This window comes from Heptranchias perlo, chromosome 20 (genome assembly GCF_035084215.1).
Source record: "Heptranchias perlo isolate sHepPer1 chromosome 20, sHepPer1.hap1, whole genome shotgun sequence".
Lineage (NCBI taxonomy): Eukaryota > Metazoa > Chordata > Chondrichthyes > Hexanchiformes > Hexanchidae > Heptranchias > Heptranchias perlo.
In genome coordinates this window covers 34613117-34757295 of record NC_090344.1, presented here as the reverse complement: position 1 = coordinate 34757295, position 144179 = coordinate 34613117, and the positions used below count along the sequence as shown (strand labels likewise).

Here is a 144179-nt window from a genome sequence, read left to right as displayed (position 1 = left end):
AGATCAGCCAGGTTAATGTCCATCTGTACTCCCCATGTAGATCAGCCAGGTTAATGTCTATCTGTACGCCCCATGTGGATGAGTCAGGTTAATATCTATCTGTACTCCCATTGCAGATCAGCCAGGTTAATGTCTATCTGTATTCCCCATGTAGATCAGCCAGGCTAATGTCTATCTGTACTCCCCATGCAGATGAGCCAGGTTTATGTCTATCTGTACTCCCCATGTAGATGAGCCAGGTTAATGTCTATCTGTACTCCTCCCATGTAGATGAGCCAGGTTAATATTTCTCTGTACACCTCCCATGTAGATGAGCCAGGTTTATGTCGATCTGTACTCCTCCCATGTAGAATGAGCCAGGTTAATGTCTATCTGCACTCCCATGTAGATGAGCCAGGTTAATGTCTATCTGCACTCCCATGTAGATGAGCCAGGTTAATGTCTATCTGTACTCCCCATGTAGATCAGCCAGGTTAATGTCTATCTGTACACCTCCCATGTAGATGAGACAGGTTTATGTCGATCTGTACTCCTCCCATGTCGATGAGCCAGGTTAATGTCTATCTGTACTCCCCATGTAGATCAGCCAGGTTAATGTCTATCTGTACACCTCCCATGTAGATGAGCCAGGTTAATGTCTATCTGTACTCCTCCCATGTAGATGAGCCAGGTTTATGTCGATCTGTACTCCTCCCATGTAGATCAGCCAGGTTAATGTCTATCTGTACTCCCCATGTGGATGAGCCAGGTTAATGTCGATCTGTACTCCTCCCATGTAGATGAGCCAGGTTAATGTCTATCTGTACTCCCCATGTAGATCAGCCAGGCTAATGTCTATCTGTACTCCCCATTTGGATGAGCCAGGTTAATGTCTATCTGTACTCCCCATGTAGATGAGCCAGGTTAATGTCTATCTGTACTCCCCATGTGGATGAGCCAGGTTAATGTCTATCTGTACTCCCCATGTGGATGAGTCAGGTTAATGTCTATCTGTACTCCCCATGTAGATGAGCCAGGTTAATGTCTATCTGTACTCCCCATGTGGATGAGTCAGGTTAATGTCTATCTGTACTCCCCATGTAGATGAGCCAGGTTAATGTCTATCTGTACTCCCCATGTGGATGAGTCAGGTTAATGTCTATCTGTACTCCCCATGTAGATGAGCCAGGTTTATGTCTATCTGTACTCCTCCCATGAAGTTGAGCCAGGTTAATGTCTATCTGTACTCCTCCCATGAAGATGAGCCAGGTTAATGTCTATCTGTACTCACCATGTTGATGAGCCAGGTTAATGTCTATCTTTACTTCCCATGTAGATGAGCCAGGTTAATGTCTATCTGTACCCTCCATGTAGATGAGCCAGGTTAATGTCTATCTGTACTCCCATGTCGATGAGCCAGGTTTATGTCGATCTGTACTCCTCCCATATAGATGAACCAGGTTAATGTCTATCTGTACTCCCCATGTAGATGAGCCAGGTTAATGTCTATCTGTACTGCTCCCATGTAGATGAGCCAGGTTAATATTTCTCTGTACACCTCCCATGTCGATGAGCCAGGTTTATATCGATCTGGACTCCTCCCATGTAGAAGAGCCAGGTTAATGTCTATCTGCACTCCCATGTAGATGAGCCAGGTTAATGTCTATCTGTACTCCCCATGTAGATCAACCAGGTTAACGTCTATCTGTACACCTCCCATGTAGATGAGCCAGGTTTATGTCGATCTGTACTCCTCCCATGTCGATGAGCCAGGTTTATGTCGATCTGTACTCCTCCCATGTAGATCAGCCAGGTTAATGTCCATCTGTACTCCCCATGTAGATCAGCCAGGTTAATGTCTATCTGTACGCCCCATGTGGATGAGTCAGGTTAATATCTATCTGTACTCCCATTGCAGATCAGCCAGGTTAATGTCTATCTGTACTCCCCATGTAGATCAGCCAGGCTAATGTCTATCTGTACTCCCCATGCAGATGAGCCAGGTTAATGTCTATCTGTACTCCCCATGTAGATGAGCCAGGTTAATGTCGATCTGTACTCCTCCCATGTAGATGAGCCAGGTTAATATTTCTCTGTACACCTCCCATGTAGATGAGCCAGGTTTATGTCGATCTGTACTCCTCCCATGTAGATGAGCCAGGTTAATGTCTATCTGCACTCCCATGTAGATGAGCCAGGTTAATGTCTATCTGCACTCCCATGTAGATGAGCCAGGTTAATGTCTATCTGTACTCCCCATGTAGATCAGCCAGGTTAATGTCTATCTGTACACCTCCCATGTAGATGAGACAGGTTTATGTCGATCTGTACTCCTCCCATGTCGATGAGCCAGGTTAATGTCTATCTGTACTCCCCATGTAGATCAGCCAGGTTAATGTCTATCTATACACCTCCCATGTAGATGAGCCAGGTTAATGTCTATCTGTACTCCTCCCATGTAGATGAGCCAGGTTTATGTCGATCTGTACTCCTCCCATGTAGATCAGCCAGGTTAATGTCCATCTGTACTCCCCATGTGGATGAGCCAGGTTAATGTCGATCTGTACTCCTCCCATGTAGATGAGCCAGGTTAATGTCTATCTGTACTCCCCATGTAGATCAGCCAGGCTAATGTCTATCTGTACTCCCCATTTGGATGAGCCAGGTTAATGTCTATCTGTACTCCCCATGTGGATGAGCCAGGTTAATGTCTATCTGTACTCCCCATGTGGATGAGTCAGGTTAATGTCTATCTGTACTCCCCATGTAGATGAGCCAGGTTAATGTCTATCTGTACTCCCCATGTGGATGAGTCAGGTTAATGTCTATCTGTACTCCCCATGTAGATGAGCCAGGTTAATGTCTATCTGTACTCCCCATGTGGATGAGTCAGGTTAATGTCTATCTGTACTCCCCATGTAGATGAGCCAGGTTAATGTCTATCTGTACTCCCCATGTGGATGAGTCAGGTTAATGTCTATCTGTACTCCCCATGTAGATGAGCCAGGTTAATGTCTATCTGTACTCCCCATGTGGATGAGTCAGGTTAATGTCTATCTGTACTCCCCATGTAGATGAGCCAGGTTTATGTCTATCTGTACTCCTCCCATGAAGTTGAGCCAGGTTAATGTCTATCTGTACTCCTCCCATGAAGATGAGCCAGGTTAATGTCTATCTGTACTCCCCATGTAGATGAGCCAGGTTAATGTCTATCTTTACTTCCCATGTAGATGAGCCAGGTTAATGTCTATCTGTACCCCCCATGTAGATGAGCCAGGTTAATGTCTATCTGTACACCTCCCATGTAGATCACCCAGGTAAATGTCCATCTGTGCTCCTCCCATGTCGATGAGCCAGCTTAATGTCTATCTGTACTCCACCGATGTGGATGAGCCAGGTCAATGTCTATCTGTGCGCCTCCCATGTAGATGAGCCAGGTAAATGTCTGTCTGTACTCCTCCCATGTAGATGAGCCAGGTTAATGTCTATCTGTACTCCACCCATGTAGATGAGCCAGGTTAATATTTCTCTGTACACCTCCCATGTAGATGAGCCAGGTTTATGTCGATCTGTACTCCTCCCATGTCGATGAGCCAGGTTAATATTTCTCTGTACACCTCCCATGTAGATGAGCCAGGTTTATGTCGATCTGTACTCCTCCCATGTAGATGAGCCAGGTTAATGTCTATCTGTACTCCTCCCATGTAAATGAGCCAGGTTAATGCCTATCTGTACTCCCCATGTAGATGAGCCAGGTTAATGTCTATCTGTACTCCCCATGTAGATCAGCCAGGTTAATGTCTATCTGTACTCCCCATGTCGATGAGTCAGGTTAATGTCTATCTGTACACGTCCCCTTTAGATGAGCCAGGTTAATATCTATCTGCACTCCCCATGTCGATGAGCCAGGTTTATGTTTTTTTTTATTCGTTCATGGGATGTGGGCGTCGCTGGCGAGGCCAGCATTTCTTGCCCATCCCTAATTGCCCTTGCGAAGGTGGTGGTGAGCCGCCTTCTTGAACCGCTGCAGTCCGTGTGGTGAAGGTTCTCCCACAGTGCTGTTAGGAAGGGAGTTCCAGGATTTTGGCCCAGCGACAATGAAGGAACGGCGATATATTTCCAAGTCGGGATGGTGTGTGACTTGGAGGGGAACGTGCAGGTGGTGTTGTTCCCATGTGCCTGCTGCTCTTGTCCTTCTAGGTGGTAGAGGTCGCAGGTTTGGGAGGTGCTGTCGAAGAAGCCTTGGCGAGTTGCTGCAGTGCATCATGTGGATGGTACACACTGCAGCCACGGTGCGCCGGTGGTGAAGGGAGTGAATGTTCAGGGTGGTGGATGGGGTGCCAATCAAGCGGGCTGCTTTATCTTGGATGGTGTCGAGCTTCTTGAGTGTTGTTGGAGCTGCACTCATTCAGGCAAGTGGAGAGTATTCCATCACACTCCTGACTTGTGCCTTGTAGATGGTGGAAAGGCTCTGGGGAGTCAGGAGGTGAGTCACTCGCCGCAGAATACCCAGCCTCTGACCTGCTCTAGTAGCCACAGTATTTATATGGCTGGTCCAGTTAAGTTTCTGGTCAATGGTGACCCCCAGGATGTTGATGGTGGGGGATTCGGCGATGGTAATGCCGTTGAATGTCAAGGGGAGGTGGTTAGACTCTCTCTTGTTGGAGATGGTCATTGCCTGGCATTTATCTGGCGCGAATGTTACTTGCCACTTATCAGCCCAAGCCTGGATGTTGTCCAGGTCTTGCTGCATGCGGGCTCGGACTGCTTCATTATCTGAGGGGTTGCGAATGGAACTGAACACTGTGCAGTCATCAGCGAACATCCCCATTTCTGACCTTATGATGGAGGGAAGGTCATTGATGAAGCAGCTGAAGATGGTTGGGCCTCAGACACTGCCCTGAGGAACTCCTGCAGCAATGCCCTGGGGCTGAGATGCTTGGCCTCCAACAACCACTACCATCTTCCTTTGTGCTAGGTATGACTCCAGCCACTGGAGAGTTTTCCCCCTGATTCCCATTGACTTCAATTTTACTCGGGCTCCTTGGTGCCACACTCGGTCAAATGCTGCCTTGATGTCAAGGGCAGTCACTCTCACCTCACCTCTGGAATTCAGCTCTTTTGTCCATGTTTGGACCAAGGCTGTAATGAGGTCTGGAGCCGAGTGGTCCTGGCGGAACCCAAACTGAGCATCGGTGAGCAGGTTATTGGTGAGTAAGTGCCGCTTGATAGCACTGTCGACGACACCTTCCATCACTTTGCTGATGATTGAGAGTAGACTGATGGGGCGGTCGTTGGCCAGATTGGATTTGTCCTGCTTTTTGTGGACAGGACATACCTGGGCAATTTTCCACATTGTCGGGTAGATGCCAGTGTTGTAGCTGTACTGGAACAGCTTGGCTAGAGGCGCAGCTAGTTCTGGAGCACAAGTCTTCAGCACAACAGCTGGGATGTTGTCGGGGCCCATAGCCTTTGCTGTATCCAGTGCACTCAGCCGTTTCTTGATATCACGTGGAGTGAATCGAATTGGCCGAAGACTGGCTTCCGTGATGGTGGGGATATCGGGAGGAGGCTGAGATGGATCATCCACTCGGCACTTCTGGCTGAAGATGGTTGCAAACGCTTCAGTCTTGTCTTTTGCACTCACGTGCTGGACTCCGCCATCATTGAGGATGGGGATGTTTGCTGAGCCTCCTCCTCCCGTTAGTTGTTTAATTGTCCACCACCATTCACGACTGGATGTGGCAGGACTGCAGAGCTTTGATCTGATCCGTTGGTTGTGGAATCGCTTAGCTCTGTCAATAGCATGTTGCTTCCGCTGTTTAGCATGCATGTAGTCCTGAGTTGCAGCTTCACCAGGTTGGCACCTCATTTTTAGGTACGCCTGGTGCTGCTCCTGGCATGCTCTTCCACACTCCTCATTGAACCAGGGTTGATCCCCTGGCTTGTTGGTAATGGTAGAGTGAGGAATATGCCGGGCCATGAGGTTACAGATTGTGCTGGAATACAATTCTGCTGCTGCTGATGGCCCACAGCGCCTCATGGATGCGCAGTTTTGAGCTGCTGGATCCATTCTGAATCTATCCCATTTAGCACGGTGGTAGTGCCACACAACACGTTGGATGGTGTCCTCAGTGCGAAGACGGGACTTCATCTCCACGAGGACTGTGCGGTGGTCACTCCTACCAATACTGTCATGGACAGATGCATTTGCGACAGGTAGATTGGTGAGGACGAGGTCACGTCAGTTTTTCCCTCGTGTTGGTTCGCTCACCACCTGCCGCAGGCCCAGTCTGGCAGTTATGTCCTTCAGGACTCGGCCAGCTCGGTCAGTAGTGGTGCTGCCGAGCCACTCTTGGTGATGGACATTGAAGTCCCCCACCCAGAGTACATTTTGTGCCCTTGCTACCCTCAGTGCTTCCTCCAAGTGGTGCTCAACATGGAGGAGGACTGATTCGTCAGCTGAGGGAGGACAGTAGGTGGTCATCAGCAGGAGGTTTCCTTGCCCATGTTTGACCTGATGCCATGAGATTTCATGGGGTCCAGAGTCAATGTTGAGGACTCCCAGGGCCACTCCCTCCTGACTGTATATCACTGTACCGCCACCTCTGGTGGGTCTGTCCTGCCGGTGGGACAGGACATACCCAGGGATGGTGATTGAAGAGTCTGGGACGTTGGCTGAAAGGTATGATTCTGTGAGTATGGCTATGTCAGGCTGTTGCTTGACTAGTCTGTGGGACAGCTCTCCCAATTTTGGCACAAGTCCCCAGATGTTAGTAAGGAGGACCTTGCAGGGTCGACTGGGCTTGGTGTTTTGCCGTTGTCGTGTCCAGTGGTCCGATGGTCCGTCCGGTTTTATTCTTATTGTGACTTTTCGTCGCGAGATTTTACAACTGAATGGCTTGCTAGGCCATTTCAGAGGGCAATTAAGAATCAACCACATTGCTGTGGGTCTGGAGTCACATGTCGGCCAGACCGGGTAAGGACGGCAGGTTTCCTTCCCTGAAGGACATTAGTGAACCAGATGGGTTTTTACGACAATCCGGTAGTTTTATGGCCATCATTACTGATACTAGTATTTTAATTCCAGATTTTCATTTAATTAATTGAATTTAATTAATTAATTGAATTTTTAATTCGCCAGCTGCCGTGGCGGGATTTGAACTCACAACTCTGGATTTTTAGTCCCGGCCTCTGGATTACTAGTCCAGTCACATAACCACTATGCTACCAGGTTAATGTCTATCTGTGCACCTCCCATGTTGATGAGCCAGGTTAATGTCTATCTGTACTCCCCATGTCGATGAGCCAGGTGAATATCTATCTGTACTCCCCATGTAGTTGAGCCAGGTTAATGTCTATCTGTACTCCTCCCATGTAGATGAGCCAGATTAATGTCTATCTGTACTCCTCCCATGTAGATGAGCCAGGTTAATGTCTATCTGTACTCCTCCCATGTAGATGAGCCAGGTTAATGTCTATCTGTACTCCTCCCATGTAGATGAGCCAGGTTAATGTCTATCTGTACTCCTCCCATGTAGATGAGCCAGGTTAATGTCTATCTGTACTCCTCCCATGTCGATGAGCCAGGTTAATGTCTATCTGTACGCCTTCCATGTAGATGAGCCAGGTTAATATCTATCTGTACTCTCCATGTAGATGAGCCAGGTTAATGTCTATCTGTACACCTCCCATGTAGATGAGCCAGGTTAATGTCTATCTGTACTCCTCCCATGTCGATGAGCCAGGTTAATGTCTATCTGTACGCCTTCCATGTAGATGAGCTAGTTTAATATCTATCTGTACTCTCCATGTAGATGAGCAAGGTTAATGTCTATCTGTACACCTCCCATATAGATGAGCCAGATTAATGTCTATCTGTACTCCTCCCATGTAGATGAGCCAGGTAAATGTCCATCTGTACTCCTCCCATGTAGATGAGCCAGGTTAATGTCTATCTGTACGCCTTCCATGTAGATGAGCCAGGTTAATGTCTATCTGTACTCCTCCCATGTAGATGAGCCAGGTTAATGTCTATCTGTACGCCTTCCATGTAGATGAGCCAGGTTAATGTCTATCTGTACTCCTCCCATGTAGATGAGCCAGGTTAATGTCTATCTGTACGCCTTCCATGTAGATGAGCCAGGTTAATGTCTATCTGTACTCCTCCCATGTAGATGAGCCAGGTTAATGTCTATCTGTACTCCTCCCATGTCGATGAGCCAGGTTAATGTCTATCTGTACGCCTTCCATGTAGATGAGCTAGGTTAATATCTATCTGTACTCTCCATGTAGATGAGCAAGGTTAATGTCTATCTGTACTCCTCCCATGTAGTTGAGCCAGTTTGATGCCTATCTGTACACCTTCCATGTCGATGAGCCAGGTTAATGTCTATCTGTACACCTTCCACGTAGATGAGCCAGGTTAATGTCTATCTGTACTCCTCCCATGTAGATGAGCCAGGTTAATGTCTATCTGTACGCCTTCCACGTAGATGAGCCAGGTTAATGTCTATCTGTACACCTCCCATGTAGATGAGCCAGGTTAATGTCTATCTGTACACCTCCCATGTAGATGAGCCAGGGTAATGTCCATCTGTACTCCTCCCATGGTCAATATTTATCCCTCAACCAACATCACTAAAAGACCGATGATCTTGTCATTATCACATTGCTGTTTGTGGGAACTTGCTGTGCCTAAATTGGTTGCTGCGTTTCCTACGTTAGAACAGTGACTACACTTCAAAAGTACTTCATTGACTGTAAAGCACTTTGAGATGTGCGGAGGCTGTGAAAAGCACTGAATAAATGCAAGTTCTTTCTTGGTATAATACACAGATACGACATGGCACTGAAATGGTTAAAAGGTGAATGCCCTCTCCTTTGCCCCTTCCCTTTTAATTGGTGTTAATCCACATTATCCTCAATTACTTCCACCTGACACGCAAGCAGCCTCATCTATAAAACCCTGAGAGACAGGCCTGTTTTTTTTTTCCTATCTCTGTTTGATCCTGAAATTAAACAAGGGTAAGTACATGTGATAGTGCAATATCTTCTACTTTTATCACTATGTCGACCTCTCTATGCTGAATGGTGAAGGTTTTTGTTACAACAGCCTTCAGTAATGTGTTAAAAGTAGAGACTGTTACAAGTGATTAGTGCAGTGGTTTCTAACATGTTTTCCCCCTCCTTTTCCCACCCCCCACCAAATATGTGGGGTGTGGAGTCTGGAGTGCTGTTTTCTGAAAGCTGATGTAAACTACCCAAAGGAAAGTGTTCCTTGCGGGTATTACACTGGGGGATGTAATGGATTAGATGCTGGCTTTAATCTTTGGGACCTGGGTATGACTGAAGTTGACTACATGGGTTCTGGATAGTTTGCCTCCTAATCTCACACTAACACTCTGTGCCCAAGTATGTGGGGAAAACCCCATTTTTTGCCTTCTAAATGTCTACATTTTCCTCATTATGCCTCCTATTGTTTTGTTAATATCATGTCAGCTGTTTAACTATCTCCTATTTTCCATTTAAACACTACACATGCACACAAAAGTAGAATGTTCTGTATTTTTCCTCCTTTTCTTCCACTTCTGATGAAGGGCCCACACCTAAGACATTAATCCATCAGTTCTCCCCACAGGTGCTGAGTGTCTCTGGGAAGTTCTGGTGTTGGGAGGGAGGTGGAATATTGGCCAGGATGCTGAGAGCAGTCCCCTGCTCTTTAAATAGTGCCAAGGGGACTTTTACACCCACCTCAACAGGCAGTGTTAGCTTCTCTCATTCAGAGGGTGGTGTTGTCCCAGGATGTGCTCCCCTCCTGGAGTGTCCTTTCATATCTTGTAAAAAACCTTTGCTACCCACCCCACTCCTCCTCTCCCTTTGACTCAGGATGAGCTCCCTCCCTGGGCCTGTTATGCTAATGTGCAGCTAGCCTTGCCCACTCCCAGTCTGTTGAAATCCTTTTGAGCAAATCTAAATTATCATTTTTTTTCCAGAACGCTGAAGAATGACTTCAAATCAAAGTAACACCAGTAACACCAGCAAAACAGAGAAGCCACTTGCTGTCCTATGGAGTAAGGAGCATGTGACCTTGATCTGATCATTAATCCTGTCACTTTAATGGGTTTATGGTTTGTCCTTTTAAGCACCAATAACAAGTGTTACCAGTTTGTGCGAATATTGATAGGTTTGAAACAGGAAACTAATACATAAAGCATCTTGATATTTTGCCATTCCATAAGTGTTCGTACATTAATGTCTTTTCTCATAAAGAAAGAACTTGTATTGCTACAGCGTCTTTCACAACCTCCGCACGTCCCGAAGCGCGTTAACAGCCAATGAAGTACTTTTGAAGTGTAGTTGCTGTTGTAATGTAGGAAATGCAGCAGCCAAATTGGGCACAGCAAGATCCCACAAATGGCAATGAGATCATGACCAGAACTTTTTTCAGTGATGTTGGTTGATGGACAAATATTGGCCAGGACATTGCCCACCCCACCCCCTTTTTTTTCCTTTTTCTATCTTACCCCACCCCCCAAAAAATAAAGTTTGCCCTTTAACTTCCTTGCTTTGTCCCTCTTCATGATGGTGATTCATGCTGAAGTTGGGTTGTCGTCCTCAATAGGTCACCCAAGTGCTTATTATTGCATGTGTCATCATTGACTGTCAACGGGCCCATTTGACCATGGCACCATTGTTACTGAGCTGAAACCCTCTTTAAGGAGCAGGGTAATTCTATATAACCTGCTAACTTGGCACATCCTGAATCATGTAGAAGTTTAGAGAATTGTAGAAACTGTGACACACGCTGGTCAGCCTAACCAGTCCGTGTTGGTGTTTACCTTCCAAATAAGCAGAGTTCCCATCCCTGTGCCTGCCCACTTCCTTCCCCCCACCCCCACCCTGCTCTGTCCTAAATTTCTTGCATTTAATCTTCTATCCATGTTGCTTTGTTCTAGACCCCTCAATCACTGGGGACAGTCTATTTCTATCAAATCATCCCTTAATCTCTTCTGTCCTAACACAAAATGTTCAAGTCTTTCTCTATTTTTATTTCCTCAGACCAGACAGCATCCTAGTGAATCTGTGCTGTCCTTTCTCTTGTACCTCAACATCCTCCTATAGAGTGGGGCCCAAAACTGCACCCAGGACTCCGACTCTGGTCTCACTGAGGTTTTATATAGATTCACCATCACATCAGGAGTTGGGATGTCTTGTTGAAGTTGTACAGGGCGTTGGTGAGGCCACACTTGGAGTACTGTGTACAGTTCTGGTCACCCTATTATAGAAAGGATATTATTAAACTAGAAAGAGTGCAGAAAAGATTTACTAGGATGCTACCGGGACTTGATGGTTTGACTTACAGGGAGAGGTTAGACAGACTGGGACTTTTTTCCCTGGAGAGTAGGAGGTTAAGGGGTGATCTTATAGAAGTCTATAAAATAATGAGGGGCATAGATAAGGTAGATAGTCAAAATCTTTTCCCAAAGGTAGGGGAGTCCATAACGAGGGGGCACAGATTTAAGGTGAGAGGGGAGAGATACAAAAGGGTCCAGAGGGGCAATTTTTTTTCACTCATAGGGTGGTGAGTGTCTGGAACGAGCTGCCAGAGGCAGTAGTAGAGGCGGGTACAATTTTGTCTTTTAAAAAGCATTTGGACAGTTACATGGGTAAGATGGGTATAGAGGGATATGGACCAAGTGCAGGCAATTGGGACTAGCTTAGTGGTATAAACTGGGTGACATGGACATGTTGGGCCGAAGGGCCTGTTTCCATGTTGTAACTTCTATGATTCTATGATCTCCACTTTCATATTCTATACCTCTTGCCATAAAGCCCAGTATTCCATTAGGTTTGCTAATGGTCTTATCCACTTGAACAGAGGAATGGGAGTAGGCTCTCGAGCCTGTTTCATCATTCAATTAGATTGACTGATCTGTACCTCCCCTCCCATTTACCTGCCTTTGCTCCATATCCTTGAAACCCTAACCTAACGAAAATCTATCTATCTCAGTCTTGAACGCTCCAACTGTCCCCCAGCATCCACAGCCTTTCTGGGAGAGAATTCCAGATATCCACTACCCTTTGTGTAAAAGGTACTTGCGCTGCTTTTAACGTCTTGTGAATTTGAAGCCCTAATGCCTCATCTCTTCCACACCACCTGGCACTTCCCATTTAACAAGTATAATTTTTTTTTTAAAAACCAAAATGTACGTACTACCCCTCAAAATTCCACCTGCCACTGTTGTGCCTGTCCCACCATTCTCGTGTTGACCAGTCATCCCTGGAGTGACTGGGCTAGCAGCAAGCCCCAGACCGAGTAGTTTGGATAAGTTGCCGCTGGACTGATGCTTACTCTGATCATATCGGAACAGAATGTCCAACTGAGCACGTTTCTGCTCCTGAGTTCTCGCAAATTCTCCGAATCCGTACGTGAATGTGGAGAATTCTCGATGACTAGAATCAGACGACCAGCAATGGATTGGTGTTTAGAAAGCTGTTGATTTTTGCTTTTTTTTTTTGGCTGAGCCCAGATTGTTTAATTCATCTGCAGGCTGTGAGTTGAACGCACAACAGACAACGCAGAAGTTTGAAATAACAGACGACGAGCTCTGTGAACACCAACTGGCTTTGAAGACGGTAATGGGGAGACTTTGCAAATGGCCGCGTTCCATTCGAAGGGCAGGGAGTGATCTGACTTCTCAGTGGCTTTAATGTAGCTCCACCCTTCATCGGGAGGCATCCATTGTCCCAGTGGGAAAACGAGGCAGTCTGCTCTCGAGGTACTTTCCACCCTGGAGGTAGGGTTGCCAACTCTGGTTGGATGTATTCCTGGAGATTTCATCACGTGATTTCTCACCTCCAACTGCCCTGCCCCAGTCAAACAGCCTTTATCCCCCATTGCCAGTATTTGTATAACTAATTACACACGTGTTCAAAGAAAATGAAATGTTTTTTTTTAATGCCACTATGATTTTTCTCCTGGGTTTCTTACAGCAGTGTCCAGGAGATTAATCTTTTAATTCCTGGAGAGTTGGCAACCCAACCTGGAGGTGGGATGTTCCTGTCGCACGGGGACTTCCCATAAGTGACCGGGTGCGAGCCAGAGTGTCTGAATGGAGGTCTCCCCGGTGACTTGTACAAACCAGGAAGATCCCGATTTGATCTGGTTTGTGCCGATCCCCTGTAACTGGGGAAGGAAAATAGGTCACGATACCACGATCACTCTCCTGGTAACTTGTTGAAAGTATGTGTAAGGGGAGGCTTGGCTGAGGTTTCCCACAGCCCGCAGTCAAATACCTCACCAGCACTGACTCTGCCTGCTCTGTGAATAATAACCATTTGGAAGAAGTATAGGAAGATTTGGTGTCTTTACTGACCGTCTTCGGGGACTGTGCCCCCCCCCCCCACCCACCCTGCTGACCGTCTTCGGGGACTGTGCCCCCCCCCCCCCCCCCTACTGACCGTCTTCGGGGACTGTGCCCCCCCCCCCCCCCTACTGACCGGCTTCGGGGACTGTGCCCCCCCCCCCCCCCCCCCCCCCCCCTACTGACCGGCTTTGGGGACTGTGCCCCCCCCCCCCCCCCCCCCCCTACTGACCGTCTTCGGGGACTGTGCCCCCCCCCCTACTGACCGTCTTCGGGGACTGTGCCCCCCCCCCCCCCCCCCCTACTGACCGTCTTCGGGGACCGTGCCCCCCCCCCACCCGACTGACCGTCTTCGGGGACCGTGCCCCCCCCCACCCGACTGACCGTCTTCGGGGACTGTGCCCCCCCCCCCCCCCCCACCCGACTGACCGTCTTCGGGGACTGTGCCCCCCCCCCCCCCCCCCCTTTTCTGACCGGCTTCGGGGACTGTGCCCCCCCCCCCCTTTTCTGACCGGCTTCGGGGACTGTGCCCCCCCCCCCCCCCTTTTCTGACCGGCTTCGGGGACTGTGCCCCCCCCCCCCCCTTTTCTGACCGGCTTCGGGGACTGTGCCCCCCCCCCCCCTTTTCTGACCGGCTTCGGGGACTGTGCCCCCCCCCCCTTTTCTGACCGGCTTCGGGGACTGTGCCCCCCCCCCCCTTTTCTGACCGGCTTCGGGGACTGTGCCCCCCCCCCCCCCTACTGACCGGCTTCGGGGACTGTGCCCCCCCCCCTTTTCTGACCGGCTTCGGGGACTGTGCCCCCCCCCCCTTTTCTGACCGGCTTCGGGGACTGTGCCCCCCCCCCCTTTTCTGACCGGCTTCGGGGACTGTGCCCCCCCCCCCCCCCTTTTCTGACCGGCTTCGGGGACTGTGCCCCCCCCCCCCCCTTTTCTGACCGGCTTCGGGGACTGTGCCCCCCCCCCCCCCCTTTTCTGACCGGCTTCGGGGACTGTGCCCCCCCCCCCTTTTCTGACCGGCTTCGGGGACTGTGCCCCCCCCCCCTTTTCTGACCGGCTTCGGGGACTGTGCCCCCCCCCCCTTTTCTGACCGGCTTCGGGGACTGTGCCCCCCCCCCTTTTCTGACCGGCTTCGGGGACTGTGCCCCCCCCCCCTTTTCTGACCGGCTTCCGGGACTGTGCCCCCCCCCCCCCCTTTTCTGACCGGCTTCCGGGACTTTGCCCCCCCCCCCCCCCCCTTTTCTGACCGGCTTCCGGGACTGTGCCCCCCCCCCCCCCCTTTTCTGACCGGCTTCCGGGACTGTGCCCCCCCCCCCCTTTTCTGACCGGCTTCCGGGACTGTGCCCCCCCCCCCCCCCTTTTCTGACCGGCTTCGGGGACTGTGCCCCCCCCCCCCCCTTTTCTGACCGGCTTCGGGGACTGTGCCCCCCCCCCCCCCTTTTCTGACCGGCTTCGGGGACTGTGCCCCCCCCCCCCCCCTTTTCTGACCGGCTTCCGGGACTGTGCCCCCCCCCCCCCCCTTTTCTGACCGGCTTCCGGGACTGTGCCCCCCCCCTTTTCTGACCGGCTTCCGGGACTGTGCCCCCCCCCCTTTTCTGACCGGCTTCCGGGACTGTGCCCCCCCCTTTTCTGACCGGCTTCGGGGACTGTGCCCCCCCCCCCTTTTCTGACCGGCTTCGGGATCTGTGCTTCTCCCTCCCCCCCCCCCCCCCCCCCCCCCCCACTTTTCTGACCGGCTTCGGGATCTGTGCTCTTCCCCCCCCCCCCCCACCCTTTTCTGACTGGTTTCGGGGACTGTGCTTCGCCATCACTTTTTAAAGAAGACTAAAATGTTGGTATTCAAAGGGATTTGGGAGTCCTTCTACATAACGCAAAGTTAACATGCAGGTGCAGCCTTTATTGCAAGGGGGGTTGGAATATAAGAGTAAGGAGGTCTTGCTGCAATTGTACAGGGCTTTGGTGAGACCACACCTGGAGTACTGTGTACAGGTTTGGTCTCCTTATCTAAGGAAGGATATACTTGCCTTAGAGGCAGTGCAACGAAGGTTCACCAGATTAATTTCTGGGATGAGAGGGTTGTCCTATGAGGAGAGATTGAGTAAAATGGGCCTATACTCTCTGGAGTTTAGAAGAATGAGATGATCTTTGAAACATAAGATTCTGAGGGGACTTGACAAGATAGATGCTGAGAGGCTTGTTTCCTCTGGCTGGAGCGTCTAGAACTGGGGGTCATAGTCTCAGGATAAGGGGGTCGACCATTTAGAACAGATGAGGAATTTCTTCACTGAGGGTTGTGAATCTTTGGAATTCTTTACCCCAGAGGGCTGTGGATGCTCAGTTGTTGAGTATATTTCAAGGCTGAGATCGATAGATTTTTGGACTCTAGGGGAATCAAGGGATACGGGGATCGGGTGGGAAAGTGGAGTTGAGGTCGAAGATCAGCCATGATCTGATTGAATGGCGGAGCAGGCTCGCGGGGCCGTATGGCCTGTTCCTATGTTCTTACCTAAAGCTAGTCAGTAAGGTAGGACTAAGAGGGGTGTATTTTCAGATGGAGAAATAGCCACATGTTGTAAATTAGGTTTTTTGTTTTCAAAAGTTAACCTTCTAGCCTGTGATCTTGTTCCTGTACTGCAGTTTAATGTCAAGGATGTCTCTTTAATCTCCAGATATGTTTGGGAGTTGGTGCTAAGGATGAACTGAACATTGTGGAAATTGTACCAGAAGACGAGAGTGCACCAGTTCCTATTGCTACACTGCAGCTTTCAATCATGCCGATGGTTAGTTACTGGGCTGCTTTCTGCTGATACCTGTGGCTCTGTGAAGGGTTTTTTAAACATGTGAATTCTGTTCCCATTCCCATCTTTTAATAGTGTTTCTGGCCACTTTTCTTGTGGGGGTGGGGGAGGGAGAAGGAAGGAGAGACAGTAAGTAACTCCATTCTCTATACTGCAATAATCTCTCTGTTCTGCCTCCTGTGCCTTGCTGCCTTTACCTTATAGTTTGTGTGTGTGTAACTTATCAAGAGTTACTAGGCTTGTATTTTGCACCAAGTGACTATTGTACTTTCTGGATAATCCTGATCTCTCCTTAGACCATAATCTGTGGCATTGAGCTGACTCCCCCAGTTACCTTCAGATTGAAGAGTGGATCTGGTCCTGTGTATGTAACTGGACAAAACATGATCTGTAAGTAAGAGTTAGATGCTTAACATTCACCCTATTTGCTTTGTTTAAAAAGATGTTGACTGGTTCCACACTTGGTGTTCACAGGTCCTAGTGTCCCTCATCCTCACCAAGAGGCCAGTCTTCATGTTGGCTTGGATAGTGGGTTATTCAACTGAGGGTATCCAGCCAAGGTGATCACACAACTTCTGATTGAACATCATTGATGGGGACAATGATACCAATGGCCAACTTCTGATTGGCAACATTGAACACCAATGATGGGAACAATGGCCTTTTTCAAGCCCTTGCCTGAAGGAGGGAAGGAGTGATCTGCTCCTAGTTCTTTCCTTTGCTTCTTCCCCCCTGATCTGTGTTTGGAAGTGTCTGATATCCAGGGTAGTGCTTGGCTTTCATTTCAACAACACATCAGGGCAGTGAGCCTGGACTAGTTGCTTGGGTCAAGTTCCTGTTCTGGGACTGGGACCCCCACAGTGCTTTCAAGTTCTGAGGCAAAAGAAATTAAATTATTGATTCCAAGTTTTTAAAATCCTGTGGTTTGAGGAAATAAATCAACTTCGTTGCTGATTTTTTTTCCTGCATTTTGAGTCCCTTGCATGAAGGTATCGGGAGGGAATGGGGGAGAAAGTTGGAGGGTGGGCAAAGTCCAACAGTCGGGGCTAGGTTCAATCTGTAGATCAGAGCACTAGCCATCTTCTGTTCTGATTGGTGTTCCGACAGCAGTAAGTTTACTAACTGCGGACAGCAATCCTGATGCGCCTGCTGTAGTCATTCCTATTGGTTGATCGAAGAGTTTGGCAGTTCCATGAAGTTCTTCTCAATTCTCCAGTAGAGGATTACTCATGGAATGAAGCTGATGATGAAGAGGAGGAAGAAGAGGAGGAGGAAGAGGAGGAAACTCCTCCCAAGCCTGCAAAAAGACCTGCATCCACCAAGAAAGCAGGGCTTTCAAAGGTAGCTGATTTCTCTGCTCTGTTTCACCAGTTGGGTGTTACAAACATTTTGCAATGATGCCTAGCTCATTCCCAAAGCTTTTTGATCAACTGGAAATGAGCTGGTTCTGCTATTAACAATTCATTTTCTTTCAGAAGAAGAGAGTAGAAGCTGAAAAGACCGAGTAAGTGATGTGTTTTCTTAACATTCCTGACTGATTTGACTTTTGAGGAAGTCAGTGCTGACTAGTGACTTTTTTTCTTTTTCAGAGAGGACTCTGAGGAGGAAATGCCAGTTAAAAAGGTAGGCTTGAATTTCAGTGTCTCTCCAAAACCCAAATTGGATCTGTTGCAGTAAATGGAAGCTTGCTTTGAGAAAATGCTGCTTGTAATCCCAAGTCCTGGTTTTTCCCACTCTGACTGCTTGAATGTTTTGATGTCTGACTCTCCTCACTTGATGGGTAGGTGATACTCAAGTCTATTCTGCTTTCAATGTGGTTGACCAGTTCTAAGTTGTTAGTGTCAGCTGTGGCTCAGTGGGCAGCATTCTTGCCTCAGGCAGAAGATTGTGGGCTCAAGTCCTACTCGAGAGACTTAAGCACGTAATCCAGGCTGACACACTAGTGCAGTACTGAGGGAGTGCTGCGCTGTCGGAGGTGCTGTCTTTCGGATGAGACACTGCACCGAGGCCCTGTCTGTTCTCAAAAGGGGAACCAAAAAGATCCCACAGCACTATTAGAAGAGCTGGGAGTTCTCCCCAGTGTCCTGGCCAATATTTATCCCTCAGCCAATGTCACAAAAAAAATGATCTGGACATTCTCATTGCTGTCTGTGGGATCTTGCTGTGTGCAAATTGGCTGCACATTTCCTACATTATAACAGTGACTACGCTTCAGAAGTACTGCATTGGCTGTAAAGCTCGTGGGGTACATCCTGAGGTTGTGAAAGACTATATATAAATCCAAGTCTTTCTTTCCATGTGCAAAGCTAATGGAACTTTCCCAACTCTTTGACTGATAGGCCAGTATCTGGAGTCTAATGGTTTCAACACCCCTAACCTGATGCAACTGCTACTCTTCCCTGCACCCTTCTCGAGGGCAATTAGGGATGGGCAATAAATGCCAGCCTCGCCAGCGACTCCCACATCCCATGAACGAATAAAAAAAATATATAAACGCTTGCAGTTAGGGAATCATATCATGACTTGTATTCCATATTTTGCATGGGTGATCTCTTCATGGCTACTTATGAACATGGGTTGCAACAATTCTCTACATTTTTATAAAGTGCTCCTCATTTACACTAATCTCTTGGAGCATCTGACCAGGGGGTTAGCTGGACAGAAGAAGAAAATGAAGGAATGAGAGATGCAGGCACTGGGTAAAGGCATGAGCAGAGCTTTTCAGAAGGCCTTTTGAGAATCATAAATTGCAGCCTGTGCCCTTGGACTACCTACTTTTAATCCCATTTCCCTCCCTTTCTCCACACTCTAATAAAATAATCAAGTTCATGTAGAAGGCAGCTGTTTTTAAGCCTATAGGTAGAAAAGGAAGGTGGTTTGAGGAGAATTCCAGGGGGGTGGATGTATATAGTGGCTGAAAGATTGTCCTTGAGGGAGCAAGCAGCAATCCAAAAGGAACAGTGGGTGGGTGTGGTTGGGTCATGGGAGGTGGGAGAAGACTCCCCAGATGAAGTGGAGGGTTTCAAAGGTGAAAATATTGCAACTTAACTTGCTGTACCAATGGAGCTTAGAGGGGACTAATGCACTGTATCTGGTAAGTGTTCCTGTTGTAGTTTTGTTACCTCCCAGCTGTATCATCCTTGGCTCAGTTGGAGAACTCTCCTGAGTCAGGACGTTGTGGGTTGAATTGCCTTGGGGCAATTGACATGCTATAAAAATCTTAATGGCAAGAAGCCCCCTAACCTTATTGCTGTAGAAGAAATCTGTCCAGAATGAGCTGAATGCTTTTCTTTTTTAAACCCTAGGGAAAAGATACCAGCAAAGTGAAAAAAGCAGCTGGGAAAAAGTAACTGATTGTTGGGAAGTACTGAAGAAATATTTGAAGGTGAGGGCCCAAGAATTAATCCTCTTCAAAGGGAAATTGGGTTAGGACAGAATAAATGAGACTCACTCACTGTTTTATAATGGATGGCAGTTCATGTAATCCCCCTTTTTTGGGGGGAAAAGTGTGAGGGGAAAGCTCACTGTTCAAAGTCTCGTGTGTTCTCTGGGGTGCGATCATTCTTGGTTAAATGTAAAGCTGGGTCAGGATGAAATTCCTACATTCAAGTAGTGCGCAATCACTTGCCGTTTGGAGCTGGCGCTACTTTCCATAACTAACAACTTGGCTGTAACGTGCAGCGAGAGGATACGCTCCAAAATGATGCATTTTTGGGCGCCTTGGGTGTGTTGCATTTTCTGTATTTGGACCTGGCCTTGTCCCTGGAGTCTGCCGGTCCTGTAATGTGGTCAAGTTCAGCTGTGTTCCTGTCTCTTGGAATTGATGGTCCTAGTTATTTCACTTCAGTGGGCAGTGACGTGATGGTGTATGCCTGGGTAGAGGGCTGAGATTGCTCAGAACAAATTGTGGATCCTTCAATTCCCCCAAAGTTCATTAATGGCTGTCATCATAATGTAACTGGTTTTGTCTTTAACTTCAACTGATGGGGGGGGGGGGAGAAAAAGAGGAGCAGTGGTTTTTGAAACTACAGGGGCTTATTTCTCCACAAATGTTGAAACTGGGGAAATGTCATGATTGACCATTCAACCCCAAGCAATGGAGTGTGAAGATTGCCCAACAATGTGTGGAATATTCAACTCCTCCCTCCCAATTTTCACCTTCAAAGGCCTGACTCCTACTGAGGTATAGTCCCACATGAACTAGCAATTCCTTAGTCTCTTCCTCAACTGCATTGTTCTTTTTTCTCCCCATGAGTCTCACTATAATTTACTTTTCAAATCTTTATTTCTCCCCCCTAGGTAATATGCACACAGTCCAGAGGAAGGACTTCAACTTGTTTTTGTAAAAACTTTGGAATAAAATGTATTGGAATAAAATTCACTCTGCTGTTTGTGTTCAATTGATGTTCGTTCAGTGCTGGTTGCTGTGTGGGAAGTGGAGGAGAAGCATCCAACTCAGTGTTATTGGGTGGCTCCATCTGCTGGTAACTGGGTTGAATGGAGGGAACCTGGAAGCGAGCAAGCAGTTCAGGCTTTCTACAATTGTTTTCTTCCTCTGTATTGCCTGGACGAGTTTTGCCTGTGGCAATTTCAAAGACGTGAGCCAACTTTCAATCTACTGAAGCCAGTCCTCTCCTCAGCCCCAACATGTCTAGTTTTGGATTTTTTTTATTTGTTTATGGGATGTGGGCATTGCTGGCAGAGCCAGCATTTATTGCCCATCCCTAATTGCCCCTTGAGAAGTTGGTGGTGAACCGCTGCAGTCCGTGTGGTGAAGGTTCTCCCACAGTGCTGTTAGGGAGTTCCAGGATTTTGACCCAGCGACTATGAAGGAACGGCCGATATATTTCCAAGTCAGAATTGTGTGTGACTTGGAGGGGAACGTGCAGGTGGTGTTGTTCCCATGCGCCTGCTGCCCTTGTCCTTCTAGGTGGTAGAGGTCGCGGGTTTGGGAGGTGCTGTCGAAGAAACCTTGGTGAGTTGCTGCAGTGCATCCTGTGGATGGTACACACTGCAGCCACTGTGCGCCGGTGGTGAAGGGAGTGAATGTTTAGGGTGGTGGATGGGGTGCCAATCAAGTGGGCTGCTTTGTCCTGGATGGTGTTGAGCTTGTGTTGTTGGCGCTGCACTCATCCAGGCAAGTGGAGAGTATTCCATCACACTCCTGACTTGTGCCTTGTAGATGGTGGAAAGGCTTTGGGGAGTCAGGAGGTGAGTCACTTGCAGCAGAATACACAGCCTCTGACCTGCTCTTGTAGCCACAGTATTTATGTGGCTGGTCCAGTTAAGTTTCTGGTCAATGGTGACCTCCCTCAGGATGTTGATGGTGGGGGATTTGGCAATGATAATATCGTTGAATGTCAGGAGAGGTGGTTAGATTCTCTTGTTGGAGATGGTTATTGTCTGGCGTGAATGTTACTTGCCACTTATGAGCCCAAGCCTGGATGTTGTCCAGGTCTTGCTGCATGTGGGCTCGGACTGCTTCATTACTTGAGGGGTGATTGGGCTGACTGGGATGTTTTGAGGGCAAGTGGAAGTTTTCAAACTGGTCAGTCTCATCCACTTATTTTGCTGGTGGGGAGACTGAGGTTTTTGACTGATTTTTAATCAGTAGCAAATCCCAGTTGATTGACTGCTGCTACACTCTCCCAGTGTGGTCCAATAGAAATTGCTACCTACTCATGGGTGTGGCTAAAGTGACACCATTTTAGCCACATGCACTAGCAGAGAATATTCTATGTACAGGTAGTTGTACGTCACCTATATTTACTTAAAAGCAGCTTGGGATGCTTTGCTACGTTAAAGGGGCTACATTGATGCAAGTTGTTGTATAACGTTCAGGAACTAAAGCACTTGTAATGATCAAGAAACACTGTCCATTTTACCAACAAATGCATAAAAAAGTGAAGTTATAAATGTATATGCCATGAATGAGTACTGAGCTCCAATGACAATGTCTATTACAGAACTATGCAATTATATAGCACCTTGTTTTAAGGTAGTAAAATATTGCAAGGCAGTTCCCAGGACCGTAAGCAGACAAATTGTCACTGTTCCACAAGATATTAGGGCCTAGGCAGCTGCAGTCACGGCCACCAACGACAGGGCAAAAGAAATCGGGGATGTGCAAGAGGCCAGAATTGGAGGGACATGAGGTTCTTGGTGGGTTGTAGGGCTGCTGGAGGTTAGAGAGATGGGGAGAGGAAAGGCCATGGAGGGATTTGAAAACCAAGATGAGGATTTTAAATTGTGAGGCATTGCCAGACTAGGAGCCGATGTAGGACAGCAAGCACAGGGGTGATGGGCGATCAGGACGTGGTGTGAGTTTGGATGAGCTGAAGTTTATGGAGGATGGGAGGCAGGCCAGGAGCGCATCGAAATAGTCGAATCTGGGGGAAATGAAAGCATATTACTGACTAGTAATGCAATTAACCACACATGGTGAGTGACTGACTAACATTTTAGACAACACTGTCTGCCAGCATATTCAGTTTTCATTGGTTCCTCCCCCACCCCACTTCCAAAAAAGATTAATGAGTAGAATTGGGGCTGGCTTTATAGTGGATTTTCAGCTTACTAATGTATTGTACCTCCCTTTTGAATAAAAAAAAATTGGCTATTGACTTCCTGTTGATGTGGGGGAAGGAGTAGAGATTGAATCTACAATACAGACTGGTCCCCTGCTTTGAACAGAACCTGAGTGACTTTGAATGTTACACTCCTGCTGGCCTTGAGGGGGCAGTGTTTCTACATCTTTTAGTCCCTAAAGTGTATTCGGTTAACTAGTTCAGAGATACAAGTGTTAACTTGCTTCTGGCATTGCTAATTAACTAGGTATGGATAGAAGCATAACTGCCTAACTAATGCTTTCAGCCTGATGTTTGTAATATTCAGAATGTGGTGCTCGTTCCCATATTGAATATTGAGCAATGACTAGCGGGGTGTTTTTTTTAAGCTAAGATCAAACTTAAGCCACTTTTGCAAAATTTTCTCCCCTTTCCTTTTTTTTTTCCCCCTCCCAACTCCCCCTGACATGTGCCAACACTTGCTGGAGTAAGATGATTGCAAGGGCACTGGCAGTCCTTGGCTACCTTGTCCAAGTAGCCCATGGCTCTTTGCCTGGGGAAGGGAAGGGGGTCCCCTCCCACCCAAGCCTGTCTTTACCTGTTCCCGTGCTTTCCAAGACATCAAACCCCCTCCAATCTTTGGATATATTTATCACTTACCTGGGCCGTTTCCCCCGAGGTAGACGAGGTGGGGCCATTTTTTCGAAAATCAGGAATGTTTTTCTTTCCGTCCTTGCTTTCCCCTACACCTTCCTCCCTCAAGATCCTGAGGCCAATTGTAGGGCAGGACTGGTTGAGGTGGAAAAAAAACACCCTTTGAAAACATTACCAGATGCCAAGGGATCTTAACCTTGAACACCTGATCTGGATGAGTACAGCCCTGCACACTATTCATAGTATCAGCCATGGCTCAGTGGGCAGTACTCTCTCCCTCTGAGTCAGAAGGTCATGGGTTCCAGCGATTTGAGCATATAATCTAGGCTGACACTCCTAGTGTTAATTCTGTGGGAGTGCTGCACTGTCAGAGGTGCCGTCTTTTGGATGAGACGTTAAACCGAGGACCTGTCTGCCCTCTCAAGTGGATGTAAAAGATCCCCTGGCACTATTTCGAAGAAACATAGAGAATAGGAGCCAGAGTAGGCCATTTGGCCCTTCTGGCCTGCTCCACCATTCAAAATGATCAGGGCTGATCGTCTAACTCAGTACCCTGTTCCTGCTTTTTCCCCATATCCCTTGATCCCTTTAGCATTAAGAAATATATCTATCTCCTTCTTGAATACATCTAATGACTTGGCCTCCACTGCCTTCTGTGGTGGAGAATTCCACAGGTTCACCACCCTCTGACTGAAGAAATTTCTCCTCATCTTTGTTCTAAATGGCATACCCCGTATCCTGAGACTGTGACCCCTGGTTCTGGACTCCCCAGCCATCGAGAACATCCTCCCTGCATCTAGTCTGTCTAGTCCTGTTTAGAATTTTATGTTTCGATGAGATCACCTCTCATTCTTCTAAACTCTAGTGAATACAGGCCGAGTCGACCCAATCTCTCCTCATACGTCAGACCTGCCATCCCAGGAATCAGTCTGGTAAACCTTCGTTGCACTCCCTCCGTGGCAAGGACATCCTTCCTCAGATAAGGAGACCAAAACTGCACACGATACTCCAGATGTGGTCTCACCAAGGCCCTCTATAATGGCAGTAAGACATCCCTGCTCCTGTACTCAAATCCTTTTGCAATGAAGGCCAACATACCATTCGCCTTCCTAACTGCTTGCAGGGGAGTTCTCGCCAGTGTCCTGGGCCAATGTTTATCCCTCAACCAACATCACTTTTAAAATAAAAAAACATTATCTGGTCATTATTCCATTGCTGTTTGTGGGATCTTGCTGTGCACAAATTAGCTGCCGTGTTTCCTACATTACAACAGTGACTACACTTCAAAGTTACTTAATTGGGATGTCCTGAGGTCATGAAAGGTGCTATATAAATGCAAGTCTTTATTTTCTTTGATATTGCTGCTTGGTGTACAGGACGTGGAGGAGGGAGATAAAGACCTACACAACCAGGAGGGGGAAACTCGCCCTGAGGCTCTTGTGTCTTAGTGCCTCAACACGCTGAGCTACGTAGACCGGGAAGTGGTCTGTGTCGAGTTAGCTGACCTCAGCCCGAATGGTGAACTACAGTGCCACAGGTTGGGGGAGGGTGAAAGTTCTGCTCCTGATCGCTGTCCAGTGCAGCCAATCCCCGTGTGTTGGGGGGAAAGCGATCGGGCTGTGATGCCCCCTACAATAAAATAGGATGCCGACACTCGTTGTCTGTGCTTCCGTGTAAAGAACGGGTGATGGGGGAGTAACATGCTTGTCGAGGCAGAAGCCTACAGCTTGAATCGATGCCCGAGAGTGGGGGAGACAAGATAAATTCTCTAAAGCTGTATTTGCTAATCTTCCAGAAGGGGGCAGCATCGTAGCAAAAACACCATCCCAGCAAAATCACCAAGTGTCCTCTCTCTGCCTGAGGTGCGGTGAATATGAGATAGTAATGTTGAGCTCATCCAAACCTCTGCTGCCCGTATCCTAACTCGCACCAAGTCCCGTTCACCCATCACCCTCTGTGCTCGCTGACCGATGTTGGCTCCCGGTCCAGCAACGCCTCAATTTTAAAATTCTCATCCTGGTTTTCAAATCCTTCCTTGGCCTGGCCCCCTCACTACCTCCGTAACCCCCTACAACCCTCCGAGATCTCTGCGCTCCTCCAATTCTGGCCTCTTGCGCATCCCCGATTTCCATCGCCCCACCATTGGCGGCCGTGCCTTCAGCCGCCTCGGCCCTAAGCTCTGGAATTCCCTCCCTAAACCTCCCTGCCTCTCTTCCCCTCCTTTAAGACGCTCTTAAAACCCACCTCCTTGACCAAGCTTTTGGTCACCTGTCCTAATATCTCCTTATGTGGCCTGGTGTCAAATTTTGTTTGATAATCGCTCCTGTGAAGCACCTTGGAATGTTAAAGGCACTATATAAATGCAAGTTGATCTGTTTTCCTTTGTGCTGCTCAAGCTCAGGAGTAGTAGAAATGTCCTTTTAAAATAAAAAAACCACTTGCACGAGCTCCAAACGTTGAAAAGCCTCCCCTCCCCCCAATAAATATTCCCTACAGGAATGAAGGCCATGCGAAGAAGCAATTGTGGGAAGTGGGTGTTGTTTGTCAATCCGTGTGTTCCATGGAAAAAAAAAACTTCCTCAGGGCCATCTTCTGTGAGCTGTTTGCGTCATCAAGAAGTTCAAATATCTTCCAAAATAAGGGGGCGGCGGAGGAGAAAGGGAGAGAATTAGATGTGTTGGTGCCACACTTTAGTACCGAAAGGGAGGAGGGAGTCCTGAATGACCTCCAATTAAATAATGTGCACTTGTAAAACATTTCCAACGAGAGAAAGACTTGCATTTATATAGCGCCTTTCACAACCTCAGGACGTTCCCAAAGCGCTTTTCAGCCAATGAAGTACTTTTGAAGTGTAGCCACCGTTGTAATGTAGGAAACGCGGCAGCCAATTTGCGCACAGCAAGATCCCACAAACAGCAATATGATAATGACCGTAATCGTCTGTTTTAGTGACGTGGGTGGAGGGATAAATATCGGCCAGGACACCGGGGAGAACGCCCCTGCTCTTCATCGAAATAGTGACCGTCGGATCTTTTACGTTCACCTGAGAGCCCCTGTTTAATATCTCATCGGAAAGACGGACACCTCCGACAGCAACCAGATAGAATGTGTCTCCGTTAGCAGCCAAGTCTCGGAGACGACGTGAATGTGGTGGGAGTTGGGGGGAGGGCCCTCGGGGTAAGTGGTCCCTTCTCCTGAATATCGAGTGGAGAAACCCCACCTGCTGGGAGACCAGAGGGGGACTGAACAGGGTTTATTTGGATGCTGCAGCCCTGATGACAGAGACCCTGGTGGGAGGCCAACAGGCCCTGTCCCAGCAGGGGATCGTGCTCTCAAACCACACTGCAGTTTGTCACGTCGGGAATGTTTAAGGCCTGCGGAACCAGCGGCGTTTAAGTTAAAATGTGCGAGGGGGTCGTTCTCTAATGAGATCCTAGCGGGAGGGGACTGGGTTATGAGGAAAATGGGGCTCTTCAGCTTGGTAAGGAGGTGTCTAAGAGGTGATGTTAGGGAGGGAGGCACGATAGTTTTCAAATCCCTCCGTGGCCTCGCCCCCTCCCTATCTCTGTAGCCTCCTCCAGCCCTACAACCCTCCGAGATCTCTGCGCTCCTCCAATTCTGGTCTCTTGCGCATCCCCGATTTTAATCGCTCCATCATCGGCGGCCGTGCCTTCAGCTCTGGAATTCCCTCCCTAAACCTCTCCGCCTCTCTCTCCTCCTTTAAGACGCCCCTTAAAACCTACCTCTTTGACCAAGCTTTTGGTCACCTGTCCTAATACCTCCTTATGTGGCTCGGTGTCAAATTTTGTCTGATAATCGCTCCTGTGAAGCGCCTCGGGACGTTTTACTACGTTAAAGGTGCTGTATAAATGCAAGTTGTTGTTGATAGTTGAAGGAATGGAGAAGGTGAAACTGGAACCTATGGAGACGGAGTTAACAGCGTGAACCCCGAGGACCAGCACATGGTTTCTCAACGCCTGGTATCTGACTGAAAAGACTAATGATAAAAGGCATTAACTCCACACAAATCAGATAGGAACGTAGGAACAGGAGTAGGCCATTCAGCCCCTCGTGCCTGCTCCGCCATTTGATAAGATCATGGCTGATCTGTGATCTAACTCCATATACCACAGGATGCACTGCAGCAACTCGCCAAGGCTTCTTCGACAGCACCTCCCAAACCCGCGACCTCTACCACCTAGAAGGACAAGAGCAGCAGGCACATGGGAACAACACCACCTGCACGTTCCCCTCCAAGTCACACACCATCCCGACTTGGAAATATATCGGCCGTTCCTTCATCGTCGCTGGGTCAAAATCCTGGAACTCCCTTCCTAACAGCACTGTGGGAGAACCGTCACCACACGGACTGCAGCGGTTCAAGAAGGCGGCTCACCACCACCTTCTCAAGGGGCAATTAGGGATGGGCAATAAATGCCGGCATTGCCAGCGACGCCCACATCCCGTGAACGAATAACAAAAATAAATAAATACCCGCCTTTGGCCCATATCCCTTAATACCTTTGGTTGCCAAAAAGCTATCCATCTCACATTTAAATTTAGCAATTGAGCTATCATTGATTGCCGTTTGCGGAAGAGATGTTGAACTTGGAAGCATCTCAATCAAAACCGACCCTGTGAAGAGGTATCGCTGCTACCTCCACCACTGCCTTAAGCCTTGACTGAGTTTTGTCCGTAAGCTGTTTAGCTGTGGGGTGAGATTGTTTCGGGAAACTTGCAGGAAAATACCCGGGGAATGTGATCGCCACCATACTGAGATGTTGGAACTGTTGTGTCCAGACCGTGGGTCTTCAGTGGCCCCAGTGAATTGCATTTATATACAGCACCTTTCACAACCTCAGGACATCCCAAAGCGCTTTACAGGCAATGAAGTGCTCGGGAAATGTATGTGGAGATGCCGGTGATGGACTGGGGTTGACAATTGTAAACAATTTTACAACACCAAGTTATAGTCCAGCAATTTTATTTTAAATTCACAAGCTTTCGGAGATTTTCTCCTTCCGAAACATTTGCCTGAGGAAGGAGAAAATCTCCGAAAGCTTGTGAATTTAAAATAAAATTGCTGGACTATAACTTGGTGTTGTAAAATTGTTTACAATCGGGAAATGTAGTCAGTGTTCAAATTTAGTGAACACGGCAACCAATTTTTGCACAGCAAGCTCCCACGAACAGTGAATGAAATAAATGAGCGGATAAAAATTTTTTTTGGTGACACAGTGCTTCTGACTATCCAGCTCAGGAACCATTTGTGTCATATATTTCTTATTCGCTAGTTTGTCCTGTTTGAACTTTCTGGGCCTGGAGGTTTGGAAAAGGGCTGTTGTCTCCTTGGTGCATCAATCCCATATCGGAACACGGAGCTCCGTTAGTCTGGGCAACTTCAGATCCATGGGAATTAACGGGAGCAGGGAATGGAATTTCTATGACCCCCCCCCCCCCCCTCCAATTCCCCGTGGTATGCACCATGAAAACCAGAGGCTTGGACATGCTGTTGGTAAGTAAGTTGGTGAGGCAATCGAGTGGCCAAAAGCAGGGCAAATACTTCTCTTAGTTGGAACTGTAAAATGGGTGCCGTGGATCAGAAGGAGAAAAGGAGAGAATGTGTTTGGAGGCACTGCCTGATTTGCATTTATTAATTAGCCCGCACGGACAGGGCCAACAACAACAACAACTTGCATTTATATAGCGCCTTTAACATAGTAAAACGTCCCAAGGTGCTTCACAGGAGCGTAAATCAGACATAAAATTGACACCGAGCCACATAAGGAGGTATTAGGACAGATGACCGAAGCCTTGGTCAAAGAGGTAGGTTTTAAGGGGCGTCTTAAAGGAGGAGAGAGAGGCGGAGAGGTTTAGAGAGGGAATTCCAGAGCTTAGGGCCGAGGCAGCTGAAGGCACGGCCGCCAATGGTGGAGCGAAGGAAATCGGGGGTGCGCAAGAGGCCAGAATTGGAGGAGCGCGGAGATCTCGGAGGGCTGTAGGGCTGGAGGAGGGTTACAGAGATAGGGAGGGGGGCGAGGCCACGGAGGGATGAGAATTTTAAAGTCAAGGCATTGCCGGAACAAACAATTCAAGGATCTAATGAGAACAATTAACTTGAAAGCTTTCTGTCGGTGCCACCGGTGACCGGGCGGGGGGGGGGTTGGGGTAGGGACGGTGAAACTGCCCAGCGTTGGCGCCTCGTGTAACCCGCGATCGCTTAAACTAGAGCGGGCGTTGTAGCGCTAGAGTGGAACGTTATTACCCGAACTCTCGAAGGGTTAACCGCTCATTTCTTAACTCCTCCCTCCCTCCCCCACACACCAACCCCACAAAACTCCTGAACCTTCCACCTCCCCTGCGCATTCCTGCAGATCGAACAAAAGGCTTCTTGCAGGCAGGTGTGAATGCCCTGGGTTTTTTTTGTGTTTTGTGTGTGTGTGTGTGTGTGTGTGTGTGTGTGACCGGTACATTTGGCTGGGATTAGTGTGTGAGATTTGAGCAACACCTCACATAATTACCACCATTTGGTCTCGCTCGCCTTTGATATTCTGGAGCTGCTCGGATTAGCGCTACTGGGTGATTGCAGGCATGTTGTCGTTCCTTTTTAATTCACCGTCTGTATGTTTCCACTATGTATCAGCTCCACTTTTCCAGAATTATCTTACCCCCAACCCCCCCCCCACACACCAACCCCGCGCAAGAATGTTCTTCCGTGGGAGCGTCGCACACTACAAAGCTCCAGCACTGCTTAAGCCTCTTTTATGTTGGGTTTACCTTCACGGCCACTGGTTTCCTTACACGAGGGGCTGGTGCAGCCCCAGGCAGTGCCAGAGGCAAACCGCCAGGGGCCATTCATCCCCAGATCCCACTTTATTTGTTCACGGTAAGGTGAGGCCGATCCCTCACCCCCCCCCACTTCTCAATCTGGGTCCGAGTTAATTAAACAATTTTATTGCAGCACTGGGAAAACAGAGAACACAACATCCAAACTATACGTGTCTGTGTCTGTGTGGAGGTGCATGAGTGCGCACATGTATGAGTGTGCGCGTGCATTTGTGTGCGTGTATGTGTATGCGTGTGTATGAGTACACTTGTGAATGAATGCGCATGTATGAGTTGGCGTGTGTATGTGTGCATGCGTATGTGTGTGCCTGTGTATGAGTTGGCGTGTGTATGTGTGCATGTGTATGAGTTTGCGTGTTTATGTGTGCGTGTGTATATGTGTGCATGTGTATGAGTTGGCGTGTGTATGTGTGCCTGTGTATGAGTTGGTGTGTGCATGTGTGTGCCTGTGTATGAGTTGGCGTGTGTATGAGTTGGCGTGTGTATAAGTGCGCCTGTGTATGTGTTAGCATGTGTATATGTGTGCATGTGTATGAGTTGGCATGTGTATGTGTGCATGTGTATGAGTTGGCATGTGTATGTGTGTGCCTGTGTATGAGTTGGTGTGTTTATGTGTGCATGTGTATGAGTTGGTGTGTGTATGAGTGTGCCTGTGTATGAGTTGGCGTGTGTATGAGTTGGCGTATGTGTGCATGTGTATGTGTGTGCCTGTGTATGAGTTGGCGTGTGTATGTGTGCATGTGTATGAGTTCGCGTATGTGTGCATGTGTATGTGTGTGCCTGCGTATGAGTTGGCGTGTGTATGTGTGCATGTGTATGAGTTCGCGTGTTTATGTGTGCGTGTGTATGTGTGTGCCTGTGTATGAGTTGGCGTGTGTATGTGTGTGCCTGTGTATGAGTTGGCGTGTGTATGTGTGTGCCTGTGTATGAGTTGGCGTGTGTATGTGTGCGTGTGTATGTGTGTGCCTGTGTATGAGTTGGCATGTGTATAAGTGTGCCTGTGTATGTGTTGGCATGTGTATGTGTGCCTGTGTATGAGTTGGCGTGTGTATGTGTGCCTGTGTATGAGTTGGCGTGTGTATGAGTTGGCATGTGTATAAGTGCGCCTGTGTACGTGTTGGCGTGTGTATGTGTGCCTGTGTATGAGTTGGCGTGTGTATGAGTTGGCATGTGTATGTGTGCATGTGTATGAGTTGGAATGTGTATGTGTGTGCCTCTGTATGAGTTGGCGTGTGTATGTGTGCATGTGTATGAGTTGGAATGTGTATGTGTGTGCCTGTGTATGAGTTGGTGTGTTTATGTGTGCATGTGTATGAGTTGGCGTGTGTATGTGTGTGCCTGTGTATGAGTTGGCGTGTGTATGAGTTGGCGTGTGTATGAGTTGGCGTGTGTATGAGTTGGCATGTGTATGAGTGCGCCTGTGTATGTGTTGGCATGTGTATATGTGTGCATGTGTATGAGTGTGCCTGTGTATGAGTTGGCGTGTGTATGTGTGCATGTGTATGAGTTGGCATGTGTATGTGTGTACCTGTGTATGAGTTGGTGTGTTTATGTGTACATGTGTATGTGTGTGCCTGTGTATGAGTTGGCATGTGTATGTGTGTGCCTGTGTATGAGTCAGCGTGTTTATGTGTGCGTGTGTATGTGTGTGCCTGTGTATGAGTTGGCGTGTTTATGTGTGCGTGTGTATGTGTGTGCCTGTGTATGAGTTGGCGTGTTTATGTGTGCGTGTGTATGTGTGTGCTTGTGTATGAGTTGGCGTGTTTATGTGTGCGTGTGTATGTGTGTGCCTGTGTATGAGTTGGCGTGTTTATGTGTGCATGTGTATGTGTGTGTCTGTGTATGAGTTGGCATGTTTATGTGTGCGTGTTTATGTGTGTGCCTGTGTATGAGTTGGCGTGTTTATGTGTGCATGTGTATGTGTGTGTCTGTGTATGAGTTGGCGTTTTTATGTGTGCGTGTGTATGTGTGCGCACCCATTAGTGTGTGTACGTCCCAACAATGTAAATGAATAAATGAATAGTCCCACTAAATTTCAGGGGAGGAAGGAAGAAAATTAGAAAACAAAATGTTTGATTTTTGTATTTGTATGCACTAGCGGAGCAGAGCTAAGCCAGGCTTTTCATTATAGCACCAAGTCTGATGAGAAAAGAGGCATTCTCGTTGTTCCCATCATGGATACAAGTTTGAGTCAGGGTCGGTGCTGAGGAAGAGCTACATTGTACAAGGCTCCGTCATCCAGGTGAGGCCTTGTCTACCTGCTCAGGTGATGTTAAAGATCCCACGGCGTGATTTGTCCTGGGACAACCTCAACCAAAATCAGATGAGCTGACCACTCATCTCCGTGCTGCTCGGGGGACAATCCTGGCTCATGGGTGTCGTCCGTGGCTCAGTGGGTAGCACTCTCGCCTTGGAGTCAGCAGGTCACGGGTTCCAGAGACTTGAGCACATTATCCAGGCTGACGCTCCCAGTGCATTACTGAGGAAGTGCTGCACTGTCGGAGGTGCCGTCTTTCTGCCCCCTCAGGTGGACGTAAAAGATCCCACGGCATGATTTGAAGAAGAGCAGGGGCGTTCTCTTCGATGTCCTGGCCAAAAGTTATTCCTCAACCGACACCTAAAAAACAGATGATGTTGTCATTATCTCGTTACTGTTTGTGGGATCTTGCTGTGCGTAAATTGGTTGCCGTGTTTCCTACATTACAACAGCGACCACACTTCAAAAGTCCTTCATTGCCAGTAAAGAGCTCTGGGACGTCCTGAGGTCCCAACGACGAGAGCCCAGATATATTCCCGGCCCTGCAACAAAGCTATCCCCGGACACACATAAATGCCTAGGTGTCAGGGAAAAAGTGCTGGGCACTTCAAAACAACATCTTGCATTTATATAGCGCCTTTAACGTAGTAAAATGTCCTGTGGCGCTTCACAGGAGTGATTGTCAAACAAAATTTGACACCGAATCACATAAGGAGTTATTAGGACAGGTGACCATAGGCTTGGTCAAAGAGGTAGTTTTTAAGGAGCGTCTTAAAGGAGGAGAGAGAGGTAGAGAGGTTTAGGGAGGGAATTCCAGAGCTTAGGGAATAAGGAGCTGAAGGCACGGCCGCCAATGGTGGAGCGATGAAAATCGGGGATGTGCAAGAGGCCAGAATTGGAGGAGCGCAGAGATCTCGGAGGGTTGCAGGGCTGGAGGAGGTTCACAGAGATAGGGAGGGGCGAGGCCACGGAGGGATTTGAACATAAGGATGGACCGGGAGCCAATGTAGGCCAGCGAGCACAGAGGCGATGGGTGAAAGGGACTTCACTGGCTCTCTTATCCCGCTAGCAGAACTGAGGAGAGCCACAGGCTGCGTGTTACTGCCTGTGGGAGAAGGGAGCTGGATTGAGCAGTGTTAAGATGGGAGCTGGCACAGGGATAGCCGCCTCCTGGAATCCAAGATAAACAAACGGCAGCGTACAATCAACCAGTGCCGTACAGCAGTCGTGTTGAGGTGTTTAATACGAGCACATTACAGTGGTGTATGACAGTGGATAATTTAGAATCCAAGAGACGGGTGACTCTGAACAGACTCTATCGCTAATTAATCAAAGGTTAAACAATATCCAAATAACACTGCTCAGTAATTGGGTTAGCAGATGTAACTGAAAGGAACTAAAACAGTCTGGGATCAGGGACACACCATTCCACAGAATGAGGACTTTACGGATTCAGGGCTTAACATTTGAGGAGCAAGGGGCCAAGAACAGGAAAAGATCAACAGGGTGCAAAAATGAAGCAAAATAAGATCTATATAGTGTGATCCAATATACTTACTGGTGAATCTCTCTTTCTCTGTTTCTCTCTCTCTATCTTTCTGTCTCTCGCACACTTTCTCTCTGCCTCTCAGACTCTGTCTCTCTTTCTCCATCTCTTGTTTGCAACCTGTCTCTCCCTTTCTCTCTCTCTCCCTTGTCTGTCACTCTCTCTTTCTTTCTCTCTTTTTCCCTCTGTCCCTCCCTCTTTCTCTGTCTCTGCCTCTCTTTCCCTTTGTCCATCCCTCTCTCTTTGCAACTAAGATGGAGAACAGCTGAAGAAGCAAACCCTATTTACTTTTAAACATAGGGACGTTGAACGCAAAAGCAAGGAAGTCATGTTGAATTTGTACCAGACTTTGGTTCGGCTACAGTCGGAGCATTGCATGCAATTCTGGGCCCGCCGTTATAAGAAGGAGATCAGAGTCATGGAAAGGGGACAGTGGAAGATTCACTAGACCGAGACCAGGAGTGAAAGTGTATAGTTATGGAGCTTACAAAACTGGGGCTTTTCTCACTGGGTCAGAGAAGTTTAAGGGTCGGGGGGTCTGATAAAAGCTTTCACAATTATGAAAGGTTTCGAGAGAACAATTAGTGGAAAGATGTTTTCATTGGCTGATACTGACAGATCTTGGAGTTCTGATTTAAGATTTATTCACCAATGAGGCAACAGTGCTAGGAACAGTCCTGTCCAAACTTCCAGACGCACAAAATTCAAACAAGGCAAACCAGAATGAGAAATATAAGCACAAACAGGACAATGTTGCCTGGGCTTCAACGGCTGGAAATCCGGGGATTGGGGGATGTAGCCTGGACGACTCTTGCCTAAGGAGGAATTTCACAGAATTTTCCTTGAAATGGAGAGGATGCAGAGGAGATTTACTAGAACGGTACCAGGGATGAGGGACTTCAGTTATGTGGAGAGACTGGAGAAGCTGGGATTGTTCTCCTTAGAGCAGAGAAGGTTGAGGGGGTATTTAATAGAGGTGTTCAAAATTATGAGGGATTTTGATAGAGGAGATAAGGAGAAACTGTTTCCACTGGCAGGAAGGTCAATAACCAGAGGACACAGATTTAAGATAATTAGTAAAAGAACCAGAAGAGAATTTTTTTCACACAGCGAGTTGTTATGACCTGGAACGCACTGCCTGAAAGGGTGGTGGAAGCAGATTCAATAGTAACTTTCAAATTGGACAAATACTTGAAAAGTTAAAATTTGCAGGGCTATGGAGAAAGAGCAGGGGTTGCGGGACTAACTTTCAAGGAGCCGGCACAGGCATGATGGGCTGAATGGCCTCCTTCTGTGCTGTATGATTCTATGAAATTGGCCATCGTTTTTTTCCCCCTCGCCCCCAGGAGTTAGCATTAGCAGGGGTTGGGGAGAGAGGTTGTTTAAGCTTGCAGTGTCTAATAGATATGGTCCGGTGGTCTTTTCCTGCCCTTTTCATGTGTTCCTTCATATGCACAACTGGATTCTAAGGCCCAAGATGTGCAGCAGTGTATTATTGTGCCAGTACCTGAGGGCAAGTAGTGTCCCATCCTATCTGGGCCCCAAGTCCAAACACAGCTACCGCTAATCAGGTGATAGACTGAGGAAACAGGCTCACCCAATTGTCCAACCAATAATGGCTACTAATGGGTTAAGGGTTGTTGTGTTAAGTTTGTTATCTGAATACAGAATAGAACAGCTTTGTGTTAGGTTTCCTTGCCTCAGGCAGGTCTCTCTTCTCCTCCCCCCCCCCACACACAACCAACCCCCCCGACCCTGCAACAGCCCAGCAGTCACACCGGTCCCAGCACCACACTGAACCTAAGTACCTGTTAACCATTGTTGCCTCCTCAATCACTCGCAATAGGGAGATAATTGTTTCCAATTGCCCTTTGTCACTCCCTTTCAGACACAAGCTTTTAGCCCCTCAAGGGCCAAAGGCTAGTGTTTTGTTTATTAGACATCTAATAGATCCAGACTACGAACACGGACTTAATTCCCGACCAGTTTCCCAGGAGAAGGTGTCTTTTCGGATTTTCACTTCACAAAGACCATTTATTCTGACAAATATTTGCACACTCGAGGTGTTGCAAAAAGGAGCTTATGTGAGTTAAACGATCAAATAAATGCTTAGTGCAGTGAGGAAATAATTATTTCATTTTATGGGCATTCCAAAATTAATGCTATTTATTAATGATAAATTAAATCCTCTATTTGTGTTTGAGTTGCATTTTGCAATGATTCCAGTCCTTCAACGGATGAAACAAAGGGAGTGACTGAGATTCTACAGATGAGGCATTAAACTGAACGTCTGTACGATCAGCTTTCAGACTCGACTATTCCGATGCTCTTCTGCCCGGCCTCCCACCTTTCACCCTTCGTAAACGTGAGTTCATCCAAATCTCTGCTGCCCCGTATCCTAACTCACACCAAGTCCCAATCGCCCATCACCCCCTGTGCTCGCTGACCTAGATTGGCTCCCGGTCCGGGAACGCCTTGATTTTAAAGTTCTCATCCATGTGTTCAAATCCCTCTGTGGCCTCGCCCCCCCTCCCTATCTCTCTAACCTGTTCCAGCCCTACAATCTTCCAAGATCTCCGCACTCCTCCAACTCTGGCCTCTTGTGAATCCCCGATTTCCTTCGCTGCACCATTGGCGGCCGTGCCTTCAGCTGCCTAGGGCCCTAAGCTCTGGAATTCCCTCCCTAAACCTCTCCGCCACTCTCTCCTCCTTTAAGACGCTCCTTAAAACCTACCTCTTTGACCAAGCTTTTGGTCACCTGTCCTAATATCTCGTTATGTGACTCAGTGTCAAATTTTGTTTGATAATCGCTCCTGCGAAAGGCCTTGGGACATTTTACCACGTTAAAGGCGCTGTATAAATGCAAGTTGTTGTTCGAATGGATAGTAAAAGCTGCTTCGTGCCAGCAAAACCGAGTCCCAACGCACGGGCACCGTGCTGGTGGCTGTCACCCAAAGATTAATCCAGCGGATTGACTGAGGGTGGGTGCTGGCTTCACCTGCCTTAGTGAATCCCAGTAACTGTACCTTCAGGTGCCTGCTGTCTAGTGCAGGTCCTCAAAGTATTAAAAACCGTCAAAGATCCTTTTGGCACGATTCAAAGAAGAGCAGGGTGTCCTGGCCAACATTCCTCAACCAACACTGCCAAAAAAAACAGTTTGTGGGACCTTGCTGTGCTCAAAATGGCCACCACATTCGCCCACATCACAACAATAACTGCACAATGTATTTCCTTGTACGTGAAGGGTTTTAGTATGTGTCTGAGAGACGTGATGAGGTGCTATATAAATGCAAGGGCCCTCTACTTCTATTGAAAGGAAAGCATATTGTAATATTGGTTAAGTTCCTTCCTCCTAAATACTCCTGTAGAGGCTGCTAAAGCCTCAATATCAAACTGGGTTACCAAGGAGTCAGGCGAGGCTCAGTGGGTGGGACTCTCACCTCTGAGTCAGAAGGTCGTGGGTACATATCCCACTCCAGAGACTTGAGCACGAAATCTAGGCTGACACTCCCAGTGCCAGTGCTGAGGGAGTGCTGCACAGTCGGAGGTGCCGTCTTTCAGATGACACGTTAAACTGAGACCCCCACCCCCCCCCCCCACATCTGCCCTCTCAGGGAGACGTAAAAGATCCCATGGCAGTACTTTGAAGAAGAGAAGGGGAGTTCTCCCCGGTGTCCTGGCCAATATTTATCCCTCAACCAACATCACGAAAACAGATTATCTGGTCATTAACTCATTGGTGTCTTTGGGATCTTGCTGTGCACAAATCGGATGCTGCATTTCCTTCATTACAACAGTGACTACACTTCAAAGCAGTAAAGTTTTTCGGGACGTCCTGAGGTCATAAAAGACGCCTTATCAATGCAAGTTCTTTCTTTCTAGGGAATGAGCCAGTGCCAAATGAAGGGAGGACTGGGCCCAGCGGCTGAGAGAGTTTCACAAGGTCCTTGTCACTTGAAGCCGCCAGGCACAATTAGTCTCATCACCTGTTGACTTGGACAAGATGAGGGAACAAGCTGTCACTGCCCATCACTTTGCACTTCATTCAAGCCTCCTGTCAGCCCAGTACGGACCTGTCACTTGTCACCGACTCCTAACGAGTCTCAATTGTCTCAAAGTACACATTGCCTGGCTGGCTCCTGCCTCCAGCAAGATATCAGAGGGGCAGAGCGCAGCTCGCGCTAGCCTTAGCGATACCACATCCCAAAGTAATGGAACCATAGCAACCTGCAACTGTTTCTAGGCAACCTTGCCAAACAGATCAGGGACCGACATCGTTCACTTCACAGCTCAATGTAAGGTAAGGTTGCCAACTCTGGTTGGAGGTTTCATCCCATCACATCCTGCCTCCAGCCGCCCAGCCCTGCTCCCATTGGTCGCTTGACACGTCCATCCTCGTGACAACACCACCCCACCCCCCCCCCCAACTTTTCCAACAACGTTCACCTGAGGAAGGAGGAAACCTCCGAAAGCTTGTGAATTTAAAATAAAATTGCTGGACTATAACTTGGTGTTGTAAAATTGTTTACAATTGTCAACCCCAGTCCATCACCGGCATCTCCACATCACAACTTTCCACAACAATTGGAAAGCAAACTCGTTATCCGATTGGGTAATTCTTGATTGTCAATCAAACAGCCTTTTGTTCCCCCCCATCTCCAATATTTTTATAACTAATGAACAGAAGTGTTCAAAGCAAATGAAGAAACACACACAATATTTTTTTATGACATTTTTCTTGGATTGCTCGCAGCAGTGTCGAGGAGATTAATCTTTAATTCCTGGAGACTCCAGGACAATCTCGGAGGGTTGAGGACCCTAATCCTGGGAGAGTGATGGTAAAGAGAGCTGCCTGCATCGCTCTCCCATTCTTCTATTCCGATCTGCCTCCGGTCTCCTGGAACACCTTTTGAAGCATTGGCGACATAGAGACTGGCTCATCTGCATATTTAAGAAAGAATGAACTTGCATTTATACAGCGGCCTTTCGTGACCTCAGGACATCCCAAAGTGCTTTACAGCCAATGAAGTACTTTTGAAGTGTAGTCACTGTTGTGATGTAGGAAACACGGCAACTAATTTGCGAACAGCAAGGTCCCACAAACAGCGATGAGATAATGACCAGATAATCTGTTTTCATGATGTTGGTTGAGGGATATATTGGCCAGGACACCAGGGAGAACTCCCCTGCTCTTCTTCAAGACAGTACCATTTACATCCACCAGACAGGGCCTCGGTTTAGCGTCTCATCCGAAAGACGGCACCTCCGACAGTGCAGCGCTCCCTCAGTACTGCACCTGGGAGTGTCGGCCGAGAACATGTGCTCAAGTCTCTGGAGCAGGGCTTGGAACCCACAACCTTCTGACTCAGAGGCAAGAGTTCTACCCACTGATCCACGGCTGAAAGTCAGCTGGGAAAGACCGCAGGTCTCCTTGTCACCCCAAGTCACAATGGCACTCTCTTCCTGTAACTTCCTACCCCTGTTCAAAGAGACACTCTTCTCCGTCCGACACACCCCTAGTTTATAGATGTACTGTACCCTCTTCCACTCAGTTCACAGTGGAACTTTCTCCCTCCCCAACCTGGATCACAGAGATTACTTAAAATTATGTAGAAAATACATGGAACTGGCCCTTCGGCCCAACCAGTCCGTGTTGGGGTTTATCCCCAACACAAGCAGTATCCTAATCCCATGTACCCGCCCTGTTCCCATATCCCATTATCCCCCCCCCCCCCCTTTCCCTTCAACCACCCATCTAACCTGTTCTTAAATGTTGACCTGGCCTCTGCTTCAATCACTAACTCTAGCAGTGAATTCCACAGCCTCTCAACTCTCTGTGTAAAAAAAAAAGGTTTCTCCTGCTCTCTGTCCTAAATCTCTGACATTTAATCTTCTATCCACGTCTCCCCCATTGTAGATCTGTTTTACTGACGGGCTCCTGGATTCTAAGTGTCGGAGGTGGTGAGTTACAACGACCCGTTCGGTGATAAGGGCAAGTTAGCAGGCAGCTGGCAGCACTCCGCTTATCAGGCAAGCAGAAAGCATAAAGGGAGCAACACGTTCCCTCCTTGCAGCCAAGATACAAATGTTTTTTCTCTTGGCAGCGTTTGACAACGGAGGCATTCTAGTAGAGCCTGGCTGCGGGCCAAGGGCACGGTTGGGGGATTGGGGGGGGGCTGCCATGCTGCGGGTCGTAAGACAATTCAAGCCACACTCTTCACCGGCAAACCTAAGCGCATTCCTCTCATCGAAGCTCACCGAAGTCAGTGCCGGGATTCTCCCAGTGTCCGATCTGACTGCGGGGGGTGGTGGGGGGGGTGGGAATGGGGCAGAGTTTCCCGCTCGTGCGCCTGGGTCTGGCACATAGAGGAAAGAAAGAAAGAAGGAACTTGCATTTCTGCAGGGCTTTTCATGTCCTCAGGACGTCCCAAAACGCTTCACAGCCAATGAAGCACTTTTTGAAGTGTAGTCACTGTTGTGATGCAGGAAACACGGCAGCCGATTTGCGCACAGCAAGATCCCACAAACAGCAACGTGATAACGACCAGATCATCTGTTTTAGTGATGTTGGTTGAGGAGTAAATGTTGGCCAGGACACCGGTAGGGGGGTGGGGAATTCCCTGCTCTTCTTCGAATAATGCCCCGGGATCTTTTACGTCTACCCGAGAGGGCAGACAGGGCCTCGGTTTAACGTGTCATCCAAAAGACGGCACCTCCGACAGTGCGGCACTCCCTCAGTACCGCACCGGGACGGTCAGCCTAGATTATGTGCTCAAGTCTCTGAGGTGGGGCTCGAACCCACAGCTTCCTAACCCAGGGGTGAAAGTGCTGCCCACTGAGCCATAGTGGGACACTGGAAGTCACGGCTGAAAGGCAGACGGGGAAGAACCCTGGGTCTGTAACAGAGCCTGATCCCATTTTTAATCCGTTTAAACGCACAGATAGAACAAGGGTTTCCTTTTTTTTTAATATTCATTCTCGGGATGTGGGCGTCACCGGCAAGGCCGCCATTTATTGCCCATCCCTGGTTGCCCTGAGAAGATGGTGGTGGGCCTTCTTCTTGAACCACTGTGATGCCGTTTGATACGGCTGAGTGACTTGCTAGGCCATTTCAGAGGGCAGTTAAGAGTCAACCACGTTGGTGTGGGACTGGAATCACATATAGGCCAGACCGGGTAAGGACAGCAGGTTTCCTTCCCCAAAGGGCATTAGTGAACTGGTTGGGTTTTTACGACAATCCGTACTAATACTTTCACTGTTTACCCAGCCTTTTTTTCAGGTTTTTTTTGCAAACTGAATTCTCAAACTGACATGGCGGGATTTGAACTCACGTTCCCTGGATTGCTAGACCTTTACCCAGAGAGTGGCTAGAATGCGGAACTCGCTACCACAAGGAATGGTTGAGGCAAATAGCATAGGTGCCTGTAAGGGGAAGCCAGATGAGCACATGCAGGAGAAAGGCATAGAAGGTTATGCAGGTAAGGTGAGACGAAGTAGGGGTGGGAGGAGGCTCGTGAGGAGCATAAACACCGGCATAATGGGCCGAATGGCCAGTTTCTGTGCTGTCAATTTTATGTAATTCTGTGGAGTCCAGTGACATAAACACTACACCACCGTACCCACTACAACACGATCCTTAAAAGGCTCTGAGTGAAACGGGCCTGGATTGTGCCAACCGAACACAGGACTTGTGAAGAAGCCTGCACCCTTAACGGCCACACTCTTTGGCTTCACAAAAAGAAACACACGTGCGTGAAGCAGCTTGAAGGATAACGGTTGATAACATTACGTTGTGTTGTGTGGGGGGTGTAGGAGGGTTCGAGGTCTGCAGGCTTGCTGTGTGCATCTATTTGTTTAGGGACAGCTGCATCTGTAGGGGGGAGGGAGGAAGGAGCGACACTCTCCTGGCAAATGGACATTGCTTGTACTGTACCCTTATCTGGGCAAGATAGGAGAGAGCAAGCATTCAACTCAGGAGCAGGGCATAGGGTATTCACCTCATTAAAAGACAGTTTGTTCAGCTCTTTGCACACAGTCATCGGACTCTTAAGGGTTCCAGAAAGTTTATGCAGGTTGGCTAATTTGTCATATCAGCCACAGTAAGGTAATCATGCATACTATAATGTCATGAAATGCCCCAAAGTATTTCAAAGATAAGAAGACTGGATAGAGGAGGGGAGCGAAGGTATAGTCAGAGAGGCAGGGGAAGAGAGGTATTGAGGAGGAGGTATCTAGGGAGAACATTCTAGAGCGTGAGGCCAATGCAGCTGAAGGCGGAGTGGAGAAAGGGAGGGCAGAAAATCAGGGCACTGTTCTAAACACTTTTCATAATCCTTCAGGGAAGGGAACCTGCCACCTCTCCCCGCCCTGACCTACATATGCTATACTCTTAATGCCCTCGAGACAAGTGGAGATGGGCAATAAATATGGCCATGGCCTGTCGCCCACGTTCCAAGAGCAACTCAAAAAAAAAGCGAAGCTTTTTGGGTACTGTAGGGTAGCGGTTAGCGGTTATGTGACTAGACTGGTAACCCAGAGATTACTGAGTTCAAATCCCATTAAAGCAAAATTATAAAACGGAATTCAAAATAATCCATTGTGTTCACTAATGTCCTTTAAGGAAGGAAACCTAGGCTGGGCTGACCAACAGTTAGATCACTATTGAGGACATTGGGAGTAAACCACATAGTGTGGGACTGGAGCCAAATTGTTGGTCAGCCCAGCCTAGGTTCCCTACCTTAACAGACATTAGTGAACCCAATGGGTCTACTACTGAGGACATTGGGAGTAAACCACATGGAGCCAACAAGCCACACAGTTATAATCGCCCAAGCTGGCCACTGTCTGAGGCTGAACCAGACTGTTCCCAACCTCGGCGCCCTATTTGACCCTGAGCTGAGCTTCTGAACCCATATCCTCCATCACCAAGACCGCCTACATCCACCTCCATAATATCACCCGTCTCCACCCCTCCCTCAGCTCATCTGCTGCTGAAACCCTCATCTGTGCTTTTATTACCTCCAGATTCAATTATTCCAATGCTCTCCTGGCCGGCCTCCCACCCTCAGTAAACTTGAGCTCATCCAAAACTCTGCTGCCCGTATCCTAACTCGCACCAAGTCCCGTTCACCCATCACCCCCTGTGCTCGCTGACCGACACTGGCTCCCGGTCCGGGAACGCCTCGATTTTAAAATTCTCATCCTTGTGTTCAAATCCCTACATGGCCTCGCCCCCTCCCTATCTCTGTAACCTCCTCCAGCACTATAACTTTCCGAGATCTCTGCGCTCCTCCAATTCTGGCCTCTTGCGCATCCCCCGATTTTCATCGCTCCATCCTGGGCGGCCGTGCCTTCAGCTGCCTAGGGCCCTAAGCTCTGGAATTCCCTCCCTAAACCTCTCCGCCTCCCTCTCCTCCTTTAAAACGGTCCTTAAAACCTCCCTCTTTGACCAAGCTTTTGGTCACTCGTCCTAATATCTCCTTATGTGGCTCGGTGTCAAATTTAGTCTGATAATCGCTCCTGTGAAGCGCCTTGGGATGTTTTACTACGTTAAAGGCGCTGTATAAATGCAAGTTGTTGTTAAAGGCCCACCACCAACCAGGGATGGACAGCATGCATAGTGTCTCCCACATCCTCAGGACAATGTTGTTTTAAAAGTGTGCCCTGATCACCTCTGTAGGCTTGTGGAGATGCACTGTGAGGTCCAATTGAAGAAAATATTCGAACAACCCAAATAAGCCATCAAAGAATGTGTCAATAATATTTGCATATATTGGCATCATCAGCATAGCAGAAGGCTGACTGGTTGAATGGCTGGTCACTAGTCGAGGACAGGCTTTAGCCTCGGCTGGAATGCCAACTTCTCCTGCAGAATGAGAAGTTATGTTGAGATTCTGAAGTTTGAAGAGCACGCAAGATTTGAAGTGACTCCCGAATTCCCTTCCTGCATTCCAGCATCTGTGTGAATAAACGAACGTGCTTGATGCACTCGGATTTGTCTGCTTTCTGGGCTGTCCTCTAGAGATTTAACTGTTGGGGACAGTAGTTCCACTTGTAAGTTGCGGCTGGTAATTGTGCCCTGCTGCAGTATGGGCCTGCAAGCGAAGCTCGGAAAGAGGGGTCAGCCGAGGTTCAGTGGGTCGCACCCTCGCCTCGGAGTCAGAAAGTTGTGGGTTGAAGTCCCGCTCCAGAGACTTGAGCACAAAATCTAGGCTGACACTCTGGACCAGCACTGAGGGAAGTGCTGTCTTTCGGACGAGACATTAAACCGAGGCCCCATTTGCCCTCTCAGGTGGATGTAATAGATCTGATTGCACTATTCGAAAAAGAGCAGGGGAGTTCTCCCCGGTGTCCGGGCCAATATTTAATCCCTCAACCAACATCATTATAAACAGATTATCTGGTCATTATCACATTGCTGTATGTGGGAGCTTCCTGTGCACAAATTGGCTGCCGCATTTCCTACATTACAAGTAATTACACTTCAAAAAGCACATCATTGGCTATAGAGCGCTTAGGGCCATTCTGAGGTTGTGAAAAGCACGACATAAATGCAAGTCTTTAATTCCTTACTTTGGAGGGTAAATGGCTTGCAGTCGTGAACAGCTTGTGATTGCTCGAGCGCGGTGTTTCCCACAATGCTCTGGCGCAGACGCACCAGGCCTCCACGAGGCCCACTGATGAGTCCAGCCCCTGGCCTGAAAAGTACAGCCTATTGAAGTATCCAGTTACGGCTGCTTCCCTTCTGACCCCAGAGTGACCTTTCACTACCATCAAAGCTAAGCAGCTTACCTGCACAGCTTCGCGTTTCTTTTGTGGCTGTAATTCTAAGGGTCCGACTTTTTCACCTGCGGACCAGTGCGCAGTGGGGAAGCTGGGAGATTTGCCTCGTTCTCCCCCAGTGAGATTCCGACCTGGAACACTTGGGCTTTTTTTGGAATGTGCTTGAGGCACAGTAGGTGAAATAATGACGTAAAATGCACCCTTCTTAAAATGCTAACCCTATAACATTCTCACGGGGTGGTGGGGGGGAGGGGGGAGGGGGGTGCGGGGAGAGAGAGAGAGAGAGAGAGAGATTCAAACCTTGTAGCAGCATGTTAAGAGCAGGACTCTAACCGCCTCATCAACATGGAAGGTAGCAATTGTCAGAAGGTCATGGGTTCGAGTCCCACTCCAGACTTGAGCACAAAATCTAGGAGACACTCCCAGTGCCAGTACTGAGGGAGTGCTGCACAGTCGGAGGTGCCGTCTTTTGGATGAGATGCTGAACCAAGGCCCCGTCTGCCCTCTCAGGTGGATGTGAAAGATCCCATGGGCACTATTTGAAGAAGAGCAGGGGGTGTTCTCCCCGGTGTCCTGGGCCAATATTTATTCCTCAACCAACATCACTAAAACAGATTATCCAGTCATTGCTGTTTGTGGGAGCTTGCTGTGCATGAATTGGCTGCCACATTTCCTACATGACAACAGTGACTACACTTCAAAAGTACTTCATTGTCTGTAAAGCGCATTGGGACGACCTGTGGTTGTGAAAGGCGTTGTAGAAATGCAAGCTCTTTATTTTATAGGACTGAAAGTCCATGCTGCCCCTGTTGTGATTAGAGGCAACACCCTCACTGAGCAGTGGGTCCCGGGTCCTCTACCCAATCTGCGCCAGGTTGGCCAATCTGGGCACGGAGAGGAGATGAAGTGCCCATCAGTCGGGATTGCTGCTCCTGAGTGAGCGGTGATGGAACGCGGGCCTGCATGGATGTTGGGTGAGAACAGGATCGGGCTCTCCCGTCCTCCTTGTTAGGTCAGCCTGCCGACACACTCACACGTGAAGAATGGCTACTTAGATCTCTTGTCCAGCCCCAATTTACATCGCCCTCCATAGCCGGCCGTCCCTTCAGCTGCTTAGACCCTAAGCTCTGGAATTCCCTCCCTAAAACTCTCCACTTTCTACCTCTCTCTCCTCCTTTAAGACGCTCCTTAAAACTTACCTCTTTGACCAAACTTTTGGTAACCTGTCCTAATATCTCCTTACGTGGCTCAGTGTCAAATTTTGTTTGATAATTGCTCCTGTGAAGCACGTTGGGATATTTTACTATGTTAAAGGTCCTGTACAAATGCAAGTTGTTGTTGTTGACCGTATTCTGTGGGAATTGTACTCTGTGGGAATTGTACTCTGTGGGAATTGTACTCTGTGGACAGTACCCTTTGGGAATTGTACGCTGTGGGACAGTACTCTGTGGGAATTGTACACTGTGGGACAGTACTCTGTGGGAATTGTACACTGTGGGACAGTACCCTGTGGGAATTGTACCCTGTGGGAATTGTACCCTGTGGGAGTTGTACTCTGTGGGAACTGTACGTTGTGGGAATTGTACTCTATGGGAATTGTAGTCTGTGGGAACTGTACCCTGTGGGAATTGTACCCAATTGTACGCTGTAGGAATTGTACGCTGTGGGAATTGTACTCTATGGGAATTGTAGTCTGTGGGAACTGTACCCTGTGGGAACTGTACCCAATTGTACGCTGTGGGAATTGTACGCTGTGGGAATTGTACTCTATGGGAATTTTACTTTGTGGAATAGTAGTCTGTGGGAATTGTACCGTGTGGGAATTGTACCTTGTGGGAATTGTACTCTGTGGGACAGTACTCTGTGGGAATTATACTCTGTAGGACAGAACTCTGTGGGAATTGTACTCTGTGGGAATTGTACCCTGTGGGAGTTGTACTCTGTGGGAATTGTACTCTCTGGGACAGTACCCTGTGGGAATTGTACTCTGTGGGAATTGTACTCTGTGGGAGAGTATTCTGTGGGAGTTGAATTCTGTGGGACAGTACTCTGTGGGAATTGTAGTCTGTGGGAATTGTACCCTGTGGGAATTGTAGTCTGTGGGAATTGTAGTCTGTGGGAATTGTACCCTGTGGGAATTGTACCGTATGGGAGTTGTACCGTATGGGAGTTGTACTCTGGGAATTGTAGTCTGTGGGAATTGTACCGTATGGGAGTTGTACCGTATGGGAGTTGTACTCTGTGGGAATTGTACCCTGTGGGAATTGTACCGTATGGGAGTTGTACTCTGTGGGAATTGTACCCTGTGGGAATTGTACCGTATGGGAGTTGTACCGTATGGGAGTTGTACTCTGGGAATTGTAGTCTGTGGGAATTGTACTGTATGGGAGTTGTACCGTATGGGAGTTGTACTCTGTGGGAATTGTACACTGTGAGAATTGTACCGTATGGGAGTTGTACTGTATGGGAATTGTAGTCTGTGGGAATTGTACACTGTGGGAGTTGTACTGTATGGGAGTTGTACCGTATGGGAGTTGTACCGTATGGGAGTTGTACTGTATGGGAGTTGTACTCTGTGGGAATTGTACCCTGTGGGAGTTGTACTGTGTGGGAGTTGTACTGTATGGGAGTTGTACTCTGTGGGAATTGTACCCTGTGGGAGTTGTACTGTATGGGAGTTAGAGTCATAGAGTCATAGAGTCATAGAGTTATACAGCACGGATAGAGGCCCTTCGGCCCATCGTGTCCACGCCGGCCATCAGCCCTGTCTACTCTAATCCCATATTCCAGCATTTGGTCCGTAGCCTTGTATGCTATGGCATTTCAAGTGCTCATCCAAATGCTTCTTGAATGTTGTGAGGGTTCCTGCCTCCACAACCCTTTCAGGCAGTGAGTTCCAGACTCCAACCACCCTCTGGGTGAAAAAGTTCTTTCTCAAATCCCCTCTAAACCTCCCGCCTTTTACCTTGAATCTATGTCCCCTTGTTATAGTACCCTCAACGAAGGGAAAAAGCTCCTCAGTATCCATCCTATCTGTGCCCCTCATAATTTTGTACACCTCAATCATGTCCCCCCTCAGCCTCCTCTGCTCCAAGAAAAACAAACCCAATCTTCCCAGTCTCTCTTCATAGCTGAAGCGCTCCAGCCCTGGTAACATCCTGGTGAATCTCCTCTGCACCCTCTCCAAAGCGATCACATCCTTCCTGTAGTGTGGCGACCAGAACTGCACACAGTACTCCAGCTGTGGCCTAACCAGTGTTTTATACAGCTCCATCATAACCTCCTTGCTCTTATATTCTATGCCTCGGCTAATAAAGGCAAGTATCCCATATGCCTTCTTTACCACCTTATCTACCTGTTCCGCCGCCTTCAGGGATCTGTGAACTTGCACACCAAGATCCCTCTGACCCTCTGTCTTGCCTAGGGTCCTCCCATTCATTGTGTATTCCCTTGCCTTGTTAGTCCCTCCAAAGTGCATCACCTCGCACTTTTCCGGGTTAAATTCCATTTGCCACTGTTCCGCCCATCTGACCAACCCATCTATATCGTCCTGCAGACTGAGGCTATCCTCCTCGCTATTTACCACCCTACCAATTTTTGTATCATCAGCGAACTTACTGATCATACCTTTTACATTCATATCCAAGTCATTAATGTAGACCACAAACAGCAAGGGACCCAGCACAGATCCCTGTGGTACCCCACTGGCCACAGGCTTCCAGTCACAAAAACAACCTTCGACCATCACCCTGTTGTACTGTATGGGAGTTGTACTCTGTGGGAATTGTACCCTGTGGGAATTGTACCCTGTGGGAGTTGTACCGTATGGGAGTTGTACCGTATGGGAGTTGTACTGTATGGGAGTTGTAGCCTGTGGGAATTGTACTGTATGGGAGTTGTAGCCTGTGGGAATTGTACCGTATGGGAGTTGTACCGTATGGGAGTTGTACCGTATGGGAGTTGTACTGTATGGAAGTTGTACTCTGTGGGACAGTACCCTGTGGGAATTGTACCCTGTGGGAACTGTACGCTGTGGGAATTGTACGCTGTGGGAATTGTACTCTATGGGAATTGTAGTCTGTGGGAATTGTAGTCTGTGGGAACTGTACCCTGTGGGAATTGTACCCAATTGTACGCTGTGGGAATTGTACGCTGTGGGAATTGTACTCTATGGGAATTTTACTTTGTGGGATAGTAGTCTGTGGGAACTGTACCCTGTGGGAATTGTACCGTGTGGGAATTGTACCTTGTGGGAATTGTACTCTGTGGGACAGTACTCTGTGGGAATTATACTCTGTAGGACAGAACTCTGTGGGAATTGTACTCTGTGGGAATTGTACCCTGTGGGAGTTGTACTCTGTGGGAATTGTACTCTCTGGGACAGTACCCTGTGGGAATTGTACTTTGTGGGAATTGTACTCTGTGGGAGAGTACTCTGTGGGAGTTGTATTCTGTGGGACAGTACTCTGTGGGAATTGTACCCTGTGGGAATTGTAGTCTGTGGGAATTGTACCCTGTGGGAATTGTAGTCTGTGGGAATTGTACCGTATGGGAGTTGTACCGTATGGGAGTTGTACTCTGGGAATTGTAGTCTGTGGGAATTGTACCGTATGGGAGTTGTACCGTATGGGAGTTGTACTCTGTGGGAATTGTACCCTGTGGGAATTGTAGTCTGTGGAAATTGTAGTCTGTGGGAATTGTACCGTATGGGAGTTGTACCGTATGGGAGTTGTACTCTGTGGGAATTGTACCCTGTGAGAATTGTACCGTATGGGAGTTGTACTGTATGGGAATTGTACACTGTGGGAATTGTACACTGTGGGAGTTGTACTGTATGGGAGTTGTACCGTATGGGAGTTGTACTGTATGGGAGTTGTACTCTGTGGGAATCGTACCCTGTGGGAGTTGTACTGTATGGGAGTTGTACCGTATGGGAGTTGTACTGTATGAGAGTTGTACTCTGTGGGAATTGTACCCTGTGGGAGTTGTACTGTGTGGGAGTTGTACTGTATGGGAGTTGTACTGTATGGGAGTTGTACTCTGTGGGAATTGTACCCTGTGGGAGTTGTACTGTATGGGAGTTAGAGTCATAGAGTCATAGAGTTATACAGCACGGATAGAGGCCCTTCGGCCCATCGTGTCCGCGCCGGCCATCAGCCCTGTCTACTCTAATCCCATATTCCAGCATTTGGTCCGTAGCCTTGTATGCTATGGCATTTCAAGTGCTCATCCAAATGCTTCTTGAATGTTGTGAGGGTTCCTGCCTCCACAACCCTTTCAGGCAGTGAGTTCCAGACTCCAACCACCCTCTGGGTGAAAAAGTTCTTTCTCAAATCCCCTCTAAACCTCCCGCCTTTTACCTTGAATCTATGTCCCCTTGTTATAGTACCCTCAACGAAGGGAAAAAGCTCCTCAGTATCCATCCTATCTGTGCCCCTCATAATTTTGTACACCTCAATCATGTCCCCCCTCAGCCTCCTCTGCTCCAAGAAAAACAAACCCAATCTTTCCAGTCTCTCTTCATAGCTGAAGCGCTCCAGCCCTGGTAACATCCTGGTGAATCTCCTCTGCACCCTCTCCAAAGCGATCACATCCTTCCTGTAGTGTGGCGACCAGAACTGCACACAGTACTCCAGCTGTGGCCTAACCAGTGTTTTATACAGCTCCATCATAACCTCCTTGCTCTTATATTCTATGCCTCGGCTAATAAAGGCAAGTATCCCATATGCCTTCTTTACCACCTTATCTACCTGTTCCGCCGCCTTCAGGGATCTGTGAACTTGCACACCAAGATCCCTCTGACCCTCTGTCTTGCCTAGGGTCCTCCCATTCATTGTGTATTCCCTTGCCTTGTTAGTCCCTCCAAAGTGCATCACCTCGCACTTTTCCGGGTTAAATTCCATTTGCCACTGTTCCGCCCATCTGACCAACCCATCTATATCGTCCTGCAGACTGAGGCTATCCTCCTCGCTATTTACCACCCTACCAATTTTTGTATCATCAGCGAACTTACTGATCATACCTTTTACATTCATATCCAAGTCATTAATGTAGACCACAAACAGCAAGGGACCCAGCACAGATCCCTGTGGTACCCCACTGGCCACAGGCTTCCAGTCACAAAAACAACCTTCGACCATCACCCTGTTGTACTGTATGGGAGTTGTACTCTGTGGGAATTGTACCCTGTGGGAGTTGTACCGTATGGGAGTTGTACCGTATGGGAGTTGTACCGTATGGGAGTTGTACTGTATGGGAGTTGTAGCCTGTGGGAATTGTACCGTATGGGAGTTGTACTGTATGAGAGTTGTACTCTGTGGGAATTGTACCGTATGGGAGTTGTACCGTATGGGAGTTGTACCGTATGGGAGTTGTACTGTATGGAAGTTGTACTCTGTGTGACAGTACCCTGTGGGAATTGTACCCTGTGGGAACTGTACGCTGTGGGAATTGTACGCTGTGGGAATTGTACTCTATGGGAATTGTAGTCTGTGGGAACTGTACCCTGTGGGAATTGTACCCAATTGTACGCTGTGGGAATTGTACGTTGTGGGAATTGTACTCTATGGGAATTGTAGTCTGTGGGAACTGTACCCTGTGGGAATTGTACCCAATTGTACGCTGTGGGAATTGTACGCTGTGGGAATTGTACTCTATGGGAATTTTACTTTGTGGGATAGTAGTCTGTGGGAACTGTACCCTGTGGGAATTGTACCGTGTGGGAATTGTACCTTGTGGGAATTGTACTCTGTGGGACAGTACTCTGTGGGAATTATACTCTGTAGGACAGAACTCTGTGGGAATTGTACTCTGTGGGAATTGTACTCTGTGGGAATTGTACCCTGTGGGAGTTGTACTCTGTGGGAATTGTACTCTCTGGGACAGTACCCTGTGGGAATTGTACTTTGTGGGAATTGTACTCTGTGGGAGAGTACTCTGTGCGAGTTGTATTCTGTGGGACAGTACTCTGTGGGAATTGTAGTCTGTGGGAATTGTAGTCTGTGGGAATTGTACCCTGTGGGAATTGTAGTCTGTGGGAATTGTACCGTATGGGAGTTGTACCGTATGGGAGTTGTACTCTGGGAATTGTAGTCTGTGGGAATTGTACCGTATGGGAGTTGTACCGTATGGGAGTTGTACTCTGGGAATTGTAGTCTGTGGGAATTGTACTGTATGGGAGTTGTACCGTATGGGAGTTGTACTGTATGGGAGTTGTAGCCTGTGGGAATTGTACCGTATGGGAGTTGTACTGTATGAGAGTTGTACTCTGTGGGAATTGTACCGTATGGGAGTTTTACCGTATGGGAGTTGTACCGTATGGGAGTTGTACCGTATGGAAGTTGTACTCTGTGGGACAGTACGCTGTGGAACGGTACCCTGTGTTTTTATTCATTCTGATGGTATGAGTGTCGCTGGCAAGGCCATCATTCATTGTCCATCCCTAGTTGCCCTTGAGAAGGTGTTGATGGGCCTTGGGTGAGATTGTAGGTTCAAGCCCCAGTCCAGGACTTGAGCACATAATCTAAGCTGACAATCCAGTGCAGTACTGAGGGAGTGCTGCACTGTCAGAGACGCCATCCTTTGAAAGAGAGTATAAATTGATGCCTGTTGAGGTGGATGCTAAAGATCCCGTAGCACTATTGGAAGAGGGGTAGGGAGTTCTCCCGGTGTTCTGGCCAATATTCCTCCCTCAAACACGACCGAAAAACAGATCAGGTCTTCCTTTTGTGGGACCTTGCTGTGCGCAAAAAAGGAGTGTGGTTTCCCTCGTAACAACAGTGACTGCACTTCAAAAATTATCCATTAGTTGCAGAACGCCTTGGGACATTATAAGACCCTGTGTAAAGGCGAACTCTTTCTTTCTTGAGGTTAAAAGTGGCATTGGCAGAAACCTGGGAGCAATTCAGCTGTCTGCCTGCTTACCTGGAGAGCGTAGCAGAATGAAGGGAAGTCTGGAGGCAGGCAGACAAAACTTAAAAAGAAAATACTTTGGCTTTCACACTGGATGAGGGCTCTACAGCTGTGTGGTATCGAATTCAGAAGTTCTAACATCGGCTCCTGGAGGTCAGAGGTCACACAGAAAGTGGACAATGGCGCCCTTTTCCTGCTGAAGGTTGACCAATTGTTGAAAGCGATGCCTTATCTTATTTACAATTGCCTAAATATCTCCACAGGTGAGAGACCATTAAAGGACCCAGCACAATCCAGGCCAACTCTTCAGGTAAAGTGGTCACCTGCAATCAAAACACTCTTGGAAATTAAAGCTCGGGTTTAGATAAAGAGCATTAGATTATGTCGAAAATTTGTTTTGAGAGCAGGGGATTAAGGCAACCGGCTGTAAAAGGAGGATGTGGAAGGAAGGCCAATACTCTTGTGGCCTTTAAGGAAAGGCTAGTTTGTCAACATCAATAGGGCAATAATTTTGTGCATGTATGTGTGTCTCTGTATCAACCTGCTTTGCTCTCTTTCAACCCTTTCTCTTTCTCTCTCTCAGTCCCCCTCTCTCTTTCCTCCCTTCTACGATCTACCGTCCTTTCCTATCCTTTTCTTCTTCAAAGGCTTTGTTTGCTTTCAAAATTCAACTTTTTGAAAAAAATAATGAAAGAGGAAAGATAGATTATAGATAGGGAGATAGATTGTAGATAGAGATAGATTGCAGATAGAGATAGATTGTAGATAGAGATAGATTATAGATAGGGAGATAGATTGTAGATAGAGATAGATTGTAGATAGAGATAGATTGTAGATAGAGATAGATTGTAGATAGAGATAGATTATAGATAGGGAGATAGATTATAGATAGGGAGATAGATTGTAGATAGAGATAGATTGTAGATAGAGATAGATTGTAGATAGAGATAGATTGTAGATAGAGATAGATTATAGATAGGGAGATAGATTGTAGATAGAGATAGATTGCAGATAGAGATAGATTATAAACAGAGAGATAGATTATAGACAGAGCGATAGATTATGGATAGAGATAGATTATAGATAGAGATAGAATATAGATAGAGATAGATTATAGATAGAGAGATAGAATATAGATAGAGAGAAATAGTTTATAGATAGAGATAGATTATAGATAGAGAGATTCTATAGAGATAGATTATAGATAGAGAGATATAGATTATAGATAGAGAACGATGGAGTATAGATAGCAAGAGATAGGTTATAGATAGAAAGATAGATTATAGAGAGAGGTATAGATTATAAAGATTTTAGACAGAGATAGATTGTAGATAGAGAGATATAGATTATAGACAGAGAGATAGATTATAGATAGAGATAGATTATAGATAGAGAGATAGTTTATAGAGATAGATTATAGATAGAGAGAGAGATTATAGATAGAGAAAGTAAGATTATAGATAGAGATAGATTATAGATAGAGATAGATTATAGATAGAGATAGATGGATTATAGAGAGAGATAGATTATAGATAGAGATAGATGGATTATAGAGAGAGATAGATTATAGATGGATAGAGATAGATTATAAACAGAGAGATAGATTATAGACAGAGAGAAATAGATTATAGATAGAGAGAAATAGATTATAGATAGAAATAGATTATATACAGAGAGATAGTTTTGGAGATAAATTATACATAGAGATAGATTATAGATAGAGAGAGAGAGATTATGGATGGATAGAGATAGATTATAAAGAGAGATAAATTATAGATAGAGATAGATTATAGATAGAGAGAGAGATTATGGATGGATAGAGATAGATTATAAAAAGAGATAAATTATAGATAGAGATAGATTATAGATAGAGAAATAGATTGTAGTTAGAGATAGATTATAGATACAGATAGATTATGGATAGAGAGAAATAGATTATAGATAGAGATAGATTATAGATAGAGATAGATTATAGATAGAGATAGATTATTGATAGAGATAGATTATAGATAGAGATAAATAGATTATACTTAGAGATAGATTATAGATAGAGAGAGGTAGATTAAGAGGGATTTGTTATAGATAGAGATAGATTATAGAGAAAGAGAGATTATTGATAGAGATAGATTATAGATAAAGATAGATTATAAATAGAGAGAGATAGATTATAGATAGAGAGAGGTAGATTAAAAGGGATTTGTTATTGATAGAGATAGATTATAGATAGAGAGAGATAGATTATTTATAGATAGAGATAGATTATAAATAGAGAGAGATAGATTAAGAGGGATTCATTATAGATAGAGATAGGTTATAGATAGAGAGAGATAGATTAAGAGGGATTCGTTATAGATAGAGAAAGATTATAGATAGAGGTATATTAAGAGGGATTTGTTATAGATAGAGATAGATTATATAGAGAGAGAGAGAGATTATTGATAGAGAGATAGATTATAGATAGAGAGAGGTATATTAAGAGGGATTTGTTATAGATAGAGATAGATTATATAGAGAGAGAGATTATTGATAGAGAGATAGATTATAGATAGAGATAGATTATAAATAGAGAGAGATAGATTAAGAGGGATTTGTTACAGATAGAGATAGATTATAGATAGAGAGAGATAGATTATTGATAGAGAGATAGATTATAGATCGAGGTAGATTATAAATAGAGATAGATTAAGAGGGATTCGTTATAGAGAGGGATAGATTATAGATGGAGAGAGATAGATTAAGAGGGATTCGTTATAGAGAGGGATAGATTATAGATGGAGAGAGATAGATTAAGAGGGATTCGTTATAGAGAGGGATAGATTATAGATGGAGAGAGATAGATTAAGAGGGATTCGTTATAGAGAGGAATAGATTATAGATAGATAGAGATAGATTAAGAGGGATTCGTTATAGAGAGGTATAGATTATAGATAGATAGAGATAGATTAAGAGGGATTCGTTATAGAGAGGGATAAATTATAAATAGAGAGAGATAGATTAAGAGGGATTCGTTATAGAGAGGGATAGATTATAGATAGATAGAGATAGATTAAGAGGGATTCGTTATAGAGAGGGATAGATTATAGATGGAGAGAGATAGATTAAGAGGGATTCATTATAGAGAGGGATAGATTATAGATGGAGAGAGATAGATTAAGAGGGATTTGTTATAGAGAGGGATAGATTATAGATAGATAGAGATAGATTAAGAGGGATTTGTTATAGAGAGGGATAGATTATAGATAGATAGAGATAGATTAGGAGGGATTCGTTATAGAGAGGGATAGATTATAGATAGATAGAGATAGATTAAGAGGGATTCATTATAGAGAGGGATAGATTATAGATGGAGAGAGATAGATTAAGAGGGATTCGTTATAGAGAGGGATAGATTATAGATAGATAGAGATAGATTAAGAGGGATTCATTATAGAGAGGGATAGATTTTCGATGGAGAGAGATAGATTAAGAGGGATTCGTTATAGAGAGGGATAGATTATAGATGGAGAGAGATAGATTAAGAGGGATTCGTTATAGAGAGGGATAGATTATAGATAGATAGAGATAGATTAAGAGGGATTCATTATAGAGAGGGATAGATTATAGATGGAGAGAGATAGATTAAGAGGGATTCGTTATAGAGAGGGATAGATTATAGATAGATAGAGATAGATTAAGAGGGATTCATTATAGAGAGGGATAGATTTTCGATGGAGAGAGATAGATTAAGAGGGATTCGTTATAGAGAGGGATAGATTATAGATGGAGAGAGATAGATTAAGAGGGATTCGTTATAGAGAGGGATAGATTATAGATGGAGAGAGATAGATTAAGAGGGATTCGTTATAGAGAGGGATAGATTTTCGATGGAGAGAGATAGATTAAGAGGGATTCATTATAGAGAGGGATAGATTATAGATGGAGAGAGATGGATGGTAGATAGAGAAGGATGATGACGGATTTCATGAAATACACAACGGGTCAGTCAACCACCAAAAAAACAGATGAACATTTTGGGTGTGGACCCTTCATCAGAATTGAAGACTTTTCATTTATAGAGCTTTGTATCACACGTCCCAGAAACATCAAAAAAACCCTCACATCCAATGAGTTACTTTGAGTGCAGTTAATCTGCATGTAAATGTAGCAAGTATTTTGTGCCAAGCAAGACCTACAAACAGCAATAGGATAGATGGCGAGTTTATCTGTTTCTTTTGGTGGTGTCGGTTGTGGGAGCAATAATGGTCGAGATATCTAGGTAACTCCCTACTCTTCCTCAAATAGAGTCACAGGATTCTTAATAACCACCTGAGGAAGCAGCCGGGAAAGAAGGAGCCACCAACAATGCAGCACTCCCTCGGTACTGCACTGGGAGTGTCAGCCTCGAGGGATGCACTGAGGATGGGTGCGGCCGCCGCAAAGGCCCTGTGGGGAAAGGCAACCGTTTAGAGCCTTCCCGACATTGTAAACCGAGGGGCTGCAATCAGGGAAAAACCCCCTCGGGCAGAATGTAAAATTCAAATTGCTGTAATGTACCTGTAATGAATCTGAAATGAATCTGGAAGCAATAATCTGTGTTGAGTATGATGCAATGAGACACCCTAGAGTGTCATGAACTGTAATTATGTCCAATGTGTTCATTGAACTGTACTTGACGTAACCTGCAAATTGTATAATCTGTATTGTGTACGTTTGGAAAGTGATATGACAACTGTATTGTATGTACTGCTGCAAATTTTATGAATAAAGTATATTTTTTGAAAAAAAAACTGGGAGTGTCAGCCTCGACTATGTGCTCAAGTCTCCGGAGTGGGGCTTGAACCCATGACTTTCTGACTCAGTGGTGAGAGTGCTACTCACTGAGACAAGGTCAAATATTTAATTTCCTTTGAGTAAAGAATTATTACCCGATATATCCTTTCTACATTCACTGCTTTCCAATTATGCCCTTTAGCTCTGCTTTGAAGGTTTCTTTTTAATTCATTCTCGGGATGTGGGCGTCGCTGGCAAGGCCGGCATTTATAGCCCATCCCTAGTTGCCCCTTGAGAAGGTGGTGGTGAGCCGTCTTCTTGAACCACTGCAGTCTGTGTGGTGAAGGTTCTCCCACAGTGCTGTTAGGTAGGGAGTTCCAGCGACGATGAAGGAACGGTCGATATATTTCCAAGTCGGGATGGTGTGTGTGACTTGGAGGGGAACGTGCAGGTGGTGTTGTTCCCATGTGCCTGCTGCCCTTGTCCTTCTAATTGTAAACAATTTTACAACACCAAGTTATAGTCCAACAAATTTATTTTAAATTCCACAAGCTTTCGGAGGTTTCCTCCTTCCTCAGGTGGTGTGGAAATGAAATTTTCGAATCCTTCGCATTTGAAAATCACAGAACAATGCCTGGTGATTACTGCCCGTTGCCAAGGCAATCACAGTGAGCAGACAGAGAGGTGTCACCTAAAAGGCCACCGAATATACAAACCCCCAACAAAAGAAAAGAGAGAGAGAAGGAAGATAGTCAATGACCCGTTATATTAAAAACAGATAACATTTGTTCGCTGGTGGGGTTACGTGTAGCGTGACATGAACCCATGATCCCGGTTGAGGCCGTCCTCATGGGTGCGGAACTTGGCTATCAATTTCTGCTCGATGATTTTGCGTTGTCGTGTGTCTCGAAGGCCGCCTTGGAGTATGCTTACCCGAAGGTCGGTGGCTGAATGTCCATGACTGCTGAAGTGTTCCCCGACAGGGAGAGAACCCTCCTGTTTGGCAATTGTTGCGCGGTGTCCGTTCATCCGTTGTCGCAGTGTCTGCATGGTCTCGCCAATGTACCATGCTCTGGGGCATCCTTTCCTGCAACGTATGAGGTAGACAACGTTGGCCGAGTCACAGGAGTATGAACCGTGCACCTGGTGGGTGGTGTCCTCTCGTGTGATGGTGGTATCTGTGTCGATGATCTGGCATGTCTTGCAGAGGTTACCGTGGCAGGGTTGTCCTTCTAGGTGGTGGAGGTCGCGGGTTTGGGAGGTGCTGTCGAAGAAGCCTTGGCGAGTTGCTGCAGTGCATCCTGTGGATGGTGCACACTGCAGCCGCGGTGGTGGAGGGAGCGGGTGTTTAAGTGGAGGATGGGCTGCCGATCAAGCAGCAAGCATTGAGTACTGCAAGGGTTAACGACTTATAAACGAGCCCTCTCGATTTCCCGTGGTGGGTTCTGCAAGATCCTTTTTTCTTTTTTAATTTTCTGCGGAAGTGGAAGTGGAGTGGTTCTTATAGTCACATAATATCACCACCTTGCAGTATTTTGCTAGGTTACAGGAAGGGCTCCTGACAATGAGTCAAGTTCTGACATATAAAAAGATCTCAATCGCCGCCTAGGGTTGCCAACTCTGGTTGGACGTATTCCTGGAGGTTTCATCACATGACCTCCCGCCTCCAACTGCCCCGCCCGGTCAAACAGGCTTTTTTTAATCCTTCTCCGATATTTTTATAACTAATAAACGGAAGTGAAGAATGCCCACATTTCTTTCTTTTTAAACGCTGCTATGATTTATCTCCCGGGTTTTTGCTCGCAGCAGCGTCCTGCAGATTAATCTTTAATTCCCGGGGACTCCGAGACGATCCTGGAGGATTGGCGACCCGATCGCTGCCGCGTGCCGCACTGACCGCCGGGCTCCTGCAGCCCTGCGGCGCTTAAAGAGTTAACGGAGTCAAAAGGAACAGGAGCTGAAACTCGACAGGTCATCCCAGCCACCTCCCCCCCCCCCCCCCCCCCAAATCCCCTACCCTCCCTCCCCCCCCCCCTCCCCCCGCCTCCCACGTGTCACTTCCAGAGACTGATCTCCGCTAATTTGTCCCAGGGTGCCCTTTGACCTCCCTTGGTGCAGACCCCCCATCATCCTCGCAAGTGGCAGCTCGCAAGGGTTTGAGTGACAACCGTGCGAATACCTGCAAGGAAATGTCGTTTATACAGCTAGAATATACAAACAGATTGGGCCAAGAGATTTCCTTTATCTAAATACATTCTTTCTGGCTGTCTGTCACCACACAGGCTGTTGATTTGCACTTTGAAGAGGGGCTCCCTTCCTGACTTGAGGGACAGGTGAGATGAAAAGGAATGGTGGGGGGGGGCGGGAGGTTGGGCGTAGCAGTGGGAATTTACAGCACTGCCTGCTGGGTCAAACGGCTGCCATACCTTCTGCAAAGGAGCTTCCATTGCTTCTTCCCATCTCCACCCTCCCCCTTGTCACCAGAACAACTGCCCATCCTCATTGAGCCTGTCAGTTTGGGATTGAAAGTGAATCGTCCGGCAACTGGAATTAAAGGAAGGGTCCCGGGAGCAGGATGATTTAAAGGGGTAGACGGTTTCACTGCAAGAGTGGTGGGTTCCAAATCGCCAAGGGAGGTGAGAGCAGCAGGTCCGGAGCGTGGGGGGTGGCAGAGAACAGGCAGGCTAATCCCTCCCCCCGCCCCCCCACCACTGCACCCCCGCCCCCCCCCACCGCCGCACACAACCATCTGTACCTTGGATTCTCTAACCTAATTTCCCTGACAGGAATCTGACACGCTCCAAATCCATTTTAAACACAACTTCAGACCTTGGTGGTCCGTGAAGCCTTCCCGAAAGAAGTGTGTATCACTCTCACACTCACACACAAACATACACACGCAAACACACACACACTCACACAATGACACATACACACTCAGACACTCACACACACACTGACATACAGACACTCACACTCATACACACTCAATCATATTCACACACGGATACACACAGACATACACTGACACACAGACACTCACTCATACAGACTCACTCATATTCACACACAGATACACACAGACATACACTGACACACAGACACTCACTCATACACACTCACTCATATTCACACACAGATACACAGACATACACTGACACACAGACACTCACACTCATACACACTCACTCATATTCACACACAGACATACACTGACACACAGACACACTCATACAGACTCACTCATATTCACACACAGACATACACTGACACACAGACACTCACACTCATACAGACTCACTCATATTCACACACGGATACACACAGACACTCACACTCATACACTCACACTCATACACACTCACTCATATTCACACACAGACATACACTGACACACAGACACTCACACTCATACAGACTCACTCATATTCACACACGGATACACACACACTGACACACAGACACTCACACTCATACACACTCACTTGTATTCAAACACAGGCACACACACACACTCATGCACACAGACACACACACTCACACACTCGTACAGACACACACACACAATGACACATACACACACTCATATTCACACACAGACACACACGCACACTCACTCTCATATACACACACACACACACAAACACACACACACTCACTCGTACACACACACAGACACACATAATGACATACACACACACTCATACACACTCATATTCACACACAGACACACACACGCACACTCACTCTCATATACACACACACACACACGCACACTCACTCTCATATACACACACACACACACACTCACTCGTACACACACACAGACACACATAATGACATACACACACACTGATACACACTCATATTCACACACAGACACACACATGCACACTCACTCTCATATACATACACACACACTCACACACACACACACACACATACACTCACACACACACACACACACATACACTCACACACACACACATACACTCACACACTCACACACACACACATACACTCACACACACACACACACACATGCACACTCCAAAAAACCTTGCGTTTAGCTTTTGATGAAACATGGTCAGCTGTCGCTCACTCGCTCCTCAGCAACAGCTTCTTGCAATTCGATAACACCCCTCACCACGAGACACCTAAAGCATTTGACGGGGAGGTGGGCAACAAATAGATACTGAGCGGGGGAGAAAAGAGAAACAGAGGGGTTTGGTCAAAGCGAACAGAACCCAGGGCATTTCTGAAGGGAAGGAGGGAGGTTGAAGTGATGGGGAGAGGGTTTGAGAGGACTGGATGTAGTTGCCTGAAGGAGCATCTGCTGACGGTGCAGTAGGGAACAAGGAGGAGTTACGAGTGGATGTAGAAATGTTGAGCTGGAGGAGATCACTGGAGGACAAAAGTCCTAAAGGCAATTGTCTGGGGCATGGGGCAGAAAGACCAGTGTGGCTTGAAGACAACAAGAGTAATGGGGATGTGGGTGAAGACAGTGGCTGTGGCACTTTTAGTGAGTTCTAGCTAGTGGAGGTTGGAAACCAGCAAGAAGAGTGTTGGAGGAATAATGACGGCGATAATTGATTTGGTAGCAGAAGGTGGGGAGATAGGGGTAGAAGTGGGGTCATTGTCTTCAGCCCCCATCATAAACCCCATTCCCTTGTTAGTGATTTCAACCTGTCCCTGGCCATTGTCTCAGGTTCAGCCAGACCCATCACAACTTTTGGGTCCTATTTGACCCCTGAGCTGAACTTCCAACCCCATACCCTCTCAATCCCCTCTGTAACGTCACCCATCTCCGCCCCTGCCTCAGAACATCTGCTGCTGAAACCCTCATCCATGCCTTTGTCAACTTCAGATTCAACTATTCCAATGCTGTCCTGGCTGGACTCCCATCTTCCACCCTCCATAAACCTCAGCTCATCCAAAACTCTGCTGCCTGTAACCTAGCCCGCCCACCCATCACCCCTGTGCTCGCTGACCTATATTGTCTCCTGTCGCTCCGAACTTTATCCTTGTATTTAAATCGCTTCATGGCCTCGCAACCCCCCCACCCCACCATATCTCTCTAACTGCCTCCAGCCTTACAACCCTTCCGAGAACTCTCTGTCCTCTGACTCAGTCCTCTCGTATATTCCCCCACTCCCTTCACCCGACCATTGGCGGGTGGTGCCTTCAACCACTTAGGCCCCACACTCTGGATTTCTCTCCCTTAACCCCTCTGCCTCTCCACCTCCTTCTCCTCCTTTAAGCCCCTTCGTAAAACCCACCATTTTCACCAAGGTTTTGGTCACCCTTCCTAATATCTCCTTCTTTGGCTGAGGGTCCATTGTTGTCTGATGCCGCCTTTGTGTAGCACTCTGGGGCATTTTTTATGTTATGGGTAAATGCAAGTTACTGTTGTATTTCTTCTCTCACCTGGTAGGGATTGATCCGCAATGAGAGATATTACCTTCCATTGAGCTTCACTTGCACAGGTGCGTGTACGCAGCAGGGCTGATTTTCCAAGTACATGCAGGAAAGTCACGGGCAATGGTCCCACGATATCCTGAGGTGTACAGTCAGCAGATGGTGTTCCTTCTGGCACTCGGTACTTGGAAAAGTACTTTCCAATGTGCACACATGCACGCATGTACACGCACACGCAGATACACACACATGAACATGGGAACAGGAATAGGCCATTCAGCCCTTCGAGCCTGCTCCGTCATTCAGTCAGATCATGGCTGATCCGTATCACATCTCCATTTACCCGCCTTTGGTCCATGATACCCTTGCCTAATAAAAATCTTTCCATCTCAGTCTGGGAAGTTTCAATTGTCGCCCCAGCATCCATAGCCTTTTGGGAGAGAAAATTCCCGATTTTGAAAAGTGCTTCCTGATTTCACTCCTAGCTCTAATTTAAAGATTATGTCCCCTTGTTCTGGATTCCCCCACCAGAGGAAAACACACACACACACACACACACACACCGGACAGGAACTTTGCGATACTAAATCCTCCTGGAAATAAGAAAGACAGACTTGCATTTCCACAGCACCTTTCACAACCTCAGGACGTCCCAAAGCGCTTTACAGCCAATGAAGTACTTTTTAAAGTGTAGTCACTGTTGTAATGTAGGAAACGCAGCAGCAAAATTTGCGCACAGCAAGATCCCACAAACAGCAATGAGATAATGACCAGATCATCTGTTTTAGTGATGTTGGTTGAGGAGTAAATATTGGTCAGGACACCGGGAAGAACTCACCTGCTCTTCTTCAGAATAGTGCCATGGGATCTTTTATGTCCACTCAAGAGGGCAGACAGGGCCTCGGTTTAAAATCTCATCCAAAAGATAGCACCTCCGGCAGTGCAGCACTCCCTCAGCGCCGCACTGGGAGCATTGGCCTAGATTTTGTGCACAAGTCTCTGGAGTGGGACTTGAACCCACGACCTTCTGACTCAGAGGTGAGAATGTTACCCACTGATACCAGGGCATCGCTCCTGCACCAGGATGCCCCCTGTCCTGTGTTAATGGCCTGGGACAGGAAATAGCTGCACTCCTGGGCCTGGAAAGTGCTGGGGGGGTGGGGGGCAGGAGTTGGGTCATTAAAATTGGCTCCAATATTTTTCAAAATGGTTCTAACTGGAGGATATATCGTCATCGGGTTTGATTTACGTGCGGGGAAAGCCGACCTGATAACTGATGTCGTCCTTCAGGGGCTCAGATAAACTTTGTGAGGGATAATAGTTCGAGACAGGTGTGTTGTAAGAATGAAGCCTATAAGATCAGGCGGTGGGAAGGGGGCTGAGGTTGGAGTATTTGGATCAAGCTGCCGCCTGCTAAGTAAGGATTATACTGCTGACGTCGTTCCGTCTTCGACTGACTGCCCCCAAGTTCGGGCAATGGATACGGCAGCCATGGCAACAGGAGCCGTTTCCAGCCTGCCCAGTTGAGTGGGCTTTGGGCCTGACACTGTTCCGATCGGGGACTGCAAATTCCTGAGGAGTGAGTACAATTTCCACAAACACACTCTCCACAGCTTCACCCTTCTTGACATGTGCATCACTGACGTCAAAGACCTATATTCGGTGGAAGGGTAGGGGTGAGTTCGAGCTGCAGTCACACAGGCGCCGTGTGCATCTCTCTCCCACCCTCTCTCTCTCTCTCTCGCTGACTCCCTTCTGGACATTCTAGCTGCCCCCCCACCCCCCCATCCCATGCTCCCGACTGTCCGAGCTCCCCCCTCCCTCCTCTCCCCCCTCCCCCCGCCCCCGCGCATGCATTGCTTTCATTTCGGTGTCGTCGTTTGGGGTCACACAGACGGGTGACCTCAAGACGTCAAGGAAGTTATTTGTGTGGCGGACGAAATGTTTTGAAGAGGCACCCCCACCCACCAACAGCCCCGACCCCCCACCCCCAGAGAAAGCCAGTCATTGTCGCTAGGCCTGTCAAGCTTTGTAGTGACCAGACGGTTGAACGAGAGATAGAGATAGAGACAGAGACAGAGAGAGAGAGAGACAGTGAGAGAGATAGAGACAGAGAGTGAGAGAGGGAAAGAGAGCGCGGTAAAGACTGAGAGAGCGAGAGAGAGAGGAGGAAAAGAGTGAGAGATAGATACAGGGAGACAGAGAAAGAGAGAGAGAGAGCAAGAAAGAGACAGAGAGAGAGAGAGAGAGAGACAGAGACAGAGAGAAAGAGCAAGAGAGAGAAAGACAGACAGAGACAAAGAGCAAGAGAGAGACAGAGAGAGAGAGAGCAAGAAAGACACAGAGAGAGAGAGACAGAGAGAAAGAGCAAGAGAGAGACAGAGAGAGAAAAAGAGAGCGCGATAAAGACTGAGAGAGCGAGAGAGAGGGAGACACATAGAGAGAGAGAGAGGAAAAGAGAGAGAGATAGATGCAGAGAGACAAAGAAAGAGAGAGAGACAGACAGACAGAGAGAGAAGGAGGCAGAGAGAAAGAGCAAGAGAGAGACAGAGAGAGAGAGAGAGAGAGAGACAGAGACAGAGAGTGACAGAGAGAGAGAGAGAGACAGAGACAGAGAGTGACAGAGCTTAGCCACAACTGTTTTAAGAGTCCAATGGAGATAATATAGTTGTCGTGGCCCCTGTTCCCTTTTTTGAGCCAATCCCTACTGGTGATCTGAGATTTTTTCCTTTGACTAGCGTTTCCATTTTGTGCGGCTCTCGCAACATATCTTCTATTTTAGACTGGCCCAGGTATTTGTCAGGAATCCCATCGAGGAAGCTCTTTGATCCCAGGGAATGAGCCGGAGTGACCGCATTCCCTGAAACAAAATAAAGCAATGTTCTCTTTTGAGACCTCCTCCCCCGCCCCCACTTTTTAAGGGGAGGGAGGGCCCACCTCCCATTCCTGGCCCCTTTGCCTCTCGGTCTCTCACGTCTAATCAGCAACCCCCCATCCCCCCCACCCCGTATAAAATATGGCGTTCCTACCTGCTCTGGGGGCGAAACGGTGGATAATTAGGAGACGGCGGCTGGGAGGTGGGGACTATTCCCCTTTTCTTTGGGGCTTTCAGACTGTCGCATCCCCTCCGATGATAAAAGGACCCATTCTGGAGCACCGGGGGACAGCTCCACCTCCCACTAACAATTTTGTGACTGTGCGAGCAAGAGTGAGCGGCCATATTTCATTCAGAGGGTGGCTGGGCAGAAGGGAAACATGGAGGCCCATTAGCAGCTGTGCATTCCTGTCAATAGTTCAAAGTCAGTTGGAGACGGCTTCAAATTATGTGGGATCCAATTGCTTTTTTTTTTCTGACTGCTTGTAGAGTCTTTGGAGTTACGTGAAATTTACAGAGCCCTTGATCTACGCTGACAATCCTGGTGCAGTACTGAGGGGATGCTGCACTGTCGGAAGTGCCGTTTTTCAGATGAGACCTCTGCCCTCTCAGGTGGACGTAAAAGATCCCAAGGAACTATTTCAAAGAAGAGCAGGGGACTTCTCCCCGGTGTCCTGGGCCAATATTTATCCCTCAACCAACGTCACTGAAGCAGATGATCTGGCCGTTATCACATTGCTGTTTGTGGGATCATGCTGTGCACAGATTGGCTGCCATGTTTCTTACATTACAACAGCGACTACACTACAATAGGCTTCAAAGCGCATTGGGGCATCCTGAGGTCATGAAAGGTGCTACATAAATGCAAGTTCTTTCTTCTTTCTTTTCCTGATTTATATAGCGCCTCTAACGTAGAAAACACCCCATGTGCTTCATAGAAGGGAGGAGAGAGTGTGTGGCAGGGTTGGGAGAGGTGACCCAAAAGCTTGGTCAAAAAAATAAGAAGATTTTTTAAAGGAGGAGGGAGAGGCGGAGGGGGCTGCATAAGATGCCAGAGGACTGGAGAGTGAAGGAGAGGATGGAAGGCTGGGATAGGGAGGGCTGAGGCCTTGGAGTCAGCAAATGTCAACTTATTCTGTTGACAGTGAAAAAAAGAGCAGGAATCAGATTGTGTAGATTTGGATTGATGTACTGGTATCTTGAATGCACCTGGTGCTATACCCCCATCCCAACCTTCACCCTCCACCCCTCCATCTCCACCCACAAATTAAAACAGGAAGAATTTAAGCATAATACTAGGCGTCAGGACTTAGCAGAAGGTGACTTAAGGTCGCTTGTTGTGGATCCTTAAGCTATACCTGTGGAATTTCTAGTAAATACCTGTGGCCTGACCCTGTGAGACAGTCATTACATGGTGACAAAAATCCACAGTCATTTCTCATCTTGGCCCCTGGCAAGACTGCAGATGGACTCAGGCCCTATCTCCATGACTGAACAGGTGAATGAGAATCTGCAAGTGCTAAAGAATGGATGATCCCAAGCAGGGCAGGTAGTGTAAAGTGATAGTGGATCAAAGGGAGGTTTGTGTGTGTCAGGTGCTTGTGGTATTTTTTGAAATAGATGAACTTCAAACCTACTGTTGGTGATAACAGTGGATGAACAGCAGCAATGACATCATCAACAGCAACATCAACATGAGCAGGCAACATCAACATCTGTAACAGCAGCATAGAAACATCAACATCGGCAATAGTACCAATAAGATGAGCAGCAGCATCAACATCTGTAACAGCAGCATAGAAACAACATCATCATCAATACCTGCAACATCAGCATAGAAACATCAACATCGGCAACAGCACCAATAAGATGAGCAGCAACATCAACATCTGTAACAGCAGCATAGAAACAACATCAACAGCAACATCAACATCTGTAACAGCAGCATAAAAACAACATCAACAGTAACATCAACAATAGCACCAATAACATGAGCAGCAAAAAGGGCATAAACAACAGTAGGAACATCAACTACAACAGCAACATCGATAGCAATAGCAACAATGGCATCAATGGAATCAACAGCTACAGCTACAGAAACAACAGCATCAGCAAAAGCAACAATAGCATCAACAGCAACAATAGCATCAACAGCAGCAACAATAGAGTCAACAGCAACAATAGAGTCAACAGCAAGAATAGCATCAGCAGCAACAATTGCATCAACAGCAACAATAGCGTCAACAGCAACAATAGCATCAACAGCAACAATAGCATCAACAGCAACAGTAGCATCAGCAGCAACAATAGATTCAGCAGCAACAATAGCATCAACAGCAACAATAGAGTCAACAGCAACAATAGAATCAACAGCAACAATAGCATCAACAGCAACAATAGCATCAACAGCAACAGTAGCATCAGCAGCAACAATAGATTCAGCAGCAACAATAGCATCAACAGCAACAATAGAGTCAACAGCAACAATAGAATCAACAGCAACAATAGCGTCAACAGCAACAATAGCATCAACAGCAACAATAGCATCAACAGCAACAGTAGCATCAGCAGCAACAATAGATTCAGCAGCAACAATAGCATCAACAGCAACAATAGAGTCAACAGCAACAATAGAATCAACAGCAACAATAGCATCAACAGCAACAATAGCATCAACAGCAACAATAGCATCAACAGCAACAATAGCAGCAGCAGCAGCAACAATAGAGTCAACAGCAACAATAGAGTCAACAGCAAGAATAGCATCAGCAGCAACAATTGCATCAACAGCAACAATAGCGTCAACAGCAACAATAGCATCAACAGCAACAATAGCATCAACAGCAACAGTAGCATCAGCAGCAACAATAGATTCAGCAGCAACAATAGCATCAACAGCAACAATAGAGTCAACAGCAACAATAGAATCAACAGCAACAATAGCATCAACAGCAACAATAGCATCAACAGCAACAGTAGCATCAGCAGCAACAATAGATTCAGCAGCAACAATAGCATCAACAGCAACAATAGAGTCAACAGCAACAATAGAATCAACAGCAACAATAGCGTCAACAGCAACAATAGCATCAACAGCAACAATAGCATCAACAGCAACAGTAGCATCAGCAGCAACAATAGATTCAGCAGCAACAATAGCATCAACAGCAACAATAGAGTCAACAGCAACAATAGAATCAACAGCAACAATAGCATCAACAGCAACAATAGAATCAACAGCAACAATAGCATCAACAGCAACAATAGCATCAACAGCAACAGTAGCATCAGCAGCAACAATAGATTCAGCAGCAACAATAGCATCAACAGCAACAATAGAATCAACAGCAACAATAGCATCAGCAGCAACAATCGCATCAACAGCAACAATAGCATCAACAGCAACAATAGAGTCAACAGCAACAATAGAATCATCAGCAGCAACAATAGCATCAGCAGCAACAATAGCATCAGCAGCAACAATAACATCAACAGCAACAATTGCATCAGCAGCAACAATAGAATCAGCAGCAACAATAGCATCAACAGCAACAATAGCATCAACAGCAACAATAGAATCAACAGCAACAATAGCATCAGCAGCAACAATAGAATCAGCAGCAACAATAGCATCAGCAGCAACAATAGCATCAACAGCAACAATAGAATCAACAGCAACAATAGCATCAACAGCAACAATAGAATCAACAGCAACAATAGCATCAGCAGCAACAATAGAATCAGCAGCAACAATAGCATCAGCAGCAACAATAGCAACAGCAGCAATAATAGAATCAACAGCAACAATAGCATCAGCAGCAATAATAGCATCAGCAGAGTTGGGCGGAGATGACTAAAGGTGAGTTAATGGCGCAGAGTCTGTACATTAGCATTAAGAAGAGGTGGCCAGTATATTTGATTCAGGTGATGGAACTGCTCCTAATCCTGGCTTCACCACGATGGATGGCTGATATCAGAGTTACAAAGTTTTGAGAAAAATCTGCAAATTCTGACAAAACAAATATGTGCAGGACTTAGGCCCCTCTGTGGCGCCATGTTGAATGCACTGGATGTTAAGATGCTCAGCTGTACCCAGGTTTCATCACTGGTCTGTGCCAATCTCAGGTGGTGTGGTGGTAGGCTGCTACACTTGACCACATATCACTAGAATGGGCAAACCAGGACCATTGGTCCTGATCGTAATCAGTAATCTCTGCTGAAAGTGTGTGGATACTAGGCTAGGGCAGGGTTGGGCCAGCTGTGATGGCTCCTGAGGTCAATCATAATACATTGTGCGTTACATGGTATAAGATGCCAGTCTTTGTAAAACTTATTGTCAGACTCACCATGAGCAATGCTATGGAAGACCCCGGACATGATACTTCAGCACAGACAGAAAACAATCTTTAAAAGAGAAAGAGAAAGAACGTCAGTCATTGACCTGTAGATTGAAATTTACCATTACAATTGCTCTCTCATCGAACCTAGCTGTTGATAAATAGCTCCAATTATTAGATTTGATCTATTTAGAGCACAGGAACATAGGAATAGGAGAAGGCCATTCAGTCCCTCAAGACTGTTCCGCCATACAATTAGATCAAGGCTGATCTGTCTCTTAACTCCCTCTACCCACCTTGGTTCCGTAACTCTTAATACCCTTGCCTAACAAAAATCTATCAATCTCAGTTTTGACATTTTCAATTGACCCCCAGTCTCAACAGCTTTTTGGGGGACAGAGTTCCAGATTTCCACTATCCTTTGTGTGAAGAAGTGCCTCCTGACATCACCCCTGAATGGCCTAGCTCTAATTTTAAGGTTAGACCCCCTTGATCTGGGACTCCCTCACCAGAGGAAATAGTTTCTCTCTATCTGCCCTGTCGAATCCTTTGATCATCATAAAAACCTCAATTAGATCACCCCTTAATCTCCTATACTCAAGGGTAATGGCCCTAAAGGGACAGGCCAGATTGGCAGATGACCATCACAACCATACTCCAGATCCAAGTCTACCAGGGAACAATGCCATGGGAGATCTACTAGCAAAAGTGGAGGCAAGTGTCAAATTGACGTAGAAAATTATCCACTTAACAAATTAGAAGATACTCATTTTGCAACGTTGAGTTGCCAGGGAAATGTAATTCTTAAACCAAGACAACATTTTGGCCGTTTGGTTGTTAATCTGATAGGCCAGATCTCTAGAACTTGCCTGATTTTCAATCCATTGATTTCAGCGGCATTGGACGCTGTACACCTCATTTCCTTTTGCGACTTTGAAAGCTAGAAACTATAGTTGATAATATTAGGCAGACTCTCAACGCAGTGATATGATGTTCCTCTGTTTGCTAATCTAATGGCGGCATCAACCCCTTTAAAATAATATGGGGAATGGTAGTCTAGTGGTTATGGTACTGGACCAGTAACACAGAGAGTTCAAATCCCACCGGGGCGAGCTGTGAAAATTAATTCAATGAATCTGGTAATCTGTGACCAGAAAAAAATGACCATGAAAGCAGCTGGATTGTTGTAAAAACCCAACTGGTTCATTAATATCCTTCAGGGAAGGGAACCTGCCACTTCGAATCATACAGCACAGAAGGAGGCCATTCGGCCCATAGTTCCTGTGCCAGCTCTTTGAAAGAATTATCCAATTAGTCCCACTCTCCTGTTTTTTCCCCGTAGTCCTGCAAATTTTTCCTTTTCAAGTATTTATCCAATTCCCTTTTGAAAGTTACTATTGAATCTGCTTCCACCGCCCTTTCAGGCAGTGCATTCCAGATCATAACAACTGGCTGCCTAAAACAATTACTCCTCATCTCCCCTCTGGTTCTTCTACCTGATCTGGGCTACATTCCTGAGTCAATGCTCTCTGAAGCGACTTAGCAAGACTCTCAATTTCTGGGAAACTAGGAAAACGGTTAATAAATGTGACCTTGCCAATGTCACCCACATCCTAAGAATAAATAATTAGGTTAGTGTCATACAAATGTGTTAAGTGTTTGCTCACTAATATCACCAACGGTAACTTGGATATTGGGAGGAGGCGCTGAGAGCAATGGGATAGATTTTGTGAAATTGTGCTCTTGGCATGGGGTCCCGTGGGCTCGGAATGCCAGTTGGAATATCGGGCACTGGGGTTAATGCACTCGTTTTGCTGCCCACCCTAGTTTTCAACCGTCAATTTTAATTTCAATGGGTTGAAAATCGGGAGGGGGGGGGCGGGGGGGCATGGAATGGACATGCTGGCCGCTGTACTCGATATTCCCATTAGCATTTCTTGGCGTGCGAATCTCTGTCGGGAGTGCTAATTTGGAAAGTCTACCCCATAGTCTATAAGAGCTGCATTGACAGGGATACTTGACATTCTTAATAGCTGACCCCTCTGCTCAAGCTAAGCACTGCACCTCCATCGATGTTAATGCAGCCCCCTTGTATTGAAGCTCAAAATTGTGTCTTGGAACATAGGAACACGAGTAGGCTGTTCAGCCCATCGAGCCTGTTCCGCCATTCAATTAGATCATGGCTGGTCTGTACCTCAACTCCATTTACCCGCCTTTGATCCATATTCCTTGATATCCTTACCTAATAAAAATCGATCAACAACTTGCATTTACGCAGCGCCTTTAACGTAGTAAAACGACCCAAGGCGCTTCACAGGAGCGTTATCAGACAAAATCTGACACCAAGCCACAAGGAGATATTAGGACAGGTGACCAAGAGCTTGATCAAAGAGGTAGGTTTTAAGGAACGTCTTAAAGGAGTTGAGAGAGTTGGGAGGGAATTCCAGAGCTCAGGGCCGAGACAGCTGAAGGCACGGCCGCCAATGGTGGGGCGAAGGAAGTGGGAGATGTGCAAGAAGCCAGAATTGGAGGAGCGCAGAGATCTCGGAAGGTTGTAGGGCTGGAGGAGGTTACAGAGATAGTGATCAATCTCAGTCTTGAAAATTTCAATTGACCCCCAGCATCCTACATGCTTTTGGGGGAGAACATCTGAACTGATTTCCTCCAATTTGGCACTGGCTTTCCACTAACTCCGACCAAACATTTGGTCACTCCTGTCAGTTGTCCCTTTACCGGCTCAGTGTCTGTTTTCCATACAGCCTCTTGGGATGTTTTTTTTAAGGGAAGAAAACCGAAGCAGGAGAGAGGGGAAAAAAAAGGCCTAAAGAAAAGTTTCATTCAGTCGGAATTCTTTGTGACAGTCTGATTTTTAAATTGTAAACAATTTTACAACACCAAGTTATAGTCCAGCAATTTTATTTTAAATTCACAAGCTTTCGGAGGCTTCCTCCTTCCTCAGGTAAATGTATTTTTAAAAGTATGATTTTTAAAAGTAGAGGAGAGCTGTCTTTGTATGAATGTGGATTGGGGCCCTATCTCTCCTGGATTGCCAATGCTGTATCCATCCTGTGCCAGCAGATCATCGCGCCCACTCCCCTTCCCTCCCCTCCACCTGTAATGTATAATTAAAAGGATTTTTTAATCAATCGGTTGGTCTCCTTTAAGTTAGGCTTGAAGGAAAAGTTCATCCAATTACTCTTGATTGTGTTATTGGCCAAGCAGCTGGGTTCTCAACACTGTCACCCCTTTTGATAAAAGTTTGATGTTAATTCCCATTACTTAAGCTGATAAGAAGAAATGAATGAGGCATGTTACAAATGTTTTGTGTGTCTGCACTTAGGAGCTGCTGCATAATAATGATGAGTAAACACACAGTCTACCGGTCATTAGTGGATGGGTATTGTTTCTGTGCGTTGAGATTTATTCATGTATTTACAGTGTAGCTGTGTATTGATAGTGTGACCTAGAGAGACTTCCCCTGGCTTTGAAAGCTCGTGTCTACGGTTGTGAACTGGCACCAGGGAAAAATCACCCGTGAAAGCTGCTTGCTGGATTGTCCTAAAAACCCAACCGGTTCACTGATGTCCTTCAGGGAAGGGAACCTGCCACCTCTACCTGGGCTTAGGCTACACGTAACTCCAGTCCCACAATTTGTGTAGTTGACTCTTAATGCCCTCTCTGACTTGGCCTAGCAAGCCAGTTCATAGAATCGTACAGCGCAGAAGGAGGCCAGTCAGCCCATCATGTCTGTGCTGGCTCTTTGAAAGAGCTATCCAATTTGTCCCACTTCTCCTGCTCTTTCCCCCGTAGCCCTGAAAATGTTTCCCTTTTCAAGTATTTATCCAATTCCCCTTTTGAAAGTTCCTATTGAGTCTGATTCCACCGCCCTTTCAGGCAGCGCATTCCAGGTCATAACAACTCGCTGCGTTTAAAAAAACGGGTCTTCGCCTCCCCTCTGATTCCTTTGCCAATTAACTTAAATCTGTCCTTTGGTTACTGACCCTCCTGCCAGTGGAAACGGTTTCTCCTTATTTACTCTATCAAAACCCCAAATAAGTTGTAATGCAATTCCTATCTAGTGGAAGAACAAGGCCTGCAACCACTTTCTCAGGGCAACTAGAGATGGGCAATGAATACCAGCCTTGCCAGCGATGCCCGCATCCCAAGAACAAATTTGAGAAATTAACCCCTTTCACACCGTACAGCTATCATAGGTCAGACAGCGATCTCAAGGCAACTTCACATGTCTTCCAACCTCAAACCAGTTAATAAATTAAACCTTCCAGAATACATAATAGGTAAACGATTTTTTGAAGCCCTTATGCCTCAAAGTCACCTGAAGCTCGATCTACCTGCAATGACTTGAATCACCTGTATTTCGGAGTTCAGGCTATTTAAATGGCCCAGATGCTCGCCCAGGACAGGCCAGCCCCCTAGTAGGGTCTAGCACGTGGAAGTGAGGCAGGAAAATCTGCCTGAGCAGGCCTGAGGCACAATCCCCTCCAAGGACAGCAGCCAGAAGGTCTCCAGCACCGATCACTGGCCCAATGACCCGGATCTACCTTTGGGTTTTGTTTGTTTGCTGCAGCTCCTTCCAATCCCCCAGTTGGGAAGGGGCTCAGCGCAGGGCCTGAGTCTACTCCTTTTGGGCGCCTTCGAAATGGACGCCCTTCAAAATGGACACCCTTCAAACTGGCAATCGAACAGGAAAATGAGATAGGAAGGCTGGGAGCGTTCCCCTCCCACTTCATTTACATAAGAACATAAGAACATAAGAAATTGGAGCAGGAGTAGGCCAATTGGCCCCTCGAGCCTGCTCCGCCATTCAATAAGATCATGGCTGATCTGATCCCAACCACAAATCTAAAGAACACAAGAAGTAGGAGCAGGACCCGGGCCCTCTCCGCCACCCACAGGGCATTGACCGATCCGAACTCAGCTTCATGTCCAATTTCCTGCCCGCTCCCCATAACCCCTAATTCCCTTTACTTCTAGAAAACTGTCTATTTCTGTTTTAAATTTATTTAATGATGTAGCTTCCACAGCTTCCTGGGGCAGCAAATTCCACAGACCTACCACCCTCTGAGTGAAGAAGTTTCTCCTCATCTCAGTTTTGAAAGAGCAGCCCCTTATTCTAAGATTATGCCCCCTCGTTCTAGTTTCACCCATCCTTGGGAACATCCTTACTGCATCCACCCGATCAAGCCCCTTCACAATCTTATATGTTTCAATAAGATCGCCTCTCATTCTTCTGAACTCCAATGAGTAGAGTCCCAATCTACTCAACCTCTCCTCATATGTCCGCCCCCTTAATTTAAATGACTGCCCTTAGCCTCTGCTCCCCACTCAAGAGAAGTCCTGGAAATCCCAGGACAACGGATGGGCTGCGGAGTCCTGATACCACGGGTCTCTGCCCCGTTTTTCACGTGCTTTGCGTGCAAGGAATGATGTCAAGTGGAAACTGGGACGAGGGAGAACCTGCAAGATTCTTGGGACTAGGCTACCGATACTTTGCAGAGATCAAGGTCGGCCACATTTTGAGGAGGAAATTGGCAGGACTGTACAAATCCTGTGGCCACTTTCTGCTGGGAGGATGGCAAGTGAACTTTAACCTCCTTGCATCAGAGGGGTGGAGAATGATCTACAGCCCATGTCCACCCTGGACAAAGCCCCACACTCCCTTCGCCCCATCCTCCCCTGCGCAAAGGCCCCCGATACTCCTTGCCCTCTCTGAGCTCCATTGGCTCCCCGAGCCCCAGTCAGTTCACTTCAAAATTCTTATCCTTGCTCTCAGATCCCTCCATAACCTCACCCTGCCCTACCATTGTGATCTCCTCTTGTGGAGATGTTAAGCCATTTAAAATGAAGGGGTTAAGGCATCCATTAAAATGGTGGACAGAGACCTAGCATACAAGTGAGTTCAGTGTTTGTCCTCTATTACCAAGAAAGACTTACATTTATATAGAGCCTTTCATGTCCTCAGGATGTCCCAAAGCACTTTACAGCCAATGAAGTACTTTTGAAGTGTAGTCCCTGTTGTAATGCAGGGAAACCCAGGAACTAATTTGCACACAGCAAGATCCCACAAACAGCAATGTGATAATGACCAGATCATCTGTTTTATTGATGTTGGTTGAGGGATAAATATTGTACAGAACACCGGGGGAGAACTCCCCTGCTCTTCCGTGGGATATTTTACGTCCACCCATGAGGGCAGACGGGGCCTCGGTTTAATGTCTCATCTGAAAGACGGCACGTCTGACAGTGCAGCACTCCCTCAGTACTACACTGGGAGTGTCAGCCTGGATTTTATGCTCAAGTCTCTGGAGTGGGACTTGAACCCACGAATGTCTGACTCAGAGGTGAGAGTGCTACCACTTAGCCAAGGCTGACACTTGAGTGATTTCCAGATTCATCATTTTGGATCAGGCTTACAAAAGGTTTTCACTCATGCATTTTACTTGATGTTAACCCAAAGACTGCAGGTACTCTTCCCTCTTAACAACAACAACTTGCGTTTATATAGCGCCTTTAACGTAGTAAAACGTTCACAGCAGCGTAATCAGACAAAAATTGACACCGAGCCACGTAAGGAGATATTAGGACAGGTGACCAAAAGCTTGGTCAAATAAATAGGTTTTAAGGAGTGTCTTAAAGGAGGAGGTGGAGAGACGGAGAGGTTCAGGGAGGGAATTCCAGAGTTTGGGGCCTAGGCAGCTGAAGGCACGGCCGCCAATGGTGGGGCGATGAAAATCGGGGATGCGCAAGAGGCCGGAATTGGATGAATTAAAGGCAAACTGTTGTCCCACCTCTTGCTGAAGAGGAACTGTGTAATAGTTGGAGCAGCTGACAGCTCAAGCTACATCCGGTGACTGAGTGACACCTGACAAAAAGGCGGGTGTGGCAGAACCCACAGTAACGGTAGCCGTGAGCAACTATCTCAGCTGAACTGGCTCAGAGGGTCATGGGTTCGATCCTTACCGCAGGACCTGAGCACGTAATCTAGGCTGACACTTCAGCATTGCGGTGCTGCTTGAGTTCCTAACTGGCCATTCATCTTGTTGCTGCTTATGGGATCTTGCTGTGGGCTAAATAGCTGCCATACTTGCCTGCATAACCGTCACTGCACTTCACAGTGCCCTACTGTGTGTGGAGTGTTTCAGAGAAGTGCGGAGATGCCTGATATCAATGCGAGCCTTTCTTTAACTTCTCCATCGATGCCATTTTTGGCTACCCTGGTTTTTTAAAATATTTTTTTTTTGAATTTACACTACGTCAATATCATGCACTTATGCAGCACCTTTAGAGAAGAAAGAAAGAATGAAAGAAATTAAGAAAGAAAGAATTGCTTTGATAGAGCGGCCTTGCACGTCTCAGGATGTCGCAAAGTGCTTTACAGCCAATGAAGTACTTTTGGAGTGTAGTCACTGTTGTAATGCAGGAAACGCAGCAGCCAATTTGCGCACAGCAAGCTCCCACAAATGTGATAATGACCAGATCATCTGTTTTTGTGGTATTAGTTGAGGGATAAATATTGGCCAGGACACCAGGGAGAACTCCCCTGCTCTTCTTCAAAATAGTGCCGTGGGATCTTTTACGTCCACCTCAGAGGGGTGGAGGGGCCTCGGTTTAACGTCTCATCCAAAAGGCGGCACCTCCAACAGTGCAGCACTCCCTCAGTACTGCACTGGGAAAGTCAGCCTGGATTTTGTGCCAAAGTTCTCTGGAGTGGGACTATGGACCCACGACCGTCTGACTCAGAGGGCAAGAGTGCTGCCCGCTGAGCCACGGCTGACAAAGCTGAGAAAGCTTCACAGAGGAGAAACTGGATGCCGGGGCAGCCATAGAAGAATGTGGGGAGGTGACTGAAAGCACAGGTGACGAGGTAGGGTTTGAGGAGTTGGGGGGGGGGGTGAGGGGGGGGGGGTGGGGGGAGAGGTAGGAAAGGGAAGGGAGTTGCAAGAGTGTAGGGCCGGGACAGCTGAAGGTGCTGCCGCCAACGGACACGAGGAAGGAGGAGGGCTTGATGAGCGGAGGCCAGCTTTGGACGACTAAAGAGCACTGTTGAGATGTAGCCATGATGTGGAGGTGCCGGTGATGGACTGGGGTGGACAAATGACAGGAGTTGCACAACACCAGGTTATAGTCCAACAGTTATATCCTGGACTATAACCTGGCGTTGTGCAACTCCTTACATTTGTTGAGATGTAGGGTTGGAGGAGGCTGCAGAGGCAAGGCAGGGCGAGGCCATGGAGGGATTTGTAAATGAGGACTTGGATTTTAACTTCAATGCCATTGGCGATCGGAGATGTCTGGGGTGGGGCGAGGGGGATGGGCAAGCAGCATGGAATAGGATGCAGGTGGCGGAGTCTTGGATGAGTGTGGGGTGTGTAGGGCAAAGTTCAGTGAGGAGGATGCTGGAGAGGTCGAGTCCGGAGGTAATGAAAGCCTTTTCGAGGGTTTCCCCACATTACAACAGTGACTGCACTTCGAAAAGTACTTCATTGGCTGCAAAGCGCTTTGGGGCATCCTGAGGCCGTGCAAGGCGCTATATAAATGCAAACCCTTCTTTTACTGCGGCAGTGGAGGTGAGGGGCGGAGGCAGGCGATACTGCGAAGGTGCGGGATCGGAGACCCAGCTCGGTTTCAGAAAGGGCAGAAAGGTATTCCAGCCTGAGCGAACAGACGGAGGGGGAGTGGATGGAGGATGAAATTAGGGGCAAACTAACATGGGGGGGCGGGGTTTAATCCATTAAGCCCTACAAATTGCTTCGACCTTTTTTAATTCACAATCTGCCACACCATTTAGTGATTAAAAACAAAATGCCTGTGCTGACATTTCAAGGTGAACTCTCCTTAACACCGTTAATGAGTTTCAACCTTGTGATAACTGACTGAAATGGAAAAAAGGGACATGACTGCTCGGGCACTTGGCAAGCACTTACTGAGGGCAGTTCTCAGTGAATTGGTATCAGGACAGTCATTAGCCCTCCACAGGAGCCAGTAGCCAAGAGGCTTTTAATTCAACAAGTGACAGAGACAGAGACTGTATCTCCCTAGTGTCCACCTCCCCCCACACACACACACACACACACACACCCACCACCACCCCCCTCCCTCCCTCCTCCTCCCTTGCACTCTATCTCTCCAGTTCCTCCTACTTCTCTTCAAACCATCCCCTGCCAGCCTAGGGGACAGATTCACCTCTCTCATCAATGGAGTAAATGCAAGAAGAGGCCAAATCTGGACAGCTTAAAAAAGAACTTTCTATTCAAGGACACGGGACTTCCTCTGCCATTTGTCACCGTGGGCAAGATGAGATTGCAGCTTCACTCAGCTCCGGATCCCACAAATAACGGCGAGACAGTGAGCAAAGCCAAGGCAAAATCCTAATAAAATGCACAGTTGATGCGTGAGGGATTCGATTTGAAGATTAGAACAAAGTGCAACGATTTGTTTTTACATATATATATATATATATACATTTGGAATTTGCACCCTTCCTCTTTGTTGCAAGGAAAAGCATTTAATTCCCAGGTTCCAGAACCATTGCTGGACGTTTCTGACTGGGTTGCAGTCAGTTGCAGGCTGCATTAAAGGCGCAGGGTTCCTTCACCACCACCTACTCGCCCCCCCCCCCCCCGCCCCCTCCTCCCTTCCCCGGGCCTCTGTCGAATTACTGTCGGCGTACAGGAAAAAAAAAAGGCAGTCTGCGAAACCCTCGGCTTAAGGAGTCACTGAGAACAGCAAATACACGATAGCATCAGCTATGCATCCGTTAGGGTCTCGGTATATTTATCTGTAAGAGCTTCTCTTTCATTTAAAGATGCATTTGCAATAAGCAGTTCTGCAGTAACTTAAATATAATTTATTATATATAGAGAGATATTTGAAAATGTGGTCAGATTTTTAATATTTATATATATTTTGCCATTATTTCTGTGACAGATGCCTCCAGTTCTTATTGCTGTGCTTCCAAGCCCAGGTAAGTGTATGATATACTTTATTATAATTTATAATTATCTGAGATATTGGTCATTTTTAAGGAAGTTAGAATTATTTAAAGTGACAGTGCCCTTTCTGATGTCGCATGTTGACTGCATTGCTTAAGAATGTGCTGTCTCTTTAAAGCCCTTGAACTTTTAAGCCATATTTAACTTTTACAAAGAAAGCTTAAAGTTCCTCCTTTTTTCCGTGCAATGTGAAAGTCGCTAGGAGGAGATTAACTCCCTGGATTTTTGCTGGAGAAAGTTTGAGCTTGCGTTTATACAGTGCCTAACCTCGAGATTGCCCCAAAGCGACTCGGTGGTGGGATTACCTCGGAGCGAGGTGACTGTCGTTACGTGGGCGGGCGCGGACGCCATTTTGGGCACGGCGAGGATCCTGCGAATAGCGAGTTCGCCCGCAGGCGGGAGAGAAAGAGAGAAAGAAAATGAATAAATGGGAAGAGTTGTGGGGTGGGGTGGGGGGAGAAAAGCAACTTTGCCGAAACGACGAGCTAAATCTTTTCAGCCTTCAGCGTTACCCGGCTAACGGGCAGAAAATCACGGGTGTGAGGCAAGGGTCTGAATTCCCCATACGTGCTTCCGGTGTGTAGAGATATGCACCAGGAGCACGGACGATTTACTTCAGGCTTTTTATTTGTGTGAAAACTGATGCATTTATGAATGGGGGTTGGTGGGGGGAGGGTTGGGGGAAAGCCTGCTGATCTATAAAGGGGTCGGATTAATATTAGCCAGAGTCTCCCAGTTAACCTCCTGTCTGCCGGCAGATTCGTAGGAACAGTGGCATCGATTCTATTTAAAGGGCATTGTTTTAAGAACGCATTTTCAAACGGGCAAGACAGGCATTGACCTAATGACTTAGCGGGGAATTCTCTACACATTACCCTCAGTTATAATTATGTTGGTCAAAGTTACTTGAACACATCGTGAATTAAGAATTAATCTTTTCTTTAAAAATTCATGTGTATCTGCACAAAGGGGAAAAATCGGTCAGTAGTTTAACAAAAAAGGTATTGGAAGTGTCTATCTTTAAACCGCTTTTTAACCAGATCTAATTAATCTAATCTAATCATGTTTAACACATGATCATAATATGGGCAATGGGAGAGTGTCTGGTGATTATATCCACAGTATTCGCGTTAGACAGGTACTACTTTATGCCTTACGCATTAAAGAATTTTTCTCAATGCTTTATGCCTCCGGAAGTGTTATATTAAACAAGTAATTTATTCTAATTGGACTTATTCAAAGAAAAAGTTGCATTTATACAACGCTTTTCATTGTCCTCAAGATGTCCCAAAGCGCTTTACAGCCAATGAAGTAATTTTGAAGTTGTAGTCACTGTTGTAATGTAGGAAACACAGCAGCCAATTTGGTGCACAGCAAGATCCCACAAACAGCAATGTGATAATGATCAGATAATCCGATTTAGTGATGTTGGTTGAGGGATAAATATTGGCCAGGACTACCAGGGAGAACTTCCCTATACTTCTTCAAACAGTGCTGTGGGATCTTTTGCATCCGCCTGAGAGGGCGGACAGGCCCTTGGTTTGACGTTTCATCAGAAAGATGTCTCCTCTGACAATGCAGCACTCCCTCAGCACTGCACTGGAATGTCAGCCTAGATTTTGTGCTCAAGTCTCTGGTGGGACTTGAACCCACAAACTGCTGCTATCAGAGGTGAGAGTGCTACCCACTGAGCCACAGCTGACACCTAATAGCTGCAGCATGCATTTGGGGTGGGTTTGCGAAGAAAATGTAGTTCTCAGCAATTCCCTTCCAATCATCTCCCCATATCATTGATGCTACCTCCATCCCTGGTGCCCATCGCATACCCTACCCCTTCACCCTCCCACTACCCATTCCCTTTCTTACCACTCCCATCACTCCCTACACTACCCTTACCTCCTCCCCTCTCCCTCCTAGCTTCCTTTTTGATCTGTTGTCCTCAGAGGCCTTGTTTGCTTTCAAAATTCAACTTAAAAAAAATATCAAATTAGAATGAGGTAAAAACAAACTTGCCTGTCTGCCTTTCTCTCCATTTATGACTGTTTGTCTCTCTCTCTCTGATACCAGTCTCTTTCTCCCTCTCTCTCACACCCCTCTCTATCTCTTTCTCCCCATGTGTAATAACAGACTGTCACTTTTTTCCCTCACACACACACCACCTCTCTTTTAAAAAGAAACACTCAAGATAAATTTGACCTCTGTAAAGTTTTTTGAAATTTTCCTCTTGTTTTTCAAAATTATTTGACTCACAGAAAAGAAAACCAGAGTATAAAAAGGAAGCGTCCGATTCGCTATCGCCTGTTTTGCGATGTTTTGGGGGATGAATTTCACTCCCCAAAGAATAATTCAATGGATAAATTTAATCATGTTGTTGTGAAATATGCAATTTTTAAAAAAAATGTTGTTTAAACCCTTATTTTAGACAATAGAAATTCCTGGTACTGAAGAAAAATTGGTGCATGAAAAAATATTCAGAAAGCATTATGAATGATAGAGAGCAGATATGAGTGTGTGCATATATTCTACATGAGGTATATCCTCCCACCTTTCACCCTCTGTAAACTTGAGCTCATCCAAAACTCTACTGACCATATCCTAACTCGCACCGAGTCCCGTTCACCCATCACCCCTGTGCTCGCTGACCTACATTGGCTCCCGGTCCAGCAACGCCTCGATTTTAAAATTCTCATCTTTGTGTTCAAATCCCTCCATGACCTCGCCTCCTCCCTATCTCTGTAACCTCCTCCAGCCCGACAACCCGCCGAGATCTCTGCGCTCCTCCAATTCTGGCCTCTTGCGCATCCCCAATTCCTTCGCTCCACCATTGGCGGCCGTGCCTTCAGCTGCCTAGGCCCTAAGCTCTGGAATTCCCTCCCTAAACCTCTCTACCTCACTCTCTCACTCCTTAAAACCTACCTCTTTGACCAAGGTTTTGGTTACCTGTCCTAATATCTCTTTATGTGGCTTGGTGTCAAATTTTGTCCTATAACGTCCCTGTGAATTGCCTTGGGATGTTTTTTTACTACGTTAAAGGCGCTGTATAAATGCAAGTTTTAGTTGTTGAGATAAAAAGGTAAAAGGGGAACAATGAACTCTTGAAGCGAGACTAGAAAATGCCGGAAATGCGAGGCGAGTCAGTCGACAACTGAAAGAAGAGACTAGTTAATGTTTTGGACGGGGCTCCTCCATCAGAACATGTACATTCTCCTTTTGTGGCTTGTGTGTGTGTAGCAGTTAGCTTTAGCTGCTTTTGAAGGTGGGGGTGAGGTTACGGGAAGATGCCACGTGATGAATGATTGTCCCTTGAGGACACCCATCAGAAAGCTGTTAGAGTACCTGGACTTAGCAGGAAACTGAATGCATGGGGGGGGGGAGATGTTTGTCCTGGCCACCGTGTGTGCATTGTAAATGCATTCAGACGGAACGTATTTACGATTTCACAACCCACAGCAACCAAGGCAATTACGACCCTCTATTGTTTGGAAACTGTGGGGAGGATTCTGTGCTCAGGATGTTTGAACATAAGTCTCATCATCAGGATCCTGTCAGATGTAGGCTCAGACCAGGTAGGGATGGCAAGTTCCCTTCTCTGAAGGGCATTACATAGAATTAACAGCACAGAAACAGGCCATTCGGCCCAACAGGTCCTTGACGGTGTTTATACTCCACACGAGCCTCCTCCCACCCCTCTTCATCTAACCCTATCAGCATATCCTTCTATTCCTTTCTCCCTCATGTGTTTATCGAGCTTCCCCTTAAATGCATCTATTCTATTCGCCTCAACTACTCCTTCTGGTAGTGAGTTCCACATTTTCACCACTCTCTGGGTAAAGAGGTTTCTCTTGAATTCCCTATTGTATTTATCGGTGACTATCTTATATTTATGGCCCCTAGTTTTGGTCTCCCCCACAAGTGGAAACATTAGTGAACCAGTTGGGTTTTTATGATAATCTGACAGCTTTCATGGTCAATTTATTCTGGTGCCAGATTTATTGAATTTAATTTCACAATTTGCCATTGTGGGATTTGAACTCATGACCTTCGGGTTGCTAATCTAAAACCATAACCACTAAACTCCTGAAGGCACTGACTCTTACTAGCCCTGGGCTAACTTGACCCCAGTGGGCATTCTCCATATGTGAGTGAGCTAGATAGTGAATTTTTTGGTGGACTAGTTGGCTATGGAAGGCATCACAGCCAGTGCAACTCTACCAACAGCCGAAATCTACACAGGCACTTTTCAGCAGGGCTCACATAGTAATGATTAGGAGCAGGAACCCCGACCAGTGTTGTCTCCCTAGCCCATGGGCTCCAAGGCTGAGCAGACAGCTGCTGCATTGGCTAAGATCAGTTAACTTATGACTGAGCGGGAATCGAACCTGGGATCTTCTGGTACTGCACTAGGTGTACCTTTATCAACCGGGAGTGCTTTATACCTAGTGTTATTGCTGTTTGTGGGACCTTGCTGTGCGTAAATTGACTGTTGCGTTTCCTATATTACGACAGTGACTATACTTCAAAACAAAAGTACTTCATTGACTGTAAAGCGCTTTGGGACATCGTGAGGTCGTGAAAGGCGCTATAGAAATGCAAGGCATTCTTTCTTTCCTAGTGCTGTTGATTTAAGAATATAATGTGTATTCGTTTAGATGGTGAGTGCTGATGCATCATTAGGCTTTGGGATCCTGGGCTTTATTAATAGAGGCACACATTATAAAAGCAAGGAAGTTATGCTAAGCCTTTATAAAACACTGGAGTATTGTGTTCAATTCTGGGCACCACACTTTAGGAAGGGTGTCAAGGCTTTACAGAGTGTGCAGAAGAGATTTACTAGAATGGTATCAGGGATGAGGGACTTCAGTTATGTGGAGAGACTGGAGAAGCTGGGACTGTTCTCCTTAGAACAGAGAAAGTTAAGGGGAGATTTGATGAGGTATTCAAAATCATGAAGGGTTTTGATCGAATAAATAAGGAGAAACATTTTCCAGTGCGAGAAGGGTCGGTAACCAGAAGACAGACATTTAAGTTGATTGGCAAAAGAGCCAGAGGTGAGATGAGGAAACATTTTTTTTACGCAGCGAGTTGTTACGATCTGGAACGCGCTGCCTGAAAGGGGATGGAAGCAGATTCAATAGTAACTTTCAAAAGGGAATTGGATAAATACTTGAAGGGAAAAATTATGGGGAAAGAGCAGGGGAATGGGACTAATTGGATAGCTCTTTCCAAGAGCCGACACGGGCACGATGGGCCGAATGGCCTCCTCCTGTGCTGTACCTACTATGATACTAAGGTTAAGGGAACTGGTTGAGGAGGCAATGCTAAGCCCAACATTGGAAAGAAGCTGAATCAATGTGCATACAGTGGAATGAAGCAGCCATGGCCCAGTAAGGGCAGGTTTACCAGTATTATTAAACTTCCCTCACACTGTTGGTTGGGGAACATCCCAGGGGATTTCCCCTCCCTCCACAGGCAATACTCACTGTGTAAATGAAATTATTGGGCACACGTCAACAGTCAGGAACAGTAAAAAAAACAATAGTGAAAGATATCCGTGGTCCTGTCCAATTGAATTATTTTAGTTTAAAAGAGAAGAAAAGACTATCTGTCCAGCCATCTATTTTTCTATCTGTAGCTATCTACTTATTCATTCCTATATCTATATATTCATCTATCTGGATCTGTCTCTCCATCGATCCATCAATATCTATCAATTTATTTAGGTATCTATTTATCTAACTCTAGCCATCTATCTATCTCTGTCTGTCGATCCATCAACATCTACTCAGCTATCTTAGTTTGGCTAACTATCCATCCTTGTTTATCAATTAATCTGCCTATCCACATTTATTGATCGATTCATCTACCTCTGGCAATCTATATCTCTCTATCAATCTCCCTGTATCTAGATTTATCTCTGCCTACCATCTATCTTTATCTGTCTATCATCTATTTATCTATTTCTGTCTGCCACCTATATATCTGAATCTATCTATTGATCATGATGTGGAGATGCCGGTGATGGACTGGGGTTGACAATTGTAAACAATTTTACAACACCAAGTTATAGTCTTGTTCACCTGAGGAAGGAGGAAGCCTCCGAAAGCTTGTGAATTTAAAATAAAATTGCTGGACTATAACTTGGTGTTGTAAAATTGTTTACAATTATCTATTGATCCATCTATCTGTCTATCCTATATTTATTAATTACCTCTGTCGATCCATCTGTATTTAGCTATCTGTGTATCTATCTATATATCTGTATCTCTAACCATCTATTTATATATATCTAACTTTATCTATATCTATCTCTAGCTATCTAGCTGTCTATACCTATCTCTATCTATCTCCATCTGTCTACCTACCTGACTTTATCTATCTCTCTCTGTCTTTCTCTGTCTATCTCTACCTATCTATATCTATCTATCAATCTATCTCCGTCTATATCTTGTTCTCTTTAGAGCAGAGAAGGTTAAGAGAAGATTTGATAGAAGTGTTCAAAATCATGAAGGGTTTAGATAAAGTAAATAAAGAGAAATTGTTTCCCTTGACTGAAGGGTCGAGACCAGAGGATACAGATTTAAGGTGATCAGCAAAAGAACCAGAGGTGACATGAGGAAAAATTTTTTCACGCAGAGAGTAGTTATGATCTGGAATGCACTGCCTTAAAGGGTGGTGGAAGCAGATTCAATCATGGCTTTCAAAAAGGAATTGGATAAATACTTGAAGGGAAAAAAAATTGCAGGGCTACGGGGAAAGAGTGGGGGAATGGGACTAACTGGTTTGCTCTTACAAAGAGCCGGCACAGGCTCGATGGGCTGAATGGCCTCCTTCTGTGCTGTAACCATTTTATGATTCCATGATCTATTCATATTTTTCTATCTATATCTGTCTATATCTATCCCTATCTACCTAGCTCTGTCTATATCCATCTATCTCTCTCTCGCTCTCTACCTGTCTATCACTATTTATCTTTATCTGTCTATATCTAGCTCTACCTATATCTTTCTATATCTATCTATCTATCTTTCTATCTCTATCTACCTCTACCTGTATCTGTCTATATCTCTATCTGTTTATATCTCTGTCTATCTATTCATCTCTATCTATCTATCTCCATCTATCACTATCTGTCTATATCTATCTATCTATATTTTCTGATCTATATCTGTCTATCTACCTCTATGTCCATATCTACATTTCCATGTTTTCTATCTATATCTGTCTCTATCTATCTCTATCTATCCATATTTTCCTAACTATATTTGTCTATCTATTTATCTATCTATCTCTATATCTACATTTCTATGTTTTCTATCCATATCTGCCTATATCCATCTCTATCTTTTTCTATATCTATCTGTCTATATCTTTCTCTATGTATCTAGCTCCGTCTATCTCTATCTCTGTCCATCTCTGTTTATCTCTATCTATTTCTACCTAGCTACCTCTATCTATCTCTGCCTTTCTCTGTCTATCTATCTCTATGTATCTTTTTCTATATCTAGCAATCTTTGTCTATATCTATACCTATCTACCTAGCTCTGTCTATATCTATCTGTGTCTATCTCTATATCTATCTATGTTTTCTGTTTGTCTCTATCCATCTATATTATTTCTCTATCCATGTTTTTCTCTCTATCTGCCTCTCTCTATCTATCGGTACAGTCTGTGAAGGTGATGGGTGACAGAAGCCATGTTGAAGGAATAACCATTGCAATCACAGGTTTACTCAGGGACGGTGCTGTGCCTCTTATCAGCCGTTGACTGTCAGGATATATTTCTGCATATAGGAACAGATTTTGTTTTAAGAGAATATTCCATCCAAAATGCGTTCCTTAAATTTACTTGTTAGACAGTTTCCGGGAGGAACACGACCAACCCCCTCCCAGAAGGACTGGTACCTGCCTCTTCGCCGCACCCACTCCCCACCCCCACCCAGTCACAAGCTCTGCTCGTCACGAGCTTTTTTGCAAGTCACATTTGCTAAGCCACCCTGAGCCTTTCCATATTTGCAATGCCTTCTGCTGTCCCCTGGGATGAGCCGCAGCCTTTAAAGAAAGGTGTAAAAATAGTGACATTCTTAAAAAGCAGGGCTGGAAAATGCCTCCCAGGAAGGGCCACGAAGATCTCTCTCTCTCTCTCTCTCTCTGGGTTATTTCAGGATCTGTCCCCGCAGTGCTGAGGTCACCACACTGAGCTGCCTTGGTGGCAAATGCGGAAAGTGCAAAGAGGTGTTTGTGTTGGCAGCTCACCGCATTGAAAGAAAGATTGAGCTGGCATCTATATAGCGCCTTTCACGGCCCCAGGACGTCCCAAAGCGCTTACACTGCCAATGAAGTACTTTTGAAGTGTAGTCAATGTTGTAATGTAGGAAACGTGGCAGCCAATTTGTGCACAGCAAGAGCCCACAAACAGCAATGTGATAATGACCAGATCATGTTTTAGGTGTTGTTTGAGGGATAAATATTGGCCCAGGACACCGGGGAAAACTCTCCTGCAATTCTCCAATATGTGCAATGGGATCTTTTACGTTCACCTACGAGGGCAGATGGGGCCTTGGTTTGATGTCTCATCTGATGATGATGCATCACTGCCTCATTGCTAGTGTCAGCGTAGATTGTGGGCTCAGGCCCTGGAGTGGGGCTTGAACCCCGGACCTTCTGACAGACAACGAGAGGACTAAGTGTCACCGACTGAGCCAAACTGGTGTTTCCTTGTTGTGTCTGTGCCTGATATGCCCACACTCAGCACCAGCCCTCCCTGGGATTGGAAACTGGTAGGGAACCCTGGGTTCAAAGCTTGTGTCTGCACAGCACTGGTGCACCAACACGGTAAAGCATGGGGCAATCTTGCTTGCCTGTATGCAGCAGCACTTGATGTAACCCAGTCTGGGACATGTGAAAACTCCAGTCCAGTGATACTCTGAGAATGAACAAATAGATGTCAAACTATCGATCTGTTTCTATCTATTTATTCATCTATCTATCCATCCATCTTTCTGTCTTAGTCTATCTACCTATCTCTGTCTTATCTGTCTATCCATCCATCACTATCTGCCTATGTGTCTCAGTCTGTCTATTTGATTATATGTGCAGGGTATGCTATTCCCTTTATGAGTATGATACAATGCACTTTCCAAACATGACAACAATTTGCATTTGCATAGCACCTTTAATGTGCAAAATCATCCCAAAATATCCTTTTTTGGGATATGGGCACCGCTGGCAAGGCCGGCATTTATTGCCCATCCCTAGTTGCCCTTGAGAAGGTGGTGGTGGGCCTTCTTCATTGGCCTTGGAGAGAGTGCAGCGTAGGTTTACTAGAATGAAACCCGGACTTCAAGGGTTAAGTTATGAGGAGAGATTACACAAATTGGGGTTGTATTCTCTGGAGTTTCGAAGGTTAAGGGGTGATCTGATCGAAGTTTATAAGATATTAAGGGGAACGGATAGGGTGGATAGAGAGAAACTATTTCCGCTGGTTGGGGATTCTAGGAGTAGGGGGCACAGTCTAAAAATTAGAGCCAGACCTTTCAGGAGCGAGATTAGAAAACATTTCTACACACAAAGGGTGGTAGAAGTTTGGAACTCTTCCGCAAACGGCAATTGATACTAGCTCAATTGCTAAATTTAAATCTGAGATAGGTAGCTTTTTGGCAATCAAAGACGGGTATATGGAGTTAGATCACAGATCAGCCATGATCTTATCAAATGGCGGAGCAGGCCTACTCCTGTTCCTATGTGGCGAAGGTACTCCCACAGCGCTGTTAGGAAGGGAGTTCCAGGATTTTGATCCAGCGACGATGAAGGAACGGCCGCTATATGTCCAAGTCGGGAAGGTGTGTGACTTGGAGGGGAACCTGGAGGTGGTGTTGTTCCCAAGCACCTGCTGCCCTTGTCCTTCCAGGTGGTGGAGGTCGTGGGTTCGGGAAGTGCTGTCGAAGAAGTTAACGGGGTGGCGGGGGTCTCAGTGAGATACAGGTGGGTTGATTTACAAATGCTCGCTGCCTACCCACCGATAGCGAAATTGGACAACCGCTGGTGTGATTCGCCAACGTGCCTCGTCAACTGGCACTGGTGTTCTTTTAATATTGAACGGTGTCGATCTGGCAGAGGTAAAATTATCATTTTGAGCCAACTCAGAGGGGGAGGACATAAAGTTAGTGACAAGTAAACTTCAAACCGATAGAATACGGAGCGGATTATAATTGTTGGGAATGATTTGGTTGAAGACACGAGGGGTTGTTCAAAATGCACTTGAGTTGCTTCCAAAGTAAGAGAAAAGAAAGACTCGCATTTATGTAGCGCCTTTCACGACCTCAGGACATCCCAAACTGCTTTAGGGCCAATGAAGAACGAATTGATTGAATTGTCGTCACTGTTGTAATTATAGGGAACGCGGCAGCCAATTTGCCCACAGCAAAGTCCCACAAACAGCAATGAGATAATAAACAGATAATCTGTTTTGGTGGAGGAATAATATTGGCCAGGACACCAGGAAGGACTCCCCTGCTCTTCTTCAAATAGTGCCATGGGATCTTTTACATTCACCTGAGAGGCCAGACAGGTCCTCAGTTTAACATCTCCTCCTGAAAGACAGTGCACCCTCAGTACTGGAGTATCAGCTTAGATTATGTTCTCAAGTTTCTGGAGTGTGGGACTTGAACCCACAACCTCCTAGACTCAGAGGTGTGAGTGCTGCCCACTGAGCCACAGCCAAACTGGATAAATTGTAGTTCTAGAGGGATGAACTTCAATGGGCTGAGTGACTATCCACACGATATTCCTCTGTCTGTGATTTTAACGTTCCCGTTTATTTTAAATGGGTTAATGGCTCCAATACACTAGACGGCAGAGGAATATCACATGATCGCGTTACGTATTTGTCTGTTAATTATCACTGATTTCTAGACGTATACCTCACTGTGACGATGGAAGATTTTGATTATCGTACATACAGGGTGTGCTGTTTCTGTCCAATGATACACAGCAGGGCACCCACTAGGATTTTAGTGAAGCAATTAAGGGGAGAGGGATGTGAAAGTTTCATGCAGTTACATTGTACGTGTTCTTTACCCACACTAGGCTTTCCGTGAGAGCCAATGGATTATCAGGGATGAAGAATTTCAGTGTGTGGAGAGACTAGAGAAGCTGGGATTGTTCTCCTTAGAGAAGGTTAAAGGGAGATTTAATAGAGGTGTTCAAAATTATGAGGGGTTTTGATAGAGTAGATAGGGAGAAACTGTTTTCAGTGGCGGGAGGGTCAGTAACCAGAGGACACAGATTTAAGATAATTGGCAAAAAAAAGAGGGGAGATGAGAAGAATTTTTTTTTACACATGGAGTTGTTATGATCTGGAACGCACTGCCTGAAAGGGTTGTGGAAGCAGATTAAATAATAACTTTCAAAAAGGAATTGGATAAATACTTGAAAAGAAAATAATTGCAGGACTACGGGGAAAGAGCGGGAGAGTCGACAAATTGGAGAGCTCTTTCAGAGAGCCGGCACAGGCACGATGGGTCGAATGGCCTCCTTCTGTGCTGTCTTCTACTGTACTATGATCAGTAGGAGAACAAATGGGGCTAGGTAGGATTTTTTCATACAGAGGGTTGTTAGAACATTGAATGCTTTACCACAAATGGGTATTGAGGCAGGGACTGTAACATCACTTAAAAGGGAATTGTGCAAGGATTTGAAAAGGAAGAATATAAAGAAGATACAGGGAAAGAGCAGGGAACTGGGATTAGAGGAGGCAGCTCCAGTTGAAGAGCTAACATCAGAGATGGGCTGAAGGGCCCCCTTCTGTGCTGCCATTTCTGTGACTTCTGATGCACTGGGTGCAGTTCACCGGTGACAAGTAGCCAGTCACACACAAATAGATGCTGGATTTTTCCCTCCAAGTACGGGCGTGTGCCTGGGCAGCATGATGCCAGGGTGAGATTCGGTTGATTGCAGGGGTCGCCTGGTGGTGGGAGCAGTTCGAGGCAATGAATCAAGAGGGAGGGGAGGGGTTGATCACCATGCTGAGTGGGAGCATGGGTGGAAGACAGTGTTGCTACCGTTCCCTGAACTGCGCTCCCTTTGAGCACGGCTCCTGTTGCCTTTCCATATAATGAGCCTAGAAATACCTGTTGGTAATATTAACACTTTTGTATGATATTCCCCCCCCGTCTGCAATCTTAGTGGAGACATTAACCCATTTGACAAAAAAAAAAGAATTTGTATTTATTCAACAACTGCTTGCATTTATATAGCGCATTTAACGTAGTAAAACGTCCCGAGGCGCTTCACAGGAGCGTAAATCAAACAAAATTTGACACCGAGCCACATATTAGGACAGGTGACCAAAAGCTTGGTCAAAAAGGTAGGTTTTAAGGGGCATCATAAAGGAGGAGAGAGAGGCGGAGAGGCAGAGAGGTTTAGCGAAGGAATTCCAGAGCTTAGGGCCCGGGCAGCTGAAGGCACGGCCGCCAATGGCGGAGCGATTAAAATCGGGGATGCGCAAGGGGCCAGAATTGGAGGAGTGCAGAGATCTCGGAGGGTTGTAGGGCTGGAGGAGGTTACAGAGATAGGGAGGGGCGAGGCCATGGAGGGATTTGAAAATAAGGATGAGAATTTTAAAATCGAGGCGTTCCCGGACCGGGAGCCAACGTAGGTCAGCGAGCACAGGGGGTGACGGGTGAACGGGACTTGGTGCGAGTTAGGATACGGGCAGCAGAGTTTTGGATGAGCTCAAGTTTATAGAGAGTGGATGATGGGAGGCCGGAGAGGAGAGCACTGGAATAGTCCAGTCTGGAGGTAACAAAGGCATGGATGAGGCTTTCAGCAGCAGATGAGCTGAGGCAGGGGCGGAGATGGGCGACGTTACGGACGTGGAAGTAGGCGGTCCTGTTGATGAAAGCTCATCTCAGGGTCAGATAGGACGCCAATATTGCGAACAGTCTGGTTCAGCCTCAGACTCAGCCAGGGAGAGGGATGAAGTCGGTGGCGAGAGAACAGAGTTTGCGGCAGGGACCAAAGACAATGGCTTCGGTCTTCCCAATATTTAGTTGGAGGAAATTTTTGCTCATCGAACAAGCAGCGTGACAAATGAGAGACAGTGGAGGGGTCGAGAGAGAGGTGGTGGTGAGGTAGAGCTGGGTATCATCAGCGTTCGTGTTGGATCTGACGTTGTGTTTTCGGATTATGTCGTCGAGGGGCAGCCTGTAGATGAGATATAGGAGGGGGCCAAGGATAGATCGTTGGGGGACTCCAGAGGTAATGATGTAGGAGCAGGAAGAGAAGCCATTGCAGTTGATTCTCTGGCTTCAAGCCCCACTCTAGCATTTGTACCCAAAATCCAGGCTGGCACTCCCAGTGCCAATACTGATGGAGTGCTGCACTGTCGGAGGTCTTTCGAATGAGATGTTAAACCCAGGCCCCGTCTGCCCTCTCAGGTGGATTTAAAAATCCCATGGCACTATTTCGAAGAAGAGCAGGGGAGTTCTCCCCAGTGTCCTGGCCAATATTTATCCCTCAACCAACACCTAAAACAGATTATCTGGTCTTTATCACATTGCTGTTTGTGGGAGCTTGCTGTGCGCAAATTGGCTCCTACATTACAACAGTGACTACACTTCAAAAGTACTTTATTGGCTGTAAAGCACTTTGGAACGTCCTGAGGTTGTGAAAGGCGCTATATAAATGCAACTCTTTCTTTCTAAAGACAATGAGACACGCGCAGTTTGCCGTCTTTTTAAAGGCTGGCACTATTGTGCACGAAAATAGTAGCTTTGCACTTTTTTTAGGGAGCTGCACGCATTGGGAGATGGTTCGCCACTGTCCTCAGACAGCGGGTGAGGCTCGATACCGGCACTGCCAACTGGGAATATCGGTCCTTTGTCGCTGACATTTCATAGCTTGGAGAGAAATTTCTGATTCTCTCCAATCACTCTGCCAGCCGAGCCAGCGAGCAGCTGATTCATGTAAAGAAAGAACTTGATATAGCGCCTTTCGTGGCATCAGGATGTCCCAAAGCGCTCTACAGTCAATGAAGTACTTTTGAAGTGCAGTCACTGTTGAAAATGTAGGAAACACAGCAGCCAATTTGCGCACAGCAAGATCCCACAGACAGAAATGTGATAATGACCAGATAACCTGTTGTGGGTGTTGGTTGAGGGATAAATATTGGCCCCAGGACACCGGGGAGAACTCTTCTTCCAACAGTGCTGTGGGATCTTTTACATCCACCTGAGCGGGCAGAAGCGCCTCAGTTTAACGTCTCATCCGAAAGACGGCACCTCCGACAGAGCAGCACTCCCTCAGTACTGGCACCTTGGACTTTGTGCTGAAGTCTCTTTGAGATTCTGCCCAATCACTCAGCCAGTAGAGGCAGCTGAGTCATGCAGTACAGACTAGGTACGACTCTCGGTTTCTGCTGAATCATGCTGACCTCAGCCCGGATTACTGGGGGGGTGGTGGGGTGGGGTGGGGCTGTTACAACCGATGTCAGTGCCTGGGGCGAGGAGGAGGGAATAAATCAGCTCGCGATCGCTACGCAGCGCCCCCCCTGCTGGTTGGTCCGTGCACAGTCGGGATTCACGGCCCCCACCCCCATGACCTGCCAGCCATCACTGCCCAGGGTCGCATATGACAATCGGACACTTAGGAGCCATTCCCCAGGGCGCCCAGAGCCATAGCTCACAGGGGAGGGAGGGGGGGGTGAATTCGGGAAAACAGAAGTGAATGATTCGGCGCGGGTACGGAGCCCACGAGGGGTTAACCGGTTCCCTGAGCAGCTCCCTGAGAGTTAGCCCACCCTCCCCCCTAACCCCGGTGCTAACCCGTGTTGTAAATTCATCACGGGGAAACTTTTTTTAGTCCAGATATAAATAGTTTCAGTATCCGACACCAAGTTAACACTTATCTCTGGGCAAAAGGTTAAAATTAGCCTGAGTGGCTGTGCATTTTGCATCAGCGAGTAGTTCCCTGCTCGGAAAAAGCTGCGGAATTCCTCTGCCCAGTCGCCCAGTTTCAGGTCAGGCTCGAGCACGGTGTTTGACCCGGGGCCTTTAAGGCACAAGTCCTTTCAACATGGATTCCCTGTCACTCTTCATTTTGTTATTTTCACTTTATGGAGGCACATTGAGGAGAATGAATAAAAAACATTGAAATGATCTTTTTGCGCGCTGGGTTCATGGTTCCGTCGACACAGGCCGCTCTCCTCTCCCTCTTTATCTGCGAGCCTAGACGGTGAGTGTCGGCGTGGCTATTTGACTCTGGGGGGGGGGGGGAAGCACACCCCAAGCCCGATCCCGATCCAGTCCCGATCCAATGCCCACGCACGGGGACTCGCTGGATAGTGTGACCAGAAGAGGGACCCCTGGCTGATTTTCCACCATCCCCTCCCCTTCCTAGCCCAGGGATGCCCACGCCATTTGTAGCGCTTCAACGTCTGCTATGGACGTGATCAGCTAACTCGGCACTTGGCCGGGAATTGAAACTGGGATCTGCTGGTCTACGTGGCTTGGCTACCCCGCATCAGAACGAGGAGCCATCGATGCCAGACTAAACGTAAGAGATTTCGAACAGGCGGCAGGAGAAACTTTTTCACACAGAGAGTTGCGAGGCTGTGGAATTCACGTCCAGGGTTAACGGCTGAGGCAGAAGCTATGTCAACGTTCAAGATTGGATTGGATAGGAGTTGAGTTGCCAACTCCGGTTGGACGTATTCCTGGAGGTTTCATCACACGACCTCTTGCCTCCAAGTGCCCCGCCACAGTCAAACAGCCCTTCCTCCCCATTTCCAATATTTTTACAACAAATAAACAAAAGTGTTCAAAGAAAGTGAATAAAACACACCGTTTTTTTGAATGCAATTGTCTCCTGCATTTTGCTCGCAACAGCGTCCAGGAGATTAATCTTTAATCCATGGTGACTCCAGGACAGTCCTGGAGGGTTGGCAACTCTAGATAGGTGGCTGGAGGAAGAGGGGGTGAAGGGATATGGGTGGACGTGATCAGACCTATTTGATCGCGTGGAGGGTAAACGCCAACAGGGACCGGTTGGGCCGAATGGCCTTTTTCCCTGTTATAACCTCTGTGTATTTCTACGCAAGTGCCCGGTGCTTTTGGTTTCACTCCAAAGCAAACCGGTGGAGTGTAAATGAGGTGTTAAGGCCCAAAGTGACTCTGGCGTGGCGTGAGATCCCCTCTCCCGGGGAGTCCCTCGCGACTTCGCTCTAGTATCAGGCCAGGCCCTGACACTATTTTCAGGATGTGTTTACACTATAACCGCAACATTCGCACCAACACTACAGTTCTAGTGTAAATGCACACTGGCCGGTGTGTCTGGGAGTGTTTTTTGAGACGGGCTAAGGTATACTCAAAAGAACTGTCTGCCACACTGGTTACCATGGTAACCCCTCCAGGAAGGACAAGGCCAGCAACGTCATGGCAACACCATCACCTCCAAGTTCCGTTCCGGGTCACACCTCATCCCGAATTGGACTTTGTCGCTGGGTCAGTGGCCTGCAATTCCCGACCTAACAGCACTGTGGGAGCACCATCACCACACGGACTGCAGCGGTTCAAGAAGGCGGCTCACCACCACCTTCTCAAGGGGCAACTAGGGGGTTGGGCAATAAATGAGGCCTTGCCGGCAACGCTCACATCCTGAGTACAATTTTTAAAAAAAAGATATTTCACTCTGCGATAGATGCACCAAATGTTGTCAGTTGCCAGTCCCACCAGTGCAGTACTGAGGGAGCGCTGCACTGTCGGAGGTGTGCTGACTTTCGGATGAGGTGTTAAACCGAGGGCCCTGTCTGCCCTCTCAGGTGGACGTAAAAGATCCCACGGCCACTATTTCGAAGAAGAGCAGGGGGAGTACTCCCCGGTGTCCTGGACCGATATTTATCCCTCAACCAACATCACTGAAACAGATCACCTGGTCATCATCACATTGCTGTGTGTGGGATCTTGCTGTGCGCAAATTGGCTGCCGCGTTACAACAGTGACTACGCTTCAAAAGCACTTCATTGGCTGTGAAGCACTTTGAGACGTCCTGAGGTCGTGAAGGGCGCTATATAAATGCAAGACTTTCTTTCTGTGGGTTTGTAACATTTTCAATTATTACAATTTACAAATGGGTCAGGCGGATAAACTCGCAATATGATGAGGTGACGAATGCTATCAACATCCAAGCATCTCAAAGTGCTTCACACTTTGAGGAGTGGCGACTGATGTTACGGCAGCAAAAATCGTCACGCACCATGCCGTTTTGCCGACCTCTGTTCACACAGTGGCCAACAAGAAGCTGCCGCTGTGACCGGCGGGAAAGCGTCCGGTCTCTCCTGCCGCGTGACCCGTCCAGAATCAGGTACGGGCCGTGCAGGGAGTCACAGGGCTGTAACCCCAGTTCGTATCGCTGCCGCGTCACAAGGTGTTAATGCAATCACACACGGAGGAAGCGGGCTGCGTCATGAGCCCCTCGTCCGCTTCACGGCCAATTAACTGCTTTTGAAGCGCGGCCCCTGTTGTCCCCTAGGCAAACACGGCAGCCATTTTGTGCACAGCAAGATCCCACAGACAGTAAATGAACGAATGGGGGAGGGGAAGAATGCCCTTGCTGGACTTACAGTAGTGCCGTGGGATCTTTTACATCCGCCTGAACAAGGCACACAGGGGCCCTCAGTTTAACGTCTCTTCGGAAGACGGGTAAATTCTGGGCACGGTCAGAGCTGCCAACAGGAGCCTCAGTCGAAGGGGGCGGGGGCGGGGGTCCGAGAGCGGGCTACCACTCTCCAGCATCAATTCTCCAATCTGCTGACCCATCCAGCAAGGCTCCCGGCTGAGAGTGCTGAATTTAGCGTAGAATTCTTTGCCTAATGTCTCCGCACAAAAAAGTTTGCTGTTTTAATGTTGAGAAATGTTTTCTGACCTCCTGCGGCGGCCCTTCTATAATATACAAAAAATCTTTTGTCTGAACACATTTCCTCTCTACAAAACCTCACTTTCCGTTGTCAAGTGTTTTTATCACACTTCAGTGTCACTTTTATCCCCATTATAAATTCCTCTGTCCACATTTATAATGGGAACTGCCTATGTAAACGTGTCACGCTGTAATTGCAGCCTCCCACCAGTGGTGGCGTTATAGCACCTCAGTTTTGCATCTCCCAGCTCGTCAAGTTCTGCTGCAGAGAAACTCGAGAGCTCAAACCAACTCTATCTCTCTGCTTCACAAACTGCTGTAAGTTTTGCTGTTTAACTATAACTAATATTAAAACAAAATTTCGCATAAAAATAAGGACAGAATTATGATTTTAAAACAGTGACTGAATTACACCCTGGTCCAATTACCACCCCCTGTCCTCTGACCCCGCTTCACCTGAAGGCCACCCTTAGTCTTGAATCCCCGTGTCCAACGCCATAGGAGGTTGACCAATGAATTTTGATTAAAAAAAAGGTCACGATCGGAAGCAACATCAGCAAACACAACAGCTTCGCAGGAAACGGAAACCTCATCCGCACCGCAGAAACCCAGTGTGCCGCAGGGCAATTGGCCAGTGCGCCTTAGACCAACGGTCAGGAGCGGGTGTAACTGGTGACTGCTATTAAAATGACAGAAACTTCCACACTTCCAATTATAGCGCTTTGAGAAAGTTGCGTGTAAATCAGAAGTGGAATAAAATAACTCAACGTACGGTAAAAAACCGAGAGTGAGCCTATTGGGAGTCGCCTCTCAATACTGCTCGAGTGGTTGTGACTTTGTCCAAAATCCTCCCTGCTGTCAGCCTCTATCGTTAAATCCAGGAAAAAAGATTTGTTTGTGTCTCAGCTTTTTAAAAAAAATATATTAATTTTTGGGCCTAGCTGGGAGTTGAAGCCAGTGCCCCCAGTATGACATTCAGCCCCGCAGACCCTGGAAGCCCCCAGGTTTGGCATCAGGAGGCCCCAGGCTTCTGGGTGAGACTGCCAAATGGAATCTGTGAATATTTCTGTGCTGCGGACACATGTCCACAGGAGAATAGATTGAGGCTCAGTTCATTTAGGGCCATGGAAAAAATGTTGCAGAGAGGAAGGACTTTTTTTTTTCCCAAACGGTAAAAATAGAAAAGGCTGCAAACGGATAGCGGAATCATCAGATCGTTCCACACTGTCCTGCAGACCACCATGGGAGAAAACTTCTGAAGGGACCCTCCTTGCTGATCTCCAGACTCTAATTTTAAACCTAATCTGCTTCCTGTGTCCTGGAGGCCTGTTCAAGGATAGACAGACAGACAGAAGAATAGATAGAAAGAAAGAAAATAATTTGCCTTTTAACAGCACCTTTCACGACCTCATGACATCCCAAAGCTCTTCACAGCCAATGAAGTACTTTTGAAGTGTAGTCGCTGTTGTAATGAAGGAAATGCGGCTGCCAATTTGCACACAGCAAGATCCCACAAACAGCAATGTGATAAATGACCAGATAATCTGTTTCTTCGTGGTGTTGGTTGAGGGATAAATATTGGCCAGGACACCATGGAGAACTCCCTTGCTCTTCTTCCAATAGTGCCATGGGATTTTTTACATTCACCTGAGAGGGCAGGCGGGGCCTCGGTTTAGCGTCTCACCCGAAAGACGGCACCTCCGACAGGGCAGCACTCCCTCAGTACTGGCGCTGGGAGCGTCGGCCTGGATTATGTGCTCAAGTCTCTGGATGGAAACTTGACCCCCACCGTCTAATGACTCAGAGGCGAGAGTGCTACCACTGAGCCACAGGCCCCTCGTTTGGTACCGCGAGAAGAGTTCCTCTGCGCGCGAGGGCAGCACCCCATGCAAATGCGTGCGCAGTATCCCGCCAACACGGGTCGTGATGTCTGCGATGGGCCAATGAATTGACGCTGAGCTGGTTGTGAGAGACGGAAGCAGGCCGACGCACTGAACCAGATCAGCGCCATGGACGGGGCAGTCGTGCGAGGTGGTCCTTCTCTGAGGCTTGGCTGTATGAGGTAGGGTCCTTTGAGAGCAAGGCCTCTAAGGTCAACAGCTCATTCAGTGAGAGAAAGCCGGTCATCACTTCAGGTGGTAGACTTCCTTGTAGTTCCAGTATTTTCTGACTTCATTTCAGATTTCCAACGATCACAGTTTTTAGTCCGTTTTTTTTCCTCCTCCGACACAGATGGTGTTCCAATTCCAACCCCCCCCCACCTCCCCACCCCACCTCATCTCCCCACCCTCTCTCCTCCCCCATCGGTGGAGCTTCCTAGGCCCAATGTCCAAAATCTCCCGTCCTAAACCGCTCTGCCCGGATATTTGTCAGCTTGGCTCAATTGGTATGACTCTTCCTGCTGAGTTTGGGAGCCATGGGTTCAAGCCCCACTCTGGGATTTGAGCACAAAATCTAGGCTGACGCTCCGTTGCAGGGAGTGCTGCACCGTCAGAGGTCTCACCTTTTGGCGGAGATGTTAAATGGAGGCCCTGTCTGTCTGTTCAGGTGAATGTAAAAGATCCTGTGGCACTATCGGAAGAAAAGTTCTCCCGGTGTCCTGGCCAACATTCCTCCCTCAACATAAAACACCAGCAAGGACTGGTTGGGCCAATGGGCCTGTTTCTTTGTTGTAATTTTGGTGATTTTCTATGCAAACTACATTATTCATAATGTAGGTTACACAAAAATAAATAGTGTATTCCTACATTACAACACTGACTACACGTCAAAAAGTGCTTCATTGGCCGTAAAGTGTTTTGGGACGTCCTGAGGTCTATAGAAATGCAAGTCTTTCTTTCCTAACCAATACCACCAAAAGCAGATTATCTGGTCATTATCTCATTGCTAATGTGGGACCTTGCTGTGCGCAAAATAGCTGCCGCATTTGCCTACACAACAAGTGACTACGTTTTAAACGTACTTCACTGGCTGTGAAGAGCTTTGGGACGTCCTGAGGATGTGAAAGACACTATATAAATACAAGCTCATTCCTTCTTCTCTCGGCTTTTAAAATCTTCTTCGAAACTATCTGTACTTTCAGCCATCTGTCCAAAAGTCTTCCGCGACTGCTATTCTCTCCATCGCGAAGTGCTTTGGGACGATTTCTCCGTTCGACTTGCTGTGTAAATGCAAGTTGTGGATTCATCCTCGGTTTTTTTTTAGGCTTGAGAGAGAGCCGCTCCCGGTTTTGGCCACAGCTGTGGGAAAACCGTGATGGCCCTCGCTCAGTTGGGGTTGCCAACTGTCCAGGATTGGCCTGGAGTCTCCAGGAATCAAAGACTAAGCTCCAGGAAACCGTTGGCAAGCAAAACCCAGGAGAAAAATCATTAGAAAAAAAAATTGTGTTTTTATTTTAATTTTCTTTGAACACTTTTGTTCATTAGTTATAAAAAACATTGGACATGGGGGCTCTTCGACTGACAGTCAAGAATCATACAGTTGGGTAATAAAGAGCCAATTCGCTTTCCAGTTGGTGTGGGACATGGACACATTGGGCGAATAAACGGCAGGAGCGTGGGGGCGGGGCAGTTGGAGGCAGGAGGTCCAGGAATATGTCCAACCAGAGTTGGCAACCCCCCGCTCAGCAGAGACTGGAGGCGGCGGGGGAGGTGGGGGGGGTGTGTTGGAGGGTGAGAGCGACTAACCCACTCCACGCGATCCCTGATCGCGCGCCCCAGATCGCCGGGAAAGTGGCTGGGCTCCGGCACAGTAAAAGCAAATTGATTTTATTTCTCCCTTTGTAAACAAAAGGGGGAGAATCAATCGTCTCCTAATTTTAACCAGCACGTGAGGGACCACGCCAGGAGCACCGACCAGCTCAGCCGGCGGCACATCCGGGTCTACCAGCTGTACAGCCGGACCAGCGGCAAGCACGTCCAGATCCTCGGCAAGAGAATCAACGCAACCGCAGAAGACGGCAGTAAATACGGTGAGTACGTCCGCCCGTATTGGCGGCTCCTTTTGGTATTTTATTATGGGCTGTCAATCTTGACACCGCAAGTCCCGGCCAGAATGGAGATGATTGGGTAATTCCCCCATCCATCGTGCCCGGAGACCACACTGCTGTAAGTGACCGGGACCGATTTAACGCAGATCATTCGTTTTACGTAACTATCCTCCACTCGCTGCACTTTGCTGGTTTAAATAGACTCTGTTTGCAGTAAAATAGATCCTTTCTGCTGTAAATAGACTGCTGTAAAATCGACTTTGTTGTCAGATAGACTGTTTGCTGTAAAATAGACTCTGTTTGCTGTAAATCCCACCCCGCCTCCAACTCGTTGACTGACACAGTGGTGTCAATACTCACTCCATTTTATTTAGCCCGTTCCCTTACATCGCTGACCACACCCTGAAAACTACCAGACTGGGAATCTGCTCTCAGCTCCAACATTCAGAGAGTTTATACATAGAATCACAGCTTCCCGGGAGTGAGTTACAGGCTGGAATCTAATCGAGGGGTTCGGGTGGTTCATATATAGAATAACAGATACCCGGGAGTGAGTTACAGGCTGGAATCTAATCGAGGGGTTCGGGTGGTTTATACATAGAATAACAGATACCCGGGAGTGAGTTACAGGCTGGAATCTAATCGAGGGGTTCAGGTGGTTTATACATAGAATAACAGATACCCGGGAGTGAGTGACAGGCTGGAATCTAATCGAGGGGTTCGAGTGGTTTATACATAGAATCACAGCTTCCCGGGAGTGAGTTACAGGCTGGAATCTAATCGAGGGGTTCATATATAGAATAACAGATACCCGGGAGTGAGTTACAGGCTGGAATCTAATCGAGGGGTTTGGGTGGTTTATATATAGAATAACAGATACCCGGGAGTGAGTTACAGGCTGGAATCTAATCGAGGGGTTCATATATAGAATAACAGATACCCGGGAGTGAGTTGCAGGCTGGAATCTAATCGAGGGGTTCGGGGGGTTTATATATAGAATAACAGATACCCGGGAGTGAGTTACAGGCTGGAATCTAATCGAGGGGTTCGGGTGGTTTATACATAGAATAACAGATACCCGGGAGTGAGTTACAGGCTGGAATCTAATCGAGGGGTTCGGGTGGTTTATATATAGAATAACAGATATCTGGGAACGAGTTACAGGCTGTTTAAGTAAATACTGTTGAGGAGATTTCCGACATTTGTAGAGCCACAATAGACTGGGAGAATTAATGTGTCCAGTTTTGGACGCCCTACTTTTGGAAGGGTGTCAAGACCTTGGGGGAGGGGGAGGTGGTGAGTGCAGAAGAGATTCCCTAAGATCCGAAGGAATCAGTTAGGCTGGAGAAACTAGGACTCTTCATTAGAACAAAGAAGGTTAAGAGAAGAACTGATGGAGGTGCTCAAAGTTTTCATGAGGTAAATCGGGACAAAACAATTTTCACTGGTGAGTCGGTAACTAGTGGGCTTAAATTCGGTAGTAGCTTTTAAAATGGAAATGGGTAAGTATTTGAGAAAGAAAAGTTTTAAAGGTTATGGAGAAAGAGAAGGGGAATGGGACTAAGTGGATAGCTTTTCAGAGAGCCGGCACGATTCTGGTGGGCCGAATGGCCTTCTCCCGTGCTGTAAAATTTTAGGATTCTGCATCGATAGAAAAGCAACTAAACTCCAGCTCTCGTTGTTTACAGTTGGCCACCCACAGGGGCTGACAAATAATCAAACTGTTCCCATCCTTGGCCATCTTTTTACGTTCAGGTGCCTTTGAGCGAATGTTTCCCATTAAAATTGCACATAGAAGTGTGGAATATAAGTTGAACTTGAACAAAATACCTAGAATTAACTGTAAGAAGTCCCTTTGCCTTAATATTCAATCACTTAAAGGCAGTCAGCATGTCTTTAACACTTTATTATGGGAGGGTCGTTTAATGAATTCACACTCCCCACGGGGAGCTTTGCCTGCGGGAGCTCGTGGCAATAATTCATGGATGGGGGAGGGTGGGGGGTAGTCAGCGAACCCCACAGGGTTTTCTGTCCCATTCGTTTTGGGGAGGATTAGGGAAACGTCTCCGTGAATACCCCTTGATCCCTAAAGAGAATCGTGGAAACTCCCAGCTTATTCACCCATCCTCTCACCTCTAGTACACTTGTCTGCTCCCCTACACCACTGATACCTCCCTACCTCCATTGTGTTCTGTGCCGTACTTACTCATCGGACTGTACCTGCCCATGTGGCCCGCAGGCCAATTCCTCAACGGATCTCGACGCTTCTCCTCTTTGAAGACGACTGTTGGTTTTAATGGAGTATTCTCTTCTTGCAGCCAAACTGCTCGTGGAGACTGACACGTTCGACAGTCGAGTGCGGATCCGGGGAGCTGAGACGGGCCACTACATCTGTATGAACAGAAGGGGAAAACTTGTGGGAAAAGTAAGTGTCTGTACAAACCTAGGTCTACACATTAACCGGGAGAGGAGGTGGGGGGGGGGGGGTGGGGGCTGTACGAGTCGCGCCGGGACCGTGAAGTCGGGGGAGACCTCCACGAAACCGATCAGCGTCCCCGAAAGCCAGTGTGAAACACGGTAACGTTTAACGATGAATTCTGCGGGGTTTCCCCCCACCCGACACGCAACCCGTGCTAAACCGAACACCCTCTGGAACAAGTTCTCCTCACGTACTTTGTGAATGGACTAGAGTCAGTGATTCTGCCACAAATACATTTGGACTTCTGCAGGTTTTCTTTTTTTAAAAATGAGTCAAGGCAGCCACGTTGTTACGATCTGGGAGGTGGGAGCAGATTCAATAATTGATAACTTTCAAAAGGGAATTGGATCTATATTTGAAAAGGAAAAATTTGCAGGGCGATGGGGAAAGGGTGGTGGGGAGTGGGACTAATTGGATCGCTCTGTCAAAGTGCCAGCACAGGCAGGATGGGCCAAATGGCCTCCTGCTGTGCTGCAAGATTCTATGATGTCAAGCATTTGAGTGGCCTCATATTGGCACGAGTCTGTTGCAACTCCGTTATGCTCTAGGTGTCACACTTCAAACTGTCACACATTGTTACAAATGCAAAAACAGCCCGAAAAAAGAACCAAAACCAGTTACTTAATGCTGGGTGCTACTGACCTGGAACTAGAAAAATTACAAGCAGGTACAAATAACCTGTAAATCACCTCAGGAGTTTAGAGCCAGCCACAATGACCTGGATTTGCCGATTTAGATAAACAGAGAGCAGGTAAGTGAAGTTGAGGTACAGATCAGCCATGATCTAATTGAACAAAAAAGAAAGACCTGCATTTATATAACGCCTTTCACAACCTCAGGACGTCCCAAAGTGCTTTACAGCCAATTAAGTACTTTTGAAGTGTAGTCAACTGTTGTAGGAAACACGGCAGCCAATTTGCACACAGCAAGGTCCCACAAACAGCAATGTGATAATGACCAGATAAGCTGTTTTAATGATGTTGGTTGAGGGATAAATATTGGCCAGGACACCAGGGAGAACTCCTCTGCTCTTCTTCAAAGTAGTGCCGTGAAATCTTTTACATTCACCAGAAATTACCATCTCCATCCATCCAGGCCACACCCAAAGGGCAGCAGAGAGGACCAGGGACCCTGGCTGAATTCCATTTTCCTAACATCTGGGATGCTGAGATTCACTGCCTCTGAGGGTCTCTCCACTTGGAGCCTTCCAATGAGGCTTCTCTTCCCCACAGATTCGACATCTCCACATCACAGATTCAGAAGGGATCATTTTATTAATCTGCAGTCTGGGGAAGGGGTGGGGGGGGGTGGAGAAAGGCTGTGTGCCAGGGGGCCAAATTTGTAAAATTGGCCCCACAGAGCCAACCAACTTAACAAATCTCACTAGCCATGATCTAATGGTGCAACGGGCTGGAGGGGCTGAATGGCCTCCTCCTGTTCCTATGTAACAGGCTCGAGGGGCTGAATGGCCTCCTCCTGTTCCTATGTAACAGGCTCGAGGGGCTGAATGGCCTCCTCCTGTTCTTGTGTAACAGGCTCAAGGGGCTGAATGGCCTCCTCCTGTTCTTGTGTAACAGGCTCAAGGGGCTGAATGGCCTCCTTCTATTCTTGTGTAACAGGCTCGAGGGGCTGAATGGCCTCCTGCTGTTCCTATGTAACAGGCTCAAGGGGCTGAATGGCCTCCTCCTGTTCCTGTGTAACCAGCTCGAGGGGCTGAATCATAGAATCATAGAAGTTACAACATGGAAACAAGCCCTTCGGCCCAACATGTCCATGTCGCCCAGTTTATACCACTAAGCTAGTCCCAATTGCCTGCACTTGGCCCATATCCCTCTATACCCATCTTACCCATGTAACTGTCCAAATGCTTTTTAAAAGACAAAATTGTACCCGCCTCTACTACTGCCTCTGGCAGCTCGTTCCAGACACTCACCACCCTTTGAGTGAAAAAATTGCCCCTCTGGACCCTTTTGTATCTCTCCCCTCTCACCTTAAATCTATGCCCCCTCGTTATAGACTCCCCTACCTTTGGGAAAAGATTTTGACTATCTACCTTATCTATGCCCCTCATTATTTTATAGACTTCTATAAGATCACCCCTTAACCTCCTACTCTCCAGGGAAAAAAGTCCCAGTCTGTCTAACCTCTCCCTGTAAGTCAAACCATCAAGTCCCGGTAGCATCCTAGTAAATCTTTTCTGCACTCTTTCTAGTTTAATAATATCCTTTCTATAATAGGGTGACCAGAACTGTACACAGTACTCCAAGTGTGGCCTCACCAATGCCCTGTACAACTTCAACAAGACATCCCAACTCCTGCATTCAATGTTCTGACCAATGAAACCAAGCATGCCGAATGCCTTCTTCACCACCCTATCCACCTGTGACTCCACTTTCAAGGAGCTATGAATCTGTACTCCTAGATCTCTTTGTTCTATAACTCTCCCCAACGCCCTACCATTAACGGAGTAGGTCCTGGCCCGATTCGATCTACCAAAATGCATCACCTCACATTTATCTAAATTAAACTCCATCTGCCATTCATCGGCCCACTGGCCCAATTGATCAAGATCCCGTTGCAATCCCAGATAACCTTCTTCACTGTCCACAATGCCACCAATCTTGGTGTCATCTGCAAACTTACTAACCATGCCTCCTAAATTCTCATCCAAATCATTAATATAAATAACAAATAACAGTGGACCCAGCACCGATCCCTGAGGCACACCGCTGGACACAGGCATCCAGTTTGAAAAACAACCCTCTACAACCACCCTCTGTCTTCTGTCGTCAAGCCAATTTTGTATCCAATTGGCTACCTCACCTTGGATCCCATGAGATTTAACCTTATGTAACAACCTACCATGCGGTACCTTGTCAAATGCTTTGCTGAAGTCCATGTAGACCACGTCTACTGCACAGCCCTCATCTGTGTAACAGGCTCGAGGGGCTGAATGGCCTCCTCCTGTTCCTGTGTAACAGGCTCGAGGGGCTGAATGGCCTCCTCCTGTTCCTATGTAACAGGCTCGAGGGGCTGAATGGCCTCCTCCTATTCCTATGTAACAGGTTTGAGGGGCTGAATGGCCTCCTCCTGTTCCTGTGTAACAGGCTCGAGGGGCTGAATGGCCTCCTCCTGTTCCTGTGTAACTGGCTCGAGGGGCTGAATGGCCTCTTCCTGTTCCTATGTAACAGGCTCGAGGGGCTGAATGGCCTCCTCCTGTTCCTGTGTAACAGGCTCGAGGGGCTGAATGGATGAATCTTGAGTGCGACCCCCACATTCGGTCAAACCTTTCGCGATGGCGCGAGGAGGCGGTTGCCAAACGGGAACAAGCTTCCCAGCAACTTGCGACCTACACCTCTCATGTCACGAGCACGGAGCACTCGTACTGGGTGGCGGGGGGGCAGGAGGTGGGCCGTGCTGACCACCCCCAAGTAGAGCCCACAGCTAAAGTCCGCAGCTTCAGGAGTGGGGGAGTGGGGGAAGAGAGAGAGAGACTAGGAACCAACAGAGAAAAGATTGTAACAGGGAGAAGCCCACTCTGGGGAATTGTGCGATTTTAGCCATTGTGAGTTTCGCCAACTCCTTCGCCGAGCATCGCTGGATGTTCAGTAATTGCGCGGGTCCGGGGACGGTGGCTGGTCCCGTTGCTGGAGGCTGCCTGCTCTTCTGCTGCTGTGTAAGCTGATCGGAGGGGCCCCGACCAGTGTGAAATGTTAAACGGGTCAGAACATGCAGGCTCCCTTTCATCACCAGTGCCCAGAATTAGCCCGCAAGCCTCTCTCTGCACTTCCATAAATACAGTCTGACCGAATCTCTCCCATCCAGTGTGAAACGGGCCACTTAAAAGGACACTCAAGAGTCCTTCCTTGGAAGAATCGGTAAAATTCCCAACAGGAAAATACTAGCTCCTGCATTTCCTACATTAAGACTGTGACTTCACTTCAAAAAGTACTTCATTGACCGTAGAGGGCTCTGGCAAGTCTGAAGTTGTTAAAGGCACTGTATAAATGCAGGCTCTTGCTTTCTTTCTTTTCTTCAGGAATATTCTGGGGCAAAGATCTTATCCTTGAATGATCATCTCAACACAACCCAAGATACTTCCCTTAATTAAAAACACGTTTTGCTCAGTGAGTTTAGTAACTGAGCGGCTGAGCCTCACCCACGCCCAGAAAGCTTCCAGTTTCCACCCCCCGCCCCCATCACCGCTGCAGTTGGCCTCAGTGCCCTTGGGTGGGAGGAGGGTAAAGAAAATCAGTCAGGGTTCCTGCTCCTACTCGCTTTCCAAATAACTCCCGCTGGGAGAGAGTGTGAAAATGAGAACATGTGAATTTGCGTGTGTATGAGTGTGAGAACGATTGTGAGGGTGAGTGTGTGCAAGAGAGTTTGTGTGTGTGTGAATGTGTGTGATGGATGGGAGTGTGTGTGTAAGGGTGTGTGTCTGCGTGTGTTTGTGTATCTCTTTGTGAGTGCTTTGTGTGTCTGTATGAGTGTGAGAATGTGTGCTTGTGAGAGTGAGTGTGTTGTGAGTGTGTGTGCATGTGTCAATGTATATGTAAACATGCGCACGTGTGTGTCTGTGTATGCCTAGGCGTGCGCACGTGTGTGTCTGTGTATGTAGATGTGTGTCCGTGTGTGTGTGCCTATGTATGTCTAGATGTGTGTGTATCTGTATGTATGTGCACACATGTATGTATCTCTGCATGTGTATGATGTGGAGATGCCGGTGATGGACTGGGGTTGACAAATGTAAGGAATCTTACAACACCAGGTTATAGTCCAACAGTTTTATTTGAAAATCACAAGCTTTCGGAGGCTTTCTCCTTCGTCAGGTGAAGTGTGGGATTCCTTGAAGTGTGGGATTCCCTGAATTCCTTGAATAAATGCGGTAACATTCAAGGAATCCCACACTCACCTGACGAAGGAGAAAGCCTCCGAAAGCTTGTGATTTTCAAATAAAACTGTTGGACTATAACCTGGAGTTGTAAGATTCCTTACATTTTCATGTGTATGTGCACGTATATGCGCACATGTATTTGTGTGTATGTGCGCACATGTGTTTGTGTGTATGTGCGCACATGTATTTGTGTGTATGCACATCCCCAATTTCCTTCCCTTTTTTAAAATTCGTTCACGGGATGTGGGCGTTGCAGGCGAGGCCAGCATTTATTGCCCATCCCTCATTGCCCTTGAGAAGGTGGTGGTGAGCCGCCATTGGCGGCCGTGCCTTCAGCTGCCTAGGCCCTAAGCTCTGGAATTCCCTCCCTAAACCTCTCCGCCTCTCTCTCCCCTCCTTTAAAACGCTCCTTAAAACCCACCTCTTCGACCAAGCTTTTGGTCACCTGTCCTAATATCGCCTTACGTGGATCAGTGTCAAATTTTTTTTTTGATTACCCTCCTGTGAAGTGCCTTGGGACGTTTTACTATGTTTTAAGATGCTGTATAAATGCAAGTTGTTGTGCACGGGACTTGTTCTTGCTGAAATGCCGGGCTGGTGACTTGTGAGGCTTTGCTGTGCACAAATTGCCTGCCGCCTTTTTGCTACAAAACAACAGTGCCTACGCTTCAAAAATACTTAATTGGCTGTAAAGCGTTTTGGAACGTCCTGAGGACAGGAAGGGCATGACATAAACACAAGTCCTTTCTTTCTTCCTAGTTAAGCTGCGGAAAATGCCGCGTTCAATTTTAAACTCATCGTTGCTTTTTCTCCTTGCCCCCCAAGCTGGTCGGAAAGGGGAAGGATTGCATTTTCACAGAAATATTGCTGGAGAATAACTACACGGCCTTGAGGAACACGAAATACGAAGGGTGGTACATGGCCTTCACCAGGAAGGGGCAGCCCAGGAAAGCGACAAAGACCAGGCAGAACCAGAGGGAAGTCCACTTCATGAAAAGGCTCTTCAAAGGGGAGCCACTCTTCCCGAACCGGGACCAGCAAAAGCACTTTGAATTTATAAATTACCCCGTCACCAAAAGGACTAGGAGGACTCGCCTTCCCCGGCGACACAGAACCTAGAGCGATTCATTACGGACGACTTTTAATATTTTTTAAATAAGATGTTTTATTTTTTTATACTTCGTTTTAATGGGTAGATGGTAAGCAGGTTTTTTTTTTTAAAAAAATTATTAAATAAAGAAAAACATGAAACAAGATCGTAAAAATAAACGGCTCTTCAATGTGTGGTGGATTGTAAATGTAGAGGAGTGTTGTTGTGTTTAAATTCATAGATAGCACATTGGTGAGGGTCTCCACGGCCCTGATTAGATACGTAAAGAAAGAACTTGCATTTATATGGCGCCTTTCACATCCTCAGGACGTTCCCAAAGCACTCCACAGCCAATGAAGTACTTTTGAAATGTAGTCACTGTTGTAATGTGGCACAGTTCTCAAGGATATCCTGCCGTTGACTGCCGGCGTATTGGGTGTGCGCGTGGCCCGCGGTCAGCTGAGCTAATGTCAGCCGCGGCTCAGTGGGTAGCGCTCCCGCCTCTGAGTCAGAAGCTCGTGGGACTCCAGCACATAATCCAGGCCGACACTCCCAGTGCAATACTGAGGGAGTGCTGCACTGTCGGAGATGCTGTCTTTCAGATGAGATGTTAAGCTGATGTCTGCCCTCTCAGGCGGATGTAAAAGATCCCATGGCACTATTCGAAGAAGAGCAGGGGAGTTCGCCCCAGTGTCCTGGGTCAATATTTATCCCTCAACCAAACACCACGAAAACAGGTTATTTGGTCATTTATTTCATTGGTGTTTGTGGGAGCTTGCTGTGCGCAAATTGGCCTTCTGCATTTCCTACATTATAGCAATGACTACATTTCAAAAGTACTTAGTTGGTTGTGATGTGCTTTGGGACATCCTGATATCATGAAAGGCGTTATAAAAATGTAAGTCTTTAATTGCGCCTTTAGTGGAAGTTTTGGTGAGGCCGCAAAATTTAACGCGATTTAACGCCAGGAGAAAGGGTGGTGGAAGCAGATTCAGTAGCAACTCTCAAAAGGTAATTGGATAAATACTCGAAGGGAAAAAATTTGCCGGGCTATGGGGAAAGAGCAGTGGGTGTGGAACTAATTGGATAGCTCCGTCAAAAGAGCCGGCACGGGCACGATGGGCTGAATGGCCTCCTCCTGTGCTGTATCATTCTACGATTCGCCTTTGTAATACCCCAGTTAGCATGCCTTACCCGTCACAGAGTAAACGATGAGAAAGGAGTGCCAGAAGAGGCACCAAAACCCTCCTCAGAGACGCGCCTAGCCCCCGTCGGCACCTGGTGCTGGGGCCGCCATGTAGTTTCTCCCCCCTTTTGACAGTGTAAACGGAGCAAACTCCGCAGCAGAGAGCCAGGGAACGTAAAACTGCCCGGGGAAGAGAGCAAACCTCACGGAAAACATAACGGGAAAAGAGAGAGAGAGAGGTCTGTTTCAAAAGTCATAGAGTTATACAGCACGGATAGAGGCCCTTCGGCCCATCGTGTCCGCGCCGGCCATCAAGCCCTGTCTACTCTAATCCCATATTCCAGCATTTGGTCCGTAGCCTTGTATGCTATGGCATTTCAAGTGCTCATCCAAATGCTTCTTGAATGTTGTAAACAATTTTACAACACCAAGTTATAGTCCAGCAATTTTATTTTAAATTCACAAGCTTTCGGAGGCTTCCTCCTTCGTCAGGTGAACGATGTGAAAATGAAATCCTCGAAATGAAATTTCATTTCGAGGATTTCATTTTCACATCGTTCACCTGACGAAGGAGGAAGCCTCCGAAAGCTTGTGAATTTAAAATAAAATTGCTGGACTATAACTTGGTGTTGTAAAATTGTTTACAATTGTCAACCCCAGTCCATCACCGGCATCTCCACTTCTTGAATGTTGTGAGGGTTCCTGCCTCCACAACCCTTTCAGGCAGTGAGTTCCAGACTCCAACCACCCTCTGGGTGAAAAAGTTCTTTCTCAAATCCCCTCTAAACCTCCCGCCTTTTACCTTGAATCTAAGTCCCCTTGTTATAGAACCCTCAACTAAGGGAAAAAGCTCCTTAGTATCTATCCTATCTGTGCCCCTCATAATTTTGTACACCTCAATCATGTCCCCCCTCAGCCTCCTCTGCTCCAAGGAAAACAAACCCAATCTTCCCAGTCTCTCTTCATAGCTGAAGCGCTCCAGCTCTGGTAACATCCTGGTGAATCTCCTCTGCACCCTCTCCAAAGGGATCACATCCTTCCTGTAGTGTGGCGACCAGAACTGCACACAGTACTCCAGCTGTGGCCTAACCAGTGTTTTATACAGCTCCATCATAACCTCCTTGCCCTTATATTCTATGCCTCGGCTAATAAAGGCGAGTATCCCATATGCCTTCTTTACCACCTTATCTACCTGTTCCGCCGCCTTCAGGGATCTGTGAACTTGCACACCAAGATCCCTCTGACCCTCTGTCTTGCCTAGGGTCCTCCCATTCAGGTTTTCTAACGGCAGTGCACTAAGCTGTCCTCTGTGGGTGAAATTAAACAAAACTGTAGGTGTGGTTTAAAAGCTCAGTAAAACCCACCGAAAGCAGCAATGTAACTTCCTTCCATTGAGAAACGGTGTACGATGCGTGATATCGAATTGGCCGCCCGTTATACACCACGCCCGCTTTTTTCCACTGAGGGAAAATTATACACCACCGTCCAAAGTTAAAAATGACCCCCACAGCCTTGTTCCCATGTCTGTGAAAATTAGCGCAGCAAGAAAATAAATTGCTTGTCGAGGGCTGATGCTCTGACTGGCTCCGGCTGGAGAGGAACGGACCTAACGATTCCGAACCTGCGCTCATTTCGAGGGGCTGCTTCTTCCTGGGAATGCCCAGTTGAGGAATCAGCCTCGTCGTGTACTTGTTAAAGGACATTGAAGGGAAACTCTTGCAGCGTTGAGGGTGGGATAAGCTTTCAGGTGTTCGGCAAAAGAGCCAGAGGTGACATGAGGAAACATTTGTGACTTGCAAGTTGTAACAGCGAGTGGTTATGATCTGGAACGCAATGCCTGAAAGGGTGGTGGAAGCAGATTCAATGGGAACTTTCAAAGAAGGGAATTGGATAAATGCTTGAAGGGAAAAAGTTTGCAGGTCTACGGAGAAAGAGCAGGGGTGTGGGACTAACTGGATTGCTCTTACAAAGAGCTGGCAAAGGCACGATGGGCCAAATGGCCACTGTGCCATACCTACTATGATCTATGATGAGTGCATTCACTATTCACACAGTCACATTTGTGACTTAAATTCAATAAAGGGCAAAATGTTTAAATTTAAACATGATGTGGAGATGCCGGTGATGGACTGGGGTGGAAAAATGTAAGGAGTCTTACAACACCAGATTATAGTCCAACAATTTAAACAGCAGTGACGGATTGTTAACCATCCAAAAGTGAAACGCGTTTTCCAACAGTAGTGCACTAAGCTCTCCTCTGTGGGTGCTGCCTCTATCCTAACTCGCACCAAGTCCCGTTCACCCATCACCCACTGTGCTCGCTGACCTACATTGACCCCCAGTCCGGCAATGCCTTGAATTTAAAATTCTCATCCTTGTTTTTGAATCCCTCTACGGCCTCGACTCTCCCTATCCCTATAACCTCCTCCAGCCCTATAACCCTCTGAGATCTCTGCGTTCCTCCAATTCTGGCCTCTTGCATATCCCCGATTTTCATTCCTCCTTAAAGCTCTCCACCTCTCTACTTCTCTCACCTCCTTTAAGATGCTCCTTAAAACCTACCTTTTGGTCACCTGTCCGAATATCTCTTTATGTGGCTCGGTGTCAAATTTTGTCTGATAACACTCTTGTGAAGCGCCTTGGGACATTTTACCACACTAAAGGTGCTATAAAAACGCAAGTTGTTGTTGTTATGATCTGGAATGCACCACTCTTCACCCCCCGATATTCCCCGAGGTCCCCCTCTTCACTCCCCCGATCTTCCCCTGATGTCCCCCACTTCACCTCCCGATCTTCTCAATGTCCCCCTCTTCACCCCCAATCTTCCCCTGATGTCCCCCTCTTCACCCCCCGTGACCCCCTCTTCACCCCCCCGTGTCCCCCTCTTCACCCCCCGTGACCCCCTCTTCACCCCCCCGTGTCCCCCTCTTCACCCCCCCGTGTCCCCCTCTTCACCCCCCCCCTGTGTCCCCCTCTTCAACCCCCCCGTGTCCCCCTCTTCACCCCGATCTTCTCCGATGTCCCCCTCGTCACCCCCCCCAATGTTCCCCACTTCACACCCCCGATATCCCCCTCTTCATCCGCCCCGATATTCCCCCGATGTCCCCCACTTCACCCCCAATCTTCCCCCGATGTCCCCCTCTTCACCCCCCGAAGTTTGTCTCTTCGCCCCACCGATGTCCCCCTATTCACCCCCCCCCGCCCGATGTCAAAACAGGCTGCCCACTCGCTATCACCCGTTTTACATTATAGGGGCAGGCCATTCAGCCCATCGAGCCTGTTACATAGCAACAGGAGTAGGCCATTCAGCCCCTTGAGCCTGCTCCGCCATTCAATTAGATCCTGACTGATCTGTACCTCAACTCCAATTACCCGTCTTTGCTCCATATCCCTTGCTACCCTTACCTAACAAAAATATATCGCTCTCAATCTACCACCTAGAAGGACAAGAGCAGAGGCTCATGGAACAACACCACCTGCACGTTCCCCTCCAAGTCACACGCCATCCCGACTTGGAAATATATCGGCCGTTCCTTCATCGTCGCTGGGTCAAAATCCTGGAACTCCCTTCCTAACAGCACTGTGGGAGAACCTTCACCACACGGACTGCAGCGGTTCAAGAAGGCGGCTCACCACCACCTTCTCAAGGGGCAATTAGGGATGGACAATAAATGTTGGCCTCACCAGCGACACCCACATCCCATGAACGAATAATTAAAAAAATTACATTGAAACATATAAAATTCTGACAGGGCTAGACAGACTGGATGCAGGGAGGATGTTCCCCTGGATGTTCTCCAGAACGAGGGGTCACAGTCTCAGGATACGGGGTAGGACATTTAGGACTGAGATGAGGAGAAATTTCTTCACTCAGAGAGTGGTGAACCTGTGGAATTCTCTACCACAGAAGGCTGTGGAGGCCAAGTCACTGAATATATTTAAGAAATAGCTGGATAGATTTCTAGACACAAAAGGCATCAAGGGGTATGGGGAGAGAGCGGGAATATGGTATTGAGATAGAGGATCAGCCATGATCATATTGAATGGCGGAGCAGACTCGAAGGGCCGAATGGCCTACTCCTACTCCTGCTCCTATTTTCTATATTTCTATGTTTCTATTTCTGGGGATTCCAGGACAATCCTGCAGGCTTGGCGACCCTAGTGTGCCATGTATCAAGTCATTGATGATTTGCCCAGGATGAGATCTCGAGATGTCAGCTTTCCCAGGGTCCCTGCAGCAGCACTAAACAAAGATGCAGTGCCTGTTACTGACCGCCCCGGTATCCTCGGTTCATTAACTGTCACCCTTCATTGTGATAGGTCATGGACCCAAGATGTCAGCCATGGCCTATTGGTGGCGCTCTCGCCTCTGAGTCACAAGGTCGTGGTTCCAACCTCCACTCCAGAGAGTGGAGCACGTAATCTCGGCTGTACTGAGGGAGCGCTGCACTGTCGGAGGAGCCGTCTTTCGGATGAAACATTAAACCTCACAGGCGGATGTAAAAGATCCCACAGCACTATTTTGCAGAAGAGCGGGGCAGTTCTCTCTAGTGTCTTGGCCAATATTTATCTCTCAGCCAATGTCACTAAAAACAGATTATCTGGTCATTGATCACATTGCTGTTTATGGGATCTTGCTGTGTGCAATTTGGCTGCCTCGTTTCCTACATTACAACAGTGACTACGCTTCAAAAAAGTACTTAATTGGCTGTAAAGCGCTTTGGAGAGGCGCTATATAAACGCAGAATCTAATTGTCTCTTAAATGATTGCAGGGATTTCACCTCACTACTCGATCAGGGAGTCCATTTCATGTATTGATCACTCTTTGGCGTAGATCTTGGTTCTGCGCGGTAGTGTCAAACAGGTCGGCAAGCCGTTTTATATCTCTCCTCATTTTTATCTCCATTGAAGTCAACGCAAATAAAAATGGGGAGAGACGTAAAGTCAATGGTGATAAAAATGGGGAGAGACGTAAAGTCAATGGTGATAAAAATGGGGAGAGATGGAAGGTCAATGGAGATAAAAATGGGGAGAGACGTAAAGTGAATGGAGATAAAAATGGGGAGAGACGTAAAGTGAATGGAGATAAAAATGGGGAGAGATGGAAAGTCAATGGTGATAAAAATGGGGAGAGATGTAAAGTCAATGGTGATAAAAATGGGGAGAGATGTAAAGTCAATGGTGATAAAAATGAGGAGAGACGTAAAGTCAATGGTGATAAAAATGGGGAGAGACGTAAAGTCAATGGTGATAAAAATGGGGAGAGACGTTAAGTGAATGGTGATAAAAATGGGGAGAGACGGAAAGTCAATGGAGATAAAAATGGGGAGAGACGGAAAGTCAATGGTGATAAAAATGGGGAGAGACGGAAAGTCAATGGAGATAAAAATGGGGAGGGACGGAAAGTCAATGGTGATAAAAATGGGGAGAGACGTAAAGTCAATGGTGATAAAAATGGGGAGAGACGGAAAGTCAATGGTGATAAAAATGGGGAGAGACGGAAAGTCAATGGAGATAAAAATGGGGAGAGACGGAAAGTCAATGGAGATAAAAATGGGGAGAGACGTAAAGTCAACGGAGATAAAAGTGGGGAGAGATGTAAAACAGGCTGCCCACCAACTATCACCCGTTTTACACTATTGCACAGAGTCAAGATCGACCCGTTTGTGTCAAGAACTTCCTGTCACCAGTCCTAAATTTATCTCTTACTGGTTTGAATCTGGGCGACCCCCGTGTCCTGGACTCGCAAGTTAATTGAAAGTAATTTTCCGGATTTGCTTTCTTTCCATTTCTTCATCTTCTTGTAAAGGTCACCTTTGAGTCGGCTCTTTTGAAGGCCGAACGAGCTTCTTCAAAGCTCCTGGTCCTTAAATGGTTAAAGTTCCCACTCCACTCCACTCCCATAATCCGCTTTGATTGAAGCCCACCGTGTACCTGGCTACATTGTGAGCCACGGACTCAAAAGTTTTTGTATTTTCTCACATCAAAGGCCCGAGAGTCTCTGTGTGAGGGTTGGGATCAGAAAGGGGGTGGGGGTGGGAGTGGAGTTGCGGGGGGGGGGGGGGTGGGGGGTGGGTGGAAAGTTGCTGTGAAGGTTGTAATCATTCCGCTAACAATCAGGAGGCTAATTAAAAATCCTGTGTTTACTGTGAATGTGCGAGGCACAGCAAGCAGTCCTGGGCAGATACCTGTGGGAAAGGTAACACCTCTAAACTCAATCAGGTTGTGAATGGGAGGGACGCACCCTTAGTGCCATTCTATCTACAGATTTGGTTCCCTTTCATTCTCCCTACTTTTCATTTTGCCTTGACAAGGTGTGAAGCACCGTTTGCTCAAGTGTTTTTTGAAGACTGCTTTCTTTCTGCTCGCCTTGATTGAGCTGAGGTGTCACGAGCCATTAAATTGGATTTCCAGAGATTAAAAGCAAATTGTTTCTCTTTTGAACCCGAGGCGGGCTAAATGTTTCCTTTCCCGGATAAAGCCCCCTTTGTTTACGGAGCGAGTTTTTGCCTCAGCTGTGAGAAAACAAGTTGGCCAATAGGTCTGCAGGTCCATTCTGTAATAAAACCCTTATTACCGAGCGGCACACAAAAAAAAACCGCAACAAAGAAACAGAAAACACATCACCACCTCAAGACGGGGGGGTGGGGGACCGTTTCTCTTCCCCACCTTTCCCTCGTCTGTGAAGTTGGTCTCCGTCAATCCTTGCTACCCGCACGACTTAAATCATGAACTTATTTTTCAGCCAGCCATCAAATTTTAGCTCGCTCACAGAAGTTTCGGCACAGAAGGAGGCCATTTGGCCCATCGCACCAGTGCCAGCTCTCTCAAACAGCTGTCAACTTCGTCCCATTCCCCCTGGCCTTTATTCGGCCCCTAGTTCGTTGCGTTACTCCAGTCCGTTGCTCATTCCATTACTCCAATCCTCTTTGCATACCCTTTCTCCGTCTCATCAAATATTTTTCTTCTTCAAATCTGTATCTAATTTACATATCTGCACATATCTAATATCCGTTCTTCTGACTCTGGCTTCTTCTGCCCTCTTCCTTAGCCCCATCGTTCGCCCTCAGCCGCCGAGGCCCTACGCTGTGAAATTCCCTCGCCAAACCCCTCCGTCTCTCCACCTCACTCTCCCCTCTTTAAGACCCCCCCCCTTAAAAAAGCTCTTTGACCGAGCTTTTGGTCGCCCCTCCTAATCTTTCTTTCTTTGGCTCGGCATCTGTTTTCTCCCCAAGCCTCTGCGAAGCGCCTTCAGAGAGAGAAAGAGCTCGCATTTATACAGCACCTTTCACCACCTCAGGACGTCCCAAAGCGCTTTACAGCCAATGAAGCACTTTTGAAGTGGAGTCGCTGTTGTAATGTAGGAAACGTAGCAGCCAATTTACGCACAGCAAGATCCCACAAACAGCAATGTGATAATGACCAGACAGTGACAGTTTTAGTGATGTTGGTCGAGGGATAAACATTGGCCAGGATACCGGGGAGAACTCCCCTGCTCTTCTTCGAAATAGTGCCGTGGGATTTTTTATGTCCACCTGAGAGGGCAGACGGGACCTCAGTTTAACATCTCATCCAAAAGATGGCACCTCTGACAGTGCAGCGCTCCCTCAGTACTGCACTGGGAGTGTCAGCCTGGATTATGGGCTCAAATCTCTGGAGTGGGACTCGAACCCACGACCTTCTGACTCAGAGGCAAGATTGCTAACACCGAGCAAAGGCTGGCACGACTTTCGACATTAAAGGCGCTATATAAACGCAGGGGTTGTTCTGATCTCAAATGCCGCGATAGACTTGGTTTCAAAAGCCCCTTGTTATGATGCATTCCATACTCTAATGACCCTTTGTGTGAAAACATTTATTTTAACCGGACTCCCCTTCATGCTTTCAGAACTAGCTCTAAATTGAAGTCTTGTTAATGATTCACCAATCAGTGTAACTAATCTTTCAGTACTTAAACCTCTCAAAACCCATGAGCACTTCTGCTAGACTGTGTGGGGGAAACCCTGTGGGATCTATCCCAGTCGGGAGGAGGCCATTCAGCCCCTCGAGCCTGCTCTGCCATGGCTGATCTGTACCTCAATTCCATTCACCCTCCTTTGCTCCATATCCTTTGATATCCTGACCCAACAAAAATCTATCAATCTCAGTCTTAAAACTTTCAACTGACCCCCAGCATCCACAGCCTTTTTGGGGGGAGAGAGTTCCAGATTTCCACTACCCTTTGTGTGAAAAAATGCTTCCTGATTTCACTCCTCAATGGCCTGGCTCTAATTTTAAGATGACCACCCGGCATCAGACCACTAGGCACCGGACACGACAAAGGCAAACCAGGCCCAATCGACCCTGCAAAGTCCTCCTCACTAACATCTGGGGACTTGTGCCAAAATTGGGAGAGCTGTCCCACAGGCTAGTCAAGCAACAGCCTGACATAGCCATACTCACAGAATCATACCTTTCAGCCAACGTCCCAGACTCTTCAATCACCATCCCTGGGTATGTCCTGTCCCACCGGCAGGACAGACCGACCAGAGGTGGCGGTACAGTGATATACAGTCAGGAGGGAGTGGCCCTGGGAGTCCTCAACATTGACTCTGGACCCCATGAAATCTCATGGCATCAGGTCAAACATGGGCAAGGAAACCTCCTGCTGATTACCACCTACCGTCCTCCCTCAGCTGATGAATCAGTCCTCCTCCATGTTGAGCACCACTTGGAGGAAGCACTGAGGGTAGCAAGGGCACAAAATGTACTCTGGGTGGGGGACTTCAATGTCCATCACCAAGAGTGGTTCGGCAGCACCACTACTGACCGAGCTGGCCGAGTCCTGAAGCACTTTGGGATGTTCTGAGGTCGTGAAAGACACTATATAGATGCAAGTTCTTTCTTTCTTTGCTTATTTATGGATCATTTATTTTCAGTCAGGAGGGAGTGGCCCTGGGAGTCCTTAACATTGACTCTGGACCCCATGAAATCTCATGGCATCAGGTCAAACATGGGCAAGGAAACCTCCTGCTGATTACCACCTACCGCCCTCCCTCAGCTGATGAATCAGTCCTCCTCCATGTTGAACACCACTTGGAGGAAGCACTGAGGACAAATCCAATCCGGCCAATTACCGCCCCATCAGTCTACTCTCAATCATCAGCAAAGTGATGGAAGGTGTCGTCGACAGTGCTATCAAGCGGCACTTACTCACCAATAACCTGCTCACCGATGCTCAGTTTGGGTTCCGCCAGGACCACTCGGCTCCAGACCTCATTACAGCCTTGGTCCAAACATGGACAAAAGAGCTGAATTCCAGAGGTGAGGTGAGAGTGACTGCCCTTGACATCAAGGCAGCATTTGACCGAGTGTGGCACCAAGGAGCCCTAGTAAAATTGAAGTCAATGGAAATCAGGGGGAAAACTCTCCAGTGGCTGGAGTCATACCCAGCACAAAGGAAGATGGTAGTGGTTGTTGGAGGCCAAGCATCTCAGCCCCAGGGCATTGCTGCAGGAGTTCCTCAGGGCAGTGTCCGAGGCCCAACCATCTTCAGCTGCTTCATCAATGACCTTCCCTCCATTATAAGGTCAGAAATGGGGATGTTCGCTGATGACTGCACAGTGTTCAGTTCCATTCGCAACCCCTCAGATAATGAAGCAGTCCGAGCCTGCATGCAGCAAGACCTGGACAACATCCAGGCTTGGGCTGATAAGTGGCAAGTAACATTCGCGCCAGATAAATGCCAGGCAATGACCATCTCCAACAAGAGAGAGTCTAACCACCTCCCCTTAACATTCAATGGCATTACCATCGCCGAATCCCCCACCATCAACATCCTGGGGGTCACCATTGACCAGAAGCTTAACTGGACCAGCCATATAAATGCTGTGGCTACAAGAGCAGGTCAGAGGCAGGGTATTCTGCGACGAGTGACTCACCTCCTGACTCCCCAAATCCTTTCCACCATCTACAAGGCACAAGTCAGGAGTGTGATGGAATACTCTCCACTTGTCTGGATGAGTGCAGCTCCAACAATACTCAAGAAACTCAACACCATCCAGGACAAAGCAGCCCGCTTGATTGGCACCCCATCCACCACCCTAAACATTCACTCCCTTCACCACCGGCGCACTGTGGCTGCAGTGTGCACCATCCACAGGATGCACTGCAGCAACTCGCCAAGGCTTCTTCGACAGCACCTCCCAAACCCGCGACCTCTACCACCTAGAAGGACAAGGGCAGCAGGCGCATGGGAACAACACCACCTGCACGTTCCCCTCCAAGTCATACACCATCCCGACTTGGAAATATATCGCCGTTCCTTCATTGTCGCTGGGTCAAAATCCTGGAATTCCCTTCCTAACAGCACTGTGGGAGAACCGTCACCACACGGACTGCAACGGTTCAAGAAGGCGGCTCACCACCACCTTCTCAAGGGGCAATTAGGGATGGGCAATAAATGCCGGCCATGCCAGCGACGCCCACATCCCGTGAACGAATAAAAAAAAAGGCACAGAATGTACTCTGGGTGGGGGACTTCAATGTCCATCACCAAGAGTGGCTCGGCAGCACCACCACTGACCGAGCTGGCCGAGTCCTGAAGGACACAGCTGCCAGACTGGGCCTGTGGCTGGTGGTGAGCGAACCAACACGACGGAAAAACTTACTTGACCTCGTCCTCACCAATCTACCTGTCGCAAATGCATCTGTCCATGACAGTATTGTTGGAGTGACCACCGCACAGTCCTCGTGGAGATGAAGTACTGTCTTCGCACTGAGGACACCATCCAACGTGTTGTGTGGCACTACCACCGTGCTAAATTGGATAGATTCAGAACAGATCTAGCAGCTCAAAACTGGGCATCCATGAGGTGCTGTGGGCCATCAGCAGCAGCAGAATTGTATTCCAGCACAATCTGTAACCTCACAGCCTGGCATATTCCTCATTCTACCATTACCAACAAGCCAGGGGATCAACCCTGGTTCAATGAGAAGTGTAGAAGAGCATGCCAGGAGCAGCACCAGGCGTACCTAAAAATGAGGTACCAACCTGGTGAAGCTACAACTCAGGACTACATGCATGCTAAACAGCGGAAGCAACATTCTATCGACAGAGCTAAGCGATTCCACAACCAACGGATCAGATCAAAGCTCTGCAGTCCTGCCACATCCAGTCGTGAATGGTGGTGGACAATTAAACAACTAACAGGAGGAGGAGGCTCTGCAAACATCCCCATCCTCAATGATGGCGGAGTCCAACACGTGAGTACAAAAGACAAGGCTGAAGCGTTTGAAACCATCTTCAGCCAGAAGTGCCGAGTGGATGATCCATCTTGGCCTCCTCCCGATATCCCCACCATCACGGAAGCCAGTCTTCAGCCAATTCGATTCACTCCACGTAATATCAAGAAACAGCTGAGTGCACTGGATACAGCAAAGGCTATGGGCCCCGACAACATCCCAGCTGTAGTGCTGAAGACTTGTGCTCCAGAACTAGCTGCGCCTCTAGCCAAGCTGTTCCAGTACAGCTACAGCACTGGCATCTACCCGACAATATGGAAAATTGCCCAGGTATGTCCTGTCCGCAAAAAGCAGGACAAATCCAATCCGGCCAATTACCGCTCCATCAGTCTGCTCTCAATCATCAGCAAAGTGATGGAAGGTGTCGTCGACAGTGCTATCAAGCGGCATTTACTCACCAATGACCTGCTCACTGATGCTCAGTTTGGGTTCCGCCAGGACCACTCGGCTCCAGACCTCATTACAGCCTTGGTCCAAACATGGACAAAAGAGCTGAATTCCAGAGGTGAGGTGAGAGTGATTGCCCTTGACATCAAGGCAGCATTTGACCGAGTGTGGCACCAAGGAGCCCTAGTAAAATTGAAGTCAATGGGAATCGGGGGGAAAACTCTTCAGTGACTGAAGTCATACCTAGCACAAAGTAAGATGGTAGTGGTTGTTGGAGGCCAATCATCTCAGCCCCAGGGCATTGCTGCAGGAGTTCCTCAGGGCAGTGTCCTAGGCCCAACCATCTTCAGCTGCTTCATCAATGACCCTCCCTCCATCATAAGGTCAGAAATGGGGATGTTCGCTGATGATTGCACAGTGTTCAGTTCCATTCGCAACCCCTCAGATAATGAAGCCGTCTGAGCCCGCATGCAGCAAGACCTGGACAACATCCAGGCTTGGGCTGATAAGTGGCAAGTAACATTCGCGCCAGACAAGTGCCAGGCAATGACCATCTCCAACAAGAGAGTGTCTAACCACCTCCCCTTGACATTCAACGGCATTACCATCACCGAATCCTCCACCATCAACATCCTGGGGGTCACCATTGACCAGAAGCTTAACTGGACCAGCCATATAAATGCTGTGGCTACAAGAGCAGGTCAGAGGCAGGGTATTCTGCGACGAGTGACTCACCTCCTGACTCCCCAAATCCTTTCCACCATCTACAAGGCACAAGTCAGGAGTGTGATGGAATACTCTCCACTTGTCTGGATGAGTGCAGCTCCAACAATACTCAAGAAACTCGACACCATCCAGGACAAAGCAGCCCGCTTGATTGGCACCCCATCCACCACCCTAAACATTCACTCCCTTCACCACCGGCGCACTGTGGCTGCAGTGTGTACCATCCACAGGATGCACTGCAGCAACTCGCCAAGGCTTCTTCGACAGCACCTCCCAAACCCGCGACCTCTACCACCTAGAAGGACAAGAGCAGCAGGCACATGGGAACAACACCACCTGCACGTTCCCCTCCAAGTCACACACCATCCCGACTTGGAAATATATCGGCCGTTCCTTCATCGTCGCTGGGTCAAAATCCCGGAACTCCCGACCTGACAGCACTGTGGGAGAACCTTCACCACATGGACTGCAGCGGTTCAAGAAGGCGGCTCACCACCACCTTCTCAAGGGCAATTAGGGATGGGCAATAAATGCCGGCCTCGCCAGCGACACCCACATCCCATGAACGAATTTTTTAAAATCCCTTGTTCTTGATTCCCATACCAGTTGGAATACTTTCTCCATATCTACCTTAGTGAATCTTTTTAATCATTTTAAACACCTCAATCAGATCACCCCTCAATCTTCTATACTCAAGGGAACACAAGCCAAGTTTATTCAACCCTCGAGGCGGTGGTATCATTCTGGTGAATCTGCGCTGCACTCCCTCCAAGGCCAATATATCCTTCCTGAGGTGCGGTGCCCAGAACTGAACACAGTACTCCAGATGGGTTCTGACCAAGGATCTGTGCAACTGAAGCATAACTTCCTCCCCTTTGTATTTCAGCCCCCTTGAGATAAAGGACAACGTTCCATTGGCCTTTTTTGGTTGCTATTTGTACCTGTCTACTAGCTTTTAATGATTTGTGTACACGGACACCCAAAACTCTTTGCTCCTCTGCAGTTCCTAGTTTTTCACCATTTAGAAAATACTCTGATTTATCTTCCTTGGGCCCACAGTTGCCCTCATTCAACTCCATTTGCCATAATTTTGGGAGGGGGCATTGTAAGGACTGTGCGTGGAACTTGAGAAAGACTAGCCAGTTTGGAGCACATTCTGCACAAAGAAGTCAGAGAAAAGGTCCCCTCCTCCATACCAACTGCCCCACAAAAGGCAACGTCCAACACAACAAGATCCATCACTACATTATTTCAGCCCCTTGATTTCTCCCCCCCCCCCCTCCCCCCAACCAACCCCCCAATCCAGCCAAACCCCAGGGACTATCACCAAATCTCTGGTGAGGCCACAGTTGGAATATTGTGTCCAGATTTGGGCACCTTACTTTAGGAAGGATATTAAGGCCATGGAGGGGGTTGCAGAAGAGATTTGCTGAGATGATCCCAGGGATGAGAGACTTTAGTTATAAGGAGAGAGGAGAGAAACAGTGGCTCTTTTCATTAGAACAAAGAAGGTTAAGAGAAGATCTGATAAAGGAATTCCCTCCCTAAACCTCTCCGCCTCTCTACCTCTCTCTCCTCCTTTAAGACGCTCCTTAAAACCTACCTTATTGACTCGTCCTAATATCTCCTTATGTGGCTCAAATTTTGTTTGATGACGCTCTGAGAAGCACCTTGGGATGTCTTAGGACGTTAATGGCGCTATATAAATGAAACTCGCTCTTGATGTTGAAAATTATGAGGGGTTTTGATAAGGTAAATCAGTTTAAACTGTTTCCACTGGTTGGTGAGTCGGTAACTAGAGGGCATCAATTTAAGATCAACAAAAGGATGAAGAGAGTTGTTAAGAGATAGACTGCCCAACCAGAAACAATGATGGAAGCAGAATCGGGAACAGGTTTTAAAAGGGAAGAGGAGAAATATTTGAACAGAAGTATTTGAAAGGCAGGGGAATGGGACTAAGGGGATAGCTCTTTCAGAGAGAGGGGCACAGACAGGGCGGGCCAATGGTTTTCATCTGTGCAGAAAAATGTTATAAATCTATTATCAGCCGCCAACAGCATATTGTTCTCAGCAAGTGCACAATGTTCTGTATGTACCAATGTGTCCCTCTGTATGTACCAATGCATCCCTCTATATGTATCAATGCGTCCCTCTATATGTATCAATGCGTCCCTCTATATGTGGAGATGCCGGTGATGGACTGGGGTTGACAAATGTCAGGAATCTTACAACACCAGGTTATAGTCCAACTGTTTTATTTGAAAATCACAAGCTTTCGGAGGCTTTCTCCTTCGTCAGGTGAGTGTCACATCCCTCTGTATGTATCAATGCATCCCTCTGTATGTATCAATGCGTCCCTCTGTATGTATCAATGCGTCCCTCTGTACGTATCAATGCGTCCCTCTGTACGTATCAATGCGTCCCTCTGTACGTATCAATGCGTCCCTCTGTATGTATCAATGCGTCCCTCTGCATGTATCAACGCGTCCCTCTGCATGTATCAATGTGTCCCTCTACGTGTACTAATGTATCCCTCTGTATGTATCAATGAGTCCCTCTGCATGTATCAATGTGTCCCTCTACGTGTACTAATGTGTCCCTCTACGTGTACTAATGTATCCCTCTGCATGTATCAATGCGTCCCTCTGCATGTATCAATGCGTCCCTCTGCATGTATCAATGCGTCCCTCTGCATGTATCAATGCGTCCCTCTGCATGTATCAATGCGTCCCTCTGCATGTATCAATGCGTCCCTCTGCATGTATCAATGCGTCCCTCTGCATGTATCAATGCGTCCCTCTGCATGTATCAACGCGTCCCTCTGCATGTATCAACGCGTCCCTCTGCATGTATCAACGCGTCCCTCTGCATGTATCAATGCGTCCCTCTGCATGTATCAATGCGTCCCTCTGCATGTATCAACGCGTCCCTCTGCATGTATCAACGCGTCCCTCTGCATGTATCAACGCGTCCCTCTGCATGTATCAACGCGTCCCTCTGCATGTATCAATGCGTCCCTCTGCATGTATCAATGTGTCCCTCTGTATGTATCAACGTGTCCCTCTGCATGTATCAATGCGTCCCTCTGCATGTATCAACGTGTCCCTCTGCATGTATCAATGTGTCCCTCTGCATGTATCAACGCGTCCCTCTGCATGTATCAATGCGTCCCTCTGCATGTATCAATGCGTCCCTCTGCATGTATCAATGCGTCCCTCTGCATGTATCAATGCGTCCCTCTGCATGTATCAATGCGTCCCTCTGCATGTATCAATGCGTCCCTCTGCATGTATCAATGCGTCCCTCTGCATGTATCAACGCGTCCCTCTGCATGTATCAACGCGTCCCTCTGCATGTATCAACGCGTCCCTCTGCATGTATCAACGCGTCCCTCTGCATGTATCAATGCGTCCCTCTGCATGTATCAATGTGTCCCTCTGTATGTATCAACGTGTCCCTCTGCATGTATCAATGCGTCCCTCTGCATGTATCAACGTGTCCCTCTGCATGTATCAATGTGTCCCTCTGCATGTATCAACGCGTCCCTCTGCATGTATCAACGCGTCCCTCTGCATGTATCAATGCGTCCCTCTGCATGTATCAACGTGTCCCTCTGCATGTATCAATGCGTCCCTCTGCATGTATCAATGCGTCCCTCTGCATGTATCAATGCGTCCCTCTGCATGTATCAATGCGTCCCTCTGCATGTATCAACGCGTCCCTCTGCATGTATCAACGCGTCCCTCTGCATGTATCAACGCGTCCCTCTGCATGTATCAACGCGTCCCTCTGTATGTATCAACGCGTCCCTCTGCATGTATCAATGCGTCCCTCTGCATGTATCAATGTGTCCCTCTGCATGTATCAATGCGTCCCTCTGCATGTATCAATGCGTCCCTCTGCATGTATCAATGTGTCCCTCTGTATGTATCAACGTGTCCCTCTGCATGTATCAATGCGTCCCTCTGCATGTATCAACGTGTCCCTCTGCATGTATCAATGTGTCCCTCTGCATGTATCAACGCGTCCCTCTGCATGTATCAACGCGTCCCTCTGCATGTATCAATGCGTCCCTCTGCATGTATCAACGTGTCCCTCTGCATGTATCAATGTGTCCCTCTGCATGTATCAACGCGTCCCTCTGCATGTATCAATGCGTCCCTCTGCATGTATCAATGCGTCCCTCTGCATGTATCAATGCGTCCCTCTGCATGTATCAACGCGTCCCTCTGCATGTATCAACGCGTCCCTCTGCATGTATCAACGCGTCCCTCTGCATGTATCAACGCGTCCCTCTGTATGTATCAATGCGTCCCTCTGCATGTATCAATGCGTCCCTCTGCATGTATCAATGTATCCCTCTGCATGTATCAATGCGTCCCTCTGCATGTATCAATGTGTCCCTCTGCATGTATCAATGTGTCCCTCTGCATGTATCAATGCGTCCCTCTGCATGTATCAATGTGTCCCTCTGTATGTATCAACGTGTCCCTCTGCATGTATCAATGCGTCCCTCTGCATGTATCAATGCGTCCCTCTGCATGTATCAACGTGTCCCTCTACATGTACTAATGTATCCCTCTGTATGTATCAATATGTCCCTCTATATGTAGCATGGGATAAACTGCACAATGACTTTATAAATTGGATCCATGTACAAAAAATGTGGTAGCATTGTCCCTGATCACTTTAAAATTGTATCTGACTCTTTTTCCTTGTTGTGACCAGAGCCAAATCCCACCCCTGCCCCCACCCCCGTGTTCCAGTCTGATGTTGACGTCCTTGCTCATAGTGGTTACCCTAGGGGTGGCTTCACGAGCCAACAGGTGAGGGTGTGGGGGGGGGGGGAATGGCTGCAGCTGCCCCCAGCTATTCAGGTCTCCTGTTGCTGGCTCTCACTCCTTACTCTGCTCCAGAGAGCAGCTGAAGAAATACAGAGAGAAAATGCAGCAGAGCCCAGCAGGATATAGATGCGAGAGGGAGAGTAAACATTCGTGGAGTTTGGTAAAGGTTCCTTACTGCTCAGGGCTCTGCCTCGAATGGCTCTCATTCCGTGATCTAAAGTGAGTCTGGGCTGAATCAGATTTGGGAGTTCAGAAGGATTATTCCCTCAGTGGTGCAACAAAACTGGATTGAATTTGTCTACAAATACAGCAGCCATTTGTAGATCTGGAAGTGCCTGCACAATGTGCTAACTATCCCATTCATTTCAGGAGGCAAAATTATGAAGAAATTACAACACAGAAACAGTTCACTCCCCATACCCTTTAATATCCCACCTAGTCTGAACCCACTCTCCCCCTCACTCCCCATACCCTTTAATATCCCACCTAGTCTAATCCCACTCTCCTGCTGACTCCCCATACCCTTTAATATCCCACCGAGTCTAATCTCACTCTCCCCCTCACTCCCCATACCCTCTAATATCCCACCTAGTCGAATCCCACTCTCCTGCTCACTCCCCATACCCTTTAATATCCCACCTAGTCTAATCCCACTCTCCTGCTCACTCCCCATACCCTTTAATATCCCACCTAGTCTAATCCCACTCTCCTGCTCACTCCCCATACCCTTTAATATCCCATCGAGTCTAATCCCACTCTCCCCCTCACTCCCCATACCCTTTAATATCCCACCTAGTCTAATCCCACTCTCCTGCTCTCTCCCCGTACCCTTTAATATCCCACCTAGTCTAATCCCACTCTCCTGCTCTCTCCCCATACCCTTTAATATCCCACCTAGTCTAATCCCACTCTCCTGCTCACTCCCCATACCCTTTAATATTCCTCATTTTCAAAGTGTCAGCTCAGTGGGTAGCACTCTCACCTCTGAGTCAGAAGGTCATGGGTTCAAGTCCCACTCCAGAGACTTGAGCACACAATCCAGGCTGACACTCCAGTGCTGCACTGTCGGAGGTGGTGCCTTTTGGATAACACGTTAAACCGAGGCCCCGTCTGCCCTCTCAAGTGGATGTAAAAGATCCCACCTCACTGTTCGAAGAAGAGCAGGGGGAGTTCTCCCCGACGCCCTGGGCCAATAGTTATCCTTCAACCAACATCACTAAAAAAAAAAGCCTGATTATCTGGTCATTTTCACATCACTGTGGAATCTTGCTGTGCGCAAATTGGCTCCCACGTTTCTCCACATTACAACAGCGACAACACTTCAAAGGTGCTTTATTGGCTGTAAAACGTTTTGGGACGTCCAGAAGTCATGAAAGGTGCTGCATAAATGCAAGTCCTTCTTTAACAGTCTAATTCCCTTTGAAAAATATTTCTGGACTCTGCTTCACCAACGATTTTTTTTGGCTGAGAATCCCACATTGTGACCAGCCTCTGTGTGAAGCAATATTTCCAACCTCCCCTTTAATTCTTTCCACGGTGGTCTTAAATTTGTGCCCTCTCCTTGGCCATCTCCCCGGCCCGTGGAAACAATCTCTGGCCAAGTGTGGTGCTGGAGGGAGGAGTCTGGGAAGGAGTCAGAATTGTCGCAGTTTAAATACCGACACCGATCCCTCGGAACTCACCCGTACACCGGGCCGATCGGACGCTGCCATTGGCCTCGTCGTGTCTCCTTGCCCATTTCAAGGCCCACGGGGCAGAGCTGGACTGCCCCAGTGCACTGAAAGGCGAGTTGATGACAATAAATTGTAACATTAATCTGGAATTCCCTCCCCAAACCTCTCCGCCTCTCTCTCTCTCTCCTCCTTTAAGACGCCCCTTAAAACCTACCTCTTTGACCAAGCTTTAGGTCACCTGTCCTAAAATCTCCGTACGCGGCTCGGGGTCAAATTTTTGTTTGATGACGCTGCTGTGAAGCGCCTTGGGTCGTTTCACTGCGTTAAAGGCGCTATGTAAATGCAAGTTGTAGGGGTGGGTGTGGAGGAGAGCGTGCAGTCCAAGTCTAAACTCTACACAGGGAACGTTGAATGTAAACAGGTTTAATCGAGGGGGCTGCACGGAGGATAACACAGTATGTTGCAGTGTTGTCCTGTTCTAATAGATTTAGTGGAGAGCGTAATTTAATTACACATCAATCTCCTGTAGCACTGCACGTGGCAAATTGGAGAAAATGGCCGTTCACTTACCTGTCCCTGATTCTGTCTCTCCTCTTCCGCCTCAGTCTCGCTCGTTCTTTCTTTTCTCTTCTGCTTCTCTCTCCCTAACTCTCTTTTTTTACTTCCCTTTCTGTCTCCTTTTTCTTTCCTTTGAGGTGGGAGGTGCAGTGGGGAACGCAGCCCCTAATGGCTGCATTTGGGCTGTGGGGAACTGTCGACTCGACAGGTGTGTGTCGTTAGCATTAACTGCTCGACTACAGAGCACAGGTGAGGTCGTTAGCTGGCTCCTCTCTCATTCGATCTTTCTGTCTCTGTCTGTGTGGGGGGGTGGGTGTCGCTCTCTCGCTCCGTCTCTTTCTTTCTCTCCCTCTGTCTTCTCTCTCTTTCTCCTCTCTCTTTCTCACTCTGTTCCTCCCTCTCTCTGTCTGTCATTGTGTGTGTGTGTCTCTCTCTTTCTCTCCCTCTCTCGCTCTTTCTCTGTCCCTCGCTCTATATATCTCTCTGTCTCTCTCGCTCTCACTTTTTCCGTTTCTCCATCTCTCTGTCTGTCTCGCTCTCTGTCTATGTATCCATCTCTCTCTGACTCTCTGTCTCTTTCGCTCTATGTCTCTTTATCTGTCTGTCTGATTCTTTCTCTGTGTGTATGTCTCTCTCTCTCTGTCTGGCTCTGTCTCTCTATCTATTGTGCTCTTTCTGTGTGTGTGTCTCTCTCTCTCTCTGTGTTTCTCTGTCTCTTGCTCTCTTTGTCTCTCTCTTTTATGTCCACCCGAGAGACCAAAATCCAGCTGACAATCCATTGCAGTACTGAGTGAATGCCGCACTGTCGGAGGTGCCGTCTTTCAGATGAGATGTTAAACCGAGGCCCCGTCTGCCCCCTCAGGTGGATGTAAATGATCCCATGGCACTATTCGAAGAAGAACAGGGGAGTTCTCATACGAACATAAGAAATAGGAGCAGGAGTGGGCCATACGGCCCCTCGAGCCTGTTCCGTCATTCAATAAGATCATGGCTGATCTTCAACCTCAACTCCACTTTCCTGCCCGATCCCCATATCCCTTGATTCCCCTAGAGTCCAAAAATGTATCGATCTCAGCCTTGAATATACTCAACGACTGAGCATCCACAGCCCTCTGGTGTAGAGAATTCCAAAGATTCACAACCCTCTGAGTGAAGAAATTTCTCCTCATCTCAGTCCTAAATGGTCAACCCCTTTTCCTGAGACTATGCCCCCTAGTTCCAGACTCTCCAGCCAGGGGAAACAGCCTCTCAGCGTCTACCCTGTCAAGCCCTCTAAGAATTTTATACGTTTCAATGAGATCACCTCTCATTCTTCTAAACTCCAGAGACTATAGGCCCATTCTACTTAATCTCTCCTGATAGGACAACCCTCTCATCCCAGGAATCAATCTAGTGAACCTTTGTTGCACCGCCTCTAAGGCAAGTATATCCTTCCTTAGGTAAGGAGACCAAAACTGTACACAATACTGCAGGTGTGGTCTTACCAAGGCCCTGTACAATTGCAGCAAGACTTCCTTACTCTTGTACTCCAACCCCCTTGCAATAAAGGCCAATGTGCCATTTGCCTTCCTAGTTGCTTGCTGTACCTGTATGTTAATTTTCTATGTTTCATGTACAAGGACACACAAATCTCTCTGAACACCAACATTTAATAGTTTCTCACCATTTAAAAAATATTCTGTTTTTATATTCTTCCTACCAAAGTGAATAACCTCACATTTCCCCACATTATACTCCATCTGCCACCATCTTGCCCACTCACTTAACCTGTCTATATCTCTTTGCAGACTCTTTGTGTTCTCCTCACAGCTTACCTTCCCACCTAGCTTTGTATCATCAGCAAACTTTGATACATTACACTCGGTCCCTTCATCTAAGTCATTGATATAGATTATAAGTAGCTGAGGCCCAAGCACTGATCCTTGCGTCACCCCACTAGTTACAGCCTGCCAACCTGAAAATGACCTGTTTATCCCTACTCTCTGTTTTCTGTCCGTTAACCAATCCTCTATCTATGCTAATATATTACCCACAACCCCATGAGCCCTTATCTTGCGTAACAACCTTTTGTGTGGCACCTTATCGAATGCTTTTTGAAAATCCAAATATACAACATCCACTGGTTCCCCTTTATCTACCCCGCTCGTTACATCCTCAAAAAACTCGAATAGATTTGTCAAACACAATTTCCCCTTTATAAAACCATGTTGACTCTGCCAGATCATATTATGATTTTCTAAGTGCCTTGTTGCCACTTCCTTACTAATGGATTCCAGCATTTTCCCAATAACTGATGTCAGGCTAAATGACCTGTTGTCCCCAGTGTCCTGGGCCAATATTTATCCCTCAACCAACATCACTGAAAAGCAGATAATCTGGTCATTATCTCATCACTGTTTGTGGGATCTTGCTGTGCGCAAATTGGCTGCCGCGTTTCCTACATTACAACGGTGACTACACTTCAAAAAGTACTTCATTGATTGTAAAGGGCTTTGGGACGTCCTGAGGTCATGAAAGGCGCTGTATAAATGCAAGTTCTTTCTTTTTTTCTGTTCCAGATTGATCTCAGGGCTGCCGCTGGGGGGGGAAGGGGGGTGGAGTTGGAGCTTTGTGGGGGGGGCGGTGGGAGCTTGAGGCTGGCCGGGGCTCGAGTACCAGCTGCTCTTAGGGATACTGGTCGGAGGTAAATACTGACTCCTCTTCACCACCTCCCACTAAAGCAGAGGGATTACGGTGAACAGCTCCTCAGAGACGAAGACCCCAATATGAGCAGGGAGGCGGGTTGGCAGCCGGGGGGTGGGGGGTGATTGGATGCGTGGCAAACCCGCGTGAACCAAGCTTACCGTTTCCGACGCGATCGCACGTTGATTGCTGATGGCTGGCTGCCATCAGGAGCTGCAACGTGAGGGGGGTGGGGAGAAAGAGAGAGAGAGAGAGCGAGACGTCATCCGGCCCTGGACTGGAAGACCGGGGGGGGGGGGGGGGGTAGGAGAGGGGAAGAGCTGGGGGGGAGGAGAGGCGAAGATGGAGGGGGTTGGGAGACATCGGACATCGGAGCAGGTTTCAAAGGTGGGTTCATTTAGTGTTTCACCAGGCGTGAATCAGAGGCGGTGGACAAGCCGCCCAGGTAAGTTAAAAATCTTTCTAATCACTTACTCTGTCACAGGTAAAGTGCCTTAAGTACCCCAACGAGGTACATTTGGCTCTTTAACCGTCACCCAGCCGGCTTTAATTGCCGGCGGGACTTCCGTTTTTGGGTCACCCGTGCGCACACAGGTGAGTCCCCGGGAAACTCGGAAGTCGGGATTTGAGCGATTTTCGGAGCCCTCCGCCCCCAACGCACCCGCATTTGCCTCCTAAAATCACCCCCAAACGGACTAGACCTGATCAAAATGTCAACCTGTCTTTTCTCTTTACCGATGCTGCAAGTTCCCAGCAATTGCAGACTTGTCTCTTTTCGTTTTACATTTACTGTTGTACCCATGGTAAAAGTCTTGCTTACTCAACAATAACTACTTGCATTTATATAGCGCCTTTAACGTAGTAAAACGTCCCAAGGCGCTTCACAGGAACGTAAATCAAATAAAATTAGACACCCAGCCACATAAGGAGATATTAGGACAGGTGAAAGAGGTAGGTTTTAAGGAGCATCGTAAAGGAGGAGAGAGAGGCGGAGAGGTTTAGGGAGGGAATTCCAGAGCTTAGGGCCCAGGGCGGCTGAAGGCACGGCCGCCAACGGTGGAGCGATTAAAATCGGGGATGCGCAAGAGGCCAGAATTGGAGGAGCGCGGAGATCTCGGAGGGTTGTAGGGCTGGAGGAGGTTACAGCGATAGAGAGGGGTGGGGCCATGGATCAAGGCTCAAGGGGTCAGAAATATCACTGGTTTGTCATCTCGGACAAACGGTTTAATTGATCAGAATTTTTTTTGCAGCAAATTCAGAGAGTTTGCATCTGGTGTTGCAGCGCCTGGTTTGAACTGACAGGCAGCACTGTGGGCACATTGGGGGCGGCTTGGTGCGTCAACACCGCCACCGCGTGGCTAAAATTGGCTACTGCGAGAAGCCAACATTTCAGGATCACAGCGTTAATTAAAAGGCATCACAGAATCATTGCTGCACAAGTCAAACATTCTCTGCAGCGAGAAACATGAAGTCAGAAGTTGGAAAAAAAATGTTAAAGAAAAGCAAAGTAGTGTGGGGAAAAAATATACGGGAGAACAATGGGAAAAACGAGAGGTTCCTGGCTGGTTCAGTGGGTAAGCGCACCACCTGGTGGTCGTAGTGTGCAATACAGGTGGCGAGGATGCCAGGTCCCATCTCTCGTTTGTGCAAAGTTTGAATACCCCGGTCTGCGTGTGGCACGATAACAACTTGCATTTATGCAGCGCCTTTAACGTAGTAAAGCGTCCCATTGTGCTTCGCACCAGCATAATTGGACAAAAATCGACACCGAGCCGAAGAAGGAGGTATTAGGACAGGCGACCAAAAGTTTGGTCAAAGAGGTTGGTTTTAAGCGGCGTCTTAAAGGAGGAGAGAGAGGCGGAGAGGCAGAGAGGTTTAGGGAGGGAACACCAGGACTTAGGGCCCAGACGGCTGAAGGCCCGGCCGCCAATGGTGGAGCGAAGGTAGTGGGAGATGGACAAGAGGCCACAATTGGAGGAACGCAGAGATCTCGGAGGGTTGTAGGGCTGAAGGAGGTTCCAGAGATAGGGAGGGGGGCGAGGCCACGGAGGGGTTTGAACGTGAGGATGAGAATTTTAAAATGGAGGCGTTGGGGGAACAGGAACCAATGTAGGTTAGCGGGCACAGGGGCTAGTTTTACAAGATATCAACGATTTAGTGGGATTATTACCTCCAAAACCAGCATTTGAGAGCTGTTGACTTGCTGCGGATTTACTTCTGTGATTTCTGCAGCATGAACCCTTCGCTCTTCAGAGAGGCTGAGTCCTCCCAGTAAAAACATTAACCAAGGTGTTGAACAGTACAAAGAAAGAAAGAAAAGAAATTGCATTTATACAGCACCTTTCACGACCTCTGGACGTCCCAAAGCGCTTCACAGCCAATGAGGTGCCTTTTGAAGTGTAGTCACTGTTGTAATGTAGGAAGCGCAGCAGTCAATTTGCGCACAGCAAGATCCCACAAACAGCAATGTGATAATGACCAGATAATCTGTTTTTCAGTGATGTTGGTTGAGGGATAAATGTTGGCCCAGGACACCGGGGGGAACTCCCCCTGCTCTTCTTCGAAATGGTGCCATGGCATCTTTTACATCCATCTAAGAGGGCATAAGGGACCTCCGTTTATGTCTCATCCGCAATACGGCACCTCTGACAGCGCAGTACTCCCTCAGTACTGCACTGGGAGTGTCGGCCTGGATTATTTGCTCAAGTCTCTGGAGTGGGATTATGACCCTACAATCTGCTGCCTCAGAGATGAGGGTGCTACCACTGAGCCAAGGCTGACAGACCATTCTTTACGTAATTTAATTATGTTATTATGAAATATGGAATTTTTTGATGCCTTTCTGTTGTGTGCCTTATTTTCATTATTAGATATTTCAGTTACTGGGATAAGAAACGTTGGCAATCAAAATAGTCTTTTAACAAACTAGTAAATTGCCCATGGCCAGTTGATGAATATAACTTTTTTCTCCACCTATAAAGGTGGTGAAAGAGTTGGGGTAGCAACTTCAGAAATTCGCTCCACAAAGCCACTAAGTGGCCAGAAGTCACAACTACACGTGACGGTTGACATAGCAACATTGAGTGGGGAAACATCAACATAGCAATTTACACTGACAGTAAAGCGTGACCAAAGAGCGTGACAACAAGAAGTAAAGTTTGTGGGCAGGAAGCGCACAGACAAGGATTTCAATAATAAATCGAGTTAGACCCCCATGATATTGTACGCAGGGAGTCAAGCGTAGTGTTCAGGTGAAGTGGGGTTAGAGCACGGGGAATAATTAAATTACATCCGTGCGCCCTGGTTCAGTCACCGATTTAAAGTCATACATTCTGCCCTTAATTTTATATTTTCATTATAAATTCCTCTGTCCACATGTATAATGGAAACTGCCGATGTAAACTTGTCATGCTGTAATTACAGCCTCCCCCCGGTGGTGGCGCTGTGGCGCAGGTTTTCATGACCATTGAGTCTTTTCTGTCAACAAAAAGCAGGCGGAGATAATTAGCTTGCTTCAAAAAAATCAACTTTTAAAAAAAATTGTACGTTAGCCGAGAAGGGAATGCTGATAGGATCAGATGAAGGAGGGAGGGAGGAGGCTCATCTGGAGCATAAACCAGTTGGGCTGAATGGCCTGCCTCTCTGCTGTAGTTTCGATGTAACTCGACATAGCCTGAACAAAGAGACTCTTGCACTCTCTCCCCCTAACGTCTCCGACACTCATTCCCCCTAACCTCTCCGACCCTCTCTCCCCCTTACCTGTCCGACCCTTTCTCCCCCTTACCTCTCCGACCCTCTCTCCCCCTTACCTCTCCGACCCTCTCTCCCCCTGACCTCTCCGACCCTCTCTCCCCCTTACCTCTCCGACCCTCTCTCCCCCTTACCTCTCTGACCCTCTCTCCCCCTTACCTCTCCGACCCTCTCTCCCCCTTACCTCTCTGACCCTCTCTCCCCCTTACCTCTCCGACCCTCTCTCCCCCTTACCTCTCCGACCCTCTCTCCCCCTTACCTCTCTGACCCTCTCTCCCCCTTACCTCTCTGACCCTCTCTCCCCCTTACCTCCCCGACCCTCTCTCCCCCTGACCTCTCCGACCCTCTCTCCCCCTTACCTCTCTGACCCTCTCTCCCCCTTACCTCTCCGACCCTCTCTCCCCCTTACCTCGCTGACCCTCTCTCCCCCTTACCTCCCCGACCCTCTCTCCCCCTTACCTCCCCGACCCTCTCTCCCCCTTACCTCTCTGACCCTCTCTCCCCCTGACCTCTCCGACACTCTCTCCCCCTTACCTCCCCGACCCTCTCTCCCCCTTACCTCTCCGACCCTCTCTCCCCCTTACCTCTCTGACCCTCTCTCCCCCTTACCTCTCTGACCCTCTCTCCCCCTTACCTCTCTGACCCTCTCTCCCCCTTACCTCTCCGACCCTCTCTCCTCCTTACCTCTCTGACCCTCTCTCCCCCTGACCTCTCTGACCCTCTCTCCCCCTGACCTCTCCGACCCTCACTCCCCCTTACCTCTCCGACCCTCTCTCCCCCTTACCTCTCTGACCCTCTCTCCCCCTTACCTCTCTGACCCTCTCTCCCCCTTACCTCCCCGACCCTCTCTCCCCCTTACCTCCCCGACCCTCTCTCCCCCTTACCTCTCCGACCCTCACTCCCCCTTACCTCTCCGACCCTCTCTCCCCCTTACCTCTCTGACCCTCTCTCCCCCTTACCTCTCTGACCCTCTCTCCCCCTTACCTCCCCGACCCTCTCTCCCCCTTACCTCTCCGACCCTCTCTCCCCCTTACCTCTCTGACCCTCTCTCCCCCTTACCTCTCTGACCCTCTCTCCCCCTTACCTCTCTGACCCTCTCTCCCCCTTACCTCCCCGACCCTCTCTCCCCCTTACCTCTCCGACCCTCTCTCCCCCTTACCTCTCTGACCCTCTCTCCCCCTTACCTCTCCGACCCTCTCTCCCCCTTACCTCTCTGACACTCTCTCCCCCTTACCTCTCCGACCCTCTCTCCCCCTTACCTCCCCGACCCTCTCTCCCCCTTACCTCTCCGACCCTCTCTCCCCCTTACCTCTCCGACCCTCTCTCCCCCTTACCTCTCCGACCCTCTCTCCCCCTTACCTCTCCGACCCTCTCTCCCCCTTACCTCTCCGACCCTCTCTCCCCCTTACCTCCCCGACCCTCTCTCCCCCTTACCTCCCCGACCCTCTCTCCCCCTTACCTCTCCGACCCTCTCTCCCCCTTACCTCTCTGACCCTCTCTCCCCCTTACCTCACCGACCCTCTCTCCTCCTTACCTCTCTGACACTCTCTCCCCCTTACCTCTCCGACCCTCTCTCCCCCTTACCTCACCGACCCTCTCTCCCCCTTACCTCTCCGACCCTCTCTCCCCCTTACCTCTCCGACCCTCTCTCCCCCTTACCTCTCCGACCCTCACTCCCCCTTACCTCTCCGACCCTCTCTCCCCCTTACCTCACCGACCCTCTCTCCCCCTGACCTCTCCGACCCTCTCTCCTCCTTACCTCTCCGACCCTCTCTCCCCCTTACCTCTCCGACCCTCTCTCCCCCTGACCTCTCCGACCCTCTCTCCTCCTTACCTCTCCGACCCTCTCTCCCCCTTACCTCTCCGACCCTCTCTCCCCCTTACCTCTCCGACCCTCTCTCCCCCTTACCTCTCCGACCCTCTCTCCCCCTTACCTCACCGACCCTCTCTCCTCCTTACCTCTCTGACACTCTCTCCCCCTTACCTCTCCGACCCTCTCTCCCCCTTACCTCTCTGACCCTCTCTCCCCCTTACCTCTCTGACACTCTCTCCCCCTTACCTCTCCGACCCTCTCTCCCCCTTACCTCTCTGACCCTCTCTCCCCCTTACCTCTCTGACCCTCTCTCCCCCTTACCTCTCCGACCCTCTCTCCCCCTTACCTCTCTGACCCTCTCTCCCCCTTACCTCTCTGACCCTCTCTCCTCCTTACCTCTCCGACCCTCTCTCCCCCTTACCTCTCTGACCCTCTCTCCCCCTTACCTCACCGACCCTCTCTCCCCCTTACCTCTCCGACCCTCTCTCCCCCTAACCTCTCCGACCCTCTCTCCCCCTTACCTCTCCGACCCTCTCTCCCCCTTACCTCCCCGACCCTCTCTCCCCCTTACCTCTCCGACCCTCTCTCCCCCTTACCTCTCCGACCCTCTCTCCCCCTTACCTCTCCGACCCTCTCTCCCCCTTACCTCTCCGACCCTCTCTCCCCCTTACCTCTCTGACCCTCTCTCCCCCTTACCTCTCCGACCCTCTCTCCCCCTTACCTCTCCGACCCTCTCTCCCCCTTACCTCCCCGACCCTCTCTCCCCCTTACCTCTCTGACACTCTCTCCCCCTTACCTCTCCGACCCTCTCTCCTCCTTACCTCTCCGACCCTCTCTCCCCCTTACCTCTCCGACCCTCACTCCCCCTTACCTCTCTGACCCTCTCTCCCCCTTACCTCTCTGACCCTCTCTCCCCCTTACCTCTCCGACCCTCTCTCCCCCTTACCTCTCCGACCCTCTCTCCCCCTTACCTCTCCGACCCTCTCTCCCCCTTACCTCTCCGACCCTCTCTCCCCCTTACCTCCCCGACCCTCTCTCCCCCTTACCTCTCTGACCCTCTCTCCCCCTTACCTCTCTGACCCTCTCTCCCCCTTACCTCTCCGACCCTCTCTCCCCCTTACCTCTCCGACCCTCTCTCCCCCTTACCTCTCTGACCCTCTCTCCCCCTTACCTCTCCGACCCTCTCTCCCCCTTACCTCCCCGACCCTCACTCCCCCTTACCTCCCCGACACTCTCTCCCCCTTACCTCTCCGACCCTCTCTCCCCCTTACCTCTCCGACCCTCTCTCCCCCTTACCTCTCTGACCCTCTCTCCACCTTACCTCTCCGACCCTCTCTCCCCCTTACCTCTCCGACCCTCTCTCCCCCTTACCTCCCCGACACTCTCTCCCCCTTACCTCTCCGACCCTCTCTCCCCCTTACCTCTCCGACCCTCTCTCCCCCTTACCTCTCCGACCCTCTCTCCCCCTTACCTCCCCGACCCTCTCTCCCCCTTACCTCTCCGACCCTCTCTCCCCCTTACCTCCCCGACCCTCTCTCCCCCTTACCTCTCTGACCCTCTCTCCCCCTTACCTCTCCGACCCTCTCTCCCCCTTACCTCCCCGACCCTTTCTCCCCCTTACCTCTCTGACCCTCTCTCCCCCTTACCTCTCCGACACTCTCTCCCCCTTACCTCTCCGACCCTCTCTCCCCCTTACCTCTCCGACACTCTCTCCCCCTGACCTCTCTGACCCTCTCTCCCCCTTACCTCTCCGACCCTCTCTCCCCCTTACCTCTCCGACCCTCTCTCCCCCTTACCTCTCCGACACTCTCTCCTCCTTACCTCCCCGACCCTCTCTCCCCCTTACCTCTCTGACCCTCTCTCCCCCTGACCTCTCCGACCCTCTCTCCCCCTTACCTCTCCGACCCTCTCTCCCCCTTACCTCCCCGACCCTCTCTCCCCCTTACCTCTCTGACCCTCTCTCCCCCTGACCTCTCCGACCCTCACTCCCCCTTACCTCTCCGACCCTCTCTCCCCCTTACCTCTCTGACCCTCTCTCCCCCTTACCTCTCTGACCCTCTCTCCCCCTTACCTCTCTGACCCTCTCTCCCCCTTACCTCTCTGACCCTCTCTCCCCCTGACCTCTCCGACCCTCACTCCCCCTTACCTCTCCGACCCTCTCTCCCCCTTACCTCTCCGACACTCTCTCCTCCTTACCTCCCCGACCCTCTCTCCCCCTTACCTCTCTGACCCTCTCTCCCCCTTACCTCTCCGACCCTCTCTCCCCCTTACCTCTCTGACCCTCTCTCCCCCTTACCTCTCTGACACTCTCTCCCCCTTACCTCTCTGACCCTCTCTCCCCCTTACCTCCCCGACCCTCTCTCCCCCTGACCTCTCCGACCCTCTCTCCCCCTTACCTCTCTGACCCTCTCTCCCCCTTACCTCTCCGACCCTCTCTCCCCCTTACCTCTCTGACCCTCTCTCCCCCTTACCTCCCCGACCCTCTCTCCCCCTGACCTCTCCGACCCTCTCTCCCCCTTACCTCTCTGACCCTCTCTCCCCCTTACCTCTCTGACCCTCTCTCCCCCTTACCTCTCCGACCCTCTCTCCCCCTTACCTCTCTGACCCTCTCTCCCCCTTACCTCTCTGACACTCTCTCCCCCTTACCTCTCTGACCCTCTCTCCCCCTTACCTCCCCGACCGTCTCTCCCCCTGACCTCTCCGACCCTCTCTCCCCCTTACCTCTCTGACCCTCTCTCCCCCTTACCTCCCCGACCCTCTCTCCCCCTTACCTCTCTGACCCTCTCTCCCCCTTACCTCTCCGACCCTCTCTCCCCCTTACCTCTCTGACCCTCTCTCCCCCTTACCTCTCCGACCCTCTCTCCCCCTTACCTCTCCGACCCTCTCTCCCCCTTACCTCTCTGACCCTCTCTCCCCCTTACCTCTCTGACCCTCTCTCCCCCTTACCTCTCCGACCCTCTCTCCCCCTTACCTCTCCGACCCTCTCTCCCCCTTACCTCTTCGACCCTCTATCCCCCTTACCTCTCCGACCCTCTCTCCCCCTTACCTCTCCGACCCTCTCTCCCCCTTACCTCTCCGACCCTCTCTCCCCCTTACCTCTCTGACCCTCTCTCCCCCTTACCTCTCCGACCCTCTCTCCCCCTTACCTCTCCGACCCTCACTCCCCCTTACCTCTCCGACCCTCTCTCCCCCTTACCTCTCTGACCCTCTCTCCCCCTTACCTCTCCGACCCTCTCTCCCCCTGACCTCACCGACCCTCTCTCCCCCTTACCTCTCTGACCCTCTCTCCCCCTTACCTCACCGACCCTCTCTCCCCCTTACCTCTCTGACCCTCTCTCCCCCTTACCTCACCGACCCTCACTCCCCCTTACCTCTCCGACACTCTCTCCCCCTTACCTCTCCGACCCTCTCTCCCCCTGACCTCTCTGACCCTCACTCCCCATTACCTCTCTGACCCTCTCTCCCCCTTACCTCTCCGACCCTCTCTCCCCCTTACCTCTCTGACCCTCTCTCCCCCTTACCTCTCTGACCCTCACTCCCCATTACCTCTCTGACCCTCTCTCCCCCTTACCTCTCTGACACTCTCTCCTCCTTACCTCTCCGACCCTCTCTCCCCCTTACCTCTCCGACCCTCTCTCCCCCTTACCTCTCCGACCCTCTCTCCCCCTTACCTCTCTGACCCTCACTCCCCATTACCTCTCTGACCCTCACTCCCCATTACCTCTCTGACCCTCACTCCCCATTACCTCTCTGACCCTCACTCCCCATTACCTCTCTGACCCTCTCTCCCCCTTACCTCTCTGACCCTCTCTCCCCCTTACCTCACCGACCCTCTCTCCCCCTTACCTCACCGACCCTCTCTCCCCCTTACCTCTCTGACCCTCTCTCCCCCTTACCTCTCCGACCCTCTCTCCCCCTTACCTCTCCGACCCTCTCTCCCCCTTACCTCTCCGACCCTCTCTCCCCCTTACCTCTCTGACCCTCACTCCCCATTACCTCTCTGACCCTCACTCCCCATTACCTCTCTGACCCTCTCTCCCCCTTACCTCTCTGACCCTCTCTCCCCCTTACCTCACCGACCCTCTCTCCCCCTTACCTCACCGACCCTCTCTCCCCCTTACCTCTCCGACCCTCTCTCCCCCTTACCTCTCCGACCCTCTCTCCCCCTTACCTCTCCGACCCTCTCTCCCCCTTACCTCTCCGACCCTCTCTCCCCCTTACCTCTCCGACCCTCTCTCCCCCTTACCTCCCCGACCCTCTCTCCCCCTTACCTCTCCGACCCTCTCTCCCCCTTACCTCTCCGACCCTCTCTCCCCCTTACCTCACCGACCCTCTCTCCCCCTTACCTCTCTGACCCTCTCTCCCCCCTTACCTCTCCGACCCTCTCTCCCCCTTACCTCTCTGACCCTCTCTCCCCCTTACCTCTCCGACCCTCTCTCCCCCTTACCTCTCCGACCCTCTCTCCCCCTTACCTCTCCGACCCTCTCTCCCCCTTACCTCACCGACCCTCTCTCCCCCTTACCTCTCTGACCCTCTCTCCCCCTTACCTCACCGACCCTCTCTCCCCCTTACCTCACCGACACTCTCTCCCCCTTACCTCTCCGACCCTCTCTCCCCCTTACCTCTCTGACCCTCACTCCCCATTACCTCTCTGACCCTCTCTCCCCCTTACCTCTCTGACCCTCTCTCCCCCCTTACCTCTCCGACCCTCTCTCCCCCTTACCTCTCCGACCCTCTCTCCCCCTTACCTCTCCGACCCTCTCTCCCCCTTACCTCTCTGACCCTCTCTCCCCCTTACCTCTCTGACCCTCTCTCCCCCTT

General features: G+C 48.0%; 3 protein-coding genes across 4 annotated transcripts; all 3 read left to right on the top strand.

Annotated features, from left to right (window-relative positions):
• Positions 1–8917: 8917 nt before the first annotated feature.
• LOC137336114 (nucleoplasmin-like) lies at positions 8918–20518 on the top strand. Of its 2 annotated transcripts, none has more exons than XM_068001603.1 (10): positions 8918–9006; positions 9975–10052; positions 12533–12618; positions 16013–16123; positions 16438–16531; positions 17358–17482; positions 17620–17645; positions 17731–17764; positions 19447–19526; positions 20441–20518. In XM_068001603.1, exons 2-9 carry the CDS (start codon positions 9986–9988, stop codon positions 19489–19491), a joined length of 588 nt encoding a protein of 195 aa, XP_067857704.1. In that variant the 5' UTR covers positions 8918–9006; positions 9975–9985; the 3' UTR covers positions 19492–19526; positions 20441–20518. The 2 variants fall into 2 exon arrangements, with proteins under 2 accessions (XP_067857704.1, XP_067857703.1); XM_068001602.1 differs by having other exon boundaries at positions 17617–17645.
• Positions 20519–67735: 47217 nt separating this feature from the next.
• On the top strand, positions 67736–69598 carry LOC137336024 (GATA zinc finger domain-containing protein 14-like). The gene has a single exon (XM_068001527.1). The coding sequence runs from the start codon at positions 67736–67738 to the stop codon at positions 69596–69598; it is 1863 nt and encodes a 620-aa protein (XP_067857628.1).
• Positions 69599–79801: 10203 nt separating this feature from the next.
• LOC137336113 (fibroblast growth factor 17-like) lies at positions 79802–110569 on the top strand. The gene is made up of 5 exons (XM_068001601.1): positions 79802–79883; positions 80031–80067; positions 101797–101974; positions 104311–104417; positions 110191–110569. The coding sequence occupies exons 1-5, from the start codon at positions 79852–79854 to the stop codon at positions 110482–110484; spliced, it is 648 nt and encodes a 215-aa protein (XP_067857702.1). The 5' UTR covers positions 79802–79851; the 3' UTR covers positions 110485–110569.
• Positions 110570–144179: the final 33610 nt, after the last annotated feature.

Excerpts from the sequence above, each read along its gene's own strand:
- LOC137336114 (XM_068001602.1), top strand. The coding sequence starts at position 9,986 with ATGACTTCAAATCAAAGTAACACCAGTAACACCAGCAAAACAGAGAAG. Across the intron at positions 17,483-17,616 it reads AGAAAGCAGGGCTTTCAAAG|AAGAAGAGAGTAGAAGCTGA; the intron begins GTAGCTGATTTC and ends ATTTTCTTTCAG. Across the intron at positions 17,646-17,730 it reads GTAGAAGCTGAAAAGACCGA|AGAGGACTCTGAGGAGGAAA; the intron begins GTAAGTGATGTG and ends TTTCTTTTTCAG.
- LOC137336024 (XM_068001527.1), top strand. The coding sequence starts at position 67,736 with ATGAGCAGCAAAAAGGGCATAAACAACAGTAGGAACATCAACTACAAC.
- LOC137336113 (XM_068001601.1), top strand. The coding sequence starts at position 79,852 with ATGCATCCGTTAGGGTCTCGGTATATTTATCT. Across the intron at positions 79,884-80,030 it reads GGGTCTCGGTATATTTATCT|ATGCCTCCAGTTCTTATTGC; the intron begins GTAAGAGCTTCT and ends TTTCTGTGACAG. Across the intron at positions 101,975-104,310 it reads AGAAGACGGCAGTAAATACG|CCAAACTGCTCGTGGAGACT; the intron begins GTGAGTACGTCC and ends CTCTTCTTGCAG.